A 144,179-nucleotide genomic window follows, 5' to 3' on the forward strand; every position below is an offset into this window, starting at 1 on the left:
TGTCCTATACTCCACTATATACTACCCTCTCCTGTCCTATACTCCACTCTCCTGTTCTATACTCCACTATATACTCTCTCCACTCTTCTGTACTACACTACACTTTCATGTTCTATACTGTTGTTATAGTGATACTTTAAGTCCAACTATGATACTACTATATATGAGATAAGGTATCTGCAGAGCAGATGGAAAAATAATTACAACAAATCAACGTAGTTCACTACATATTGTCAATCTAAATATATTCTATCTCTACTGATTGATGGAACATGAAATTCATTCATTAGGGTCCAAAATGTAGAGGAACCACATCAGCATGAGGTGACAAACTGTTTTGTCAGTTCAGCCTTGATCTTATACTATTGTTTCATGAATGGCAGAGGAACAAAGAGAGAAAGAAGAGAGAGACAGAGAAAAAGAGAAAGAGAGAGTGAAAGAGAGAGAGAGAAGGATGTTGTGGCAGATGGTTTCAACAGGATGCACATGGACTTAGGGGGCCAAACAGGAGGTGGATCTTGGCAGTGTTAGGCATGCCTTGACAGTGAGCAGGGTTCTGGGATACTACAGTGTTTGTCTGACCAGCGTTAATGATGTCACATTCACGGAAGGCACAGGGCCAAAGGAGGGAAGGCTCCTATTCATTGACACCTCTGTCCTGTTTTGGACCTTCTGGCACCAGGGTTCCCCCGTATCCAAATATGGTTAAGTTACAAAACCTCACTCTCCCACTTTCTTTCTTTTTTTTATTCTTTTTTTCCTTCAACTACTTTTCCTTCAGTTATTTCAGGAACCTAAAAGGACTCTTTATTATCCACAGCCGACTGTCAACCTGTTCACATGTCAGTGTGAACTCCAGGGTTCTCTAGCTCCAGGATGGCTGTTCCAGGTGCCAGTCTGCTGCCAGAAGAGCTGGTGCTGCGGTTCCATTGGACCTCCAACCACAGCTCCAAACACACTGGCCTCATTACGTTGGAACATATCCTCTTTTGCTGCTCAGGAGAAGAAAAAAAAGGAGTTTCGGAAAACTAATTGGGGCTGCATACCAATGCCTGAGATTTCTAATGGTTTAGTTTAGCCTGTTTTGCTGCAAAAGCTGACTGACGTGGAGGAAGGGAACAGGAAGAATGGGATGGAGGGGCTGAGACAAGTGTTCTGCATTGAATTACGCTGAACTTCAATGCTGGTCTGTCCTTCCATTCTGGACGTAGGGTTTTCACATTCCTCATGAAGGTACCTCACCAGTTGGAGCTGGCAATGACTCCCACTCTCCACAGGTGACTCAAATCATCCTAATGTTAGATTTAGCCATGGCACACATTCAAACTCAACAGTATGTCAATTATATTCAGGCTTGAATGTGAGGGCCCAAATATGTGCTGCTTTTCAGGTACTGCAGACAGCTTGTAAACTCTTTGTTGACCACGTAGAGTGCACCCCACTAGAGGTTGGCACGCCTGGGGGAAGGCAACGTACCTGGCTGAGGCTCCTGCTCATCTCCCTGTTCAGTCAGCGGCCTCTGGGACTATCCTGCTAGAGCTCCAGCTGCACGTGTTTACCATCCTCCACCCCGGGCTCTTGGTACTCTGGGAGTCTTCGTACCCTGAGAGGGAGTGCTGGTTGGCTAGTTGGCTGGCTCACTGTCTGGAATGCAGCTTCCCTAATCCCACCTGGATGTGGCATTCATACCAAACAACCCAGAGGCATGACTGCCACCCTCCCCCACCTTCCGTTTTGCAGCCTTTCTCCCGCCACATCCTGCCCACCCACCCCCACCCACCCCCCCCCCCCCCTACCCACAGTACATGTTGTTACATGCCTGGCACACAGCCTCTAATTTGTCCTCTTGATTAGTGCAATGTAGATCGACGTAGTTGTTTTGTTTTTTTTCTGGTCGTTATCGCTGGTGGAAGAGTTGTTTCAGCAGAAGCCTCACATTCATACTGTGCTCCCCAATCTCTCTACTCCATCTCAATCTCTGAAGTACACACGAGGAGATCCAGTCATTCGGGGAATTAAATGCCTCGTCGGTGCCATATCTCATCATGCGTTTTACTGCCAAGCCGGCGATGTTTCCATGGCGCTGTGTTTACTGTGACGTGCCGTGGCAGGGCCTCTGTGCGCTACAGAGGGACTTAGGAGCACAGCAGTGAAGGGTATTTCAGTCCCTGTATGGAGTTTTGGGGGCTTATTTCTCGATCTCTCTCTCTCCCTCTCTCCTCCCACCTGCTCTCCTTACTGTTCCTTGGCGGGTGGCAGTCGGGGCGGCCAGGCTCTTCGGCGGCTGCTGCTGCTGGGTCTTCTCAGACAGACGAGGGCTAATTGAAAGGGAAGGCGGCTCTTGGCTGATCTCCTCTGACAGCAGCTTCTTGCCAGAGGTGGGTGTGCCACCCCATGCTGGGAGTTTGCACTGCGAAATAACGGCACTGTCCTGAAAAACACAGAGCCATCTACGATTACCTGGGCGGCGAGCCAACAGAGCCAGCCAGATGAGTCCTGGGGAAAGAGTCAAGGGAAGAAGACTGGAGAGTCGGCCTTATTAAAAGGGCTAGTACCGTGCCTGTGTGAGTGATCCATGCCTCCGTCGCTTGTGCAGCTCAGCCAATCGTCAGCCGGCTCTATTAAAATGGTCTTTAATTCAAACTGTGGCTGGTTGCAAGTTTTTCTAGTCAAACAGGCGATTTGCGTTCTCTTGTGCTTTTTCATATACATGTAAGCTGGGAATAATCATGTGGGTGGCTAGCAAGCTAACACATGCGTTTACCTTTCTTGATGGCATCCTCACGACAGTATACCTATCCTGGACTCTTTGGTTCCCATGTTGCCCTTATTTCATGGTGATGGGAGTAATCAAATGTTCAGTGACAAAGAAAGTAGTTAGTTTCTATGAATCGTGCTGCTGCTTTTTCACAAAACACTAGTGCATTGCCCATGGGCACAATGCTTGGTTGTGAATGTTATTGCATTGCCTCTTGGTGGCAACCACATTCATAGATGTATTTGTTGCAAATCACACGTCCAAACAACTTCAGTCAACACTGCAGTTGACACTACTCCTTGGGGCCTGAATAGTACATCTTGATTCAATAGATAACTGAAGCACAGACAAACAGATAGACACACACATACTAACAAACACACACACACAGGGACCTGAACACTTGACGTCACTAACCTCAGCTTCCCTTCTGCGTGCAACAAAAGCTAACCTTCTACAACTCCAGAGTGTTCTATACCAACAGGGTCTGCGGTGCTGATGTAACGAGTTTAATGGTGCTGTACTGAACAGATACATACAGGTTAATCACTTTCATTAGCTCTAGGTCCTCTGAGAGGCTGCATTTCTGGAGCAGTGCGCTGCTGGCTCGGCCCAGAGGCAGGTCCGGCCCGCTGCCTGGATCTGCGGTGCCAGGAAAATGTGAGTGGATGCAGTCGGACAAGCTGGGTGCCCTCAGCACAGCCCCGGTGGACAGCTGTGATTACCGCTGACAATAATTTATGGTCCTCTCTGATTGAGAACATGAGAGCAGGAGATAGCGTGGCGGGGTGGCGAGGCACCACCTTAAGATATAAAGCTTGGGCCACAGCTGCTGTTGGAAGCAGAACTCCTGCCAAGCGCCGCATGCCTTCTTTCCCTCTGGCCAGGCTCGAGCTCTCCCCCTCTCTCGCCTTCTCCTTTTCTCTCCCTCCTTTCCGACTCCTTCCATTTTGTCCCCGGGACTTGGTTTCTTTGATCTTCTCGGTCTTCTTTCGTCTTCAGCACAAACTCGTCCTGTTACAGTATGTTGTTGTGATGTGCTGGCTGTCCAATTGTGCCATGATGGATCAGTGCCATTTGTTAGAAAGTAGATGTCTCAGGCTTTCCCTGATTGCAAGGGGAGGATGAAGTGTTCCTGCCTGGCTGATTAGGTATGTAGAGGCCTAGGCTGATCACTGTGAGTCTGTCATTGTCCTCAGCTCCTCCTGCTAATCCTAACGGGGGAACACAGCACAGCTGGTTAGAACACGAATCTGCTCCATTGTTTACATTGTTTAGACCATATCCACGAGATCCGACACGTTCATAGGGAAAATCAGTTAGTGGATTTTCACATGGGGCAGAATGACTCTCCCGTTTCCTACCCAGAAATTAAAGCAGTGCTCAGTTGTTAGACTTACAGACAAGAGGACTCAACTTTAGAGGATCGTGTTACTACTGTACGAGAGCAGGGCATAATTCAGAACTGTAATAGTGAACCACATCAGGGAGAGGATCTGCACTTTTCCCAGAGTGTGAAATGCTGTCCTTCTGGGCCAGGTAACTGAGCTACACGGACTTCCCAGTGTGTCTGGAGGAGGTCTCTTCCTTAATCTCCCATGATTACCCTTTGCCACTGGATCGGGATCATTAATCCTGTCCCCTTCACTGACTGACAATGATTCCTGCACTTTGAGCAAGAGGCACCATAGCCATTTGTCACTCTGTCACCCGGGGACTCACCTGGGATGCAGCACAGTGTATTCGTCGTTGGGGGGAGAAAACCACAGGAAACTGAAACCACAGCCTTTATAACTATGCTGTTTGACACAAAGGCTTGGAATAGAACAGATACATGCCACAGAGACAAACTTGATGCTCTGTATTGTGTGTTAATTCACAACAACTGGGGCTTTTAACATTAGAGTCGGCATACAAGTAAAACACGGTGCCATTCTGAGACCTTGACTGAGAGATGGATTCAGTTGTAAATGGACTGCATGTGTATTTCAAGCTGCCTCTCGTATGTCTCCTGACTGTTGAGGCAATATGACTTGTTTAGTCCTGAGATGTAGGATGTAAAGTTGAGACACTACTCCTCCATCATGTCTTTCTATCATGTCTTTATTTCTCTCCCTCCTTTTCCTTCCTTCCTTCCTCTCTCTCTCTCTCTCTCTCTCTCTCTCTCTCTCTCTCTCTCTCTCTCTTTATCTCATCCATAACTGCCACGTGCATTCCTAATCACGGCTGCTTTTTGTTGAATACATTTGTGTATTTTAAAACCTAGCCCTTATTCAGAGGAAATTCTCCAGAGAAAACACCCCTCCTCTCTTGTACACTCCTCTCCTGTACCTCCTGCAGCCCAACTGAGTCATTATTCTGCTTTCTGTGTTGAACTCTTTAATCATCTGTATGTTAGATAAAAAGGAGACAATTCCTTGGTGTAACACAACAGCTTCCTTGCCGTGTTAAGTCAGGCCCAGGTTTGAAGTGCATGAGCCATTGTAGTGTGTCTCCTCTCCATCCTACCGCTGCTGGGTTCAGCTTACTCTCAGCTCACCTACATGTGGGAAAGCTGCACTGTGGTCCCTGCGAGATACAGATGTGACTGAGAGGGCAGTGTTTGTTCCCATAAGTGGTTTGAAGGCATGTGTGGGCATGTGCCTTCCCACAGAACACCCCGGGCACATATCTGTGGCCTCATCTCTCCTGGACACAGTTTGATTACATCTCACATCCAGTCTTGTGATTGTGAGCTGCAGCACACAGTCCATCATAGGATTAGCAGATATTTGAGCTGTCATAGGCATAATTCACCCGTCTGACCTCGCCACTTTGAAAAACCCAGCCTTCCCGCCAAGTCATTTGCGAAATCAGACAGCTTACTTGATGTGTGTTGCTTGTTCATTCAACAGCCTGTACAAACTCATGCTTTATGCATTGCCAGTCCAATGGAGATGGAGCCGGCCTTCTGTTGCCTGGTATCAGGTTGCAGGTCTGTCAGACACAATGGTGAGGTGTGCCCCATGGCGGGGCCCAAGCGGGCAGGACAATAGAGCCGCAGAGCAGGAGGGGCAGCAGAGGGCACCGAGGGCCAATCTGTCAGCCTGGCAGAGCCACCGGGCTTCTCTGGCCTCAGACCCTCTGCACAACACAATGAGAGGTGGGAGGGGTCAAGAGCATGGGAAAACTGAGGGAATTCCCAGCATGCTAAAAAACAAAAAAAGTGCTCTATTTTTTGTAATTGAAGCAATGGGACAATGGGACATACATGGCACCCGAAATAGCTCACCAGCCAGAACGTTTACAGTGCATTGGTTAGGAGAAAAAATGTCTGGCTCTCAATTTATGGGCCACAGGTTCTTTATGGGAAATTCATTGTTTCAAATGAAACTCATCGTTCTTAATTTTTTTCTGTCTTGAACTTGTCCTGTTTAGCTAACAGTCATGTGAACTGCTGGACAGAAGGATGCTCTGGGATCCCTTTATGCTGGTCAAATAGAGCTTGTCAGTAATTGCACGGCGACTGAGGTAAAATAAAATAAAAGATTGTCTGCTAGTTGGCTCTCTTAGAATTTAAAGTACCATTTGTACGACATGTGAACAAAGTCGGCTCAATATAAAGGCTTTTATAATGTAAAATTGAAGCCTTACATTCACTGTTGCAAATGGGTTGTTGTATTTGTGGTTGCTGGGAACCTCAGCCCTGCCTCTGCCTGGGCAGTCTGTGTCAATCGTGTTTTCGTTTGGCGTGTCTGATCTCTCTTTCTCTCTTTTCTTTACCCTGAGCTATGGGGAGAGGGGATGGTGAGCCGACCTCAGAGAGAGTGAGTGAGAGAGAGTTTATCCCACTTCCGTCTTGAGCACCACCATGACATCTCCATTCTTCCTCGGAACTGTAAGTCCATCCTTTGTATCTCTCGTAACAAATTTACACTCCAATCTGTTTAGACGCATTGGGCATTAAGTCAATGTGGTATGAATATGAACATCCTGCCTCTAGACTCTGTATGGGTGACAAAGGGGGGCTGGTGAAAGACAGATTTTGTTCAAGCTCTTAATACAGCACAGTGTGAGCTATTTGAGACCAGAAGCAGCTAAACTCTGTGTGCAACCAGTCCAAGTGTTCCTGTGATAAGACCTTGTCTGTGTGCAATAGCAGACAGACGTTATAGCGTTGTTATTTTACATGTGACCCCATTTGGCCTGTGTGATATCTTTAATTCGATTTTTGAATTTGATATAGTGCCGCAAATATTTGCTAAGGCACACATTAAGACTGTTTGCCCTGGATGTTATGATAAACAAACAGAAAAGGTGTACCAAATGCAATGAATTTTAAACAGTGCAGGCAATTATACGTATACTTACACATCTGCCTGTCCATGCTGAAAGGACTCCTTTGTGTACTTAAGTTCCGTTTTCACAGATCGTTATATATTTTTTCCTGACCAACTACGATTACATTCAAAGATGAACTGTTTATTAGATGTCCACAGTGCATGGCAAATAGTTGCCAATATTTTGACATGAAAAAATAAATGTTCTAAGGTGCAAATGTTCTCAGTTTGATGAAACTCCATGGTCACTGATATTTTGACTTGGTTGGATTCCAAGAGAGAACTTAAAGGTTGGATCAGTTTTATATTGGTGTAAAATGCTGTAGTTTGCTTTCCATCCCCGGTCATGTACATTTCCAGCACCCCCCAAAAATGAAGGGCAAACACTGAATGCAAACAAAAACTTATGACCAATTGAACTTAGCAGCCTTTAAGTTTGGACTATCTGTTACCTGCTTGCTCTACGCTTCCTTTCATTGTCTAAACACTTCCTTCCTGCAAACATTTGCCTTGCTCTTCATCAGTCCTGCTCTCCACAGTCCTTCAGCTCGGAGCCTTACCACACTAACTACCCCCCCACACACACTCACCCCCCACCCCACTTCTCAGAAACAATGCAGCTCTCAATGTTATTACAATACCTGTTCCCTCAGGCTGTAATAAACAAAGACTCCTGAGAAGGACCTTGGGTGACCACTGAAATCTCAAGGCAAATTTTTACTATAAATAAATAAATCCTTCTTTTCAATGGTATAGTTCCACACTGCCACTACCATTGTCTTAAAACGTCATCTTTAAAACTCTTACTACCAATGGAGGTGACCCAGTTTAACCCTGTGAGAGTTGACAGGATAAAGCTCCGCATGTACCCAACAGCTGCCTGGTGGAACTGGAGGTTCTGTGATCTACTAAAACGGGAGCATCAGAGGTCAATTGTATTTGGTTTATAATTCAACGTCTTTAGCTGGACAACCTGCTGACTCAGCCTCCTCTCAGAGAGAATAGTGAATTACCTTAATCCTGTGTATGCAGGACACCTTTCTGAAGGAGGATGAACAGGAGAGAAGGAACCCAATAGCTAATGAAGAACATGATGTGTAATGGTCACAAATAGTCCCAATGAGACAACATGCTTCAGTGACTGAATTGTGTATGATTCAAAATTGTCCGTCATTTATTGTTTTCCAGTGGGTATTATGAAAAACATGTTGGCCAAGAATTCTTTTCCTTCCCTGGCATGACAATTCTAAAAAGATAAAGGAGATCAAGACAGTCTTGTGAATGTAAAACATGTTTGTCTTTGGCCGTGAGAAAGCTCAGTCAATCTTTTTCAGGTTTCTTGACTGTGGCTTTGTGGGTCTGTGTGAGACTCCCCCCAGCCTGGCGACAGCAAGCTGTATTGGTCTGAGAAGAGGTGAAGACAAAGCACACAGCAGTCTGAGGCTAGGTGTGATTAATGGCCAAGGTGTGTGTTGCAGTGGGCATCCTCAGGGCAGGGACAGATCAGTCTTCCTGTAAGACAAATCTGACACCCCTTCCTCCTCCCCCCGCCAACCCCCACCTTACCTGCTACCTCACCATCTTCCAAACCTGGTCCACTCACAGCCAAGTGCACCCAGCACAGCATCACATCCATAAATCATCCTAAACAAAGCACGTTTAATCTGTGACGCGCAGGCTCGACACACACATTTATTACCTGTTGTAGGCAAACTGAATATGTCCCCCTGTGTCTGTCTTCTGTTTACCTTTGAGAAACAAGTAAAAGTATTTACATAAATAAATAAGTAAATAACAAGAAAGCTGATGATAGCAATGTCTTTCTGTTGAATTCTAAAGACAAAGGCTGGCATTGCTTGATAGTGTTTTCACGGTGGATGATGTGCTTCAGACTCCCTCGATTGCACTTGCCAAAAAGATTTGAGGATTTTACTCATTTGTAAGACATGAATACTAACTGATCATTCATGGATTAGGGTTAGATGATGTATGCCTGGAAATGAGTCACATAGCTGGGGGGAAAACTGTGAATGTTCGATTGCATGACCGAGGGGTTATTGGAATCAAATAGTATCCATATTCTAATCCAACAGCATGAGGACATGTGAACTTTACATTCAACTCAATATTCAATGACAAAATGTCAAGCATAAAAAATGATGTTTACTGTCAAACATGAAATAAAAAACTGTTTACATTAACTAAACCATAGCAACGGTTTACATATGTCAGAAAAATGTATCAGTGTGAAGACTTTGAACAGATACACCGACTAATGTTCAGTATTGGTAGCCCAAAATCTAGAGAATTGACAATTTTGCCCTCTTCAAAAATTGCCTTCAGTCAAAAACTATAGCTGCTGTTCACAGAAGCCCTGAGATAGTGTATCTTTTCTTTCTCAGCCATACAATCTGCCACAATGAATTACAGTAGAAATCACTTGATGGCATGTCATAGCTTAAAATACCAGAGGAAGAAATAGGATGGTTGAAAGGAAGATATGAAAATGGTCTCTCCCACACATTCACATTCATGTTGGCAGGCTGACTTGATGCTGCTCCTCCTCAACATGTCTAAGCAGTGAGACTGGTGGTGATGGGAAGTGATGGCACCTGCTGACTCGCTATGATGGCAGAGACGGGCACACTGATAATTAAAGGAAATGGGCTAATGCCAGCAAATAATTGTTGTTCTTAAAGTGCAATGGGATGAATTGTCATAAAATCTGTGTTTTGTAAAAAATAAATAAAAATAACCTTCAGGTGCATTTAACACTGTCAGACATAATCCTGATTTGTCGTTTCCAATTAATAATTTTACTAAACACAGATTGTGAGTTCTCAATTATCTGCAGTATCCCCGAGGCTTTAAAAAAATACCTTACACAACTATTAACAATGGATCGGTAAGTCATATTTCAATAAGACACAGTTGCAATAATTATGTTTGTTTTGGTTTATAATGTGTAGGTACAAAAAAACACATCTCATTCATTAAATGGTGTTTATTGCAGATATTTTGCTCAAATGACCTGACAACAAAATGTTAGTGTGAATTATGCGGTAGTCATTTCAAATGATTGATGAAATCATACTTGAAATTAAGGACAAAATGAAAAATGGGAAGTGGAGTTTCATTTCTGACCTTGTTAAATTTTTAATGAGCTTAGTACGATGGCTTCTGCATTTTATAAATGAAACTTTAGTGCCTTTGAATGTTGGAGGTAATTACATTTATAACTTGGAACTCTTCTCTAGTTTTTTTTCTGTACGACAAAGGGCCAATCAAAAACAAACAGGCAGTTGTATGTGTGGGCTCTTTCACCTTGCAGAGACATACGAGTAGAGCCACAGCATGATGTACAGAGCACAATGATGGGTTCAAAAAAAGAAGCCCAGAGGATTTGAAATCTCAAGAGGGATAAAATCCTCATTAAGAAGAACTTACTTTACATATCTCTGCAGTTCCTCTTAAGAAGTATTCAGAATATTTATATTTGCAGTAATGCAAGGTATCACCCACACCTACACTACATGTACTCAATACATTTTAAGTCAACAATGAAAACAATGAATTATTCTGTGTGCAACTTGCAGAATTGTAAAACTGCAAGACATCAAAAGTCAGTGTTTGCATTTTATTTTAAGAGGCTCAGTGTGTTGTATCATTAAAGTAATATATAACAACCTACCAGATCACTGGGAGAGTCTTAGAGTTTTCCTATAAGTGATGGTGATGGTGATATATGTACAATATAGTATGTAAACATTTGTGAGTTACACACATCTTCTCGCCACAGTGCATGTTTGCAGATTGGTACTGTACATTACCTTCAGACAAATCCACAGATTGTATTCTAGACCCCTGGCTATGTACAATAGTGTGTGTGATTCCTTTCCTTTTCCTCCAGGAGCTGATATAACGTTTTGTTATTAGAGGTTCTCAATGCAGATGTCATACCTCCACGTTAACAGCTGTGTGCGGCCCTATGCCGCTTCAAGCTGATGGAGCTTGGTTAGTGTTAATTACAGTCGGTAATGAGAGAACTGATCCAGACTGTGAAACATTGGATATTTTTAGATCCTGCACTCAGTTGTCTAAAGTGGAGCTACAGCATTTACATAGAGAACTTAATGTTGTTCAGATGGCCCCTTTAGACATCTTCAACATTAGTATGGACAATATTTTTGCGCGGTGAGTGCGCAGGTGTTGGCTTGAGGATTTTTATAGTTAATGATTTTCTGTTATTATCTGTCTCATTTTATGGTTCTAATCTAACTATGTATTATCAATTATATTATTATCTATTTTTTTCTATGTTTACGGAATGCAATTGATTGAATTATGCATTAAAATAGCGTCTTCACGCATAGAAATGCCTGAGGGCAACAATTCTTCTTATGGTCCTCAAGACGAAGATTGTATGTTAGCACTGTCTCCTAACACTGTTTGACACTGTTAGTCCCATAAATGCAAACTCTTACCTATGTTTTGTGGATTCTTATATGATCAGATTCAATTATTTTCCAGGTAGAGTTTGGTTAGTTTTCTCTAAATGTATATACAGTTGTATAATGTTGAATTAGCTTGAGAAGGTTCATGTTTTGTAGACTGAATATGCCTCATGAGTGGGTTTGGAGACAAGACCCAGCCAGGGGCAGGGATGGCAGAGGGGCATCAAGGGTTTTTTAGAGGGTTGCTTTTAATGAGCTTCAGATAATTAATTGTTATTTTAGAGTTGTCTGGCCAGACATAGGGCAGAAATTATGTGACACAGGGAATTGTTTCTGCAGTCCCCATTTACAAAATAAACATCTATTTTTTCTTCAATATCATTATCAGATCAGACTGACTTCTGGATTCTAATAAAGCCCATTGCATGAGGGATATTTTTCTCAATCCACTTTTTAATTGGAGGGATAGTGTCTTTGGAGCTATTCCTGGTCTGGTGCCATCCTGGAAATGCCAGCTGTCTCTCATCTAAGCCCTGGTTGTACCAGTTGTTATCATTTGTGTTCATACAACTTGTAGAAATAAAATTGTCAAACATCAAATATTGTCAAGTAGTTAATACCTTTTCATACATATGGAAATAAATGAACTGAACTAATATATAATGCAATAATGGTTCTAAAAAAAGTGACTACAATGTCTGTCTTTATCACATAATCTTTGATATATCTGGCCTCTGTAGAGTATAACTTGTATATAATAAATTATGATACAATCCTTACACAATAACTTGTGAAAACGGACCAAATGTATCTTTCATCTTCACAGTTGAATTAATCATGATAACAAGAGAAAGAATCTTCCAACACCTTCTGTAGCCATGATTGGCAGCTGCGGCTGGTCTAGAGAGCCCCAGAGCCAAGTCCTGTCACACAACGCATGCCCGGCATGTCTCTGTCCATCTGGGGTCCTAGCCTCCAAACTGCTGTCACCCCACTCCCTCCCGGCAGAAAGATCGAAGGACGAGTGGAGGCAGAGGGTGTGAAGTCAGGCCTCTCAGGGGCTAGAAGGAAGCATCCAAAGCCAGCTGGTCTGGCTTTGAGGTAAAGAAGGGGACAGAGAGTTACAAAGACAGAAAGAAAGGATGAGAGACAGATAGATTAGAGATAGGAAGAGGACAGAAGATGTGAAAGAAAGTGAATCCTTGTAGAAAAAAACCCTCTGAAGACCTTATCAGCAGGCTCTGTGAAGGCATTTGTGCAACAACACAAACCAGGTGAGACCCACAGTGACACAGGGCATTGTGTCAGACATAGGGCAAGAGTGTTCAGGAAGGTATTGACTGATGGCTGGCATTAGGCATTGTACAGGATGCAGGCATGTACTGTGCATGGAGTTATCATTTTAGAAATAGCATTTTTGTGTTTTACTTAATTGCCTAACTAATATTGATTAAGAACTCTGGAGCTTAGCCCTAACTCCTCGTTTTAAGCCAAAAAATAATCAAAGATGTGAGTGTTTCATGTCGTATCTGAATTGTTGCATTGACCTGCAGTACAGTAATACTTTTCTGTAATTGATGACAAACATTTTTGAGTTATGAAAAGCTGGAAGTAGGCTACTAAATGTGCCCACGATGAAGTAGATATGCCGTTCTAGGTGCACCTGTTTCTTTAAATCCCGGTGAAAACAGCCCAAGCTCCGCGCCACACCTCTTCCTTAGATCCAGCAATTACACGTGCATTTGCCACATGCGAGTTATACTGAACCCACCTCCTTTCTGTAATTGGTTACTTGCCAGGCGCTAAATATTTCCATTGGATAAGGAGGTTGTCTTTCGTCCGTTTGCGCCTGTCTAAAAGATCTGACGTCAATTGGGTTTGAGTTCAGAAATTGTGATTATTCAAAACTTTGAATTGCTCGAATTCCCCTAAATATTGGGCATTCACTCACTAAATAGCCTACATAAAAAGCATATTATTTGAGTCGATATTAGAGCACTCTCGTCTACTGCTTGCCATTCTCTACAAAATACAGCCCACATCGTTTAACAAACTTTCAGCGGTAGCTGCTTTGTGTATTAGTATCCTGTTTAACCCATTTCGATTACCGACTGCATTCTGAGTCAAAAAGTTAGAGCTAACTTTTTAGAAAATAACATAAGCAAAGGTCATCTGCTATGACTCAATAATAAAACTAATTCTTGCACTCAGGTTTCATCTCCCTTGCAACATTAAGCCTACACCTTCTACTCTAATATCAGGTTTGTGTAAACTCTGCAAGTTCAGTTTTTTTTGTCCACAATTTTAATAATAATGAGAAAGTGGGAGGAGGTTGATTTCTACAGTACCTCGTCTGGTCTTCGTCAGATAAGGGGAGGAGTCTCACACTGACAAGCGACTGGCTCTTCAGAGTTGGTCAGCTCCCTAAAATAGCAGTCTGTTTGTAAATGTGACTGAAATTACGTTTATGTCACACTGTATCCATTGGATCCCCTGATATAGAGTATCTATATACAGCGAGGGACTCGGGAGGAAAGGTGAGTAACAAAAATAGCAACAATATTGCACAGAGGGACACTGGTAAGTGTGCGAGGACGAAAGCACAAGAGGGAGACGTTGAGTGAATTTAGGAACGGTTTGCAACCTCTTACTGTACATGTATGTGAGAATATTGTATCGCATAATATGTGTCAATATGGAACGTACACTTTTAGAAACGAATGTTAATACAACCATTAGACTACCCTTATTGTAATTCAAAGGAGGGAATGCTGTATTTATGTTCATTGTTTAAACTGTAATGGAAATGTACTTTTTTCTCAAAACTTTTATGAGAATTATAACAGCAGGCATTTCAGAAAGTTGTCTTATCTGACTTTCCAAGAGAGTCAATACTTTAACCAACGTTCCTTGTATCGTGAAGCTTTGACTAAGAAGCGCAAAAAAGCTATGACAGTGTCATGACTCTTTCAAGATAACAGATTCCCTCTATAACTGTTGTGATGTGCTTTGGCAATTGTTTTATTATTATAATCCCATTTCCATTCAAATAATATCCATATCTTATAAAGTTTCTTAGCCTATGCCATAAACATCGTCAGCAGATTTGGTTAATTCGAATGTGCAGTAGCCTATATTGTTGAGTAAATTGGTAAATGTGAAAAACAGTATTTAATGTAGGCGGTTATTTGTGTCGATAACACATGGGCAAGGTTAATAACCTCTGTGTACCTGTAGCTATTGTGAGGCAACCGACATAAACCAGCATTACACTCTCAGGTGTTGGGGATAAGCCTTGACTTCGGAAAGGAGAGCTTAAAACAGGCTAATGACAGATGATTGATAGCCTTATCGTATAGTAGTAAGTTTTGCCACGTATTTTGTCGTACAATTTAGGTGAATGCGTTGAATTGCTATGATTACAAGTTTATATGTTGCTGGTTAACTGACCCTTGTTCTGGTCATTCACTGTTTTGGACACTCACTGTTCTATCAGAACTCAACTCAAATGATTTATACTTTGTACAGTTGGTTCTGTTCAGACTGGTACCTATATGCTTTGAACAAATATAAACATGTTTTATATAGCCCACTGTGAATATTGAAACAACCCACATTGCACATTGTTTTGATAAATGATTGTGAATGGGTGTTGAATTAATCTGGACCCATGGTTTCTTGTAGATTATGGATACAAAATATTCACAGCCACAATGTATTGCTTTTTATTAATTATTAAGTATGTAAGTATATAAATACATAATCATTTAATTTAAAGTGGTAATCAAATAGCTAAATATAGTACAATATTATAATATCATTTACAAAGTACAACACTTTCTACCGCAAAATAATAGAAGTTTGTGCTTGAAAAATATTAATAAGAATGAAACTTTTGGGGTCTCTAAACAGAAGATGACAGCAGACAAGAATTGACTGCCAGACCATAGCATGATGTATTGTTACTGTGAACTTGACGATGACAGCCATACTTTATGGAATCTTCAATTGACTTGACCCCAATGCAAACATAGATAATCCATACAGTCGGGGGGGGATACTGAAGATGCTGACTGATAAATGGTGTTGACTGTGTAGCGCTGAATGATTTGTAACTTCTACATAGGGACTATTTTTTATTGAGAGACAGTTTTGGTACCCTCTGAAGTTGTTTTTTTGTCTTCTGTAGATTACATGAACATTACTGTCCTAGTAAGGGGGTAGTGAATACTAATGGACTGAAGCAAAGCACCTAGCACTACCCAGTCATTAGATCTGTGACACCCTAGGCAATGGGCCCAGTTGCTCAAAATGTACGTGCACAGTATAGTGTGGTCCTGTCTTTTATGTGGAGGAGTGGCATGGAGATAGTTGCCATCTCAGATGAGAAAGTTAAATGTTCTGTTATTTAATACCACTGAATGTGACTTCATAGCTATCCTTTTAACACTTTACTGTGAAAACCCCCCAGAATAACACATTTGGCATATGTTCTCCCAAGGTGTCTGGTGCAAAGTGCATAAGTTTATTTATTGAATATGATTGATCAAATATTATAGGTTGACAGCGTGTGTGTGTGTGTTTGTGTGTGTTTCCTCAGCAACAATTTGTAAATACATCCTTGGCGCGTGCTGAGAGTTTTACTGGGGTAAAAAGGGAGATGTTGAGATGTTGAGAGGTGGTGATTGGTGTGAGGAGCGAGAGGCTGCAGTGTCTCCCACTGTGCTCGTCTGAGTTCTCCACAATATCACAGCCTGGTCTCAGCTCCTCTCCCTCTGATGAAGAGGAGAAATGTGAAGTGTGTGGGCGAGTCTGATCTGCAATTAACACTGGTTGTCAGAAGGAGAATGCTGGCGTTTACAACGCGCCTCTGAATCACTGTGCGAAACACTTTCTTCTCTCCTCTCCCCCTCCTAGGAGGAGAAAGCAGCAAGAAGATTACACCAAGGAAGAACTGAAAGAGAGGAAAAGAGGGAGACAGGAGCTGGATATTCTTGGTCCAAGGAAGAACATATTTGATAGCTGGGTGAGCTGAATGCACTTTTCTCTTTACACTATAATTAGTGTTTTAGAACATATATAAAAACACATTTGTGAAATCACATGTGTTTCACAAGAGCCGTCCCCATGTTGTGTCTGCATTGATGTGTGTATAGATAATGAGATATACCCTCTAATGTGTTATGTGTGCTTTTCAATAGTTTTTAAATTTTTATTTTGTATTTATCTTAAAATCTAAACTGAACAATTGGTTAAGTGTCTGGCTGTGCTGTGTGATAGTGTCAGCCAAACAGGGACCTTGGAAATCTCACCATGTTAAACCAGTATACTACTATGTTACAAATGCATGCAGGCTGAACTGGTCTCAAATGTAGCTGGCTCATGAGGCAGAGCTTGAAAGAAAGATTTTCTAGAGGTAGTAAAAAGTACCACATCATTGGTGGGATCCAGTCATGCTCAAACATAAACGGAAGGAAATCGAGTTTGTATTAGCATAATTGCCATGATATATATATTATTTTTTTATCCAAGAAAAAAAAGAAGAAGGTAATTCAGTCCTCTTAACACCACAACATTAGCTTCTTGAAAATGAAACAAGGAGCTGAAGAAACGTATTAAAGTTCCTCCTTCATTATGGTGTGATCGTACGTGACAAATTCTCTCTCATTTTGAGAGTTAGGTGTGAGGGCACTTTGGCGTTGTTGTTTAAGATGTCTCTGAGTAACAGAGAACCCACGCTGCTTCTCCACAACGTCCATCGAGGAACACTTCCCTGTCTCTTTTGTTACAAAAGTTTTTCCCGCATGTTCAGTTGGCAACATGATTCATTGTTTATCGGGGCTCCATCATCAAACTGGAGATTCCTGCGTTCTCCTGTGAGACCTGGAGGCAGGATGCAGAATCTTGAGCCCAGTAGATAATGTTTTAGCCCATGCTAGGCTGGTGTTTCCTGTAGACCATTCTAATAGAAAGCAGCCTGCCTCCATGTTTCGTGCAGAGATAAAGTATTAAGGAAGTTCCTTTATCACAGACAGAGCAAACCCTTGAACGTTATTTTTCATTAAAGTCCATCTAGTTCGGAGTTTCTCTCACACATGGCTGTTGGAAGAGTTTCCTATCCCAAAAAGTGTGGTAGTCATAAAATCACACCCAGATGAGACCTGAGATTCAAGCCCCAAACCTGACTGCTTCCTGTCTGACCACCTGACCACACCACCTCACATTTAATGCCCAAACAGGTTACTCAGGGATGTGAGTGATGTTTGACAAACAAACAAAATCTTAATTTCAAATTTGTCTAAAAATATTTGCTACTTGTTCTTTTTTTAACTCCAATCGCACAAGACAGTGTCTGTGCTAGCAAGGAAATACGTGTCTGAGGAGTCTGCCAAATTAAACCGTGTATCGAGTTGTAAGGCTCCACAGTTATAACTTTATTAGGCAGTTTCTTAATGTCCTGTGATGATAACTTTCAAGCCATAGGTCTGGGGATTAACTCCAGGCCCTGGCACAGACACCAGACCACATGTACACTTTATAAATACTGTCTACAGCGCTGCGGTTTCAAAGTGAATATTTAGCGAATCACATTTAAACATTTAGTTACAGTGTTCTTTTTGTTGGCATGCTCAAATATATGATTACTAAGCATGAACATGTCAGTCGGAATTAGAACTTGGAAAGTCAGTGTCAGTGTGTGAAAGGACAGAGTTCATTTACACTCAGCCAGTCAGAAGGGAACACCTCGGTTTTTCATTGCAGGACATGTCGCCCACTTTATTCGCAATACCCTTCACTTCACTTTCAAGTTGAGTCGTCCAGTTGACAGTAGCATTGACCAACATGTAGATATTGATATCACACAATATGTTTTCGATTCTATTCACCAAAGGTGTGTGTACAGTACGACTCACGCACTGTCTACGTGAGACAGCCGAGTGCTGACCTTTCAACTGTCCCGCCCTTGGCTGTGACCTCTGGTGTTAAGCCAACACATACGGCCCACTCAGCACATGTGTTGCTGAGCAGGCCAGGCCAGAGCGGCTTAAGGACCCACAGCCTCCCTCCCCCTGTCTGCTCTTCTCTGCCCTTTCCAGGCCAGCCCTCCCTGTGTGGAGCTATCCCGCCCCCCCCCCCAACCCCTCCCCACTCCCTCAGTCCACCCCCACCCCGGCCATACTGGAGAATCAGCAGTAAGATCCTTGAGCAAGGCACCAGCCTGAATCTCTAATCCTCTTTTCACCACTATGACCCTCCACTCCTTGTTCCTCTCCACTGTCCCCAAATGGCCTGGACAGGGTTAACACGGAGCAGTTCCCTGTGAAGCAGTGAGTCATTACTCAGTGTTAAGATAAATAACTCAAGCTAAAGCTTGAAAACAAAGAAGACAGGTGTGGTAGTGTGGCTTCTGAGGTGAATGTGTCTGTGAGTGTGGCAGTGCAGAGATGATCGGTGAGAGGAGACATACATTACAATTTGACACCTTTAAACTCCCTTATACTAAATTTTGTTTGCTAATTAATGTGGTTATCAATGTGATCGCATTTCCGTCTTGCTCTAGAAGTAGATGATCCAAAGAATCACTTGTTTGTGGTTGTGTTCTTGTTGTTTAGAAAGTGAAGGGGTTTTCACAAAGGTGACATGAACATGAGTGTTTATCGAGAAAATAAGTGTTGGATTGCATGTAGTGGAATGTAGTTTGTAGTACTGCGCACACCACATTAATGCACACCTTTTCACACAAATGATTACTTGAATATGCCTTGAAGTTAAGGAAGACATCACTTTGCTGAGTTGCACTTCGACCGAATTTCAATGAGGCTGTGAAAAAAGACACAAATCAAAGGAATATATTAAAATGGAATTTAGCAGATCAAAAGATTTTGTGATTGTTAATGTGCACCACAGTATTCCTTTTAAAAGACATCCAATACATATTAAAAGAGCATGAGAGGGCCAGGGGAGAACTCAGTTTTACGTTGCAAAAATTAAGGTTTAAATACAGTGTATAAAATAGAAAGATTTTCAAAAAACGAGTTGAATAGAAACCTTGTACGCATTGTATTGTCGGTTCAGGTTGTGCTTGTTTTGTCTCTGATCCTAGTAATTGCTCACTGTATGTGTTCATGCACAACAGACAACCTGGATCAGTGTGTGAAGTCATGACCGTGAGGTGACATTTGGTTTGGAAAATAGTCAATTGTCAATAATCTAATATGACAATGTATGCTGGAGACCTCTATGCAATCCTCTCCCACAGTGTAGCTCTCAGGAGTCTTCAGGCTCTGCTCACTGCGAACGGCCTCAGAGCTGTGGTAAGGATAGTTGCGTTGACGTCCAGTAGTCCCAACAGTGGGAAGCCTTCAGCGTGGGCTGTAGGAAGGTGGCTCTGCCTGCCGGGTTTCCTGCCCACCCCTCGCCTCTCTGAAGCCAGACAGCTGGGGGGATGTAGGGATGGGACACCCATTATCCTCAAGAACACAGCCCGTGTTTACTACCAGGAAAGGGAAGTGACCTAACGCCTTGCAGGAGTCTGGAGGGTCCACCGTAGGGTTCAGACAAAGGTCCAGGGTTCCAAAACCTCCACTGACGAGAGTCTGCTTCTGGGTTTTCTTCTTCCTCCTGAGCAGCAGGGTGTGTTCATCTCACTGTGTGGTTTGTCACACTGTGTTTATTACGCAGAGAAGGATGTGTGTTACTTATCCATTAGGAATTGTGTAGAGATGTGTTTTTGTGTGTGTGTGTGTGTGTGTGTTGGATGACCCAGAGCTCACTCCCAGTTTTAGTAAGATGTGTCCATCCTATCTTGTGATTGTCAGTGATACACGCTACATTAAAGGAAGATAAACAGAGACAGAGAGAGAGAGAGAGAGAGAGAGAGGGAGAGAGAGAGAGAGCAGTAAGAGAGACTTGACCCCTACCTTATGAGGAGAGGTAGAAGCTGAGGCAAGCAGGGAGATATCACTTTTACAGGCCATGACATCACCCCCGGCCCTGAGCAATCCTGGCAGTGTCCTGCCAGGGAAAACATTACACCACTCCCGTAGTAAAACTCAACACAGTCTCAAAATCACACTCCACTTCTGCTAGCAATTAGCACAGGTTATCGCCTGGTTTTATTAAAGTGACACAACAATTAGAGCGTCTCCGAATGGGCCAAAACGAGCATTTCTGTTTCTGTAAGTCACCCAAACACTCATGTTTTTGAATTGCTCTCCTAAACATCATGTTCCCAGTAATATCTGGAGGCTGTGTTAGTGGAACTCCAGAGCCCTACTCTTATGGCGTACAAAACGACTGTGTGAGACTGTGCTGAGTCTGCCAGCTGTCCATGGTGTTCTCTGCCTCTCTGCCTCTCTGCCTCACTCTTGCATTCTTACACTCTGTCTCTGTCTCTCTCTCTGTCTCTGTCTCTCTCTCTCTCTCTCTCTCTCTCTCTCTCTCTCTCTCTCTCTCTCTCTCTCTCTCTCTCTCTCTCTCTCTCTATCTCTCACACACTCACTCACCCTCACTCTTATTCTGCCCCTATGTCTTTCTCTTTCCCTCACTCTTACTCTGCCTCTTTCTCACTCTCTTTCTCTCTCTCTCACTCTGTCTCTCTTTTCGTCTTTCTCCCTTCCTCTTTCTGTCCACTCACCCTGTAAGCAAGGTGAGATGTGCTGCTGATCCAGATGAAATGCTTGACCAGATCTTTTAGTGTAAGTCAGCTGTGGACTGTGCTGGTACTGGGCCAGTGTCACACTCCCTGGTGCCTCTGCTACGCCCCCCCCCCCCGGCCCCCTGTCACTGGGCCAGCTGCCAGTTCTGTTCAGAGCATGCATGGGGGGAGAGGCACTTCCCACCAGCAACTGGGCCTTAGTCAGGGCCACAGGCTACCAGCGAACAGTTGGGCTCAAAAGATTCCTGGAGAGGCAGGCAGGCAGGCAAACAGGGCCAGTGAATATTTCTCTCCACTCTATCTCATTCATCTCTCTTCATCTCTCTCTCTCTCTCTCTCTCTCTCTCTCTCTCTCTCTCTCTCTCTCTCTCTCTCCCCCTTCTCTCTCTCTCTCTCTCTCTCTGTCTCTATCTCGCTCTGCCCTCTCTTTTTATCGCTTCATCCATCTCTTGGTCCCCTCTCTGCATGTGCATGGTTGTATTGCCTCTCTAGTAGGAAGGTGTGGTACAGTCCGTGGTAAAACCAACACAGGATACTGTAGCTGCAGTCTCCAGGGATGGATTCATCTCGCTACAGAAAATCTATTTTGGTCTTTTTGAGACCAGTAATCAATACAGCATACCGTTTTTGTAACACAAAAATGAAAGAAATCAAAATAGAGAATCAAATCACTGCATAGCCTATCTCAGTTATGAGTCACAAACGTTTGCACTGCTTAGATTGCATAAAGTTTTTATGTAATAGGACACGGTGGCATACAGGGTAAGTTAAGAGTTCAAGAGTGAAAGAAAAAGCAAACATTTATTCTTAGCCATTTCTTCCCATTTTTCTTTCCCTATTAAAAGATGGCCTGTTGGTCTTGAAGACTCCCACAATGCTGTTTAACAAGAAGACCACACTGGCCCGGCATCTCCTACTGGCACCCTCTCCCTTTGTTTATTTAGTCAGATGTTCCTGCAGCTGATCAAAGGACACATTAGAGAGAGAGAATCACATATCCAAGAGGAATTCAAATGTGTTATCTTTATACTCAGGGCATTCCAAAAGGCAATTGGAACGTACAAATGTTGTGCTGCCGAAACCCATTAATGCATGACGTCCCTAATATCCTTACACTGTGGATTCCCCCGGGACTAGCATCTCGATTCATCTCCACTGTTTACCATTTCAGAGATGCTGTCTGTGTAACATCAAAAGGCTGCCACACTACTTAACACAGCTCTGGGGGAGCCTGGGGGTTGGGGCGCAAGGGGGGTGTTGGTGGGGGGGGGGGGGGGAGGGGGGCGTGGGCTTGCTCCCTTCTGAGTTGGCATGATTACCCCCCGCGATGAGTACCCTCTCTGATGATGGACAACCATTGCTAATAGACGTATCACACCACATCACACCAAAAGGGCACACAGCCCTCAAAGTATCACCTGAGCCACAGGGTGTGACTGAGTATGACTGTGTATACAGTATACAGTATTCTAGGTTGTGAAGTTCAAAGAAGGGTTGCTTTCTTTGATAGGCGTTGAACACGGTCCTTCTTTTTATTGTCTTTTTTTATGATAGAAATATAGCTCAGAAGTAGTATAATGTAACTTTATCGGTTGTGTGTATTCTTTTACTACTAGAAGGAAGGGAACTTTGGTAAATAGTGACATTCGAAGAGCTCTTCCAGAGTGACTGTCAAAACCTAACTGACGCTTGATAGAAACTGGACTTCTGAAACTGACACACTGTCATAAAGAATGTTGGTGATTGCATGTTTAGTAGACCAGTTTTTTGCCCAAAGACAGAATATATCTGACCACTTGTTGTTAATTTGAAGTGAGTTGTTAGCCACTAGACTGTCAATTCCATTTAGTAGTAGACGCCATATTTCAACTGATTAGAAGTAGTTTGGACAATTGGTGAAAAGGGAATGATGAATTATATCTGAATAAACGTTTTGTGAAATCAGAGAATCAAAAAGGCAATGCCCGTTCTCTTCAAAAATAGGAACATGCAGCATATTTATTGATTTTACCATCTGCATGTATTTTTTATGAGACTTAATTCATCACCCGGTTGCATCAACAAATTAATCATAATTTTTCTTGATAAACAATGTTTTCGTTTTTTTTCTACGACAGCCAACTAGGCATTTACCTTGAACATGAGGGTAGCTCTTTCCCATGAAATAGATCTAACTGTTAGGATAGGGTCATCTCTTTATCCTTGAGAAACTGAGAATCCATTCATCGGCTGGGCTAAAAAACCTGACTGACGCAAATGGATCATTGGGAATTGAAGTGTCCCAGCAGTAATTATGTTACAACACTGGTACGACACACGACCACAGAGAGGGGGAGATACTCTTCCTCCACCTAAAGGTTTTTATATCTGTTTCCTCTCTAGATTTCCCTATAGTTAACACACTCTCTCTCTCTTTTTCACCTCCTCTTTCTCTCCTTCTCTCCCTCACTCTTTGTCTCTGCCTTCCTTCCACTCTGTTTTTGTTCTCTGTCTGTCTCTCGCACCAACTTGCATGTTCCTACACAAACAACAGCAGAAGCAAAATCTGTTTTGACAATGTGCATCCAAGCTTTGTCAAACAACATTTTGTGCTCAACAATATGCCTGTAGTAAACACAGTTTAAGTACCACACAACAGGGTTGAGTGGGACTGCCTGTCATGGGGGAAGGGCTTCAGTATGTAGTTCTGCTACATTTCGCATACTACCCAACGGATTTCCTCCTCTCACTGTGCCTTTATACCATAGGGAATTGTCTGTCTTGTTATTTTTTTTTGTTTTCTGGAATTCAATATGGTTATAAGTCAGTCAAAAAGAGAAGCAATATTAAATTCACGTCAATGACTTTTTCTCTTGGCCCCCAAGGCGTTCAGTCAAAGTCACCTTGCATAGTCCTCTCATCCCCTGACAGTCGTGTGAGGGAGAGTGAGGGTGTCTGTCTGTCTACTGGTGTTTAGTTTCACTCTCGCTGTCTACCGTTCTAAGGTTATTTGTTTCTGTACACCATACTGTACCTTCGAACCACAGTAAATGTAAACGTATATCGTATATTATGTTAGGTCTGAACGTTAGCTGTCTGTCTTGCGAATAAATCGTTTTTTGCATTAATCCGAATCTACTAGTTTATTGGTTGAATGTCGTTACATGACCTTCAGCCATTGGCTCAGAGAGTTGCCGGAGAAGAACTGCATCCTGGGGTGGGAGTGTGTGTGCGTGTGTGTGTGTGTGTGTGGGGGGGGGTTATCCCCTATGATGTCATTGCAGAGGTGATAAGTAGCTCTCCGTCTCGGCGCCCCTCTCTGAAGTCCCGGCCCCCAGCACGCCCTAGCTAGCTGACAGGATGGATGATTGTTTGAACTTGCATTGATCTAACATGGGATTGCAGCTGGGTCAGGGGAGAGTTGGAGCGAGGTAGCAGTCATCATCAGGAAAGATGAAGCTCTCACTGCCTGGCTGTCTGGTCTGCATCCTCAACCCTCACAGGGACGTCTGGGACATATCCCCACAGGCCTCTGTCATCTACCACAGTAACGACCATCAGCACATACGTGATGTTAGGGATGGGATCGGTGCGAAGGCTTACAGTCTTTCGTCCTCTGTATTCGGGATGATTGAGATAAATGATAAAGATAAGTCAACGCGGAGAAATGTGCGTGCGGAAGCCATTACAAGCTAAAGCGTGTAACACTTGAGGCTATGGCAGTGTCCCAGTAGATTAAAGCTCCTGGTATGTTAGAAATGGTAGGGGTTGATGTTTTTGTTTGATATTTTGTGGTGAGTCACTGTCCTAGGCTTGTTGTACTCTGAGTTGTCTATGACAGGACTGGAGTCAATTCCCAATAAATCTAAAGCAGACTGTAATGCTGGCCCATATTTAAGTGTACTGTAAATGTTAAACTCTCATTTTCTCACCTGGTTTGATAAGAATGATTCAAATTGGTTTAAGCACCTTCATTATTGTATTTTAACTACTGATGTTTTTTGGTTTTTACATAAAAATGCTTGCTGATCTCAGTATATCTGTATATACAGTAGATATTTGTACCTGCGTCTAAATGCATCCATTTAAGACTTGAATAACTGCATACATCAATACATAATAATTGTACACACCACATATTACTGTACATCCCTTAAATGTTTGTCTTACACTGTACAGTATGTGATTATTCCTGCTTTGTAAGTCAGTGTCTCTGATAATGCCAGCCTAAGCGATGAAAGTGAACGTACTGTGGAAGTCAAGGTGTCGCGCTACTGACGCTCTGCTCCAGCTCAAAGCTTCTTTTTCACTAATTTCTGTTCACACACCCTTTCGGTAGATCTTATTAATTATATCTCATTAGTTGCCTTGGAAACAGAGGTGAAGAAATGTAGAGAGGGATGGAAAGAGAGAGAGAGAGAGAGAGAGAGAGAGAGAGAGAGAGAGAGAGAGAGAGAGAGAGAGAGAGAGAGAGAGAGAGAGAGAGAGAGAGAGAGAAGGGGGGAAAGAGAGATAGAGAGAGAGCGGGAGAGAGAGAGAGAGATGGGCAAAGAGAGCTGGTACGGAGAGACTGTTGTTAAAGGATCAGCAATGTGTCAGATTAGCATCAGGAGACATTAACACTAGTGATGCTGCCTGCCTGCCTGCCCGCCCGGCAGACTGGCTGGCTGACTGACTAGCTGGCAGGATCCTACCTCTCCCTGCTGGAGTGAGAGATAAGCATGCTCCCACAAAGAAAAGTGTTAGAGCGCGAGAAGCTGGCATGCCTCCACTTCCCAACCCAAGCCTGCAGGCCCTTTCACAGGTGACGAAGGAAAAGAGGGGAAGAACAAAGTGATTTGTGTGTTCATTTCATAATGCACTTCTTTCAGCTTCCCATTGAAATGCAGCGGCAACATAAGGGCTTTACTTTGCTTGATTTCCCCCTTCTTCTTCAACTCTGACTAGCTGGAAGTGGAACTGAGCCATAAACTAGCACTGTGAATAATGCAGTGACAAATAAACTTGATTTGTATAGCTAATCTTGCTTTTTTTTTGCTCAAATTACTTAAAGTATATATGTTTTTGTGCAAAGAAAGCATAGCACGTCCAATCAGTAGATTAGTGCTCATTTACTTGGTTGTTTATTTTATCGTAATGGAGTAGTGATTCATCATTATGTAACTCAGGAAATGTTTCAAGTCATTATGAGCCATGGTCATAACAAGCTAGGCCCTACATTCTAATAGCATACAAAGTGTGTGAGTGCGTTACTGTGGTACTGTAGCCTAAACACGCCCAGCCTGCATGATGAGCTTTATTGTAAAGCACCCAGTTAGAATCAGGCGGATGGAGGCCTGTTGTTGTTTAGTCTCAGTGTTGACATAAAGGAGGTAACATGGAGAGGGATCAGAGAGGAAGGAGGTCCCAGAGGCGCCCGTGCCCCCCTCACCCCCTTACCTCCCTCTCCTCCCGCCCTCCCTCTGACTCCCCTGCCCGGGTCATTTACAAGGGGCTGGAATAACAGGAAGCGGAGGCACAGGAAGTTGAGTCTTGTCTGCCCACGGCCCTGTGGTAGGACGCAGGAAGCTATACTGTCTTGGCTACGCTGAGGACTTTGGCTGCTGTCCACCACCAGCAAAGACTTGTGGGAGTGGAGAAAACTTCCCCACTGTACTTCATGGTGAGCCCTCAAAGCAATGTACGTCAGTAACATGCTATACCGTTCTACGGGAAGCTCCGGCCTCAAAGAAGTTGCATCAAGCCAATCTGACGGGTATTATGTGGTGTGGGACAACAGATGGGAATGTAAGGATCAGTCATGCTACACGGCGGTGTGCGTACGTGCACAGCTTACCCAGGCTTACAAGCCGAGGGGAGGAGGATGTGCGGTGTTCAGTAATTACAGTGGGAGTTGAGCATGTTTTATTGAGTGTGAAAGGGCCGACCCCGACACCAAGCCGCCCAGAGCTGTCTCCCAGAGGGCAGAAGAAGGAGGCGGAGGAGGAGGAAGAAGAGGAGGAGGAAGCACAGAGAGGGAAAGAGAGAGAGAGCCTGCACCTCTGGAGTCCCCTCTCTGGACATGACTCACATGTAGATTCAGTCAAAAATCACTCTCTTTTGTAAGATTTTTTTTAAAGTGGATTCTAAACAGTGAATCACTTAGACTGTGACCAAGGCTTCTGTCAGAGGCATGGTTGCATCTGCTCTTTCTATGGGACATGTAGTATTGATTTTCCTGTCATGCTGATGTGGTCTCTCTTATAGAGACATATTCCCCATGTATTGATCCTTGCGGTACAAATGTTTTGTAAGCACCTTTCAGAAGTGCTGGACTGGTTTTAATCAAAGACAAAGTGGACCAGGTGTACTGTATCAAGGTCCTCTGAAAAGGACACTGCTGGATCGTGGAGGGTATTCTCTTAATGCTTGGCTACATTAAAGAGACGTCATTCGGTATATTCAGATGGTCCTCAGGTCATAGAAAAGAAAGAAATACAAATCCCCTCACATACACAGAGGTGGGTGTTCACAGCGCATCAGTAGTGAGATCACCATATCCGTTTGTTCCAAGCCCACAGAGCAAACAAAAAAGCCTAATGTAATTAGCATGACTAAACAATAGGTCAATGCTTGCTGAAACCTCCGTCACAAGAACTCAAACCAACAAACGAGAGAGAGATGAGTGTTGATATAACTTGGTTCACCAAGAACCTACTCTCGTTTGGGTTACCGTGCTCCCCTGCTGTTGGCCTTGTTGTTGGCCTTGCTTTTTGCCCTGCTGGCCTGGTTCCCAGGGCCCATGTGCTGCAGCAATCCAGAGGGGGTTTTAGACTCCCATCTACCCAACTCTGTCACCCAAGAAGATTAGGAGGAAACATGGAGCTCTGGAGATGTAGATGTCCTTTACCTCTCCATCACTGAACCCTGAATGCTGCGTTCAAGAGCAGTGACACATCCCTGTCAACACAGTCCGACTTCTAATCCAGTCTAGACAATGTCCTTTTTCATAATCCTTGTCAGACAGTTGTGTTGGCAGTTTGCATCTTGCATACAATCTCCATGTGACTTTATAGATGAATAATACAATATCAATAGTTCTAATGTAGCTATTGTTGATCCAGAGAACTTGAGAGTATTGTCTAAATTCAACAAAAGACCAGACTGGATTGAGGTCAGCAAAGGTAGCAGATAAAGGAAACCGATTTTGCGCAACTTCCTTTCAAGTCTGTTACTAATTCTAACAGGCACACCTGGAGTCTGAGGGACCTCAGCTTGTCATTTCATATTTCTGTAACAGAAATGCCACGACATGGGGAATTACGCTTCTGGAGAAGACCGTGTCTTAGACCGTTTTGACAGCTCCTTCCTCTATTTACACAGAGCACTGCGATATGTGTGATTTATTGACTTGTGCAGCCCAGTGCTAAAACCAGACAACTGTTTTCCAGACTGACAAACATACTCATACTCGCAAGTAAAGAAAAAAGTGTCAGTATGAGTATTTGGAAATGGTGAATGAGAGACAACGTTCTAATTTTCATCAGGGTGTTATGATGTGGTTTAAGGGAAATTCTCCGTGGGGGTTAGTGTGGTTACTTTCCTACCGTGCGTGGGTTGGCTTAGCCGAATGCAGTCAAGTTTGCCTACAGTGTATGTTACATTCAGAGAGCCAGACACTGTAATACCAGTGTCTCTAACCCACAAATGACTGCTTGCCAATGGAACTGTCCATTTTCTCATTTCTCTTCTGTGCGTAGGCACCTTTATCTCATACTGTAGGCCTATTATAAACCGTTGTCAAGGATGCTGACTGTATGTATAGGCCTGCAGTGAACACCGAGAGGTTAACCTTAACCGGAGTTCGTGCTCTGAGGAGAAAAGTAGTGAATAGACATTTTCTATTTACTTGTATATTTGTGTCCGTGTGTCAGTGATGGATGTTCCTTCAGGGAGAGGGCAATAGCTCTTCCGAGCAGATGAGCAGTGACAGGGCAGGGGCAGAGGCCTTCAGGGGAGTCTGCGGGGGTATGACTGTGATGCCAGGTTGCAGTGTTCCTCACGTGGACGTAACCTTTCCTTCCACCTCTGAGGACTTTACCTTATGTCGACCTGAGATCGTGCTCTTCTAATCATCTTAGCAGCAAAGCTGGCAGTGGCATCGGGTCAGACCAGGTGGAAGAAAGCTTGCTCTGCCTCCACAGGCTTGTAAAACAATTCGCCGCTTCCTTGTAACTCGGCCACCTTTTGGTTTGAACAACGCTTCTTATCCCTTGCGGAGAACAACCATGAATTACTAAGCCTGCATCAAAGACCCTTCGTTTGTGGTTAGCTACGGATGTCAGGGCTTGTGTCAGTGTCTCTAATGCAGTAGATGCGCAGGTGGAGAGTCACCACATAAGGAGTCACCACATCGCCCTTGTGTTCTTGCTAGCCGTGTCAGGAAATGGAACATAGAGTGCGACCAGCCCCCCCCCCCCCCCCCTCCCCACACACCCACACATGTGCTGGCTGTGCTTGAGGACGCATCTCTGAGTGTTGTGTTTTTAACTGTGCTGCGTCTCTCTTTTCCCTTCTCTCTCTCTCTCGCTCTGTCTCTTCCTTTGCAGACTGCGGTGTGGTCACGACGTTGACGTTGCGGACGTTGAGAGAAGAGAGAAGAGAGAGAGAGAGAGCACTGTACAATGTACTAGGAGAGCGAAGGGAGACCAGCTTTGTCGTTTTTCTGATATTCCCGAGGTGTCAGAGAGAGCAGAAAGGACGCAGCCATGGGACGGAAGAAGATCCAGATAACCAGGATCATGGACGAGAGGAACAGACAGGTCAGTGTCATGGGATCACCTCAGCACAAACATTCTCCACACGCTCCTTTGGGGACACACAAGCACTCCCATCAGTCTAAGTGAGGCTACGCTCTCTCTCAGCCCGGCCCAGCTGTGACAAGCCAACTCAAGCACCCTCTCACTAGAAGCCCAGTTCTTATGTTGCCATAGCCATTCAGTTTGAGGTAACACTGTTGTGCCAGAGTGAATGGCTGCCATGAGGACTATCAGTTCAGTAAAAAAAAAAAAACTAATTATTTCTAATGGATAAACATCACCCAGCCCTCTCAGAAAGTACTTCCTGATGAAAGCTTGGATGAACAGGCTTAGTTAAAACGTTATTTACACCAAGATTGATTCTTTGTATGGAGTAAAAATACAAACAAATGATAGCAAAAACATGTATTCATAAATAATATTATTGTGTACTGTGTACTGGTCATTTTGTACTAGTCGATGTGGAGTACAGGTTATAATCCTTCATCTTAGAGTGGATACATGCGCTTTTCTGTAGAATGGAATGGAATTGTGTAAAAAAAAATAGTGTTTTTGTGATTAGATATCCCCTCTGGATGGAGTCATGACTGAGATAAAAATGGAGGCAGCCTTGTTCATACACGGACCGTAAGGATCGAGATAAACAATCCTCGTCTGAAGTCCTCACCAGAGGAACAGTGTGCGTGACACATTTTCATCAGTGCAGCCATACTGTCCTGTCAGGCATTATTTACCCTGCAATTTCAGCCTGAGAAGTTGATGAGGAGGCAGGAGCAAGCTAGGCTGAAGTGCGGAGCGGAGCGTCGAGGGCCTCCTGGCGTGGGAGGGAGCGTGGGGGCGAGCGGGCATCAGCGGGGCTGCTTGCGGAGCAAGGGGCCCCGCTAGGCCTGTAGACAGACCCAGCGGGGCCCCTTGCTCCAGCCCCCAGCCCAGCCCCAGGCCAGCTCCGTGCGGTTGCAGCTGCTCGGTAGTAATTAAGAGCAGGCAGCGCAGCCCCACACCACAGCACCATCTCATTAGCAGGGTGGGTCAGGAGCACACAGCTCTCCCTTCTCTCTCCCCTCAGTCTGCCCTGCCGCTGCCCAGGCTGGCCGCAGAGAGAGAGAGCGGCCTGCAGCTCACCCTGTCTGCTCTCTCTAAATATAAACTCCTAAACACCGGTGCAGTACACTACGCTACTCCACAGGAGCCTTTCCTGTACAGCCTCCTGAGATGCAATGGGAGAATGCGATGTACTGTACTGGACGGTATATATTTCGAACACTTGGTTAAAAAACATGAGCTTTTTCATATAAATGCAGTGTCTTTGTGACAGAGCCCTTTACCATCACCTCCATATATTTTAGAAGACACAACTTTTAAGATGACATCTTTAACCATTAATGATGCGCGACGCAATGTTCACTGGCTACCGTTTACCTCGCGAGATCTCGATTTTCCCCCCTACATTCCATCACTGAAAAATCAGTTTCAAAGAAATACCTGAGCTTTTCGGGGGAACCTAAAGGATTTATCATATTCACACCCTCTCAAAAAATATCATTTGCACCTTTCGTGCAGTAGAAACAACTTTTTCTGCCGTGCACACAGAAAGCTAATTTAGGTTGTGCTCGCCCTCCGGAGGGTGATAACATGAGACCTCCTGCCCCTCGCCCTCAGCTACCCCCCCTGTCTCTGACAGTTACTCTGTGGCTAGCAGTTCAGCCAAGTGAGAAACAAAAATCCACACGACGGGCCAATTATCAGCATAACACCTGGCAGTGGGTGGGATACAAATAGGAGGGCAGAGGGACAAGAAGGGAGGAGGGCTGCTGTAGGAGAGTAACGAGAGAGAGAGATAGTTACTATCTGCATCGTGTTCACTGACCTGTGACATCTTCGAGAGGCAGACAGGAAGTAACATCAAGTCAGGTTGTCTTGGAGGGCTTGATTGGCAAACTGCTAACCTTTGAAATCTATGCCCGAGTGTAGCCTAAGGGTGTAGAGAAGCAGGATTGTTTTATCGAGAAATGGAGCCATGGAGACAAAGACCCTGTTTAAAAAGAAAGCGTCTCTCGTGTTCTCCGTCCATCAGATTGGAAATGTCACACTCTCTCATCACAGGGAATGGTTATCAGTGGAACCCAGGCGTCGCCATTATGAGGCTTTAGCTGGCTCAGCACACTACCGCCAAATGAGAATAGGCCACTGTTCGTACACTGCTGTGAGGGCTTCTAAAATAAAGCTTCGGCGTGGAGAATGTGTGTGTGTGCGCCCGCGCGCATGTGCGTATGTGTGTGTAGCCTCCTTCCGTGAACCACAAAGCACGGTCTCATCTCTCTGGGGTGTGCCTCTAACCTAGGGGGAATGGCCATTAGCATGCGGGCGCCATTGTAGGAAGACAATTAGAATCTTTATCAGCCTGGCTTTGCCGTGAGCAATCCGTATTCATAGCGTTGAATTGAAAGAGGGCCTTAAGTGGGCTAATTAAATAGCGTGGTAGTACAGGAGGTAGCGTGGGGACAGTGGGGGCTTATAGCATCATCACTGGGAGTGCTCTGGATGGGCTGTTGACCTTTCAGGATTTATGGCACAGAGTATGGCATGGGCCGGAGGTCTATAATTGCACTATCTATCACAACAAATGGATTAGCTTCAAGATTCTGGGCAGGAGCCCAGACACCATTGCAGTGTTTAAAGTGTGCAAATTGTTTCATATTTCTTTCGGTTTCCCTTTTATCATAGTGCACATCTCTTTCCTCTCAACACCTCTGCCAATGCGCTGTGGTCATTCAAAGACAGGACAACATTGTCTGGTTTGACACATATGTCATTTATATATTTCACCCAAAGCAACACTTGAGCCTGCTATGAGCCTTGTATGAAACATGAAGGATCCAGCCCCAGCCTCAACTCCAGCCCCAGCCTCAACTCCAGCCTCAACTCCAGCCTCAGCCCCAACCTCAACTCCAGCCCCAGCCCCACCAGCGACCACATCCATCCCCTCACCTAATGAAAGAATTGACTCATGCCTACAATAACCCCCCCAACACACACCTGCCTCATGAAAATAATTTGGCACAGTGTGACAGGCATCAGATCACAGGCTGTTTCTCATGGTAGAGTTGGTCTTGGCCACGTCCCTGCCCCCAAATGGCTGAGGCTCTCAGACAGAAAGCGGCTCTGTGGTGCGTTCTGACGGTGCCGTGACGGTTTGCGCCCCGTGAATGGTACGCACATCTTCCTGGAAGAGGGTCGTCCGGGATCCCGCGCGGTGGGTACAGTGTAAGGTACAGAGTGGCCTGATTAGGCAGTGTGGGTATGGGGGGGCTAGCTAGTCAGGGCCTAGCGAGCGTGGGGCGTAGCTCCTCGTGCCTAACGACGTCCTCTGGATGCCATTAGGCAGGCACACCGGGGGTAATTGCCCAAGTCATTAAAAGTTTGATGATTCTGCGGCTGGGTGGAGGGTTGCGTGCCCTTGCTGTGGTTCACTTTGGATGGAGCCAGGGTACGTAACACGCTCGTGGGCACAGAGCTCTCTCTCTCTCTCTCTCTCTCTCTCTCTCTCTCTCTCTCTCTCTCTCTCTCTCTCTCTCTCTCTCTCTCTCTCTCTCTTCATCTATGTCTCTATCTGTCTCCCACCAGGGAGCAAGACTGTACATCCCTCTATTTCTCATCCCACTCTCCCCTTGCTGAAATTGTCATGATTCTTTAACAGGTAAAGACCTTGTTGATAGATAGGGGAGGGGGGGGGGGAGAGAAACCGGTGGTAAACACACAGTTTTCCTGTCGTGTGACATTAGCGAGAGGTCACAGTGATTATCTGTAACTGTGGAGGCCTATTTATAGTTTGTCATCGAAAAGCAGATTATTACGTGAATTGGCTATGTGATTCATCTTTTTCTGTTCATTTGTGTCTCCAAATTATTTTGGATATATTTAATGTTGTATCTTATCTAAGTTTTTAGTTTTTAAGTATTTCTAGGAAAGCTTGACATACACGAACAAATGAGCTCAAAGCGTATAGGACTTATCAGTAGGGACCCAGTGCAGTTCAAGTCAATCCCAGCTGCTGGGCCAAGCCTGTGGGTCCTACAGTGGTCCACATGGGGGTCCAGGGGCACTCCATCCTTCCAGGGAGAGCTGATCCAGGCAGACAGCAGTAGAGGCCGTGGCCTGTCTCCCAGCCCCCCCCCCCCCCCCCCACGCTCCAGCCCAGCCCGGACTCCAGCCAGGGGGCCTGGGTCACTCTGCCAGCTGGTGCCTGGGCTCTCGTCCTCTCTACCCCACACAGCCCTATCTGCTGTGGAGATCATGACATGGAGCTTTCATAAAGCAGTCAGCTCCTCAGCCCTGGTGTAGGTGTCAGTGACTCGGGCATCACCTCCAAGTAACGTCTTCGCTACATGCAGCTTTACTATCAGATGTCTGTGTTTGTCATGTTGACTTCTTTGTTCCCCCGAGGAAGGACACTGATATACCGTATGAGTGACAGGTCTGTCCTGGTCATTGTTAGAGGGCACACACACACGCACTCACACACATGGGCTTGTGCACACACAGTTGTACACAAGTCCATTCCTATTCCCTACTGATGAATTGAGAAAGCTAAGACAAGTAACAGTTAGACAAGTACGTAGAAGTTGGTGTCAGAACATAATTAGTAACTTCTTACAGCAAGAGACTGTGAAAAGGTCAGGGTTTTCAGATGACACAATCAGGTGAGAGTAATGCAGTTACTGTACTGTTCTGTGTGTCTTTGTATAGGTTATCATGGTGACCTTATCAAAGGGCGAAAAAGTATAATTTACTGTAACTTTATTCAAGTACACTTAATTCATTTTTACATAGAATATTCTGTAGAACTGTTTAAATGAGCATAGCAGATGCGCATAGCAGGACAAAAGAATCCTCTTGAATTTCACTTTACATGGCTGCAATGAGATAGTAATAGTAGGTAATAATCAGTTACCCTGTAAGCACCAACCAATTGTTTTGGGAACTGTGGATGTCACATGTGGATGTGCAGTGACATTGTCAGACGGAAGAGGCTGGTTTCTTCTGCAATCTCAAGTCATTTTGCTTATGTTTCACTTCACTGCTCATTGAATTCACTTACTCTTTTTACTTCCTGTATTGTGCAGGAAGTAAATCAGATGCATATTAGTTCTACTTGGTTGTTGATAGGAGCTGTTTACTACTTAGGGCACTGCATATGAATGGGCTAGCTGGGAGATGTTTCTTTAGCGGTGGCAGGGTCGGGGCAGGGTGGAGGGAGTCTCTGTGCTCCTGCAGGGGAAATTAAGCGGGCCCTTGGTCAGCAAAGCTGCACTCAGCCAGCCTGCTGGGTCGAACTAGCTCCCCTTCACCACCTCCTTCACCACCACCTCCACTTCCTCCTCCCTGTGTTCATCCTGCTGAAGTGGGACATCTCAATGGCTTAGCAGACACTCATCTGTTAAAGAGAATACCATGTATGCATTCATTTCTCCCGTGACAGTGAGCGTTTTCCAGGTGGATAAACAAACAAACAAGCTAAATCATTCCTCTTGGATTTAGGAGAGGTGGGGAAGTTTCAGCTGGGCGGAAGCTGTTGGTCCCACACCGGAAAGTTTTACCCAAACCAAGGAATGTAGTAACAGAAAGAGTAGTATAAAAAAACAAAATTAAAATCCCAGTGGCCACCTCAAATTTTCAGCCTCAACATATTTGAAACTGTGTTGCATCAAAAGTCAAAAGATTTGGTATTGCAAATCCTGCAAGACGCATGGACAAATTTACCATCAGACGAGTCTTCCATCGCAAAATGCTGCCATTTTTTTTAAATACTGACGGGATCAATAAAATTACTAAATTAGTATGCGAAGTGCAAACAAATGAAGGATCTCACTTGTGTGCATCTACAGTATCAAAGGGTGGTTAACTCTGTATAAAAACACTGCTATGACTTAGTTACTCATGAATTACGATATATGCAATAAATAGTCAGTTTTGGTATTTGGTCTGTCATAGCAGACACCTGAATGCTTGACGTGGGAAGCTCTGTGTGTCTAGAGGAGAATTAATAGACCTGTGTAATTAGCTGTAGTGTGGGACTTTGGAAATTCATTTTTCACAGTTGGAGTGACCTCACTGGCTGACTGGATACAGAGACTCAATACAGTTCACAGGATTAGGCTGCATTATGCAATTTTAAATGAAGCTAACTGCAAGCTGTGACCAATTAAAGTTGAACAAAGCCAGCTCATCTGCTCAGCTCCCCCATAGCAGGTCACTGAAATTGGCGGAAGATAGTACACATTCATGCGGTTCACATCAAACACACGGTACATTCTAGTAGCAAGGCTCCATCGAAAACAGTATTCTCAAACCCCACTTTGTGTAACACACGTGCCTTCCTAGATTCCTAAATGAATGAGTTTGTAGGGCAATAGAGGACAAGATGGTACTGCGGTAAAGTGGTGTAACATAATGACAAGTGCATGAGGCACAGAGACAGCACTGCAGGACACGCTCTACAGAGAGGGTCGGGTTACCTCCGGCGTGATGTACGACCTGCAGTCCCAGCCGTGGACTCATGTTACGGGTAGAGCCACACAGGGGCCGCCCTTTCTCCGTCACCCTGTCTGCATGTATGTGCTGTACGTAGGGAACATGGAGCCAGAGGCTAATATATATGGATCACTCTTGTTTGCAGATGCTCTGACTCAGCTCCCTGACCTGTCTCTACGTCGACACAGTCTGACCTCTGGTCGGCTAAACCGCACTACTGAGTCACATGCTCTGTGGAGTTTTTCTAAAGGACGAACAGAACAAGCAAGTGTCAGTGTATGATTGATAGATACTGGAGATGGGCAAACAGGGCTTTTTTGTCATCAAACTTTACAACATTAACAAACCAATCTGTGGCAATCCCACCAACTGGATCACCACACTCAATTCAACATTCTTCCCAATCTAGTTTAGTCACTGCCTGGTACACATGTTTGTGTAATACTAGTTCAAAGACTGCTACAGTAAGTAAAGCATGTCTGTATTCATGATGTTCTCTCTCTCTCTCTCTCTCTCTCTCTCTCTCTCTCTCTCTCTCTCTCTCTCTCTGTGTGTGTTTGTGTTTCAGGTAACTTTCACAAAGAGGAAGTTTGGTCTGATGAAGAAGGCCTATGAGCTGAGCGTTCTCTGTGACTGTGAGATAGCCCTCATCATCTTCAACAGCTCCAACAAACTGTTCCAGTACGCCAGCACGGACATGGATAAAGTCCTGCTCAAGTACACAGAGTACAACGAGCCCCACGAGAGCAGAACCAACTCCGACATTGTGGAGGTGAGTCGCCTCTCCTTTCCTACTGTGTAGTCTTCAGGATACAGTCCTGCACACAGGCTGAACACTTTGAACGAAACACTGATATGTTTAGATGTGATTTCCACAAGTAACATATGATGTGACTCTTCATACACTGACAGCAAGGGGGCTTGCTTTTCAGGGTACAGGCCCACTTACAAGATTTTGTAAGAACCTTGTGAAAAGTTTCAAAAAATGTTTTTTAAGCTATACAATTAGGTGTAATATCAACAGTTAACACATGATGTGACTCAACATGCACTGACGAGGAATGAGGAACTTGTGAACTGTTACTGTACACTTTTGCAGTATACTGGTTATGCCCACGAGGCACAGGGGAGGCATAGTTATTAGACATTACAACCGGAGGAATGACAGTACTGAAGTAACAGCTTCCTTTTAGGCTGTAGAGAGATAGGGCTCAGGGGGTCTGCAGTCCCTGATAAGTTCAGCTGCTGTTTGGTCCAGCAACCGACAAGGAAAATGTGTTGTTGCTCAGCCTTGCACCGCTGGGTTTGTCTGAAGTCCATGGCTCCCTCTGTTTCCTCCAGATACTATACCTGCACGAACTAGCCCTGGTGTTAGTGTACCATGGCTGAAAGGCAGGCACCCTGCAAAACAATCACATTGCTAGAGCAGGACATTTTGTATGCTCTAGGTGTTGTGAAACTCCGGAAGCACTCAGTCCCAGCTAGACTATGTTCTAATACATGCCCAAACACTCACACAGGAGAATAAGGCATTTATTATGCCAGTTGAACAGACCTGTCGGCCAAGACCATCAATGAAAAGAAAACGGGACTGAATGTGGATCCTTCGCGGTCCAAGTCATCTCCCTCTGACGTACTTGTGGTTTCTCGACCTATTCAGAGCATGCTGTCTGAAGCCAGTGTCTTCACTCTTGACTAAATGAAAAGCAAACACATTTATGCCAAGTCGAGAAATCAGGATAATAACAATAAAAGTCACTTATTTGCTTTTAAAGCCAATATTTAAAGTGGACACAGACTTGCTCTTGTGTTTCAAGTTAGACGGAGGTGTTTTTATTAGACGGGGGGCAGACCTTTCCCAGGTTTCTGCATTGCTGCGTCATAATACGCTCGTGTTTTCGTTGGCGCCCTTCCACGCCAACATACCTTTTTTATTATTTCTGCCCGCGACCGAGAGACATTTGGTCCGAGGGGTCTGAGAGGGTGGCAGACAAATTCCAAGAATCCAGGTTCTTTAAACTCTTTCACTTGAGCAAAAGGAGGAATCAAAGGGATGCATAAGAGAGTCAGCTGTGTCACTGTGTTATCTTTTATTCATGTTGCCGCTGTTTGTGAATTACCTGCTCGGTAGAGCTGCAAACAGAACTCTGGCATCCAACAGCCCCCGTGGCAGCCTCCATAAGGCCCCCCCGCCCCACTCACCCCCCCCACCCCCCACCCGAGCAGAGTTGGGTCTTACCTACATAAAAAATACATAGACGCACTTCTCACTTATGTAACGGTGACCCCATGTTTGGTTTTGCCCGAGTTCTAACCCTTCCGGTCTTAACCAGGAGCTAACTAGAAAAAAAACTGCAGCTTTCCATAGACAAAAGAGAACTCATCGAGGGACGTTTTCCTTAAAAAAAATTCTCTCTCTCTTTACGGTTCTACCTCGCAGCCTGCGTGGGTCGGCCTTTGTGTTTTTCCCCCCCTCCAGATTATGCGCTGTACGTGTTCCGTATGTGAGTGTCAGCAGTGTGCTGGAACGGACGTGCAGGGTACGCAGGGTTTATCTCTGGGCCGTGGTTCCGGTGCTCCGTCGCCGGCTGAAACCCCCTGCATGCAGGGTGGCGATCTGTTTTGTTTCCCATGTAGCCACTCACAAGCCAAGGAGGCTGTCTTGCTGCACGGAAGGGGGAACAATGTAGCGTTGTCCCTGCTCACTCGGCCAGCATCTGCGTAGATATGCGCGCAACTCCCAACCCCACCCACCCCCTCACCCCCAGCCCTGGCAGCTATGTGTCCGGGGTTCAGAAGTGAAGAACCAGAGCAGAAGTAAGCAGCCAGGCTCCAGGCTCCCTCTCCTGACATGGCCACACATGCCACCATTCACAGGCCCAGAAAGAGCAGCGGAAGAACTCGGTTCAGAGCCATCCGAAATAGCTCATTGTCTGTGGTGTACTGTATGCCATCATGGTTTGTGTCCATCATGGTTTTTTGTCCATCCTTCTCTTATCGTGTATTTGTGGGATGACCGCATTGTTAAAATATCCTCCAAGGTGTCTCTCTCCTTCTTTATTTCTTTTTTCTTTCTTTCTTTCTTTCTTTCTTTCTCTCTCTCTCTCTCTCTCTCTCTCTCTCTCTCTCTCTCTCTCTCTCTCTCTCTCTCTCTCTCTCTCTCTCTCTCTCTCTTTCTCTCTCTCTCTCTCTCGCTCTCGCTCTCGCTCTCGCTATCTATCTATCTCTCTCCCTCTCTCACTCTTTCTATCTTTCACTGTGTCTAGCACTTTGTCTTTACATTTCTCTTTATCTCCCCATCTCTCTCCCTCTCTCACTCTTTCTATCTTTCACTGTGTCTAGCACTTTGTCTTTACATTTCTCTTTATCTCCCCATCTCTGTCCCTCTCTCTCTCTCTGGGACTCCGGGTTGAATTGGCCTCATATGGAGACACTTAGCCTGGACACATTATCTAAATCTATAAATTACATTCATCAGATAACTTCCACACAAACAGTCGTGTGCTCATCTGCCACGCTAGAGAGACCAAATGAAGCTGTTCCCAGTTTTCATTGGGCAGCATACGTTCCCATTCCATGCGAGGAGCCAAATCAAAGGTCACATTCCTGCTCGGTAGTACCATCTGTAGATAAAGGCTGGGCCTTGCAGTGTGGGAGAGCCACAGCCATGTTTCGCACAGATGGATGCATGCCTGGGGCACAGTCTGATAAACTAGCAGAGGGCTACGGACTTTGGCTGAATCTTGGCTAACAGTCCAGACTCAAAACCACCAAAACAGTAGGCTTAGATTGCTTTCCCTGTGTGTGTGCCTGTGCATTGGTGTGTAATGTACAGGATATGTGTGTGTGTGTGTGTGTGTGTATGTTTGAGTAAAGAAGTATGTGTCTGTGTATTCGTTTGGACTGTATGTGTGTGTGTGTTTGAGTGTTGACCTGTGTATGTGTGGTCTCAACATCGGCAACACTCCGGGCGACAGGTGAAATGTTGCGTGAAATCTCCCTTTGTGGATCGAGCCCACTTTCCATCTGATTTTAAGTGTCCTTGTCCCTATATGTGTCTTTCCTTTCTGAGTCCCGCTTTGAAAGGAAAGCTTTTAGTCACCAAGCAGCAGAAGTGGACTACTGCATGCTTTCCTAGGGGGTCAAGGCAGGCGTACCCAAAAGGTGACATGACAAACAACGACTATACCTTACTGGAGACATGGCACTGGGATTTGAGGAGAGCTGTATACAGTAGTGGGGAACTCTCAAGTGTTGCCATTCCAGAGCCATGCATTGAGAGCTGAGTGTAGGAGGAACGGCTGAAACTCCCATGTGTGTTTCCTCCGTCCTTCTTTGTGTCTGGTGATGTGCAACTTCTGTACACTAATTGCAACCGTTGTTATTGAATAGTACTGTTATCTTATTGAGTTTCACTTGTGCCACAAATGAAGACGTAGCCGTGGGTCATTAGAGTGATCTAATAAGGGACGGCCGTCATCCTCCCTCTCCTAGGGTGGGGGTAATGAAATCTTCCTTCACCCCGGCCGCAACCTTGCGGCGTCCTACTGAGCACAGGCTCCTCGCTTTCTGCTCAGGATATCTTAGACTTCACAGGAATTAATTACAGTCTTGTGTCTCCGTTTCTTTTTGAGCGTTTTCCAACGCAATTACGGTATGCTCAGAATAATCAAGTTTACGTTTAAATGAATTTGACTTGGAGATGCACATTAAAAGTAATGTCATATAATAGGGGATGTGGATGTAATTGAATAAGATAGATTATACAGCTGTAATAGTTTCAATCTGGGAGGGAGACTACACTTTTGTCTCTAATCTAATTTGAAAATGCCGTTTTCAAATACCAGTCTAGGTTTACAGATAGCTACAAAATAGCACATGGGCAGAGTTAACCTTTTGTACGGCTGTTATTTTGTCTATCACTTTGAGTAAACAAATCCTAAACAGTCATAGTCAAATTCAGTTGAATCTACCTGGTGCGCTACAGAGGCAGTCATTGTACCCTGTGGTGTGAGGAAAACAATGGATTTTCCTTTGAAACTGCATGCATAGAGTTGAATGATAAACAGTCCATTCAGTGAGAGCCGTACTCAGTCCCTATTGAGGAATCATTATCATTCCATCATCATTATCAACTATTAACATAAATGCCACTTACTTTTTGTGACAGTAACCTAATAAGATATTCAAATATCGACTCTTTCCTAATGTCAGGCCTACTGGGTTTGTGTTTCCTTGTTCCCTCTAGAACGTTCCATTTGAAAAACACTTTTCTATCAAAGGAAGGCACACACATATTAATCAGAGGGTTGGAGCAGGCACAATGCCAATGCATTGAATAACATTCATAGATAGTAATTTGCTTGTATGGTCATCGTATTACAGACCATGTTATTATCACTTATGTAAAGGTTGGATGACTGACTGGACAGGACATAGACTAGACTTACTTGTACACATGATACATCTTTATAGCCTGGACAACAACATTGCAAGTAAAAAAGTCCACATAGATCGTTATATGTTGTGTCGGATCATCAGAGTGTATTGTGACTGTGCATTTGAAATGTAAATATCTCTGAGACAGGCAGTGACTCCAGGTTCAGAGTCAGGGGGCGTTAAGTTGTCAATCAAAACCTGTACAGTGATTAAGAGCCATCTCAGTCTTAATGAATGCAAATTGGCACATCTGCTGTGGTGGGCTAGCCGTCCAGACTCTTCAATTAGCATGATTGATCAATTATCCTCCACCCAGCAGTGCTACCAAAGATGGGTAGGAATATGCATGTTCTGAGGGAGTGAGAGAGGGAGGGAGAAGGAGAGAGGGGAAAACAGAGGAAGAGGGGGAGAGGGATGCGGGTAAGAGAATGAGAAAGAGAGAGAAGGGTTCAGAGAAAAGAGTGGGAGGAGAAAAATGAGAGAAAGTGAGAGAGAGAATCAAGACCCCAACCTTTTCTTGGAGCCCACAGTAATACATTTGTATCATATAGTTGTTTTCACTAAAACGATAGGGCCTTCAAATATAATTTGACAAGTTCAATTCAAATTATGGCAATTTCCTGCGTACATTTCTAGGTAATTATATGATATTTGTGAAAGGGAAATCTAAAGACCCCTGTGTTCTCTGGCTGTAAGAGGTAGGTCAGAGATCAGAGGGCCACTGTGAATAGCAGGAATAGCCAATAATTGTTGAATTATTGTGCACAAATGGACTGAGTAGGGCAATGGTTTTCATTGTGAATGAAGGTGAAAGGCATTGGCTGTATAATCACTCGAACGATTTGAGTGTAAATAGTTTCAAAAACACTTGCAAATTAGGATGTACCGTAAAGTACATTCAACTTTACTCTACATTCAACTCCCTCCTTGATTCATTAGTTATTTGTCTTAGCTTCAAGTTCATTTTGTATAGGCAGCTCCTTGTTGGCTCACACCAATATTGCAGAGCTACCTTGATGGCTGAGGCTTATCAAGTCAGCCCTGGGCCCTGGACATCAGAGCGTGTTTAGAAAGGAGTTCTGTGGAGCATCAGAGACAGATTGAGAACTGAGTGTTGTCTATCTCTAACTGTGACATACCAAGATACCGGGGACGGTCACATGACGCTCGGGCTGGTAAAGAGCAGACCTGTCACCACCCTTAGGCCTTCCTGCAGCTCCTGTGCCGTCTTGTCATGGTGGCTGAAGATGTTTGGATGAGTCTGTCCTCAAGGTGTATCAAATACTAAGGATATTTGGTGCTGGCTTCTTGGTTGCAACTTCCAAAGCATCTTTAAGGTCAGGGTAGGTAATGTTGTTGAAAAGCACTTTTTGACACAATTTGCTGAAACAAACTTCACATTCTGATAGCTACCAATACATCTAAAGGTTTGACAGTGAAATGAAATCAATCCAATAGCTGCGGGTGTCACAGGATTGTAATAAACACGACCAATCAGTAAGTTTGGACCGGCACCAGCAATTGGAAGGGCTACTTGTCTGTCTGCCTCCTGGCAGTATTCAGTCATTTGCTAAGTTTGCAATACTTGCCTATCCTGCCTTTAATAAGCAGTAATAAACAGGGATTGTACTGTTAGATGGTGACTGTGTCCCATGTGAGTGCTGGATCAGTATTAGAACTGGCATCACTCATGACCCATGCCACTTACAGCACCACACACTCTTAGTCACTGACTCCCCCATTTCTGGATAATTAACCAAGTTTGAAAGATCTGTCTAAAAGGGGTCAGGGGCCTAATTTATGTTTGATATGTACAGATGACAACCCAGAAGAAAATATTACATTTTAATTGGCGAGTGCTTAACTTAGCAACTTGACTTTGGGTTGGCCAACAGCCAGAATCCTTCTGCGATCCACTGGAGCCTTGTTTGACATTTGAGATGGCTAAAGGGTGGACACGGTCAGCTACATTGGCTCGTCTGTTTCAGGGGGCTGCGAGGGATATTCTAAAAGCCCACTTCTAGTGATTAAAATGTGTGTTTTACAATGCTGACTTTATATTCCGCCTCAGACAAATCCCATTGCAACAAGAGGACATTTTAAAGGCTTTTCTACATAAGAATAGTATGTCACTTTGCGCAAATTACTTTGACTTCGAAAAGCATCTGATTCCTGGACTGTATATACTGTGGTCTTCTTTCTCACACACCCATGTAGTGAAATCCTCTGTATTAATATTCCAACCAAACAATGATTACATTTGATTTTTTCTCCCATACTGTATGCTACACATAACCCTATGCCTTGACCAGCTCTTCTCAGGATGATCTCTGCTGGATATTTCCAACATCCTCCCACGGACAGTACTCCTGATACTCCAGCTAGACCCTCCTCACATTCTCGCTGGTGTGTAGCTATAGCAGCCATGATATTAGACATTTCTCTTAAGTTAATCAAATGTCAGTGCTGTTGACATAATATTATTGAAAGGTTGTTTTTTGAGGGCCTTTTAATATATGAGAAGTACTTTTTCAATCAGAATTCTCATATTCCAGCAGCAAAACAAATATGTACTTCTGGGCTCTTAAGCTTAACTAGAGTGACATTCATTTTTCCATTCATTTTCATAACATATGATGCCTCATTCCAATGTTAATTTCCTTAGAGAGGTTTCAGATGAGGACTGGTACAACAGTCATATTCATATATCTCTAATATTGATACCGTATTTCTTCGAATAAACGCTGCAGCGTTTATGAAATAACGTTCATTTTTGGTGCAGCGTTTATTCGAGGGCAGCGTCTATTCGAGGGCGGCGTTTAATTAGTTAGAGAGATTTCGTGAATTGTAGCTGCAGTGCAGCCATAGACAACTTTGTTGCTGGCATTGTGACAAATGAATCATGCAGCTAAAAACGCAGGTTTCATTTAGGCTACTACCGCTGACCTCCTTGTCTATTCTTTGTTTGTCTATGAGTGCGGCAACTCCCTTTCTCATTGGCTATCAATTAGGTATTCGTTGGTAATACAACTGTCTCAAATACAAGTGTTCTACATTGTGTAGAAACCTGAAGCAGCATGCCTAAACGTTCATACACGTTAGCTTTCAAACAGAAAGCTGTGCAGAAAGTTAAATACTGGGGTTGAATTTAACCAATTAAATAACCGTTTTCAGAGGGCGGCGTTTATTACACAACGTTCATTTTTGGTGCGGGCGGCGTTTATTCGAGGGCGGCATTTATTCGAAGAAATACGATACTTTATCTGGGATTCTACCTCTAGTGTTCTATGGATTTGTTGCCAAGTGAATCTGCTTGGCATCGGTTGGTAATTTTGCCAATGTATGTAACTGGTAGGTTTTGCAATTTGATTAACATCCATTGGCTACAGGGCATCCACTTTAGAACTTCAGTATTGTCCACAGCTCAAAACACCCCCGAGCTACTGCTTGAGTGAATACAGGGGTCCAGTCCTAAACAGGTCTGAAACAGTGACACAGATGTTTGGCTCAGCCACAAGGATTGTTCCTTATTAATTCACTATAAACACTACTTCAACCAGTTACGCTACTGAAAATCTATGTCTTCGATAGCACAGGTAGGCAGTGTTTATACTGAGGAGTGAGTTTATCTAGTTCAACTCAACACACATTACACACATTATGCTCGACACATAGTTTCACTTCCATGCAAGACAACCTGTTATGGTACTGACAAAACAGATACTGACATAACTTCATATAATATCTAGTTGACTTTTTCAATGTACATTTACTGTTGTGTGTATTGTATGTTTTTTTTGTCCTTTTTCTGAGGAAGCCACTTTTGTTCAGTTTAACAGTGCCATTACCTGTTCCATATGCCAAGGTGCGGTACTGTAAATACAGTGTATAGACACCTTTATTTGTCACAGTGAGTGCAGCTGTATTAATGGTGTTGGTCTCCTGCTGGTTTTTTAAGTGCCCCTCTTTATAGGACAAGGACTCATTTTCCTCTGGGCTTTCACTGCAAAAAGGGTCACACTTCCCTTTGGAGTTTTTGATTTCATTGAAAGCAAGTAATTTGGATCTTTGAGAGAGCATTATATTCCTGTCCTGTATGGTTTTATTCAAGATGAGAATTTACCAGAACAGTTTATTCCTATTCCTGCTGGCTGCGTTGCTATGGAAACACATGTTAGTCTTTAGTGCATAACAGAGAACAGTGAGATATTCCATTGGTGATCAGAAACAGAGTAGCCAATGCATTTAATTACTTTTGATAGTAGGCTGTGCTACAAGATGCTATGTGTGTACAAGTGAACATCCGAAACCTGATGATGTAGCCTCCTTGACCTATTTGTGTGTTCATTGCATCCATCCGCTGTCCTCTGACAAAGGCTCTACACTCTTGAGTGTAATGCTTGTTACCAGGTTACAGAGATTTGGAGAAATTCTGTTTTTCTGACTGTCATGCTTCATTGACGTCAGGGCTTTTTGTTCCATTCTTCCCTCACCAAATACATATTTTTTTCCTTTTAATACTGTCTTTGGAGAGGATGAGAAAAAACAACAACATAAACAACCAAAGATGTGAGGTTGGGGTAGTCTCTTGTAAACACTAGTCTCCAGTGACACTAATGAGACATGCTCTAGTCTCAAGTGCTTGAGCACTGCACTCAGCTTCGTATAGTTCAGATAACACATTCACAAAGAAGATGACACATAATACACTTTTATTTTTTTACTTAATAGAAAATGACGTTATCAGTTTTGGACCATCGCGTTCGACAGAATTATCTTGCCATCGTCTGTCACTCATGCATATATAAACAGCAGGTTTGCCTGTAAATTAAATGCACATCCATTAACACTGAATGTACTGTATGAGTTTTTAGAACTTGAAATGACATCCATTGAAACAAGTTTGTATTTGTCACAGTAAGTTCACTTTAAAAAGTCACTACAATTCCACCAACCTTCCCCACTTCTCAATTTGCCATTGAAGTTGATCTCCAGTCAGCAAAACTAATCTAATTAGGTAATTCAATGGTACTGTGGATTGGAAAAAAATCTCAACACTCAAATACATGATTAAATGAATTAATTGTGAGACCTACACTAGAAAAAGCTTCTGCTGAAGTGGAAATCCACTTTACTCCGTAATTAATTGTTCTGGACCGTGGTCTTGTATCTCAACTGTGAACATCTCAGCACCTTACCAGACACATGGCATAAAGACTGCATAAATGCAGAAAATAGGTCAGACATGAACTGGCCTAATTTGGTTAAAACTGGTCACACTACAGCAGCGCGCTTGCCCAACCTGTGCCTGTTATGAAGGAGCGTTGTCCATGTACGAGCGACCACAACAACCTTCTGGGCTGGGTAGAACAATGACCGTGGTTATGTTCAGGGCCCAACCGTAAGCCCAGCCCCATGTTCTCTGCTGACCTTGTGGTCCCCCACCGCTGAAATAAGGCGCCGCAATCATGCACAGCGGTCTCTCTGTGTTAGCTCGCCCTGTGCAACAATGAGCTTGCCCTTGTGTCCCCCCCCCCACCCCCCTCCCTCCACCCTGGGGCGAGGACAGAGCAGGGAGAGTTGGAGGGAGGAGGAGGTGGGAGGGGGGGTTAAGGGGTTAGTTGGCAGCATGCCACCCTCCCCTGCCCAGCGAGAGAGGGCTGGCATGCCTCAGATTGATGAGGGCAGGTCTGAGGTCTGGGTATAGAGTGTTGCAGAACAGACGTCCTGCTGGCACATCCTGCCCTCTCTGCCGCCCAGCCCCGGCCCTCCGCGCTCGCCTTATCGGAACTCCTAATTGTCCTTATGAATATTTTAGAGGCAGGCAGGAATGGGAGTTGGGGGCGGGGGGTATGGTTTCAAGGGCCCTGACAGCTAATGATCCACTCAGTGGGCCTAGAGAGAGAGCAAAGGAGAGGGAGGGGGGAAAGGAGAGAGAGAGAGAGAGATGGGACGTGATTTCATAGTTCCACTGTGTCATTTTCTGTATGTACATATTTAACTTCATTAAGGAGCCATATCTACAGTGTATTGTTATGTATGCATGGCACATTGCACCGGTGCTGTTTCGGAAGAGCCATTAAGAGAAGGGGCGCACATGCATCACTGTGTTCCCATTCTCTGAAAACATCTGCAGATGATGATGACTTTGAGATGCCTTCATCCTCAATTTGTACTTCAATTCCCACTTGGCAAAACTGTCTGGAAATATCCAGTCCACTGATTGAGTGTTCTCTTTGACTGCGGCAACTAATAGCTTTGTCACATTACATCCCTCATTCAGCCCAGTCTCTAAGCAGAGCAGCTGTCTCTCCGAGGAAAGGCAATGCACTGGCATCTTACTTGATAATGTGAACAGGCTATATTTATCAAAGTGACAATCTAGTCGGTCAACCACAGGTAATTCTCTGAAGTACTGTATAATGAGCTGGGGGTAAGATAGACGCTTGGACTGTCATGGCTGTGTCCTTTAAACCAATGCAGACCAGATCACGTTCAGAACCATGGTTCTGTTTCCTTTGTAGTCATGTTGGTCTGGTCATTATCCCAGGCCTGTACTGGGGGATTCACACTGTCTATTGTTTTGGCACCAGCTGCACCAAGAAGCTAACGACACAACAGACTGTAGACAGACGGTTGGCTGGAGACTTTGCTCCCGCTGTTCCACTTCCTGTCTGCCGAGGAAGCTAGACCATGGGCCGAGCCAACGGAAGGACACGCGCATTAGGTCATATCCTCTGATCAGCTTCAATGCTGATGTGAAACGGTCATGAGATCACACCAGATCCATCTGGAACCCACAGCAAAGTCCTGTATCTCTCCCTATAGCCCTAAAGTCAGGAATGTGGGATTTTGTAGTGAAAACGAGTGGAAGCCAGTGGAGGGTTTGTGACATGGAAACAGATGCCTGGTGATAATGAACAACCAGCAGACACTTTCATTCCCCTCAAGTTGAAACTGCAGCACCACAGGGAAAAGGGAACATGGGTTCCGTGAAAGACTCTTAAGATGTTATATAAGAGCCGAACTCACTCCTGAGAAGATAAAAAGCCTTGCTATCAGCCTCCTCACCATGCAGATTTCAAGTGCCTTTGCACAAAAAAAAGGTACTTTGATAAGCACATTAGATGGAACAGTACAAACATAATGGTTATGTCACAAGGATTAGAGCGCTACCTTTCTTAGTGTGGCATCATTCACGAGGGCTAACTGGCTGCCCTGTGGAGTTGGGAGGTATGGACAGGACCGGCCTCGAGCACCAATCGATGCCGTACAGTATGCATGCCTTAGGTGTGCCTGCTTGGGTGTATGTCTAATGTACTGTACTTGTGTCAACCAATAATTGGTGTAAATATGGTTGTTGAAATAAACTGAAGGAGAATGTGTGTTTCTTACATTTTATATTTATGAATTTAGCAGACGCTTTTATCCAAAGCGACCTCCAAGAGAGAGATTTACAAAAGTGCATAGCTCATTACACATAACAACGAGATAGCCCCAAACATTGTGGTAACCAAACATAAAGCATACATTGTGAAAACCAAGTCCCAAAGGGAAAAACCATAAGAGCATGTAGTTAGACAAGTTACAATTAAACAGCATGAACCTCAAAAATGCAAGAGTGTACCTGTGGAAAAAGCCAGCAACAATAATATATTACACAGCGAGTACAATCATTTAAAGTCAGTTACAGATAACCAACAAGAGCAACAAGTCTCTCAATAAGTGTCATTGTGATCCTGGAGGAAACTAACATCAGGTCCAGCCAACTATTCCTAAGTACCGTTGTACTCCCGGAACAAGTGCGTCTTGAGCCTTTTCTTGAAGGTGGGGAGACAGTCAGTGCCTCTGATGGAGATGGGGAGTTGATTCCACCATTGGGGGGTCAGACAAGAGAAGAGCTTGTGTTGAGAGCGGGCGCTCTTGAGCGGTGGGACCACCAGACGGTTGTCAGAAGAAGACCGTAGGTGGCGGGGGGGGGGGTGGGGGGGGGGGGTGGGGGGGGCGTAAGGCTGGAGGAGAGACTTGATGTAGTCGGGTGCAGTCCCGTTCACCGCTCGGAAGGTCAGTACCAGGGTCTTGGATCTGATACGGGCCGTGATGGGAAGCCAGTGGAGGGAGATGAGGAGCACTTCTTCTTGCACTCCTGCTCTCAGATGCTGTTTAAAGAACAGTAGCTTTCTTCCCATTGTGACATCACACGCAGCAGAATAAATGATGGTCTAGCTTGCCTTCCTTTTCAAGCCATATCTACAATCACTTCACATGTTGCTGTTTTTGCAGTGCATCACATAGTAGGCCTACTGTATAAGTTAAAAACAGAAAGCCCTTGACACAAGAGTGGGGTGCGCATGGGAGTGAAAGGCTGTTCTGAGGTACACAGGGCAGTATATTACCCATTTCACTCAAAGTGCTTCACAAGGAACAGGTACAGTAGTGTACGTAGGTGGTTTACGCAAGAACAGCGGCTCCATGTTATTTTTAACCAGTGTGGTTGGGTTCATGTTCATTTAGAATGAAAATGTGTCAAACTAAAAACTATTCCAAATTACATTTTGGGTCAAACTATTAAACTCTGTGTGCCTTTCATGTTTATGGTCTTAGATGAGAATATTGTTGTTGTTTTTTTCCCAACTGGTATTGAAATCTAGCTGGCATTGATAGCTCTACAAACACACACACACACACACACTTTGATGCCTTGGTTTGATGTCAGACACTCACACTCCTCATTTTGCCTGTTATGCCAAACTTCTATCAATACAGGTCTGGATGGCTGTGAGAAAATAGTATCTGGCCTTGCTTCCACTAATCTCAGTGAGCCTTTCAGGGCCTTGTGAATAGATTACACAAGTTCCCTCGTCACTCCTCTCCACAGCCCTTATAACACACAGTACTCCCCTGGAAATGTTGTTGAAAGCACTACTGTATTCACTGTTGTCTGCCTGCGCCATCTTCCAGAAACAAACAGCTACACTTCACTTTTGAATGCTACTTTGAAATCCGTCCAAAGCATTTCTTCAATCTGAAAAATAACACATTTTGTTTAGGTGGCAATGAATGAATTCTAGTTGGCTACGTTTTCTAGGTCACAGAGTCTCTGGGGGGCCAGGGGTCGTAGCCTTCAGGCCTCCCCCTGGCCCCTTCTAAGGCCATGTCAACATGACGCTCCCTCTGATTGGTCAGGCTGGGATGCCGAGGCCTGGCAGGTGTCTGGGAGAGGGACACCTGTTTGGCCATGTGCTGATTTAGTGATCCATTTACCGGGAGCAGTGGACAGACTCTGTGGGACATTCGAAGCATGCCAAGTCATTTAAGAAGGAATTATGGACGTGCTGTGCTGTCCCAGACCTCCACTCTGGAACCAACACGTCGGACACAGAACCAGCCAGGCAGTGTTCACTTCTCACAGAACCAGCCAGGCAGTGATCACTTCTCACAGAACCAGCCAGGCAGTGTTGGGAAGCCACACATTTTTTAGCCCATGTTCCGCTTTTCATAGAATGAACTGGTTGTTGAGCAAAGTGTTATCCAGTCTGGGTGAAAGGGTGCCCCATGGTTTGTGGAAAGGGCGGTGGTGTGCCTCTCTGGAAGTTTCCAGCCAGACCCTCCCTGACTGTCCAGAGAGGGTGTGTGTGGCTGGGAGCAGACTGGCCAAGCTGGTAGTCAGAGTTCCTGGGCCCTGCCCTCCTCACACCACCATGCTCAGCCAGCCCAACCAAACTATTCCCCTAATGAGCAGGTTGGAACTTTAATTTGCAGCTCCCAATCAGATGTGTGGCAGTCTGGCGGAGAACCTGCATAGTTTCCTTGGTAAATACAGGCCTTTCAGAACTGTAACTAGAGAGGGCTAGAGTTGTTCAGTAAACAGGAAGCAAACCAGGAAGGCGTTTTCTTCGAATAAGAAGAATGTCTGAACTTCACACACCACACCAAGCAGGAGTCAATCTGAATGTCTGCGCATTTGTGTACCATCATTGTCCTTGAGAGTTTATGGAAATATCCAACAAACTGAGTGCCTTTCAGAGAACTAAGGCTATGTTTACATAACGTTAAACCCTTACCATACATGCAGAAGTATTTAGTGACATGTATGGTATAGTAAACAATGGTTAAATTGAGGTTTACTACATTTACTAGGGCAGTAAACTGAGCCATTGTGGATATACTGTACCTTTCAGTCAGAAAACAATCAGCTTGTTCATACTGGTAGCCTGTTACTGTTAGTCTCCCAAATCTGAGCTAATTAGAGTTTTAGGGGCTGTGTGTGATACTGAGCTGTAGGCTGTGTGAGCCTCATTGTCAGATAGAGATCAGAATGAACCCCAGTGTACTGTCAGACAACTGTCAGTGAGCACCAGCTGCTGAACACACACACACACATGCATGGGCACACGCGTGCACGCGCGCACACACACCCAGACACACATGTTGTCTCCACCTCCAGGGTGATGGAGACAGGGGCTGAGACTAAGGGCTCATTAGTGTGTGTAGGCCCCTCTTCTATCCGCTAGCCTATGGCCCCTGCATCCATAGATGTCAGTGACCTTTCTGTAGACGGGGGCCAGAGGAACAGACCACAGACAGGGAAGGGCACAAGTTTAGACCTGCAGCATCCTGATAGGGGAACCTAGAGAGCCCACATATAAATCATATTTGATGTGCGCCGGACTGATATCACATGCTGTCAGTCAGGCTTGTTAACACTGTCATTCAGACCTTTAATGATGTTCCACACAACAGCATTTTTTATTTGGCTCGCTTCTCAGGTGGAGGCTTTTGGAAGAGCTAAAAAAATAAATAAAGGACTTCTTCTCTATCGCCACACACCACAGTGTGTGCTCTTTGCTCTTACAATAATCGTTCTATTTCATGCTCTAATAAGCGCTTTTTACCGCGTGTGATAATCCATTTTATTTCCTACATTACTTAACTTTGATAAGATCCCCTGAGTGGCAACCATGCTGAATGGAAGCCTGGAACATTTTAAACTGCTGCTCTGTGCTATCCTCTTATGGTGGGGTGTCTTCCAGCTTGGTGGATTATGATAACTGAAAGATAATTCAGTATGCATCGGAACACACACATGCATTGAGAGAGCAGGAGGAGAATAGAGAAAGGGGGTGGGGGTGGTGAGATAGAGGACAATATTTAGTTTCTCCTGTGCTGAAGCATTCTGAAGGATAAAAGGATAAGGAAAGACGGCTTCATTTCTTCCACAAACATACTGTTCTGTGTCTTTGCCCACCGTGCACCTTTCACTTGAAATGTTATGATTGTAATGTCAATTGCCAATTATTATTATCATCATGCAAATGACTCCTAATTATGATAAATTATGATTACATACAGTAATGACCTGGTATATTTCCCTTGGTCCTTTGTGTCATGTTACTAACATTTTTACATGTGTATCATGTTTTAAAGTATGGTTTCTTTGCACTTATTTTAAGCTAAGACAAAAACAATTATATTAAGCTAAGACAAAAATGTATGCTGTATCTGTGAATTGTGCAATTTTATTTCAGAAATTAAGAACCAAAGGCCATAATGACTGTGCCAGTCCTGATCCTGATGACTGTTTTGGGCACAGCCCCCTCATGGACGACCGTTTCGGCAAACTAAGCGAAGAGAGTGATTTAATGTACAAGCGCTGTGGTGTAAGTACTTTATCTCCTCCCTGCCTTTTTGTGTTGATTTCTGTCTTTATGTTGATGTCCACTACAGGCGCTAAACAAGAAAGAACACAGAGGCTGTGATAGCCCGGACCCCGATGCCTCATATGTCCTCACTCCTCACACAGAAGAAAAGTATAAAAAAATTAATGAGGAGTTTGATAATATGATGAGAAATCATAAAATCGTAAGTAAATGCAATGTTTCTGCTTGGCTTTGTGGCACGAAGGATTTTCACCCTTGATTTGACTTTTTTACCCTTGTTTTTTGTTATCCCACCCTGCAATTTCTTTTCTCTACTTTAAAACAAACATGTACTACTCAAAGCATAACCCTTTTCTGCGCATTTGAAGTGTTTCGTTTTTGTTTATTCACTCCAACCTTTATTGACACACGCTGATAAGATCACAAAATGATTAAAGGTGGAACCTTTTCAGGACTTGAGGAAATAGAAATATTTTCTGAGGAATCTGAAACAAACCGAAGGATACATTTAAAGAAAAGAGAGGCACAGATAGATGCAGAAAAGCTGAGGGAAAAAAGTAATAATGTAGCTTTAGTGATTTGTGTTTTTTCTTCGTTTTTTTCTCTCCAAAAACCCAATTCTGCCTCAAGCAGATTGCAAAATTGTATATATATATTTTATTTCATTACGTTATTTTCAAAAAGCTTGGAGTATGTGATGGGGGAAGGGATCTATTCCAGTATATGGTGTATCTCCTCCCCTCCCCCGTCTCTCTCTCGGTTCTCTCCTAGTTGTCCCCTCCCTGATGGGCTCACTTGTGGTCTTCCCCTCATCTCCGGGCCAAGATCAGTGAAATCTTATTCTGTATTCCCCCCCCCTCTCCATCTTAATGGCATATGACCTGGAGGTGGTTAGAAGCATCTAGAGCTACATTAGACAATTGTGATCTTATTGCGAGTGAAAACCACAGACTTCTGCAAGAGTGTTGTGTTTTTTAAACTGTTTTTTTTTTCAGTATCTGATTCTGACATGGAGAGCTCCACTGTTTGCCATTAACAAACTAATGACATCACTAACTGTCTCACTGGACACTGTGAATGGAGGAAGTTCTTCTCACCTGTAACTGCCACTCAGTCACTGGACAGTCAGCACTGCACAGGCACAGACCCAGAGCAAAGTCTGATACCCTGTAGAACTGAACTCAAAGATGCATTCAGTGAATGATTCATGAAGAAAATTAAATTACATTCAGCTGTGATGACTATTGCAGTGCTGACTGGTTTTCTGGCACAATTTCATTTTACAATGGGCATGCTGTTTGAATACTATCTACTATTTGTTTTGAGTGAAAATATTTTCATTTGAATTCATTTACTGTAATATATTGGTTTAAAAACGATGTGTAATGTGTGCTATGAGTTCTCCAGATGCATCTTCACTCCCTGTATAATATGACATAAAGGTTTCCATGAATTGTAATGCCTTGAAATCGTACTTCTTCCATTGTCTAGTATCCTCGTCCGTTCCCCCATGCCACAAGGAACCTGCTGCCTAAGAGACAGCCTTGATCCTGATCCTGTGAGCAGGGATCTGCTGAGCAGCAGACCACCATGGAGACATCTCTGTTAACCATGCCGCCATGCCTGTTCCACCGTTCCAGTTTCAGCTGTGCCACCCCACCCCTCCCCCCCCCAACCCCCCGTGATCCTCCAGCCTGCGTCAGGCCTTTGATTCTCTGCGTGTGTGTGTGTCTGCCCCCCTCTGCAGCCCGCAGCGTTGCCCCAGCAGAACTTCTCCATGCACGTGGCAGTGCCAGTCTCCAACCACAACGCCATGGCCTACCAACACGGGGGCCCGCTGAGCACCCAGGCCCTGGCAGCAGGCACCGCCTCACTGAGCGACAGTGGGATGCTGTCCCCTCCCCAGGCCTCCCTGCACAGGAACGTGGGGTCCAGCGGGGGGCCGCAGAGACCCCCCAGCGCAGGCAATGCAGGTCAGTGGAAGCCACCCTCATCTTATCTCTTCACTTTTCAGATTGTTTTGTGGTCATTTTAGCACCACGATAAGGTTGTTTCCTTCAGGTATACAGTACCAACTAACCCAGAGTAGTGCCACTGTGTTGCCATTTACAAAATAGGCTTGAGCAACAAAGATGTGGTCATCATAATTCAGACATCATTAAAGACAGCTGCATCAGTGTTTCCCCTTGACTATCCACCATCCATCCAGTCACACCCCTACTAACACTATCCCACTGCCACTGAAACACGTTAGCTTCAGATAAGCTCTATGTATTTATCTACGCTGCTGTAACTATTCATTTGTAGTACTAATCATGTGAACTGGACCAACCAAATAACCAAAAATATCTTAAAATGGGACACTGGCATTGTGTGCTCTGGGCCATTCCTTGAAAACAATGTATTGGGTGGCTAAACAAAGCGAAGAGAACATAAATGTCAACTCTGCCAACAAAATAAACAGAATGATTTCCCACTCAGCATTGCTTCCCATGGCTGTCCAGACAGAGTGGACACTAGATGGACTAGATGGATTAGAAATAATCTTGTTCCCAGTTTGACGCCCTGTCCTTTTTATTTGCGTTTGTTCCTAGAAACAGCCTTTGTGTCCTTCTTGCCACCTCCCTCATTTGACGGAGCTCTCACATATCTATCCTGGCCGAAGGATGCAGATGGTTAGTTCTATCACTGTGTGTGCACATCTCATTAGGTCTTATGTTGGCTACCCCAGACCTCTCAGTATCAAACGGCGTGGGCCCCTGCCCAGAGGGTAAGTTCCCCAGTCTGGGGAAACCTTGGCTGTTTTCAGGCCTCGTCACCCTCAGTAGCCCTGCCACCCTTGGCACAGTTTGCTGGGCTGGATGCCTGTGTTTCATGAGACATGGTCAGACACTAGCGGTTGTCACTTAAGCTGATAATTACTAGTCAAAGTCACACTTCATTGCATGCGAAGGCGGGATTGACGTGCAGGCACTTGTCTAAACAGCTGGGAGATTTGGTTGGACGGCAACGCCCGTGGTCATCAACGCATATTGAAGTGGGGGTGAACCTTTAGGCGTTTTTCCTATGTCCAAAGTAAGCTGGCTCTGGATTTCCACAATATTAAGGAATCGGGTCAGCCATTGGAGCCTGTGTAAATGCCATCACTCTGCTCTCTCAGCGTCAACATGGCAGGTACTGAAAGGGTTAACAGCTGGCCAGTGTTGACGCAGCGGATTGGCTCTGGCAGGTAAACAAACACAGGGTTTCTGGCACCTCCATCTCTCCCTTACTGCCTCCTCCAGTTTCTTTCCCTCTATTGACAGGTGCATCTGTGTAACCCGGGCCCACAGAAGCCCATATAAGGCTGGAGAGGGCAGGCGACATGCCCAGGGCAGCAGAGCCCTGGAGGTATTCCGTCCATGACATCCCTCCAAGTCCTGTGTGCACAATGACCAGACAGCCTGTCATGGCTGCAGTGTCAGAGTCAGAGGCAGGTGGAGCCTTTTTCCTTGCCAGGGCCTCATCGATATCGTGAAGCAGGGCAATTAGCATTGCTTCTGTATTTTCAATCACAAATAAAACCATTGCACCTAATGGAGCGTACTTAAGTTGTTTCCCACCCCCAAATTAAGTGACACGAGTTCCGCTACGTTGGTTGTGCTGACCTGGTAAGCGGCAGGTATGATGTGCAGAGGGTGTGGGTGGTGCAGATTTGAGTGCCATGCCAGGGGGTGTCAGGACTTGGCACATGGCCGGGAGGCTGCAGCTGTTGTTTGTACCACCAGGGTGGAACACCAGAGGCTTCTGGGAGAGAGAAGCACTCTGCTGTCATATGACCATTCTTGACATAGCATGGATTAGAGCAGGCAGGAGGAACTCTCCCTCACGGAACTCACTCTCTTTTTCCCCCTGGTAGCATGCATAGATATCACAGCTGAGAGGCTTGCAAGCAGGGAGAATGTCCTGGGAATGTTGGCACTGATGCAATCTCTATATCCCCCTGAGAGACCGGTCCGATAAGACAGTGGCACTTTCTGGCAAAGTGTAAAATGTATCATGTTACCCTTGGTCTATGTTGTTTCTTATATGGTCAGAATAAGGCAAGAGCTTACTGCACCACAATCACTGCTAATCAGACATGATGGGTAAGGACGAGAAGATTAATGCCAAGTTAAAGCCATAATGTACTGCTGTAGTCATTGTAGCACATTGTCCCTGACACCCCACTGGGCTCAATAATTGTCTGGTCTGCAAGCAAATAAATGTAGTAGCAATGAGAGATTTCTTCAGCACTTAAATCTCAAACATGTTATCTGCAATTAGCCATCTGTTTTGGCTGGGATTCAAATACCTAGGGCATGACTCACATAATGACTGAAAGCTATCCTGATTTCCAGAATTATAGATGATATACTGTATGTAATTACAACTAATCTTGGATTTACAGTGTATTATTTACACCCAATTAGCAATCTGATGTGGAGGTCTTTTATAGTCTCACAATGCAGTGCATTGAGAATTCAAAACACAGAGTTCTTTGTACTGTATATCCATCCTTCACTGGGTTCCGAATTAATAATGAAAGTTTGTCAGAATATGAGGGATACAATAAGAGAGTTCTCTTTGTTATGTAACATGCCTGCACGCTAGGCAGCTTCCTTTATTAAGACTGGAGAGTTTCTCAAAGAGAAATTACAAAGCCTACTGGGATACCGACAGAATGCGTCCATCCTGATGTCTGAGGGTTCTTGTTGGACCTTGCAAATCGATTTTACGTATGTACTCTACCTTTTTCTTGAACACAACTCTTTACACTTGGAAGCCACTCGTCATTGAATATGTTTGGTGGTCTAGGAATAATAGAACGACCCTTGTCCCAGCCTCTCTCCCATGCCCATCTCAGGCTCCATTCTCTGTTCCCTGTGCCAAAACAATACCAAAGCAGTGTCTGAGCAGTTACTGTTCGGGCTCATTTTCTAGACCCTATAAATAGAATTTGCTCTCCTTTCCACTTAATCTATTAGAGGCCCCACGCTCTACAGCCATTAATCTTTTCTCATTCATGCATGCATATGTTCTGCACTGCTCTGGTGTTGGCCTAATGACACCCCGGCCAGCGTCAGCACTGTAGTTCTATGGAGAACCTGAGCGCTAGGCACAGTTTTGTCAACGGGGTTATTTGTCTCTTTTTGTCTCTACTTCAAATGAAAGCTAAACGATTGAGTAGTGAAGACAATACCTTATGTAATGTGGCTCCCAAGGCCATCGAAATTATTTAGGAACAATGAGTCTTTTTATATGCACAAACATGGAATCCAAACATCCTTTTACAAGCTCTGTGTTTACTCTGAGAATACTTTAATGTTAATGTTTGGTTGGATAGTTTCTGAATATGGAATGAAAAGTCTAGCATATGTATTGGAGAAAATTGTCTTCATGCTTTTCGACGTTATCTCCACTCAAACTTAACTGCGGACATATTTGTCCTGTTATGTAATGTCATCCATGTTTCTAAACAAATACTGAAATCTGCTACTGTACACATAGACCTTTTTCCCAACCATAATTTCGAGGCACAGTGTACTGTACTGCACTGCACATAATGTACAGTATTTCACATCAGCCTGTTGCTGTGGAGCACCACTGCCTGACGGCCATGTAAAATTAAGGTCACAGAGCTCTTCTTTTTCGCTAGGCCTAGTCTATGCCTCTATGCCCACACATTCTCGTTATTGCAACACCAGATTTTCAACTGATTACATGTAACTATATCATGGGGTTGAGATCATAATCAGAACGTTTTTTCGTTGCACCTTTTGCACGTGGAGTACAGTAGTCTAGGACTCTAAAGCCCACCAACCACACACACATGCACAAAGACACACTTCAAGATGTTCCTCATGGCAACCCATCCCCATCATGTGTTTCCTTTGTGCATTGTTTGACTTGTGTCAGCTCATATGAAGAAATCGCTGATTGAAATAATGGAATTCGTATAATGGGTTATTTACACAGACAAGAATAGCTTTCTCACCCAATGTTCTAAAGTAAAGCAACTATTCCAGGAAGACAGTTGCATTATCAACCGAATCATTAAACCAATAAGCTGCTGCCTTTTTCGTCCAGTGTGCTGTTTTGAGGGTCAAATGGTATTATTGCTAAATCTATACTCTTTGGATTTGCAGCAGTGAGTCCAGTGTAGCATAGGATCAAGAGAGAGCTGAGCGCAATGGAAGCTTGCGAGTGGTGTTGATTCAGCTGCGAGACACATTGTGGACCTCACAATTGTTTATTTGATCGTGTATTGTTGGGGTCCTTATCGGTAGTTAGATGGGGATTGTTCCTTTATTCAGCGATAGAGAGCCGTCTCGTTGTGCAGTGAGCTTGTGTTTCAATAGAACACAATAGGGCACTCGGTTACTTGTTGAAGTGTGACACTGATCTGTTGATGAAATACTAGATAGCATCGATTTTTCTTTCTTTTAGAGTGTTTTTGTTCATTATTTTTACCCACGTTCTATGCATTTTCAATTTTCTGATTTATGAGGGGCCTTAGCTGAATAACACTCTGAACAGTGAACTGCTGTACACTGTTGAATTTGTGTTTTGCTTTGCCACTGATTCCTAAGACTCAGACATATGAACATTGACACAGTGGTGATCTGACATCGAGGCCTGCAGCATGCCTGCACGACTTGGCATGCACTGACTGCTACTCACTGTATTTCTGCAAACTCTGAAACGGTTTCATCACCATGTCCTCTCTTCTCTCTCTTCCTGCTGCCTGCCACAGGAAATGACCCTGGGTGGGGGGTAACCTAGCATTATGACTCAGAGCTTTGTTAGCCTACCATGACTTACAGACAAGAAGAAAATGACATCTTACACATTCATGTAAAGCTGTGTGTACAATAGTTAGTTTGACAGGTTCTGCCGAAAATGTGTTTGCAAAAGTGCAATTGCTATCTGAGCACATACGTCAGTGTCAGCCGTTCAGATCTTAGAAACAGTCACACTACATTTGTTCAGTGAATTCCCAAACATCCCAACTGACTTTGATGTAATAATTTGCGCGGCGAATGAAAGGCTCATCAATTTTCAAATGGAGGTTTTATTTTTGTAAATGTGCAGGATAATTATCCCAGTCTATTAAAAGTGCCCAGAGGGTTAATAACACTTGACGTTGCTTGCCGTAGCGATCCAGGCAGTTTTCAAATGGGGCGTTGGAAGTTTGGCTGATGACTGCATGCTCTCCTGACAGCCTTGAGTGTCCCTGTGTGTCTGCAGGGAACGGCTTCATCAACCCCAGGGGATCCCCGGGACTCCTGGCCACGCCCAGCGGAAACGGTGTGGGCAAAGTCATGCCCACCAAGTCTCCACCGCCCCCTGGAGGGAACATGGGGATGGGCGGCCGCAAGCCAGACCTGAGGGTGGTTATTCCTCCATCCAGCAAGGGCATGATGCCTCCTCTGGTGAGTGCAGCCCCCGTCCCTCTGTTTCACAGGGGCAGAGCAGCTGAAGTGGGAAGCGTCAGAGAAAAATCTACTCCTGGGCGTCTCACAGGTTTGCTCAGCCCCGGCTCACGCACCCCCATGTTGTGTGCGTCGGTGGGAGTTCCACAGCATCCCCTGATGGTATCTCTGTGGTGTAGCGCGCATCGTTATTAGTGTTTTCACCGGGTGGAACACCTCAGTGTGTGTGTGTGTGTATGTGTGTGTGTGTTGTCTAAGGACCAGTATTTGTTCTCCTAGTGGAACTCATTTACAGTGTACACTACAGGTCTGATTTACTGCCATCAGCAGCAATCACAGAGAGGCGTGCTCATGCTACATTCGTGATCGCACACAGCAGTCTGTGGTGGGTGCCAAGAAGCCCCACAACACAGCTGACTAGCTCGACCAAATCTTAGAGGCCCAGGTGCCTCCACAGCTACTCAATTATTCATATTGAAATTAAAGGCCCTTTCTAATTATAATAATTAAGGTGCAAAGATCTCTGACCACGCTGAGCACCTGAGGCTACACTACATTGTCACGGTCGTAAATCACTGTGTGCAAAAAAAAGAAAGAAGAAGAAAGAAAGAAACAAAAATAGAAGGGAAGAATAGTTTCTAAGAACTTTGCCAACAATCTACCCTTTCCAAGTTGCAGTATTGCTCAGAGTGATGGTGTTCCCAGCAACTGGAGTTTCTCCAGGAAACGGAGGGCTTGTTTGGTAAATATACGGAGGATTACCTGGTGGTTACCTTCGATGTTCCCGTCACTATCCACACCTAGATTTGAAGTGTAAAGAACGCACGTTGCCATGCCAGCATTTTCAAAGTGCAGCTGCTGAATGCAAAGCAACAACTGAACTTTGCGTGAGGACAGAGCCATTTAGCGAGCTCTTAATGAAGAGCTAACTCGTGGGATTGTCTCTGCCGGGAGAGATCCAGCAATCCCTGGCATGTCAGGGTGCTGTGGCAGGGGGGAGGGCCTGCTCTGTCACTGTAGACTAACCCTTCCAGATGGGGAGAGTCAGCAGAGGGAGGGGGCAGCCTGTGGCAGGTCTGCAGACAGCCTGTCATTAGGCCATAATGGTATTAAATTAATCACATCTCTGTGTGACAGAGTGAGGATGAAGGCTTAATCAGGGGCCCAGAGTGTGAGCTAGATAATATCTTGTCGCCCTTGTCTTGTCTTTTTGCCGCTGTTGATTGAGTGTGGGTATTAAGACAGTCCTGGCCTCGGCCCGGTCTGTCCCACAGCACGGAGAAGATGGAAGACTGGATTCTAGTTGGACTCAAGCACACTGTTCTTCCGTGTAGGGCAAAACACCAGCAAGGAAAATGCTGAGAAAGGCATCGGTTTGTTCAGCCATTAGTGATAATGCCTCTCGCTGTTGTTTTTGAAAAGCTGACCTACATCTTAAGGCCTAATAGAGAGATTCACGGGCAGTACACAGCCACACATTAGGATCACAAGTGGGCTTTTGTTAGGTTAGTAACTGGACTAGCATATTGAACAAATTTAGCTTTAAAGTCAGTGAGCCATCTTCCAGAGGAATCCGCCTAGCCTTAGGACTAGTTATGTAATTGGATTGACTGAGTGCTGTATTGACGTGGCCTCAGTATGAGAGTTTAAGCACAGTTTTAATGGAAGGTGAAGTCCATGTCATACGGTGTCTTTGTGCCGCTTTAACGTCTTTATTAACTTAAGTGTGCTCCCTAATGGACTTCACAATTGACCTCTGTGACCCCCTTCTCCTTACTGTTCACAAGTTAAAGAGGCAATCGGTAAAAAACGATTGGTCGTCTTTTTAAAATAGCCCAAAGCCACCATCTGCAACAATGGCAGCAGTATTCACGTGGTGCTCAGAATTCAGATAAACACTACGTTCCACAAAAAGCCCTCCTGATTACACAACCACTTGAATCGATAGGGCACGAGTGTGACAAAGAGGGTTCACAGGACCTTAAGCAGCGGGAGCAGAGAGAGAATTTGTTCATGTGCGGTATTAGATGACGGCGGCTATAGAAGTCCTCCAGACCTTCCCTTGTAACCCTGCCTCTCTTCTTCTCTTCTGTTGAGAGCAGTCGGAGGAGGAGGAAATGGATTTGGTGAGTGCCGACGCTTCCCGAGGACAAATGACCGACTGAACATGCTTTCACTTTCATCCCAGCAAAACACATGCAAGGAAATAAATCAGTAATTCTGTAAAGGGGGTAAAGATTGTTCTAGAGCGGAATATGTCAAAAGATAGTCTTCTCCTGTGAGTCAGGAGGTGGAGGATATGGATAATGTTGGCTTGAAGGGAGGCTCCAGAAGAGTTGTGTTTGTCACTGCATGTTATGGGCTTGGCTTGTTGAAGATGCCTTAACCTGTTTGATTCACACCTATACACCTACGGGAACATTTGCAATGTCACTGGGGGCTTTACGTGTGTGTGCGTGTTGGTTTGTGACCATAAACATTACAGTACCAGACACCTTCAGTCCTCCAGATGGAGAAATATAAGTCTGCATTTGAAAGTAGTGTGACTGAGTTTAATACAGCTGGAAATTGGAAGTAACACTGACTCAAACACCCAGTTTTGAACTCTTTGGAATGAAGGAGATGACCACATTCGGAATGATGTGATTCTTGGTCTGATGTCATCTTTGAGGAAGGTGTGTTGTAGGAAGCGTCATAGAAGCCCATGGTGAGACTTCTGATCATGAGGTGTTGCCGAAAATGTGTCTGTCATCTCAGCTGGTGATAATGAGGCCAGACCTCTTTAGGAATTCAGTTATTTCCAAGTCATCTTACAGAAATCTATCATATTCTGCCAATATGATCTCTCTTTCCTTAAACAAAAATTGTCCTGCAATTATGGGTTAGAATTGTATGTGTAAATATAATGAAATCATCTTCAAATAAGCATGCACAGATATATTATAACCAACCAGACCAGTGAGTGTTTGGGTTTAATGTGATTGTGTACTAATCATTGTAGCTACTGTACACATTGTCTTTAGAGTCCAACCACGGCTAATCCTGTTGCATGAAGGCACTGTGTGCTTGGACAGCATGCCATTCACTGCACTGGACTTGTGTATGAAAATGAGCTCAACTCATCACTTATTTAGATTCACTACTTGCTTACATAACTCTATACTGTGCTAATCACTTTATCTACTATTTTCTTTTGCTATTTACGATGTGTTCAGGAGTAGTTGAATTGTGCTTGGCTTGGATGACATATTTGACAACCTGTATGACAAAACTTTTTTGGAACACCCTCATCTGTGGTCTGTATAAGACCATCAGTAATTGTGACACCTACAGTATAGTCCACCATTTGTATAATTGTATAATTTGTTTTAAAAAATCCACCTAATTAAATTACTTTTAGACTAAGATGATGTGCTATCTTTAATTGTCGAGCCATTTTTCTATTAGATTTTCTCTTATCTGTAGTCAGAGATGTGGCTAAATGAGTCATGAAGTTATAGCGCCACCTTATGGTAAAAACCTTTCATTCCAGTAGTTCCAACATTTCAATTGTCACTGAGATAATGTGCGATATTTACCTGAATCTACATTTTGATAAGATAATTGATTCATCCTGAACATGGAAAAAAAATCTATATCAGTAGTACTGTGTCAGGTTAAATTGTTCTATTGTCTTACAGGTTGCTGTGTCTACCGTTGGCTAAATCCTGCTGTTGTCTTCTTCTTCTTCTTGTAGAATACCCAGAGGATAAGCGGTTCCCAGACCACCCAGCCACTGGCTACCCCAGTGGTGTCTGTCACCACCCCCAGCCTGCCTCCTCAGGGCCTGGTCTACTCAGGCATGCCCACCTCCTACAACCCTGGTGAGTTTGTCCTCGCCTACTAGTAGCTAATCCCCTGGCAGGTCTGACACCCCTGCCTTCTCCTAGATTGCCAACACTCGCTGCTAGCTCCGGCCCTGTTCTCCTGTGCAGAGAGGTGTTGCTGTATGGGGGCCTCACCGGGCTCTATGTTGTTTTCACAGACTACTCCCTGAGCAGTGCAGACATCTCCTCCCTGCAGGGCTTTGGCTCTCCTGGGCTCTCCCTGGGCTCCATGTCGGCATGGCAACAACATCAACTGGGACAGGCAGCTCTCAGCTCTTTGGTGTGAGTAACACACTTGGACACACTCTGCAGTACTGTTCACAAAGACACCCACGTAGCTTACTGGACATATTCACATAGATCCGTGTACATAACCTGTCATGTACCACGCACAGGGTTTGTTTCCCTGTTTTTTTTAACCGTCACTCCGATGGCTTGATTCCTGTATAGACACCGAACACTGACACTGCCTCCGTTGTTTTCCACAGGGGTGGTGGTCACCTACCACAGGGCTCCAACCTCTCTATCAACACCAGCCACAACATCAACATTAAGTCAGAGCCTATCTCTCCTCCACGAGAGCGTGTCCCCCCCTCCGGTTTCCCCCAGCAGCAGCAGCAGCAGCAGCAGGTGCCCAGCCGCCAGGACCTGGGCCGCTCGCCTGTCGACAGCCTCAGCTCCTCATGCTCCTCCTACGACGGAAGTGATCGCGAGGACCACCGGGCAGACTTCCACTCTCCTCTGGGGCTGGGCAGACCCCCGGCCAGCACAGAGGACAGGGAGAGTCCCTCAGTCAAGCGCATGCGCATGGACGCCTGGGTGACATAGAGAGCCCCGGTCCAGCCCCCTGTCACCAGCCAGCCAGACACAGGGGGAGGGGGGGCAGGAGGGGGAAGGGGTAGGGAGGCTCCCTCAAGCTATTAATATCAGATTATTATTATTTAACTGCATATCATTTTTTAAGAAGGAAGATGGCAACTGAAATAAATAAAAAGATTTGTTCAGGACATATATCTAAAATAAACACGTCACGTATGAAGAAAAGAAAAACTCATAGGCAGTTTTGCTGAATTATATACACCATCAGAGGATATTAGGTACTTGGTGCAAATCAGATTAGGTTTACAGGAGTCATTTATTAAGCAGTGAAGATTATTGTAGACACTGGTTGAGTCCACCACTTACTAGTAGTTGCTGTTTTTTGCTATTGTGGTTGCGAGTCACAAAAAGTCTGAGACAGTTATTTGCAGCTGAGGGCCCCTACTTGTTTATTGTTCAAGCTCACATTTCAAAAACTGCAACAGTAAACATAACTTGTTTAATGTCTCTTTTTTAACTTATTGAATACATTTATCTGACTTTTTTTTTAAGATATCAAGCTCAGTGATCTTAACTTCTCTTTTATGTAGAAGAGTGTTTCTCTGGTGGGCAACAAGAGCAGCTATCAGATGTGGAAACTAAATCATTGTGTTAGCAGTACAAAAACAGATGGCAAAAGAATATACTGCAATAACAATATTCATTTTAATTTGATTCAATAAATGTGCAATTAAGGTAACAGTAAATTGTCCTGGTGACATAACAGCAAGAAATACTTACACTGCTCCAAGCCATTAGTAATGGAAGCCAAATCTCTATTTCCTTCCGTTGTGATGAAGATATTGTTTAGTATACATTTTCTCCAAATGTTTTTGTTTTTATTGTAGTTGCTTTTTAATTGTGCAGATTTTTTGGCAAACATACTTAAAGACATGCAAGCCAGACCTTGAATCGATATCTAAAAAGCCATGAGCACTTGCTGTAAAAATTAAGAATTTGAGCCAAACGTTTTTGTTATGTAAATAGCAACTTTAATATATATATATATATCACCTTGGTGTGAGTAAGTATGCATTGTACTATCGCCAGAATCAAGGAAAAAGTCTATTTTTGTGGTTTACTGCCAAATTTACAAGGCAAGGTCCTTAATGAGTTGAGTATTCAATGGTTTAACATGAACTATTTTGATTATTCAGTATGTTCTTCAAAATGTTTGCCGTTATCAAGTGGTTTTTATTTCCAGAAGGTTGTTTTGGGTCGTTTTCCCTTTAATAGTAGTGACTGTCTGTCCTTACTAAATTGTAACATCAGTGCTGTACGGTTAAAATTACAATGTTTAAAAAATATATATATTTTGTGACGCATAATCGCAAGGCTTAAGAAAATAAGGTTTCTTCCTACACATTATTTACCTACAGCTGCTGAATACACTGCCAATATCTAGACCCAAGGTCTCAGCACCTCAGAATTTCAGCATCCCAGAATTAGCCTTTGTGAATGTGCATAGTTCAAATTAAAGAAAACATATTTCACAACCCATTTCATCATACCGTTAACATCCACATTAAATTAATTTGATAGAAGTGAACTATCACTTTTCTGAGAAACCTGATCACCCTTGTTCATAAATTTAGTCATTGTAAATATCATAGCCTAATGTAAAACTTAAGTCATAATTATGTAAAAAAAAAAACAGTTTTGTTCATTGGCTCAGTAAAATATAACCATAATATGTTTGTGGCAAAGGACTAGTTGGGGTTGGAAATGCTAAACCTTCGGCAGTTATCGGCTGTGTGCCTCACTGGAAAAGAACCACAGCACGTCCTGTTGCACTGTTACAGTAGACAGTTTTCTTTGTGATGAGACTTCTACATGCACAGTCATTTGTTGTCTGTTACAGGGGCCCCTAGCTTGCATTCTGTTCTATCCTACAGTGGCAAGAACATAAGTAAATCAAGTAATTCTGCAGTTAAATCATACAGTACCTGAAACAATGCAAATGATTTGACTTCATCTCACTGCTGGATTGCATAAAATATTTTTGCTGTACAGGAGGAGTATCACTCTACATTTGTTATAGAATATCTTGTGTACTGTAGCCCTTAGACATGCTCTCCACACCTCTCCATTGAATTCATAGCAGTTGGCGATAAGCCGGTAATGATCTATGCAGCACCCAACTCATACTTTGCCTAGATGCGGTCATTACATAATGTCACACCCAGACTTCATCCTTGATGTAACTAAACTCCTGTTGGATAAGAATGGATATTTTCAGATACATGTGCTCAGGGTGTGAACCAATGAGGTCTTGACTGTTACCTCTTGTCCAATAGTGACACTGCCTGAATGGAGCTTGAAACCGAGGTTTACCTCAAATTTGGTCACAATCTACAACAGATCATTTCTCCTAAGTTTGACCTTTAATTAAACAGAACCTTTATCCAAATGTTCTGTATAAAAAGAAAAATATAACTAATACACTATAACCCATTAGAATCCCATGATTTTACAGCAATAATACCATTATAACAGAATAGCATCTATTTTGATAGCATCAGCACAAAGTACAGAACCTGCACACTTTAGCACTCGATAGGATATCAGGGACTTTTCTAGTTTCTCTCTATATGCACAGTTAGCCTTATCCCAAAGAACTGCTGACATGATAGATCATTTAAAAAAGTTTCTTAGGCATTACCTAACACTTCCTCTTCTTGAGGCAGTCATTGCATGCTATCAATAATGAGCAGTCTTACATACCCAAATTTGAGTCATACAAGAAATGCATAATTTATTTAGAGAGATACTCCTTCTCCATGTACTGTCCAAAAATGTGCAACTGTTGAATGTGAAAGAACAAGGATTCAAGTATACCACAGAACTTTGTCGAAAACTTTCTTCACTTTGCTGTGCAAGAGTACACTGCTTTGCTTTATGGCTTTTATAAACAGAACTATGTATTTGGTAATTGTTTGTAGTTAATAGTTCACTCATAGAAGCTGTTTTCGGTTTGAATGCTCAAACCGTTTGGCGGCACAAGCTGGACTTTGTTGCCATGAATGAAACAAACTGTTTCAAAATTGAGAGAATTTTAAATTAATCTGGATTTTATTGCCCTTGAATGTGTTGTTTTATCTTCATTATACAATAAATATTCTAGTGAACTTTTTATTGAATGACTAAGATAATATGCTAGATATTGTTGTACACATTTGTATTCTACATTCACTAAAGTAAAATTTGGCTTTCACTGTGTAATTTAGGTTATTTCGCTTATTCTGTATAAATTGAAAAACTCTCATAGATAATGTCCACATGTGAAGTCCCAAACAAAAGACTGACAGCTTCATTAAACACCTCAATGTATGCTCAATAATTTACTCTATGTGCCTTACTATCAGAGTAATTTCTACTTTTAAATCTTTGTTTTGTCCACATTCAGAGTAAAAACACTCACATCACCATAAAGTTTGTCATTGGCATGAAACAGGCTTATTTACAATATAGTAAAGATTCACCCCTTTTGTTTCTGAATTTTCTTCAGTGACTTACCAGTAGGTGGCATAAGAAACAGCTAAGTGACACTTAACTAGCTTGGTTGAAGAATGAGATACATTTGTCCCCGGTTTAGTTCTCTACAGGTGCTCTCAAGCGCGTTCATCAGGGTCATCATGTGTGGGGCTCCTCTTCTGTACATCATTCTCTCCAGGATCCATACACCAACAATGACCAACAATTAACTGGCTATCACAGAGTTACTTTGACAGCTTCATGCCATATGTAACAACATCTTCAGCTAGCTGTAACTGCATCTCCTCCAGTTTCCTATTGAGAACACATAACAAGTTCCTTGGCAACCGTTCTCTAAGAGAGCAGTTGTGCGACCTTTGAGAAATTAATCATTTTTGTAAACGGAAGAAAATGTGTGTACAAAAAGGTTTTTATTACCGATGACCATGCAAGATCGACCACAATCACTCTGCCAAAGCCACTGAATCAGTAATTTTTTTCATAGTCCTCCTTCTGTACTCTAGCGTCACCTACAGTACAATGGATGAATACCAGGCCTTCATAAGGTAAGGTTGCGCAATCATAAGGCATGCTTTAAGAATGTGTTACTTTCTCTCATGACTGATTAGTACGTGCTTTGGCAACTTCCATACTACACTTTATCAGCAAGTGCTCCACCAAAACCTGTTACTTGGTCTCTGCGTTCTGCACCAGCTGTGCATGGTGCTGGACGAGCTCCAGGAATCATGTAGAAGAACCAGGCGGGCTTTTGCACTGTTTGAGGATGAGGGTACAGGCCACCTGCCACAGGGGCTTGCCCTTTTCGGGTTCTCACTTCTCCCTTTTAACTGGTTGCCAAGTTGGGCTTCTTTCATGTGGGTCTGAGCTCCTTAAGACGGGTGCAAATATTGAACAAAGCTCGGTCCAAACTCAAACGCATCTGTTGTCACATAGTCACCACTGTTCTGCACAGGCCAGCAGTATGTGGGAACGTCTTTGGGCCTGTTGCTTTGTTTATTCCGAGCAAACATGAATGCTCACTTTTGATGAGCTTAGGCTAAACCATGTTGCACTGTAAATAAATAGAGATGAATGAATGGAGTAGAGCCGGGTAAGGCTCCATACTGACAATTGACGCAGTGACTGAATGCCAAGTCTGAAGATATGAGATCGGATAACTGAACCACGCAGCCTGCATTCTTCAAGTTTATGTCTCAGAATCTACAATGTGAATTGTGGGATTGCTACCAAAGCCTGTGATTATGATGCAAATAATAATTGGAATGCTAATGAAAGCACATTATACTTGGCAACAATATAAGTAAATGTTGGTCTTGAGGCAAATACGTATCTAATAAACAAAGTATGCATCTTCACATTGTTTATGTCACGTTGTGATAATAATGTATTATACGAATCATTTCCTTATTTGTCAAGCTAGATTTCTTCCTGAGATTGTATCCACTACATTATATCTGCCAACAAATGGCCATCTAAACCACTATTTATTCTATACTATTGAACAATACAATTTTAATTGGTTTCATGCATTGTACTTTTACAACGCCTTTCTATGGGCCCAGTGTGGATACTGAGTAAGGTCTATGTTATGTTAAAGACTCCACCACTTGGCAGTGTTATGTTGTTAGCTATGACTCACAATGTTGCTGTATCTCACCTGGTGTGACTGGTGTGGCCTGTTTGTCTCAGTTGAGGCTCCACCAGTAGACAAACCCATCTCGAGACACTTCCTTAGTTTTTACCATACCAGTGTGTGACTGTTTTCGCCTTACCAGATGAGTTCTTGCAATCACTAAGGAGTCGCACTTTGGGGAATACTTCATCTAATGAAGGTGCTCAGCTGTGTTACACCTTAGACAGGTAAGAGTTGTTATCTTTCACACTCTTATGTGCAAATGATTTCGGAAAATTAGAGAGTGAAGAGGGAAGACAGAGGTAATTCATATTTATTTTTGTATCGATATGAGAACATTGTTTGAACATGCATGCGTGCCATTCAGAGGCACATTATATGCTGGTACTCCTGTAGCTTCTTAAATATATCTTATAACCTATTCAATATATAGTATAAAACACAGTTTGATAATTAAAAAAACACCTATAGGACATTATCTAACAAGTCTGACATTCCTGTCGAGGGAATTATTTAATGTGTGGTTCTACTCTAACAGCCTGGTATATTGCTGTAACAGAGACACATCTTTACTGATACACTTGGCTAAATAAGGCACTGAACTGTATTTTCCTCCTGATCTCATCATTCCAGTTTTTACAGCATTAAATTATAAAACCGGAAACTTTCAGAAATCTTAATATGGATTCCAAGAAAAAAATGAAATGGGAGAACTTCCGTGCCAAGGCTAAGGCCCCCTTTGCCAACATCAAGATCAAAAAGGGGGCTGGTAAGAAAGTCCAAGGTAAACCGTTGGCCCACAGACGTAGTATATCAGTGCCTGACCTCAGGTTGACACCCAGCGAGTCCTCTTCCTTAGCTACTGACCTCCTGAGCACCACCTCTAATGCCATCTTCTTTGACTCAAGTCAAAGTGATACCAGCTCTATCTCCAGTGGCCCATTGTTCACAGACAGACTAACGGTACCTGATTCAGCCACTCCAGTCAGACAAACTATTTCAGATTCTGCTTTTGTGGATGGTGGAACGGGAAATTATAGAGGAAGTGGCCCTGTGGAAGAGGTGACGTTCTTTGAGGACGAAGAGGAAGAATTGAGCATGCCTGAGGAAAGTGTGGACCAACCTGTGGATGGGATCTCCAGAGAACCTCTGACTAGACTGGCTTCCAGAGACTTACCAGTGCCCGCACCCAGGATCATAACAGCAGCTAGAGGAGAGACGTCTTCTCCTGAAACGCAACAAAGTCCCTTAGTTGAGACCAGGAGGTCTCGATCCATAGAAAGGTTTCCCTCCTCTGTGGACAGATCTGACCTTCCTGTGGACCATGGTGCTGCATCAAGAGAAAAAGCAAACCCTTCTGGGGAACAAGTTAGCTTCCTTCTGGATAAGCAGGTGTATTCAGGGGTACGTGGGAGACTGTTTTCAGAAGGCTACACTCCTCCAACAAGCAGAGCAAAACTGAAAATCGCTCCAGATAGATGGTCCCTGCAAGTAGCCACACAGGGCACCCCTGTGGAGAGTGCAGATGGGGAGTCTGCTTGTGGCAGCCCGATAGATGAGCACTCCAACGCGCCCTGGGCTACTGACCCCGAGGACCTGGACATGAGAGAGTCTCTCTCCTCTGACATGACAATGTTCTCCATGGAGCCCCAGGACGACATGGAGGAGGTGAGACGCTCACTCACACACTCCTCTACTTCACACACCACTCCTACTGCACACAGGGTCATTTTTCAACATGACATAAGCAAGGTTTTAAGGCCAAATGTTTTACTGAACTCAATAAATGACAAAGCTACAATATGCAGTCTTCCTCATGTTAGAATTGAACCATTTGAGCCTGAGTATTTTAACACCTTCTTTAATGTATTCCGCTATTTGAATGGTACTGTAGGACTTGTTTCCAAAATACAGTAGGACAAATACTGTACTTGCACAATGGTCACATTTGCATTTGCAGGACTTCTTTTCATACTCAAATATTGTGGTCTGATAAAAAAAAGAACAAAGTCTTACTGTGATACTAGCTGTGCCCGGTTCTCTAAGATTAGTCACAGCACATTATCTAAGAGTGATAATTGTATTGTTGTTGATATTTTTCACCCTAACATGTAGGCCCCCCCAAAAACAATCTATGGTCCCCCTCAACTCCGTGGTTGGTTGTAGCAGGCTCATTATTAGGTTTCTGGGTAGAACTGAAACCCAAACATCTACATCCTCCTTCCTTCCGACCTCAGCTAGATCTCTGACATGTTACCGAGTCCAGTTTAAACCTGCATTACCGGTTGCCAACACAACACGTTAAGGTTGACCGAAACAGACTGAATAAAACTGATCTAATCAAATCTTTTTCACGTCACAGTTAGCAGAATGTGAACACTCGACATGACAACAGGATATTTTTTGACAGTCTTTCTGCTAATGTCTTATGTAAGGATATGTGAGAGTCAGGGTCTCTCATCCAGTTTGTTTCCAACTTTCCTTTGTGATAAAGTGCAATGAGCAGAGCGACCAGTATGAGCAGCCCATGCAGGACCAAGCAGCCGACAGTGTGAGTTCTGGACTTGTATCACACTTTGTCACCTGATCGAGGACAACATGATGGCATAGAGATAATCTGCTTGTTCTGTTTGTTCTCAGGATACAGCAGGGGGGTCTGTGCCCGCTGCTTTTCAGAGGTATCTCCTCACCATCAACCTGAAGGAAGGTAGAAACCTGTTTATCCGGGATCGCTCTGGTAAGTGCACTGACAGTGCTTTACCTGCTGTTAGTCAATGTTCAACTCAGTGACAATGTTGTGCTTCCACAATGTAACTGGAAGTGTTACCCAACCATTGAAAACCAAAACCCCCAAAATGTTCACTATGGAAATTCTGAAGTGAAAATCCCACTGCAATCAATACCAAATCACACCCCACCTACTCACAATGAATGCCCTGTTTGTGTTAAAAAGATCCTGCTAGGTGAAACTCAAGCATTTCTGTGAGTGTTAGCATGCATCACTATTTTGGAAGTCGACCAATTTAGCAAACAGTTACAATTTGCATTAAGCAACTACAAAAAAAAGTAATACATAGCTTAGTTTTTTTCCCTATGTAATCATAGGTTATGCTAATACTCATTGACACGTTGGGATGTGTTTAATAATGGCTTCAGTTCAAACGTGAAACTGAGGTTCTGAATAGAGTACAGACAGACACAGTGGCAAGGCATGTGGTCAGACCAGACTGTCATTACTCCTCCCTTGTGGAAGACACAGAAAACGCCACCAAATACCTACAGCTGTGACTCAGCTGTAGGTAACTACAACTAAGTTGTAGTTTCACAACACATTTTCATGTACTACTACATCAAAATGTAATATTTACATCTAGACAATGTGAAAGAAAGACAGTATGGCATGCCAAAATACAAAGACAGAAGTGTAAGTAGAGAACTTTAAAAAATAGATCATTTTCTCATTGTAAAGTCACCCTGGGAAAGACACCTTGGTGAAACTTTGATGTTATCTTATACCCACATGAGATATAAGGTATATAAATACCTGGCAAATATGTCGACAGTCACTTAAAGCAGTCTGACTGTCCTCTCGGTTGGGCTGTCATGCTCAGTGGTCTTCATCTCTGGTCCCCAGGGCAGGGGAGGTTCTAGACCATTTCAACAGGGGGGCCAAGCTGGGGCCAGTAGTACTGTTAGAGGGGCCAGTTACATTAAACATTATTGTTGTTATATAGTTTTCTTCACTGCATTTCAGTCATCAACAGGCAAAAGACAATGTTTTTGATTATTCAGACTCTACATTTTGGGGGGCCACCAGGGGGTCGAGCCTTTTGGCACAGGGACACTACCCCTTGGGCAAACAAGGCAGGGGAGCAAAGAGTCAATGATAGGTTTCCTGTTGTATGAGGAGGCCATCCAGACCTAAAAGTGTGTATTTAGTTAAGTGCTACCTATAAACAACTCATAGAGTTAGCCATCAGTAGCTACCGAGCTAGTCTGGCTTTCAGCAGCTAACATTAGCTAGCTGCAGTAGCACTAGCTACCAACATGACTAATGGGTACAGTACAGCCAGCTGATTGATAGCGGCTAACTGACAAGGTTATTCAGCTAAATGTTATTTGATTAGAAACAGTAAAATATACAATAACAGAAAGCACATTAGGCTATGTCTGTTTACTGGACTAGAAGAACTTGCAACAAGTCTGAAAGGGCACTGCACATTTAGCTACTGTAGCACTAGGCTAACTGTTATTGGATTAGAAACATACAAAAAGGGTAAATGTACAAAAGAAAGCACATTTTGTCTAACTAGAAACACTAGCAACAAGTCACAATCTGAATTCAGAAATATACCACAGGCACTATGCTAATAAGCCAATTTTGGGGAAAACAGTGACCTCAATTGGCATCAGGAGGAATCACCACATGACAGCTGCATCATGTATGGATTAAATCACTGACTAGTTCATAGTAACATAGGATGATGGTTGGTTTCGAAATTCTTATTAATGTACAAGATACTGAGCAATTTTATTATCATGACAGTTTTTAGAACTCACTTAAAATAATATTTGTTAGGTGCAATTGTTCACTCTTGGAATAAGGATGGCTCCAGTTGTTACGCCTCAGTCTCTCACACCTCAGTCCTGCACCGGCTGCCTTCTGTTTCCTGTTAGTTGAGACCTTACTTTCCCTGACAAGATGGCACCTCGATGATGCAATCCCTATACGCCCCCTGTCTCTCCACTGTTTGCCCAACAATCCTCACCATGCCAAAGACCCACCACCACCATACACTGTCATGACATATTCTGAGAGGCCCCATGCCGCCATCCCCCCACTCCTCTCTTTTTGTTCCCCCCTCTCTTTTTTGTTATTGTTCATTTCCATCGTCACCATTCTCAGTCATGCCAGAGCTTTTCTCCTTGCTGGCTTGCCACATTCTCCTCCTGTCAAGTTGCCTGGAGGTTTCCCTGGCTGTCACAGCCTGGCAGGGCAGGGCGGAGCTGCTGTGGGTCCTGCCTGCCCGAGCGAGATGTTCATTTGGAGTGGGGAGCTGACAGGCCTGACAGCCCATCCCCACAGGGCCTTTGTCATGTGATTCAAGACTCCCTGCAGACTCTCTCAAGCACCCCTTTATTCCCCCCATACAAACCAAGGCATGGGACTGGCGTTTCATTTTTCGGCCAATCTGCATGCCATAGCGCAGACAAAGGCATCCCGTCCCCCCTCATACTGCTCGCAGGCAGACTTTCCTAACAGGCTTGGGAGATTAACACCGGTTGCTCCTGGTTTCTGGACTTTATTTGCTGGTTGCCTCCTGCTGGCGAGAGGTTTTTTACTCTTTCACAATTAAACAGCTACATCCCTCTGATTTCTCAAATAAATGTGGGGCACACCTCCTCCCTGCGTATGTCCGTCTCTCACAATGCAGCTCTTTGATATCCCCTTGGGGGGAGGGGAACTGTGTGTGTGTGTTCTGGACAGGGGCATTCACATTTGATAATTATTTTGATGTATTTATTGAATTTAATATATAGGACAGAATAGGCCTAATCCATGATTTCCTTTTTATAATTCAATGTTGTTACAATGGTATTTAGAAATGGCATACAGTTGATCACATGGATATCCTTCCTTTTTGTTCTTTCCTGTAGGTGCAAGTGATCCTTACGTCAAATTTAAAATTGGAGGGAAGATGTTCTACAAAAGCAAAGTGGTGCGCAAAAACCGGGATCCCAGATGGAACGAGTCGTTCTCTTATGCTCTGCGTGACCGGGATCACAGTGTGGATGTCCGAGTGGGTATCAGCTTGTTTTCACACACAGTGTTACCTCATTACCATGTGTATGAATGATAATCATGAGTCAATAGCTAAATATTCAATAGCAGGGCCAGCACACACCTTACATAGTCCATAGTCAATGACAGCAGTGCTGAATAAACCGTTAAATTTAAAATAAAGATCTAACAATGTTTCTGGATTTGATACAGGTATATGACCGAAACCTGACCTCTGATGTCTTCATGGGGTCTAGCACTCTTGTCTTAACTAACCTAGAATTAGACAAGTAAGTTTACAAGTATCACAAATCACTAAAGAATATAATCATATCCACACTCCTCAAAGACTCCTCACCATTCTTGTTCTGCATGCTCTGTGTGTGTGTTTGTGTGTGTGTATGCAGGACTTGTGAGATGGAATTGTGTCTAGACAACCCCAAATGTAAGGTGGATACGGGGGTCATTGTACTAGAGACCTGTCTGACCCTGAGAGACGCCACTATTAAACGGAATCCGGTAAGGCCACTTTTCACTCAAGTCTTTTACTTATTTATTTGTATAATAAAAAAATAAAAAAACTGTCCAATGTTACCAACGTTTCATTGATTGTTTACTCTTCTTTATCTCACAGAGATGGCTGCCAAAACGAAGGAGAAGCTTCAGGGTAGGAGTTTAATATCTTAGTGCTTCATGAGATACAGTATGATTGTCACTAAACCTATGTTAGAATGTATTATCACAAAAACGCCCTTTTACGTTTAGAAAATATGGATGGGAGTTTTGTCGATATCTAGCACCAGGGGGCAGTAGATCACTATGTTTTGGAGGAATATCGGAACAAAGACTGGTGTCATCCCAGCATTTGGGCTCGTAAGCATCTGTGATTTGGTTGAACATTTATTTTCAAAGTATCTTAATGGATTATCTAAGTCTAGTGCCGATAGCAAATTATATTGACTTAAAGTATAACCAGCCGAGTCAGTGATCTAAGCAAATTCAAACAATCAAATATCTAGTATAGCAAAGAACAGTAAGAGAGAAAAAAAGCAACGATCCACTGTGCCTTTTTATCGGTAATTAGATGTAGTCTGGGTTCACAGTCTGTGTTGTTGTGTTTAGGAATCACACTGTAATCATGGCTGTAGCTGTACTGTGGGAGGATATTCACACCTATTCAGCTGGTACATCTGCCTCTGCTTATATTCCTGACAAAGCTGTAGTCAATCTCAATATCACATGAAAAAATAAAATAAAGCCACTTTCATATGTGCTGCTCGGAGGATGGTGAAATGGACACTCACACAACAAACATTTTGCCAGTGTTCTTCTTAAATTACTGTGCTAATTTTGCATGTAACAAAGTCAATTTCACGTTTGAATTTCTATTATATATATATTTTAAAAAAACACCAACATCTGAAATCATTTCCCAGCCTTAAAGGCCTTGTTATATACAATAGTTCTCTACTGCTGTTTGTACAACACCACCCACACACTGAACATCTTTTACGCTTTCACCAGTGCCCGTCGAGGAGAGAGAATGGCGTGTGCCCCAGTAAAACCGCTGTGTGATAGTGTTTGCGTCAGAAGGGGGCCATGTGAAAGAGTTCGTGGTGTGTGTGTGTGTGTGGGGGGGGGGGGGGGGGGGGGGGGGGGCTCTGCTGTTGGAGGCACATTGCCAGTGTTGGATGCCTAAGATCGGTGAGGCTGATAATTCCCAGGCATAGTGGGCAATAACCCAGATGTTAGCATGTAATTTCACAGCTGTGGACGGACTGGGCTGAGGTACCAGCCAAATGGACCTGGTTCTGGGCTCATCCTGCTCCTCCCCATGCTGTCCTACCATATGGAAGCAATCGCACAACCCTTTTAGGACCAGGAATAGACTCTCTTTAGGGGCCACTTACATTTAAGTGGAATTGTTTTATTGGCCGCTGAGATAGAAATGTGTCCAAGATAAACACTTGGGATGACTTGGCTGGTCCCTGTGTTCTATCGCTCTGTCCTCCTCTCCCCCTGTCTCTCCTCCTCCGAGAGGGGAGCAGAGGAGAGGGGGTTATTTATAGGGCTGGGCTCTGGTATTCCATGTTAATTCAGGTCCCTGAGACAGGCTTTGATCCCCTCTGGATTGGGTGGCGGTGCAGGCTGTGACCCCATAGCCAAGGGGAGGGGCCGGGCTGTCAGGGGAGTCGTCGTCGGGGCTGTTTGAAGCAGCGCCGGGGCAGCGGAGGGAGCCATCCAATCAAAGGAGGCCGGAGCAGATTAAGGCCCTGCTCTTTAATTACAGTCAGGCCTACCCAACCTTGTTTGTTTTTACAGCCCTCGCCGATCAGAGACTAGGCTCGGGGGAACGCTAACACATGGACATGTATCAAGGCTGCTCTCTCTCTCGCTCTCTCTCTCTCTCCCTCTCTCTTCTCTCTCTCTCTCTCTCTCTCTCTCTCTCTCTCTCTCTCTCTCTCTCTCTCTCTCTCTCTCTCTCTCTATCGCTATCTCTCTCTCCCCATCTCTCCCTGTTTCTCTTCCTCTCCTTCTGTGACACACGGCAGGGGTAGTGGGCCCTTTGTTTGGGCTGTCCTTGATGCCTCAGTGTTCACATTTCCTGGACTTGTTGTTCTACCTCCATGTGTCTTATTTTCCAGCATTTTCCAGAAGGCTGAATTCATCCTTGTGCTCTAGCTGTGGTGTGGAGCAGTTAAACCCGACATGTTCACTGCTGTTTGTGTTTGGCTGTCTATACTGTGCAAAACATACATACAGTATGTACATACAACTACACATTTAGTCGTGATTTGCTGATGAGAAGGCTGTGTGGTTTGCATCATTACTCACTGCGGCCTGCTGTCTGTGCTGCAGTATGCCAAGTGTCCTGCCTCCCCTGTCTCTGTCTCCCAGCCGGTGATGAGTGGGACTGTCACAGCCAGGGACATCTGGCTGCCTGCTGACATCCCCCCCTTCTCTCTCTCTCTCTCTCTCTCTCTCTCTCTCTCTCTCTCTCTCTCTCTCTCTCTCTCTCTCTCTCTCTCTCTCTCTCTCTCTCTCTCTCTCTCTCTCTCTCTTTCTCTCTCTCTCTTTAGGAGCCTCAGCAGTGTGGCTCGCCCGTCAGCAGAGATGGGCTAATGTGCTCAAACAGAGACGCTCTGTAGCAACCAAGCCCCAGTCCTGCTTTCATGTATGGCTGGTGTGATGGTGCCAGGGTTGAGGCGGGGAGGTTGAACAGAGCAGGGCTCTAAGGATTCCCTCATGCAAACGTGAGCGTGTGTGTGTTCCAGGGAGGCCAGCAGAACCTGAACCAGATCCGGGAGCAGCGCACAACGGAGGCCCAAGCCAAGAGTCAGCTGTGGAGTGGGTTGTTTGGCATCAGCCTGGTGGAGGGCCAGGAAATGCCACAGAATGGCTATGGAGATATCTATGTCCGCTTCAGACTGGGGGAGCAGAAGTACAAGAGCAAGGTCAGGGTTATAAGAGCAAGTAGCACCATTAGTTTTTGTTGTCACGCTTCAATACTCTACATCTCTCTCTCTCTCTCTCCAATTTCTCTTCAGTTAGGCTGAATCCCAATACTCCCCCTTACCCCTTCCCCTTACCCCTAGCCCTTACTTTTGCACGTTCACGTGAGAGCTAGTGGTGTCTCAATACTCTTTTTGAGCTAGGGGTAGGGCTAAGACGAAGGGGTATACACCCCTTAAAACCAAGTAAGATCGGGAGCTTACTTGAAACCTAAGGCTATGTGAATACTGCGCTACCTGCAACAATGGCGGCCAGATCATCCAGAGAGTCCGATAAATGTAATATTTTCGGCTTAATTAATTGATAAAAAAAATTATGACTGTCTTGTTTTGTGCTATACACAGTCCTGTACATATATATTTGGAACCATTTTCCTAATTGAAACGTTTCTAGAAATTGCTAGTTTGCTACGCTAATGTTACAGTGCTGATTTGCACAACAGTCCCGCATTTCTCTGACTAGCATGTTTATAGTTTTAAGTAAACTCCATTAGCAGCGAATTTCGTTTGATATCAGTGCATAACACTACATGCTTTGGAGATATAGATACGTGCTAGATGACGTACCCGTAAACAAGTGGCGTCCCATTTCTTAGGGATATGTAGCCCTTACCCCTCAGTTTCGAGGGCCAAGGGCTAGGGGTAAACTAAGGGCTAGGGGTAAGGGATAGGGGTATGGGGTAGTATTAGGATTCGGCCTTACTCTCTATAGACTGTATGTTCTCCCCTTGTTTTTCCACTACCCCCTTCTTTCTCTCTTCTCATTACCCCTCCCTGTCTCTTTTCCCAGTCTTCCTGTGCCTCTCTCCCTTTCTTCCTCTCTTTACTCTCAGCAGGTGTTTGTCAGTGGCTCACCTCCACCTCGGCTCATTGGGCCGTTGCAGAAGCAGCTCATTATACTGGGCATAATGTACTGCAACTCCACTCCCCTCGTTTCCCCTCCCTTCTCCTACCCTCCCCTCCCCTGCCATCCCCTCTCATCTCCTCTCCACTCTCCCTGGACTTCCGGTGCGGGGCTTCACTTTATTTGCATACCCAGCATGCCCTGCTCATCTACCTCTACAACTTGCCTCCCCCTGATGATTTCAGTGTGCTTCTTGTGTTTTCGTGTCCTTTCTTTGTAAACCTGTCCGCTTTCGTTTTGGCGTGTTTGTTTGTTGAACAAAGCTGGTTCTAATTGGAAGCTGTCAGTGTTTACAATCCCAGAGTGGCAGCTAGAGGTGCGCACACAAAGACTCTCACACACACACACACACACACACACACACACACACACACACACACACACACACACACACGTGCACACACACACGCATCACACACACAAAAAAACGTCCTCCCTTTTGCCCCCATCCCCATCCTGGTCGGACTAAAGGAAGACTTAATCCACCTGTCATGTAGTCTCTGCTTACTCTGACACTGCATTAAACCTGACATCACATCACCGTCTAGAGTGTGTGTGTGCATAGGAGAGAGCGAGAGTGTGTGTGTGTATGTAAGAAAGAGAGAGTGTGTGTGTGTGTGTTTGTGTGTGTGTGTGTGTGTGTGTGTATGTGTGTATGTATGTGTGTGTTTGTGAGTGTGTAAGGCAGAGAGCGTGTCAGAGTTGTGTATGTGTAGGCTGGGTGTCACCCTGCCCCCCACCTCTAGTATGCTAAAATCTGGACAGATGTGTGACTTACTGTTGCATTACTAGTCACATGATAAGGGTCAATATGTGGTCTGATTGGTTGTTCTACATATGATAGTTGGGTGTAAAGGGATTTGTGAAGCATGTTCTGTAGATTCTTGATCTCCTGAGGTTCTCCTCTGGCTTCTCTTACTCCTTTTCCTTTCTCAACTCTTAATCTTTCTCTCTCCGATTTACAATAATCATGGTAGAGTAGGCAATATTTAAAACCTAACCTAACTTGTTTGCCTTGTAAAAAAGACAATTAATTTAAGATTGAATTAATTTGCAATGTTAACAAATATAAATTTCATTTAATTTGCTCTGATTGAACCCATAGACTCAAATAACTGCAATTCCAGCATTTTTGTTAAATATTAATACAGTGTCCAGTTTACCCCTCTTCCTTTAATACTAGGTATAGTTTAGGTTGTTTCATAAAACCACCCACATGTGTGTGTGTGTGTGTGTGTACAAGTGTGTTTGTGTGTGAATGTGCAACTACATTGACATATCACCCACAACTGGATCCCTCCCTACCCCAGAACCTGTGCATCCAGGCCAACCCCCAGTGGAGGGAGCAGTTTGACTTCAACAATTACGATGACGTCCTGGAGCCCCTGCAGGTGGAGGTGTATGCCAAGAGAGGAAGGAAGTGTGAGGAATGCTGGGGGATGTAAGTTTGGAGATGAACCAGGTATTGGATCATGTCTGACCATGTCTCATCCCTGCAGGCCTTTATGACCGTGATGTGTGTGTGTGTGCAGGTTTGATATAGACTTGACCAGACTGTCTGTGGATGAGAAGCAGCTCTACACACACATGCTGGACCCAGGGAGGGGCAGCCTGGTGCTGCTGGTGACCTTGAGCCCCAGCTGGGGGGTGTCTGTGTCCAACATCAACGCCTGCCCCCTGGACCAACCAGACAACAGGGACATCGTCCTGGACAAATATGTTAGTGCCCCCCCCCCCCCCCCCCCAACCACACACACACTACTCTCTGGTTCTGACAACATTCAGCTAGATCTGGGTAGAAAACCGAAGCGTCGCCTTGATTCATTCCAGAAGAGTTGATGTCCGTTATTTTCACGTTCCCCTGCAGAGCTTGAAGAACACGCACAAGAGCATGAGGGAGGTGGGCTTCCTTCAGGTCCAAGTTCTGAAGGCTACAGATGTCCTGTCTGCAGACCTCAATGGTACAAGACATGTCTTTTATTTCAATCATTTCCTGACTCCCACATATTGTTCTGTACTGCAATGTACAGTAACCAATCGTTTTCCTCTGCAGGTAAAAGCGATCCATTCTGTGTTGTTGAACTTGGGAACAGCAGACTACAAACTCAAACCATTTACAAGACGCTCAACCCAGAGTGGAACCAAGTCCTTGCATTGTAGAGAAGTCATCTTTCATGTTGATATAGTCACCATACTGTACAGTACATACATGCATTTACTTTAATCTTGTTTTAGCCCTATAAAGGACATCCATGAGGTGCTGGAGCTGACCGTCTTTGATGAAAACACCGACAAATCTACAAACTTCTTGGGCAAAGTGGCCATTCCTTTGCTTTTTGTAAGTTGAGATCCTACCGTTAGCAGGTAGCTATTGTTAGTTAGCCACTTTACTGAGACCATACGATACTGTCAGTGAGGCTTTGTTCATGTGCTCTCCATCATCTCAGGTTCCAAATGGACAGCAGGTCTCCTACCAGTTGAAGAAGGAGGACCTGGGAAGACCCTCAAAAGGAACCATCACACTGGTGATGGAGGTTATCTACAACCCAGTAAGATTCCAGATTCTCTGAGCGATGCCAACCCTAAGCAAATCTCATATTTAGCCACCTTCTTGTTTGTCTCTTTACAATCTGATATCATCCCCATCTGCAGATCAGAGCAGGCGTAAAAACCTTCAAACCAAAGGAGACCAAATTCCTGGAAGATAGCCCTAAATTTTCCAAAAAGGTTAGTCTATCCTAAGCATAACTTAGAGAATATGTGCACATTCCCTGTGCTCTGCACATAACATATATCATATGTAATGCTTTCATCACAGTCCGTTCATTAATATGTGTTAACATATTGTGTTCAGAGGCAGAAAAAGCAATACATTTGTGCTCACATCATGCTAATAAAGCTAGCACAGGAAGGCAGTCTATAGCCGTGGCTCTGATCGGTCAAAGTCTAATTCGCTTAATTGGCTCAAGACATGAAACCACACTGAGGCAAATGAGGTCTTGTAAACCTGAATAAACCTGATTACAAAGTCATAAACGTTATGTTGTGTATCAACTAATGCTAACTGGCATTTTGCTCTTTACCATTTCCCTTTAGGTCCTTGCCCAGAATATATATCGGGTTCGCAAAATCAGCACAGCGGTCCTGTACACGTTACAGTACATTAAAAGCTGTTTTCAGTGGGAGAGCACGCAACGGAGTATAATAGCCTTTCTGGTAAGTCATTGCCTCATGTTAATGAACTAGCTGATATCAGCCTTGGGCAGTGCCACTGATGTCCTATTTTACTGCAGAGCAATTCGAGCCAACTTTTCCTAGTGGTTTTAATCTGAATTAGTGGCAGATCCGTTGTGTAGATCAAGTGTGCATCTCTCCTTTTCCTCTTTGGCTCATGTACCTTGTTCTCTTGTCTATTGTGAAATGGAGGGGCAGGTCAGGCCAGGTCGTGTTGGATGTGCACTATCCTTGAATCCAAACCCAGCTTGGCTTTCTTCTGGGTTTTTTCTTCTTTCTGTCTGGGGAGCGTGTTTGAAGGGCTTGGGTCTGGGTGTGTGGACATCAGACCAGCCAGACAAGCCTCCCCACCATGGGGATAGTTTGACGAAGATCACAGTCTCAGGTTCTCTGTGTGGAAGAGAGCCTCCCCGATTTTGAACCTTGTTTAAACGTCTCTAGTCTGTTTAGCTATTTTAATGAGGCTATGCGATCTGAGGCCCTAAGCTTCAATAATCTTTCCATCAACCCCGATGAAGCCCCTCTCCTTAGAGCGCATGTAATGTCATGATTAAGAGCGTACGGTTGGCACGAAGCCCTTTGCAGCGTGGTGTTCGGGTGAGGGAACGGTCACAGACACTCTTCTTACACTTCCGTTTTTCTTTTTTCTTTTGTCTCGGGGCGACGTGCATTTCATACCTGGTGTACTCTGAGATCCCCTCTCACTGATCCGGAGGTGCTCATCCCCTCAGGCTACGGCTGCCCTCCGTGTATGAACCTGTGGTTCAGGTGTGCACTCACAGATGCACACACAAAGAGACGGACACACAGACAGAGAGCATGAGAGAGTGAGAAAGAGACGAGAGACACACGGACGGACATCGGACGGACAGAAAGACCTGGAGTGAGAGAAGAAAGGAGTGAAAGGGAGAGAGGGGGTGTAGTGTTTGCCAGGCGACTTACACAGTTTTAGTTTCTACAGGAAGGCAGGCAGACAGAGAGACAAACAAAGAGGCAGACAGAGAGAGAGCGGATAGTCTACACACAGAGAGATGGACAAAATGGTACTGTTGAGACAGACAGGGAGGGAGGGAGAGCGAAGTGCATACCAGAAGTTAGGCAGGTAGGTACACAGGTAGACAGGCAGACAGGCAGGTAAACGGGCGGACAGGTAGACAGGCAGACAGAAAGGTAGGTAAGCAGGTAGACAGACTGACAGACAGGTAGGTAGGTAGACAGGAAGGCAGGTAGACAGACAGGCAGGCAGGTAAGGATGTGGAGAGGAGAGCAGGAGGGCTGTCTGCTGACAGGTGACAGGTCAGCAGGATGGGGCCATCTCCTGGCCCCCACCTATAATTAGATCCTCCGCAGGCGATGGGAGTGTGTGGTGGCACACTCTAATCTTTCATTTCCACTGCCACTCCACCTGCTGCTCCAGAGCAGCTCACAAATAGAGTTCCTGGAGGAAGGAATGGAACTTACTCTCTGACAGTTTTTTTTGGTACATTATTTCGTACATAGCTAAACTAGGATTTGTTCATGCTTGATAATATCAGTAATGTGTTGTATGAGCAAACTGCAGTGCAATGTCTTTTATGCCCAAACTCCAGTGAATCACCCCACTCAACACATCAACAGAGAGAGAGTGAGAGAGAGAAAACAAGAAAAATAGATAGCATTAAACCTGGAATAGTTAGACCAGAGACAATCCCAGCTGAATATTACCTAGGAATGACCTGTAATGGCCTGTAGAGCTAGAAGTCTCAACCAAGGCCAGAGCCATGACAGTCAGGAGCCCCAGGAGTTGTTAGGAGAGGGCAGCGGAGGGGCCTTGACAGTCATTACCAGCCCAGCGCCATGCCTCCAAACACGCACACACACACGCACGCACACACACACACTCTCTTTCCCCATCTCAGGGGTCAGCCCCAGCAGAGCCACACACAGCCACTTCTTCCAACAACTAATCATCCGCAATTAACTTAGTGTTTGGAGCCGCCTGCACCCACATGCCAGTGTGTGCCTTAATGAAAGAACCTCCCTCTCCTATATTTATATCTTTAGGCTCTGGTAATAAGGTAACTTATTCAGACACTGACAGATGGCCTCTGCTTGCCTCTCAGATGTGTATAATTAGACTAGTAGTATCTGCTCTTTTCTACAGAGAGCTACAGCACATTGCATCTCAGTCCACACTGGTAGGGAGGAACTGCTGCAGGGGTGCTGGGTCCAGTTTTAATATACATACAAAAAGACATTATTTATTTAGGAGAGAAAATGTTCCTACCATTTTACACCATACAAAGTACATAGACTCTAATGCATTACCACTGATGTGGTCTCAGCTTGGACTGTGGGATTTGACTGTAGTGCCTTACCAGGAATCCCCCGCCATTAAACTGGCCCACAGGAAAATGCTATGCTTTGACCCCCATCCCTATACCACCCCCTCCCTCACAGCATACATTTGCTTTTTCTCATTGTATGTACAATACTGTAGATGTTAGGATCCTCGCGTCGGCAGGATAAAGTTAATGGCTAGAGTGTGAGTGAAGTTTATTCATACTTTGTATGAGAGATCATTGGTCTGGCCAGCGTTAACAGGGGAGATATCTGGCAGCGCAGCACAGTTGAGCAGAAACTTCTCAGCGGCCTCTCGAACACAGACGTTTTCCCTCGTGAGTGACAATCAGAGAACTATGTATCCTGAGACACTTAAATTGGGCATGCTGTGTTTAGAAAGCCAGATTGATGGCTCATCAGGTATTCTGCCGCTACCAGGGAGTTTGACTGTGTAAAGAGGAAGCCTGAGAAGACAGCAAACTTCTCCAGCTCTGTCATTGTTCCCAGGTGTTGGAGGTTACCGGTTGCTGATTGCGTAATCGCCTTTGCAAGAACAGTCTAAAGTTTTAGCAGTTGCTGTCAATTCCTCACCCATGGGCGTCAGTTTTAAAATAGCAGTATTCTAATTAGGTAATGTTACAAGAATCTTTCTCACGCATTTAAGCAAACTTCTGGCAAAGCCGCATGAACGTCTCCATCATTGTGCGGAAATACAAACAAGGAAATGTGATTTTTTTCTCTCTGGTTTGTTTATGCTACAGTAATGAGCCTAGGATCTGCGTTTTTCTAAAGTTAGCCAATGGCCTGTTCCTTTTTCGGAGAGAGAGAATGTGACAGCTAACATCTTCATAAAATAACAGCCTTTTAGATGTGCTTTTCACTAAGACTGAGCTAGATGAATGTGCTATACATCAGTAAAGACTGCAGAGGGGTCACCCAGAGTTCCTTCCTTGCATACAAGCCCAGGGCCTGTAGATGGAGCTAAAGCACTGCTGAACATTAGAAAGAGGCCAAGATCATTAACTGTACTTCTCACAACAGGAATCCTTCTTGGGGGAAAAACTCAGTAAAATCCTTCATTCTACTTACTGGACCAAAATAACACAATTTTCTACCAAATGTTAAATTACCAAATATTGGCCAGCCAAATTAATCAGTTTTAGAAGTTTAAAGTTGAGAACAATTTAAATTTCGATGGAATTGATGAAAGTAAAAATTTTTAAAGAAATGAAAGAAAAAAGAAGGATAATTTACACTTGAAAGCTGATTTGGAGCTTTGCTGTCATTAGAGTGCTTTAAGTATTTAAGTAGAATTAATATTTTAACATATGAGGTAGCTCATCTATCAAACTAAAAAGAAACCTGTGCACCTTCTGGGAGTATTTGAACCATTTTCTTTTTGACACTGCCAGGTAGCAACCGGTTTAGACATCATTTGACAGCCTGTGAAATGCTGATTGCCTCACATCACAGACTGTAAAGATGGCATTTGATGAATGTTTGATGCGGTGCAGCTGTAAACACAGTTGGCAGCTGCAAAGGGTGCTTTTTTGGGCTGATAGAATCCTGGTCTCCCCAGATGAGAGCAGGACAGGGTCAGAACCAGCTCCAGAGGTCCCTCGAGAGCACCTGTGAGGTGCCGCCACGGACGGGGCTATTAACCAGAATACCAGCACGGCCAGGATCAAAGCCATAATCAGCACCGTCATAATTATTCTTGTTAACACCGTCCCTGAAAATGACATGTTTGGACCTGTGTAGGTTTACTGCAATGCAGCCTCGCCCTTGCAAGTGTCAGGAAGAGTGAGAAGTCTGTACGTGCATCTGAAAAGTTCTGTTCTAGTTTCTTCTCTGCATCTGTTTTCTCTCTTGTCAGAAAAAGAAAAAAGTTGGAGGATTGTATGTGGCTTGTGTGGCCTTGGAGGAGTGGGTTACAGAAGTCCCTTGGGGAATACACTCTTCAACTCCATGGCTGTGGGAGTTCTCACGGAGTCTGCAGTGGGAATGTACTTTAGCAGGGAGAGAGATAGCGAAGTAGAAAAAGACAGAGCCCTTGATGGTATGTGTGAGTGTTTTGAAAATATTCTGGGATCAATTAATTATTAAACAATAGGACATCAGTATCTGCAAACAATTCCACAATGTCTTCAGATATGCCACAGTCGGTACTGCTACAGTACTGTGTAGGCAGAGAATGACAGCGTGTCAGTTGACAGCATTGGGGGCTATCCGGATGCACTGTAACCTTGAGACACATCCTGCTTTCATAAGAATTAATAAGACTTTCTCTGGCTACATCTAATCATCTAGAGAATCAGCTGCGAAAACATACATTGTAGCTAAACAATTTCATATTGAGAAAATATATTTATTTTCCATTTCTTTTCATTATTTTTTTTTTTATTTGATTCCTTTGTTCTTTTTACTAGATCAAGTAGAATAATAATGATTGTGTCCGTGGCCAGCAGGGAAGGTTGAGATGAGTAACAACTGCCCAGCACCAGAGAGTGTACTGCAGCGCTGCTTTGTCTGTGTCTGCGTATCGCCTTCATCCTGTGCTTATTTCCAGCCCAGATGAAGTGTGCTCCGTGTTTAACCCTGTTGTGTGTGCGGTATCATAATGACTGCCTCTAACACACGCGCCACCTTCCCAGTCACAGAGGACAGGTCTCCCCAGGCAGCGGAGCGTGCGACCCGGCCGCCCCTGTGTGTGGCTGTACCAGGGCAGGCCTCGGCCCCGGCCCTGCCGCGCTAACGTGTCTGTGAGCCGTGCTGACAGGGAGAGCGAGTCCACACCATGCCACTCCCTCCCCACCTCCTCAGGGGAAAAGGCTCGCATAGCGGATCTGTCACCCAGGAGGTCGCTCAGTGTTAACGCTCCCGACACGGATTAAACACTCATGGCCAGTGCTAGAGCGCAGGGTCGGAGTAGCCACCACTGACAGGCTCCACAGGGCCCCCCCCCCCCTGACCGCTCGGCCCCGGCCCCCTGCTCCAGCCCCCTGCTCCAGCCCCCTGCTCCAGCCCCCTGCTCCAGCCCTGGCATGTGTCAGACAGGCAGGGAAACATAGGCCAGAGCTGGCCTGTGAGCAAATGCTAATGCTGTGACTCGCACAACCACCTTTCCACAACCCTGATAAAGAACCACTATCAGTGTTGTACCGTGTTGAATATGCGACCATTACTAACCTCAGCATTTCCTTCCATATATCTTCAGTAGGAAACATTCTATTTAGACATTTTATTTATTTATACATATTTTATTTGTATAAATAAATATTTCAGTTAATAACTTTTATATTGTGTAAATTAATTTGCCAAAATATCATAGATTATTTTGAGTTATTTTATTACATTACAAATGCATATAAATAAAACCTAAATATTTGCCACCATATATTTTTGAGTCATAAATAGATATAGAACTTATATATATGAGGCTCTAACCAATCAATGCAGAGTGTGAAAAGTAATGGTTTATTGTTTGTAGAACCAGAGCTGCTACAGCAGATACAGGCATGCTCGAGAGGGAGATGAGATTTCCCCTTTATCGCTCTCAGTAGAACGCTCTCTCTCTCTCTCTCTCTCTCTCTCTCTCTCTCTCTCTCTCTCTCTCTCTCTCTCTCTCTCTCTCGCTCCCTAGTTGATAAGACTTGAGCTGAGCGTATGTGAAATATTTATTCAGAGTTCGCTCCGAGCACCATGGCTGCCCACACACTTTACCTGCCCTGCAGAGAAATCTTATCTGGGCTTCCTCTGCTTCCGACACCCCCTGAAAGCCTGTCCTCACACTGGCCCGAGCTCACCACAAATTACATGTCTCATTGCTCTGCGTTTACAACTGCTTTCAAGGCTGCCTCTCTGGTCCCCAACATTAGCCCTCAGCCAGACTCTCTGTTCCAGTCTGGCTGAAAAAAAGGCCTGTGTGAGCTGAACAGCCACTGGGGCCTTTGATTCATTATTAATCTCCTTTTTTGTATTTTAATTGAGGAAGCAATGCCGATTACTCCTACTGGCCTTGATTTCACCCAGAAAAAAGTAATTATTCAAGGTTTTCTACCTCTTTTAAAATGTAGCGATTTGTTCTTTACTTCATGCATGCGTGATTTGTGAGTGAATGTGTGCATGTACAAATACACTCACTCGTTCACTCACTGACTCACACACAGGCACACACACCCTGCAGCAGCCTGTAGTCAGTCTTGTTAAACTCTCTCAGCTACGCTCATGCTATCTGGCATCCATCCACAGCCCCCATGACTGACCCTCATAATGCTAGCTGGCTCTCTCTTTGCTTTGTTTAGTTTTCCAAGCGCAACTGAACAGAAACACCAGATAGACACAGACAGGATACCAATCGCAATTGTTTATATACCGTAATTGCTGTATTTTCAATATGGCATTCTATGGTATTTAAAACAAGCACGTTCTGGCACCATGTTCAGTAAAATAACATGCATCTTTTCCTGATATGTTTTGTCTGCAAGAAGTGAAAATGACTGTGCATTATGCATTAATCAGCGTGGCTGGTTTGGCTCGTGTACAGTAAATGTTTACATTGTGCATTGTGGTGCACTCGTGAAGCAGTTGGCTGCCTTGTCGTCGAGTGTCGAGGCTGTCACTCAGTCGTCTGGGTTGGTAGACAGGCCCCTCCCCCCTCCTCCATTAATCAATTTGCAGCCTGGTAGAAACTCTTGGTGAGGGTGTCTTTGTCCTTTTGTTCCCACTGCATTCCCCCCACCCCCTCCAGGGAGCGAGTGGGTGGTGGTATAGCTGCCATGCTTGCTAAGCTTTAAGAGTTATTTTATTCACACTTTTAATCGCTGAGTGCTTTATTATTAGGTGCTAGTTTCTGCCGGCCAGGGGATCTGCATGAGAAGGCGCAGAATGCATTTAGTGGAATCATATTAATGGCACTATAAAACAAATCTGTCAGCCTGTTCTTAACCCTGCTGGCAGAGTGGCTCTGCCCGAGGTCGGCCCTTCTCCAGGCGTTTACAGGTGGCTAAGGAGAGTGCATCTCCATCACCTACTCCACCACACACTAATAGTTTTATTAATTCATTCTTTTTTTCCCCTCCCTCCTCCTCCTCGACACCCCGTGCATAATCACGCAGGCATTTTTCAGCTAAATGGTGTTTGTCAAGGGAGGTTTCCTACATTAGAGGCACTCCTCCCAGACTTACAGTACATACCAACACTTGTTCAATTACGAGTCGTTCATTACCCAATTCTGCTGTGTGTAAACCTAGACGCTCAGGTAGATCATTAATTATTAGGTCCCCTGCTTTTCTGTGTGTTGCTTTACGTTCTTCTGGTGAAATAAATGACTGTTTTACCGCTCATGTAACGTATTAGCGTTGTAGTGTTTTGGAGCTTTGAGGTTCCTGTTGTCATACGGTGTGTAATTTGTTGAGGGATGAATAAAATAAATAAAAGCAACTTGGCTCTCAAGACTGAAATAGGGCCCAACTTTGAGGGCAATTAAAAGGTGGATTATTTTCAATATAAATTTACACTTAAGCCTGACAGGTTGCACTTTGTCCGTGGCAGACTTTAATCACTCAGCTCCCTGCTAATAAAACATAAACCACTTAGCGCGGAATTAGTTCCGTCTACATTTCACAGAAGCCACGGAGAATGTGAGCAGACAAGGGAAAGGTATAGCTCTGCCTCAGCTCATTAATGAGGGATATCTGACGGGCAAGTCACAGTCTGTGCTCCTGAGTGAAGGAACCGGAGAAGCTTTCCCAGATGTTCACAGGAAGGTTTTTATTAGTGTTGAGAAAGAAAAAAAGGCCATGTAAAAATCCTACACACACAGGCTGAGACGCTGTGAGGGAGGAATTGAGGAGATATTTCTGACAGTTTTGGTTTAGACCCTCATTTAGGCGCTCAGTTTAGACACAAGGCATTGTATTTCTGTAGGCTTTTATCTTGTCCACCAAGCCAGTGTGCGGCAAGCAAAAATTTGCATTAGTGGGCGATTATGAATACCTGTGACAGATTCTCAGTGCCGACTCCCTGGGAGGAAATGAATTGGCTCCCTCTGTTGACTTGCACAGGAAGACAGAGACCAGGCAATTAGACTTTAGTGGTTAATGTAGCAGCTTTTGCAGGGAGGGCAAGAGGTTGAACATTCCTGCTGGGCTCATGTCAGTTTCCAGGCACATTTCTTTCCTCCTCCTCTCTTTTCCTCTTTTTTTTCCAAAGAATGCTCTGGATATGACAGGCTACCTGTCCGCCAGCCTGCTGAATTCCTCAGGGGTGAAAAGAGCGTTGCTGTAGAATAGTCTCCTGGGAATGGAGGTGACAACATATGACGTAGGTTATTCATAACCGAGAGGCGAAACGGTGCAGCTACCTCTCGCATCATGCATATTCATTGTTTACCTTTGATTTCCCCCACCAGCTTTAGTAAGTGGCTGCATTATTCAAATGAGTCGTTATGTAGAAATAACGGTAACATATTGTTAATATTATCACTTCACATCTCGGTCGTTCCACTGTGCTCCTTTACAACTCTCTGTTTCCCCCGATGTTATTGAGCCTGGGTAACCTAGGATGGGTTGAAGCCCTGGGTTGCGAGAGCACTGGGGTGTTGTGTACATTACTCATGGTTCACGTTTCCCTCGTGGCTGTTTGAACCCAAGCGTGGCGTGGCAGGCACTAGGTAGACCGAGCCCTAAGCAACAGGGCTGGATGCTGGCTGGTTTGACAGGGCCAGTCTGCTGTTTACAGGGCAACAAAGGAGGCCCGAAGGCCCCACCACTTCACATCTTGTCTCAGGCCCATGTCTAACATATTGTTTTTACTATAAGTAGCCTCCAGCAGGTTTGACTGAGGGCTGAGACCGCACGGTATGCTGTTGTAGCTGCAACTGGGCAAGCGGTGTCTTTCCACAGGGTACAGGTTAGGTGAAGAAAGGTATTTTGTGTTTGAATTATTTTTTTTCAAGTGCTTTTGAAATTGAACACGAGAGAGGTGTTTTGAGTCGTTTGAAGGATTTTAGGGAGAAAAATTAATTACACACATATTTAATTAGAGGAACAACACTAAATATGCATGATGAGAATTTGTGTTTTAAATGTGTGTGAAATGAGTACAGTGTGTAAGTGCCATTCACATAATTATATCATAATAGATTTAAAAGATTCAACTTTGTGGGACTCCTTTTTTTTTTTCGGGCCTGTCAGCCTGCTTGTGTGATCCTCCTCGCACATCTCTGACAATTTCGGTTTGAGACAGACTCATTAGGCTGTCACTAAATGGGTTTAAATGCTGCCGTCCAATTAGTGCTCTGCTGTGAAGTGCAGTGGGTGTTGTGCTGCGTGCTTAGCGCCGCTCCTTTACAGAATTATGAGGGATTACTCATCCAGTGTGATCCATCTTATTTCTACCAGGGGTCTTGGCTTTTCTCAGTATCGGCGCCGTGGAGGGGGTAAACGTTGCAAAGGCTCTTCCAGTCGCCATATGTGCCTAGTCACAGTCAGACAGCCTGGATGCCTCCAAGTCTAAGAGGATTTGATGTGCTCGTAAGGAGACAGGACGCCGTGACTATCCCTGTCGTACGTCCTGTTCTGCTCAAAGGCATATTGCCAGCGCTGAGTTATCGGTGTAAATAAATAGGATTTGGGGGATATTAAAAGTTGTCCCTGAATGTCTGTCACTTCCCCACCACTAAATCCGTGTGGCCACGGCATGCAGAGTGGCGTGTCTTTGCAGTTTGCTGCGCAGTGCCATAGGGGCTTGGATGCCAGCAAAACACATTATGGCTTGTTTTGGTCGAGAGGCATGCTGGGATTTCCGTAGTAGGGTGGTTTTTCCCGTTCCGTCTGGGCACGGTTCGGGTCCGTGGTCGAAGAGGTCGGTGGAACATGTCTGGTTGTTCGGGGCTGTGCCACCCTGTGCCAGTATGGGGCCTTGCCACGCGTCTGCTCATGTTCTGTGCTGTCTTTCAGATGTTTGTGCTGACCGTGTGGCACTGGGAGCTCTTCATGCTGCCCCTCTTCCTTCTCCTGCTCGTTGGCTGGAACTATGTCCAGATCACACTGGGCAGGATCAGCTCCAACCAGGACCTGGTAAGTGTTATCATCCACACGACACCTTTCTCCCCATACACACGTCCCCATACCTTACATATACTGTACGTGTCACAGACACAATGCTAACTCCACATGCCTGCCTGGCATGTGCATTTCTGTAATACAATACACTACACATACAAGACTACGGCATACTGCATGACCCTCACAACAATATCGAATCAATATGTGTTCTTTTTTTATCCTAGTCTTATTAATTTTTTGAAGCATCTAACAATGCAGTGTCAATGCAGCACACAGCGTACCATTCACAGCCGCTGTTGTAAACAGAGGGTGTGGAGTCCATTCTCAGGATGGTACGGCTCTCTCACCTCTCTCCGTGGTTATGGAAATCAAGTCTTCCCCCCTTCCCGTGTCTGTAAAGGTTAATGCTGTTCACACTTCTCACTGCCCTCCAATCTCACTGCGTTGTAAAGCCATCTTGACGGCCAGGCGTCGGCCTGCTCGCATCCCCTCCCCGGAGCCACAGCCCCGGCCCCCTCATTGTGTTTGTGGCTCCTGGCGGCGATGGCGTCCCTGGGCAATGTTAAAGCCAGGGTTCACCCTCATATCCAGCGTAGAGCCTCTGTCAACCTCTGTGTGACTCTCTGGCCAAGCACTAACACAGCCTCTGTTCCCAGGCAATGTCACAGTGAGCAGCTCTACGGGGTCAGGGATGAGTTGATGTAAAGTGATCTAGGCAACAGCATCCAAATTAAATGTGGGGCTCTTTTTTTCCCCTTCTTCTTCTTTCCTCTTTCTGTTGGTCTGTGTGTTTATGTTGTGCAGAAATGAGATTGCTTTGCTGTGACAGTGCTCTTGTGAGGAGGGCCTTCGGTCACCTCTTCTTTTGTGTGAGGTCACCCCTGTGATGCAGTCTCTATGGAAACAGGCCTCTCCCAATAGGGGTGTATGTACTAGTGGAGAATTTCATTACAAGGTGTTTGTTAAAAATGCTCCAGTGCCCATGTGCCCATGTCCCTTTTGCTACACCCTCTCTCCTTTCTCTCCTCTAGGTGAACATGACCATGGCCGACGAAGAGGAGGAAGATGAGAAGGTAGCTTATTTTCTTTTCTTCTAAACGGTCTAAAATAACAATGTGTTTTGCTATGGCAGATTTACAATATCCGGTTGAGACTCTTCTAAAGTTAGATGGAAAATAAATTCTCAGAAGCCTTTTTTCCCTTTCTTTTCTTTTTTTTTTAACCTAAGAATAGAACAGCATTTCATGCATTCCAAATTAGGACACTATCTAGTGTGTGAAACAGTAACACCATGTGAACAAACACATCTCCCGCATGCTCTTTATTCTGTTCCCCTGGGGATTCAGTATCTCTCTCTGCTAATGTGCTCTGCTGCAGTGTCCCAGCCCTTTGAAACTCTATAAATCAACGTTAAACTGTATCATTAATTGAAGTTTGCCAGCCATTGGGAATATTAGCAGCCAGTGAAGATTTTTCACCAGACTTTTCTAAACGGGATGGTAACTACAAGAATGACCTTTGGCTACAATAACAAATCAAGCTAAGTGCAATAGTACAGCCGTAGAGAGGAGAATATTAGGATCCCACTCTGAAAACGATCACTCACTTATGCGCTCCCTTCTCAGGAAATAATAATGACTTTATGTAAGTCATCTTTCATCTTTGGGTTAGCATTGATATCTTGGGAGGGAAAACAAACTGGATGGAGGCTATGTTGTATGAATATTTGTAAATGGCGAGTTATTTTTATGCAGGAAGTTTACATAATGTCACTACTTCACAGGTCTTAATTCCTATGTTTACACAATGGTTTCTATGCTACAAGCTCTCAAGCTTCATAATGTTGGCTTTTAGTTCCTTGCTTTTTATGATAGTTAGACGAAAGCTGTACCATTTTCAAACGGCGGTAAAAAAGAAAAGAAAAAAGAATGTTAAATGCATGTCTTTGGGTTGCAGAACTCCTTTTCTGGACCTTCAAGTCGCTAGTGAAAGGTTTACCGTGAGCCTCGTAAGCCCATTCACACTATGTGGAAATGAAATATCTCCTTTCATTTACTAATTAAGCAGTCACCCATGTTTGTTTTAAGCTGTCAGCTTTAATTTAAAGTGGCTTTTCTGAAAGTCTTGTTATGGTTTCGCCGTCACTTAAATGTGATATCATGCCGCAGATCAAGCCGTGTAGCTTTACACTTCATATCAAAGCTTCTTTGGAAATATTTGGGGTTAAAAAGTGATCAGTGTTAAAATATTATGACTTCAAAAGCACAGTTTTTTCCCCATAATCCTTTGGTTAGCATGTGAATAAAGGCTAGTCCCTCTGAGAAGGTTATGATTACCACTCAAATATGTTTTTTTTTTCCCCATTCCTGTTTTCCCCTGGAGGAAGGGAAAATGTAAACCTCCGCTGGAGAACTTGGAATGTGAGGCATGACGTTAAAGAGAGACGAAAGGCAAGGCTCTGTTACAGCAGGGATAATACAGAACAGATCCTCTCTCGCTGAACAAATCTGTCCTCAGGGAAAGAGACAGCTTACAAATGATCTGTGGGCAAAGTGACTTCCCTTTGGCCTTAGGTATCAATTGTGCAGATATACAATATTTAATCATAAAATAGAGAAACGGAGAAGCAAAACAACCACATAGATCTCCATCACAAATGAGCAGGGGAGATGAAACAACCCTGCCACATCCCCCGGCTAGCTGGCTGGCTGGCTAGTCTGGGGTAGCAGCACTCCTCAGGTCCTGCCCAGGGGACTGGAGGGGCTGGAAGGGGAGGGGGGTCTGAAGGGGAACTAGCGAGGGGAGGGGTGGAAGGGGGTGTCAGATTGTGCTGGAGGGTCACTTTCTCTCACCCCTCAGACCATACTCACCTCTGGGTCACCTTCAACACAGCAGTCAGACAGACTGCCCATGTCTCCGTGTTGTTTACCGTGGGAGGCGCTGCATAATGCACCCTCTAACACAGACGGAGACTGTGGTGGAGGCAGCACTTTTGTTTTGTGCATCCATTTGTCTGCTGCCCCATTTTAGTTGCGAGAATCGATGCCAGAACAGGTGTCTTTCATTAAGATGCGCATTTCTCCCCTTTGTGAAATAAGTCACTAGGAAATATTCAGTCATGTTTGAATGCATATTCAAATCTGGTTCCTTTTATTCAAATGAAAGCAATGTTAAATGAGCTTTTTTCCAGCTTCTGATAATGCCCGCCATGCCTGTGAGAGTACATTTCCTATTTACCTTTGTGTAGGAGATCAAATCTCTTCTCCATTACACTGCCTTAAATGGTAGCTTTTACAATTTTATCTGAAATGAGAATATGATTTGACACAGGTTTTCTAATCAGTAGACATTTAGAATTAATGTAGCCCATCCCTTGGCTACCCATCCTTTTTCACTTCAGAGGGAGCTGTTTTATTTATTTTTGTTTTCTAGGAGCTCTGAGCCGTTTTGTACAGGACTGAAAAGGGAAATGAACAAAGATAAATAGAATATCATCAAATGAGTAATGCAGGGAGGACTTCCAATTCTCGTCACTAAGGAGATGGAGGACTTCAAGGGTCTTAAGGGAGATGAATGACGATAATCATGAGAGCTTGTTGATGCATACTTTAGAGAAGGCCTATATCTTTTGGTCATTCTCCCCCTTCAAATAAAAGCGGTGCAGTGTTTTCGTTTCTCCCCTTTTTTCCCCTGGCTGGGCTAGCTAAATTTACCTCGCGCATGTATCTGTTGCAGTTAAATAACAGTTCCTATCTCTTATTAGATTTAAATTCTAATTTGTGTAAGAGGGGGCCTAAACAAGTTTAGATAGGGATATGAAAGGGAATCTGAGCCTAACTGATGAGGCTCCATATCCAGCCAGCTATCATTTCCCCACGCACAGCTCTTTCAGTCCATCAGGAGCGCACAGACATGGATCTTAATGGCTTTTAGCAGGCGCACACAGTTTCCCCTGCTCTCAATGAGAGCTCAGGAGAAAGAGCTCAATTAACACCTAATGTGAAGTAAAGGATCTGCATGCACATTAGACAGAGGTTGAAGGTCCCCTTTGCCCCTAATGCAGTGATGTGTAGGAAAGTGATGTCTGCTAAAATGATGCAAAAGGGTAGCGCCCTTTTTTCCATGACAGGGGGGGGATGAGATGAGATAATCCCTTTGTGGATCTCTCTAAGAGGGCATTTTCAAGATGTTTTCTCCTTTTTTGGACAAGAACGAACATCCTGTCTGTGCCTCCAGAGCAGAGCTGGGTGGAGAGGCTCTCGTGGTGTGGGAATGGCTCTCTTCCTGCACCTCCCTGTCGTGGAGGAGGCTGGGGACTGACAGTAGGGAGTCTCTATGCAGGCGGACAACTGTTTTTTCCCAGGGGCTGCCTCACCAGGCTCTGATGAAGGCATTCTGTCTGGACGCTGTCAGTGAGCCGGGGACTGCGACTGGCTTTTAACACAAACACAGACATCCGCATAGTGTTAGAGTCCATCAGACGGCTCCTTCCCCCCCCCCCTCCCCCCCCTCACACTCTCTCTCCCCTTTTCCCTCGTCCTCTGTCATCATTCCTGTCATTATTTCCTTCTTTTGATGTGAGGCTTCTCAGCCCTCCTTAGCTTGCATTACACGCGTTACCTCCAGCCCTCTCTCCCTCCCTGTGGAAGGCTTCAAGGCTTCAAGGCTTGCTCTGTGCCGTTACCTGCGCTGATGTGATCTTTTTCAACTGTAGACAAGCTTGAGAATAGCTCCCTTTTCTCCCCCTGAAATTGACTTCTTGCTAAGCCAGGTCTATCTGCAGTACCACGAGAGGTGTACGGTATCACGTCCAGTAAAACCATTATGCGTTTGCATCATTTTCAAAATGAAGGCTACGGTATTGTATTGTGCGGTGTGTTGGCTAGAGCAGGGAAGCTCATTCACATGTGACAAGAGCCACATGTAAGTGAGAATGTACTGTAGCCATTGATTCCAGCCAGTGTTCAGGGGTGGCAGAGCTCACATAGAGACACGCCCCAGAGGTGTGAGGACAGGGTGGGAGGTGGGGGAGATAGGATTGCATGAACAAGCCCAAACCCGCCCTGTGAAAACCAGCAAATTTGAAGTCTTATAAGTTGTGAACCTCCTGCACTCACTGTCTGGGTCGTCTCAGCTGCCTGATTGCTGATGGCCATTTTTGTCTATTTTTCATAGTGGATCTTTGATTGTGCTGTGCGTGTGTAACACTGCCATTGTGTATAGCGGACAAAGGCAGAAATCTTGCAGCCATCTACATAACAGCTTTTCAACAGTGAATCTATCTCATTTTCAAAAGCATCGTCTGAAGAGAAATAGAGTTTGCTCATTATAGGCTATTCAATAGATGAATTACTCATGATAGCACAGACAAGATAAACTGGTTTACTGTCTGCTTTCTACCCAATGTGTACAGTTCTTCATCAGGGCTCTCTGTGTATTTTTAGGAATCCGGGAAAAAAGGTTTGATGGAAAAAATCCATATGGTGCAGGAGATAGTCATCACTGTCCAAAACATTTTAGACGAAATTGCGAGCGTGGGAGAAAGAATCAAGAAGTAAGTTAAGCATTTCAGGCTTTGCCCATCCCTCTGGCAGCTGCATCTTGCCTCAGTGCTGAATGTTCATGATAATTTATTTTGCTGCAATATTTCTTTCACAGCACTTTCAACTGGTCTGTACCCTTCCTGTCCTGTCTTGCCTGTCTGGTTCTCTTTGTGGCAACGACAGCTTTATACTACATCCCACTGCGCTACATCGTGTTGATATGGGGTAAGCAACATCCAGAATCCCTTGACGTTCTTATTTGAAAGTTCTACTCCGTTGTTACCGGAACAACGAAAGCATATGGTTCATAGTTTGTATATTTAACCCTGTGTGAATGCAGCTCCGCCTGTTCTCAAGTCATGGAAGCAGTCAGCCATCCCCACACCTCTGCAGATGCCCAGAGATCAGACAACTGCAGAGGCACAGTCTGCTTTGCTCAGTGTGGGCTGCAAGCGAGTCCGTTAGCAGCCAGGCTCCGGGTGTGTGTGTGTGTTTGGAAACAAAGCAGAGGGAGAACATCATGTGGTATATAATACATGATGTCCTTGGGCAGTCTCCACCAGGAGCCTCTCATTATCTGCTGTAGTCATTTGGAGGTAGACGGTTGTCTCAGCGGTCAGAGGAAGACGCTGGCCCTGAACAGCCTGTCCTCCTCCAGCTGTTAGCCCACAACCACGGCAGCTCCACGCTGCCTCCAACACTAATCGATAATAAAAGATGATATCAAACAAAAGCACACTCTCCGAAACCCTCTCCAGCCTTCCCAGTTAACCCCCATCTCGATGGTTGCAAGGCAAACGTTTCAAGTTGTTGTACATATTTACGTCCTGAGGTTCTTTGTCTGCACGTTGAGGTAAATTGCTGTTGCAAGCTGTGAATAGAACGGTCCCATTACAGACCAAGCTCAGCCGAATGTGTATTTCTCTCTGGTACAGAAGCACATGAGGAGGAAACATATGTGTACCAGAATCATCAGTAATGGCGAAGATTAGAATGAATAAAATAGACAATTTCTGCTGGAAGAGTGACTCCTTTCATCCTGGGATAGGGGGTGTTGGGAGTAGCTTGGAGTGTTGGTGTTATAAGTACAACACTGCAAAGGACCTGGCTTGCCTTTGGCTGTAGACACAAACCTGTGTGCGTCAGTAAACCCACACAACTGTGTGTGTGTGTGTGTGTGTGCACGCACTTGCTTTCTGAATTACAGCTTTCTATTAAGCGACTTATCTATTTAGGTTCGAACCTATCCATTTCATTGTCCGTATCTCATTGACATGCCTCAGATATAATGTTGTTGTTGGGGATCAATAGAAATAGCATCACAAGGTACAATTTCACACACACACCGGTGAACGCACCGCGATAACGGCTAGCGGGACTCTTTTTTCCTCCATGGAAAAACATTGCAGTCAGGATGACACCTTTATTTATTAATGCATTCTTGTTTTCACAGGCGTTAACAAATTTACCAAGAAGCTGCGCAGCCCCTATGCCATTGACAATAATGAAATACTGGATTTCCTCAAGAGGGTGCCTTCAGATGTTCAAATGGTAAGGGTCCAATTTTACATACAGATAGAGGGAGGGAATTCCCAATAGATATCTGCATTATTTGCTCCAACAGAATTCCCAAGTGTTGCGAAAACATATCCTCTTCCTTTGTTTGATTATTAATGGACTCACGCCTTTAAGGCACCTCTAGTCCAATTATTTCTCTGTGTGGATTGATGCGGTGGCCCCGATGCCTGGATGGGGTCGACTCTGATCTGTCCTCCGCCATATCGCTCCAGCCATGTCCGTGATTAGCAGTTTTGTCTGCCTCTGATACAGCGCTGTGACACAGAGGCTCGTGATTGGCCAGGGGCCGGTGGCGGGCCCCTGCAACCCCGGCTGGTGTGCTAAGCTCTGTGTCAGCTGAGAGGCTCTGACGTGGCCCCCCTCACATCAGGGCGGGGGAGTCAATTAATGTAGTCGTGAGCCCCCGCCGTCCCGCTGGGTGCCATATGTGATCATATATTAGCCATGGCTGATATGTCATTTGCGGTTACATCACAGGGCGGAGAGGAGCTGCCAGAGTGTTGTAAGTGACGCTGGGTGTTCATCCGCTCTCTGTTCTCTCACCACGACCCGTGCGTGGGCAGGAAGCGGAGCCCCACACAGAGCCTTCCTCTCCCAGGTACTCGACAGACAGCGTTCAGCCAGGATACGTGACTGTCTGGATCTGGAAAGAAACTCTAACCCCCCAGCCCCTTCTCTCTGCTCAGCCCTTGATGTCCTGTCTCTGAGAGCAATTGCCAAATTCTCTGTGATGTTGTTAGAGGAAGGCCTGTGTGGATGTCTGCGATTTGGCTGAGTGACTTGGCAAAACAAGATGGTGAATACATTTTGATTCACCGGCCTTTACATGTCTGCTCCCCAGAGGGGGAGCGTTGCTACGGCTTTGAAAATGACTCACTTAAATCTGCAGAGACAGGACTTTCTCCCATAGTTTTAGGGAGAAAGATCCTTAGTAATAAGTACAAACATCAACAAAACAAAGCAAAACATGCATGTTGATTCATCACTACAATGACTTGACACTCAGTAAAAAAATAACAACAAAAAACATTGAAGAGCATCATCCCCCCCTCCCCCAAAATGAGCAGCAGACAAAAGCTACATTTTGTTACCTTTGAACTCCAGTCCCGAGATAGGTGTGTGGACACAAATGAACCATAGAGGCAAAGAGGCAAGGAAGAACTCCTGTGTGCTGCCGAAATTACTTGGCAATTAGTGCCTGTACAAATCTACAAAGAGCCCCTCAAACCAGGACTTCTGACAGCAGCGTGTCTGTCCTTAAATAAGAAGCATCTGTCAGTTCTGAGGACAGTTTCATGTTCTGATGTAGACGGCAGACACTTTGTTCCTTCATTCCATCTCCTATTCTAATCACCAGGGCCCAGTGATTAGCATAACGCCCGTACCTTTATTCTACACAGGCAGTTATTGTTGAAGCAAAACAAAAATGCTTCCCAAGCAACTTATGTTGCATTCATTTAAGTTCTTCAAATCTTTTTTTTTCTTTTTCTCTGTCACAATCAATCTGTTTCCCAATATGGTTGTAATCAAGTCATATTTGTATTTGACTTATAATTGATTTCAAATGATGAACCATTAAAAGGCCATCCATGTTATAATGGGTACAGCATAGCACACACTGTACTGGAACCTATGTAAGTTACTTTATGTTCTATATTTGCTATTGCACATTCTTACTATTCAAAATAGATTTATCAAACAAATATGTTTTGACAGGAAGGAATCTGTGAGGAGGGAGACAGTGAGACTTGAAACCGATCTTTGATCTTGAGTCTTGAAACTCTGCAAACATCACAGAAAGGAAACCGGGTTGCAAGTTCAAATGTCACAGTTTTACGTCTCTCTGATTAAATCAAAGTGAACTTGGAGGTCCCATGTTGAAGTGAACATGCTGGTTGCTTTTCCAGCTCATCAGGAGCATCAGCCGAGACTATTCTTAGTGTCGTGAAAACACACTTCCTTACCAAGGACACATCTTCCGTTGAGCGATTATGCAGTTCTCAACTCCATCACTGGCAGGTCGTCTCACCAGTTGATGTCTGCTTCTAATATTGTGATTGTGGTGGAGGATGGGGGGGGGGGGGGGGGTAGAGGGGGGCGTCGCTGGTACGGAACCCTTGACTTCTCAAATCCTTCCTCTCGGTGATTAATCCCCTCTGCTCCTGTGTTTAAAAAATGATTCATTACAGGCTGGGCCGCCCGGCTTTCCCCTGCACCAGCTCTTCTCAGGGGAGCCATTACCGTGCGCTCCACTGAGCTCAGATTACCTGCCTCCGACCAAACCCCTGTTTGTTTTTACAGGTGCAGTACAGCGAGCTGCGATCTGCTGGCGTCCAGGGCCCGCCAAAGAAGAGAAAGTAAGCCCAGCTGACATGCCAGATGAAAGGCCGTCCTCTTTTGAAAACGGCCCGGCCTGGTACGGCCCCGACAACGACGCCCCGGTGACAGCAGAACCCGCGACCCACTTCTCCCCCCTGGTACCACCCGCCCCCCAACCCCCTCCCCCCGGCACCCTCCGTACCCCTGCCCCCTGCTGCTGGGGTGCAGCCAGACGCTCTTTCGCTTGTGTGTCCACCACCCCCCCACCACCACCATCCCCTGACAGGGGCATTGCACCGTTCAGGCTAGGAGGGCAGCACCTGGAGCTGTCATTCACAGATGCAGGGCTGGAGAAATCAGGGCACTATCAGACTCATCCTGCTTCCACCAGCACAATGCTGAGGAGAACGACAGGAGCTGTACTTAATTAGGAAATATACAGTGCTCTCGTTTACGTTTCAATAATGCTTTAACACATAACAATGAAAAACTTGAAAAATCGATTTTAAACTGAGAACAAACCAGGTTGCAGTTCTTGCTTTTCTAACTTGAATCATGCATGACAAATCCAATATTTACTCTGTTCTAACATTTTACCAAACACACAATAATGAATAGCAATTGATGCTGCACTACCAGGAATATATATTGTGCTTTGATAATCTTTATTTTATTAATGCAAATTTCGTTGATCCCAGAAGTTTATGTCCTCACATTCACATTACTGTATAACATACTTATTTTTTTAGTGGCCGTGCCATCGGCAGATTATGAATATGTTATGTAATTTAAATGTATTGCTTTTTTTCATCCCGCAAAAAATATTGTCAAATTACTATACAGTCCATTTATTTATCTTACAGTCCCTGTTGTGAATTTGTGAATGAAATCTCAAATAAATAAAAAGCATTTACCATCTCTAAGAGTTGGGTTGTTGTTTAGGAGTGTTTTGTTCATCATCAGTCTGTAGTGGGGATGGCTTACGCTACTTCTCTCCTTGAATACACAGTAAACACATCTGATTACACAACAGCCATTGGAACTGGGCTCAGACACTGGCCACCGCTGTGCCTTGGTTACAGAGCCCACATCAAAGCTGTGTGGCTGCAGCATGGTGGCTAATGCAGCGCTTTGTTGCTTTCTCACAATGACAGCGTCCAGATGAGAGGAACAGAGAGAGCGAGAGAGAGAGAGAGATCATCTCTCCTAGAGAGCACTCACTCCATCCTCAGCACTTAGTGCTTCAGATTTCCATTAAAAACACCTCCCCAGCCTAATGGTTAGTACACACACATGCGCATGCACATCCGACCACACAACACACACAGAAATGCACACCACGTCTTACTCTAACATAGAGAGAATATTTTCAACTCCCATCAGTTCTTAGACCAGCATAATCTTTATGGGAAATGTTCCTCAATCAGGAAGTATTTTAACATTTGTTCGAGAGGTGTTATACATTGTACATTAAAAGATTATATATAAAAAATATATTAAATGGCTTTTACATTGGTTATGCCATACATTTCTTCAAGACTCCAAGCTCATGTTTGCCTTAAGCTAATACAACACGGATGGACTGGAACGTGTGGGCACTTTACAAAAACAGTTTGAACTTGAATCATGTAACATGTCCTCGACATGGCGGAAACAGTATTTGATTATTTCTTTATTTTCCTCTGGCTCTCTGCTTTCAGACTGTAAGTCTGAAAAGCCACATAAACTTAGTGAATCCTCTCACTTCAGCTTGACGATGGAGAGACTCGATAAACAAGTTACACCATAAAAATAGACTTGGTCAGAGGTAAGTTTGGGCTGAGGCGAGCCCTGGACCCTGGAGATGGGAGTTTGTTCTAACTGATTGGAGTGTTGAGTGTCCCAGTCGAGCGGGTGCGAGTGCCCCCCTCCTCTGCAGTAGCACGCTGGTGAAAGAGCATCCGTCTGTGCTTTGTGAGGAGTTTGATTGGCTCAGGGGGACCTGGTGGAGCCCGGGGCTATCTCTTTTGACAGGCTGATAGAGACATCACTGGGCTCTCCCAGGAGCTGCCACCAGGGGTCCATTTCAAAGTAAGGGGGAGTGGAGGTGACCCTGAGCTTCAGACGAGCTAAATCCCACACACTAGCTGAAACCTTCCTGCATTCTAGGCTCCATTGGGGGTGGGGGGGGCTGGAGGGAGGCGAAGGGGGGGGGGGGGGCACTAAGGAGGGGGGTGCCCACAGATCACCAAGGAGACCCAATAAGATGTCCCCGAGAGGTGAAACCAATTAAGCATCGCTCCCAGGGTACTTTTAATCATCATATATTAGCAAACAGCCAAACTCTCACACCAGGACATCTGCATCTCACAAATATAGCCAGTGAGCTTATATTGAATTCAAATGACTTTTTTGTTAAATCTAAAATGTATCTTCTAGTTTTACAGTTTAGAAATTGTCACTGTGAGGACCAAGTACAGTTACATATTAAGAGGCTGAAACGATTTAAAATGAACCCTGTCTACATGGATACTGCAACAAAACAGTGTTTGAAAGGGCTGTACTGTTTTACAGTAAACTACAATATGGCTAAGAATTGTTTTACGTTTCTGAGCTGTCATAAAAAGAGACACTGTTGACCTGACTGACATCACTGACAGTGAGAAGTCATGGTGAGTAGTAATGCCTGCCATGCAGTCATCCAAAGCCAACAAATTAAACAGAAGAACTTGACAGGGTTTAAAAGACCACCGAACCCTCAGTGCACGCACCCGCTCTGCCGTCTTCACAGAGCTATAATCATACTTAAGGAATTGTTTATCAATCCACTTTCTCCAGGGAAGCCTTCAAATCTCTACAGAGTACGTAAGCGTGCAATCTGGTCCCTGAATGCATTAGAGAATCCCTGGATGTTTTACAAGCTCACTAATGAACATTTGAGCCACACAGCAGTTAACATTGCCTGATCACATTTTTCCCCCGGTAAGTTGTTGTTGTTGTGCACCGTGTGGCAGTGATGTCTTCATCAGCCTGTCAAAAAAGCAAGTGCCTGCAGCTGTGGCAGATACCCCCCCCCAGAGCCTGTCACACTCCTTGTTTCCATGGTTCTCCTTCAGGCAGCACCACGGGCAGGCTGTGCGCAAGGACCCCTACAACCTGTTTTTTCAGCAGTCGCTTGTCTGATGTACAGCCCCCAAAGCAGGCGTCAAACTACCGAGCGCCGAGTCTCGAGCTATCGCAGGTGCGCCCTAGCCTTTCAAGGGAAGCCTCATTTTAATAAACCCCTCTCTCTCTCTCTCTCTCTCTCTCTCTCTCTCTCTCTCTCTCTCTCTCTCTCTCTCTCTCTCTCTCTCTCTCTCTCTCTCTCTCTCTCTCTCTCTCTCTCTCTCTCTCTCTCTCTCTCTCTCTCTCTCTCTCTCTCTCTCTCTCTCTCTCTCTCTCTCTCTCTCTCTCTCTCTCTGCACCTCTTTAGTAATTGTTACATGAGCAATTTTGCTCAGGCTCTTTGACCTGCCATGCAAGAGACTTTGTCCCCACTGAGTACAACAAAAGTATCACAGGCACAAGCTTCTCACGGTTCACTTGCATGTATCAAATCACTTGGGTTTGGGCTGTTTGTTCTGCAGTTGTTGGACCAATCGAAAAACAGGCCAGTGAGATTACCAGTGGTGTTGTGGGCTGGCCTGAATTAAAGGACCTGCAGAGGTCAGGCCTGGCCCTAGGAGAGGTCCCTGACACCAATAAAGTAGAAGGCTTTCCTGGCTACAACTCAGTAATGAGATCCAAATGACAGTCCAGATTGTGTTTGCTACACTCCTTGATTGCTTCGCATGTTTAAGCACGTCTACCTGAGAAGACTGCATGGTGAGCTTTTAAAAAGACTTCACAGGTTTCTTTGCCTCTCGGTGTTGCTTCAGAGCAGGCTTGCTTGCTGCATGGAAAGTTTGTCATGTAGTAAAAGTCAACTTCAATGCTGCGGCACAACTATTTACAATGACAGCGTTATTTTGTTTTATGTATGATCCCAGAGTTAAGGGATAGTAATGGTCATCTGTAGTGATGGGGAAACAGAGAACGTGCTGAAGGATTGATGTTGTCTCTCGAAGGAGAGGTGGGGGAGGGAGGATGACTTAGATAACAACAAAGAGAAATATGACTGCTAATGGTGGCCATTTCCACAAGTCATGGTTTGCTAATAAGTCAAACAGAGGCCCACTGTACTGAGTGGTGTAAAGACATGGCACAAGCCATAATTCTTTGTAGCATCAAGAATGTAGGATAGCCTTTAAGAGCTTAAATTAAATCATTGGCCTTTAAAAGCATCTCTCCGAGGGGCATACTGCATTAATAAATTCAACTGATTCTGCTTTAATATTATTCAGAGTGCATTAAAATGAAGAGAACAGCTGGGATCCTGGACAGTCTCTGGAGTATTGCCGGGGCTGTGAGTGCTGGTAAAATGCAAAGCATGTCGGAGTGTGCTCTTGCTGCCCTGCCCTGCTTGTTGGATGCAGGGCCACAAGGTCCCGGTGTTACAGGTGCAGGCCTGACAGTGGCTGCTCCCAGATCAGGGCATCCTGACTGCTGACATGGGCCTCAGGACAACCAGCGAACAAAGTCACGCGTGAACAAAAACCCTGTGATCGCTCAGCCAATCAGGGCTGCCGCTGTGGCAATCACGGCAGCGCTGCTTCTGAGCAGAAAGAGGTGATCACAACCTTCAACTGTATTCAATGGTAATATTTCTTTCTGAACACAAGATGTTCTGTCAACGAAGACTTATACTCAGTTAATCAAACAACCCTGTAGCCTTGACAAAGAACCTTGAGTTCTTTTTTTTTCAGTGACTTGCAGGGCTGAGAGAATAAATAAACCACAAAACCTTTGTTACCTTCTGGTGTTACCTCCACTCTCTGTCTTTAGCATAAGCCTACTCATCAGGCAACAATACACAAATAATCTAACTGCATATTTCATTTTAATTAGCAGTGATATAATGCAATGTGAGTCCAATTCTCCTGAGGAAAGAACACAATATTTGGTTTGATGAATCTGCTAAAGCCACAGATAGTCTCACCACTAACCCCCGGGGAATCAGGTATCATTAGAGATAAGAAGAGTTCTTCTTTTTGTTTTGCTAAAACAAGCTGTGGGGGAGAACGTACCAAAAAAAAAAAAACATTTCTACAGAGCTGGCACTTGGGTGACTGCAAAAGTGTTCCATATTAATAGCCTTTCATAAAGGACACAATTAGGAAACCTCTATTTGACACATTCTATAGCATCAGAATTAATATGTCCCTGGGAAAGAGCCATTGCAGAATTACAAAGTGAAACGCTGGGCAAACCCAGCAGAATGAGGAAACATGACAATCAGGAGCTGCTGCGTTTTGATCTGCGGTGAATATAAAAGAAGGCACAGACTAAAAGTATCTTATGAGCCCTATTCATAATTCACACCCCAGGGCAAGTTGTATATTTATACAAATTAGCATACATTTATACAGCTACACGTTCCAAATATCAACAATCCCACAAACAGACAGCTGCACAAACATAAAAGTGGGCAACCTACTTTCATCTTACACTAGGATATTTCAGAATCTGCTTTACAGTATCTACTATTATTCCACTGTCCCTTGGAAAATGAGGTTTAGAGTACGTCTCACTCCTTTACCGAGACAATGCAATTTCCTGTTAGTGATAACTTGCTTTTCAACTTAGAACTTGAATCAAGGGTTGATCTTTTAATGCTACGGTTTCTATCTTAGTTTCTGATCCCCTCAGGTCACCTGACTCTGCAGTCTGCCTCCTGCAGACTATGTAGAGTGCTGTAAATGGGCATACAAAGTTTTGTGTAGCAGGGCTTATTCCAGTAAACTGTGGACTAAGACGTGGACTAAACTGTGGTCTAAGGGGGTTGTGGAGCCTGAAGAGTCCAATGAAGTCAGTCGCCACATGGGTTTGACCCTGAGAGTGCAGGCCCACCCTCCTCCACAGATGTGTCAGAGGGTGACAGCACTGAGCTCCACAGCACACGAACACAGGCCTATTAACCAGAGCAGCTAATTACTGCAAGATCCTCCAGCTCCCAAGCTACGGCAGTTTCCATTTCATTTTTGATTAAAAAACATAAATGCATATGGAAAAAAAAAGGATCAATTACGGCAAGGCACCCGAAAGCCACCTCGACCAGAGTAATTAGACACAGACTTTCATTGGAAGCGCCTACGCTGTGATGAAGGTTTAAAGAGTCCAGTGGCAGAGACAGTAAAACTGTTTGTTTTATTTACGACGCTCCGGTGTCACCCACTGGGGCCCAATTAGCTCATGACTGAAGCCTCTGAAAGCTTCTCCCCGCTCCTCTTTGACAGGAAATGAAAGCTCCACTTGCTCATGTCCTTCTACTGACCCGCAGGCTCTGCCTTCAACCTGTTCGTCTGGCCGCCAGCAATGACTTGAACACGCTAACAGGACGGACTTCCTCCGGACCTCCCCGGCCAATTGCCAGTGTTTCACATCCCTAATCTGTGTCAACAGAGAGGAGTGCAGCGATAATGTGCGAGTCTTGCAGTGGAATTCTTCAGGCCAAGTGCATGGAAACCAACAGGCCGCTATAGATTTACTCTCATGCCTCATCCTGCACGCTTGATTTGATAGAGATATAGTGTGGTGTGCAGCAGCATACTGAACACTACTTCTCACCCACATGAGGGAGCTGTCTGGCTGTACCACAAGGAAAGCTTCTGATTGCCAGGTTGGCTGGCATTCCTATAGCAGCTTCAGACGGTTTGTCAAAGTAATTTCCTTAATTAACTGAGATGTGCTCTGATTAAAATGATATTTACCAATTTACATCCTTTCAGGCGGTGTTGAGCTTCAAATTGCCTTTCATAGACTCGAGGCATGTGTTTCACACCAAGGAGATACAAATAAAGCAAGAAATCATCTACTTGTGCTTCTCTATCCCATTATAATATTCATGGGTTATTTTGAAAAGACACATTCGATGCACCGTAGAAAATAGTTCTTCCTATTCCTTTATATTTCTTGAGCCTAATTAATAACTTAAATACCATTATTTCACACCTGCCACATGAAACTATGGAACCCATGAAACAATATGCCACTTTTATATAATCCCGAAATTACTGGACACACAAGGACATGTAGTTTATTAGTTTCAACAGACAAAAACCCAGAAAAAACCCCTGGACGTCCACGGATCTTTAAGCAAGCAGCAAGAGACCAATTAGCAAGTATATCTTTTCTATTCCTCCCTATCTGCGGTAAGTGAGTGTGAGAGGGAGAGGTGTGGGGGGGGAAGGGGAGGAGGAGTTTGAGCGGCACAGACAGGCAGGGAGAAAACAAAGCCATCATCTCCCAGTGCTTGCCCTCCTCTCCCCTCTCCTCTGCAGCTCCAATTACTGGCTCCTCTCCCTGCCATCAGTATGCAGCAGGGCCTCTCCTCTCCAGCACTCGCCCCAGGCCATTGAATACGTTACCTCCGCTATGGGGCTCGGGGCTTGGGGCCACCGTGGCCCCTAACCCCCCGGATAATTTGGGATTCCTGGTCCTGCCTTGGAGAGCCGGAAAACAAATAAAACAGCCGGATAAATAAAGAAATAAGGTTGCGACGGAAATATCCAGAGATCTACTGATTTATTGATTTGTTCACTCTTTCGTTTATTGTTATTTGTAAATCATTACAGAGCTGCTTCCACCCACACCTCAGAGCTGAACCAGAGAGGAGGGCTAACTGAAGTGCACACTTTGGCAAAGTTCTGCTTCTCCATGAGAGCTCTCTAGCTAGGGCTGGGCTTATTTAGCAAGATTGAGTTGAGATATTTAAACCCGGGGGAGAGCCTGTACAATTAATTCATTTGTTTCTTTTGTCATAATTCTTACTACAAAACAGAGATAGAGACACATTTTGATTGAACAAATTAAGTGAACTGTTTCAAATGTTTAGATATACAGTGTTGTGCTTCCAAACATGATGGACCATTACTAGATGGGTGAAACTGACTTTGTCCTGTTAAATCCAGTAGGGTGCACAATGTACCTGAGGCAAGCACAAGAACCTGTTCAAACTAGAACGCCTTTGGCTCAGATTGCTTCTTCATCTCCCAGTCTTTGGGCAAGGTTTAAGATAGCTCAGTGAGCCATGGAGGCCATACAATTCTTATTAAAGCACTTAAGGAGACTTATAGGCTAACAATGGCATATTTGTATTTCAGTCCTGTTCAGAAAGTCTCTCAAGCTGACATTATAGAGTCTCCAACCATGCCTAGCTGCAAGCACCTACAGTATTTAAGAAGAACCTAAGGACAGCAATGTACATTTAACAAGGAAATTGTCTTCTTGCAATGACCCTTTTCACACTTGGGAAACTTGAATAACAAAAGAATGATTCTCTAACAGCGTGTCTAAAAGTGTGATATAGCACTGTCTGCCTTTCATCTCTGACTAACTCCTACACTGCTGTCCTCGGCCAGTCTTCTTTGTCTCCAGCTGCACTACCCACTCGCTTGAGAACAGATGTATGGCTCGCTTTCCTGCTATAGCCTGCACCACTGAATAGTTTGGAAGATGTGATAACAATAGTGGGGAAATGCGGTGAAATGGAATGGAAATGGTGTTGTGAAAAAAAGAGAGAGAAAAAAAAAGATCTTCCACTTCATTGTGCGACTTGGGCAAAGCAGCAACCGTGAACAGAGACCTAACAGGGGCTCGGAGCGTTACGAGTCAGATAAAGCTCACATTGCACCCAGACCATTTTATTCCTCTGCTTGTGACATTCATGCCTGTTTAATATGCTTCTGTTTTTCCCCCCAAAACTGTTGGAGTAATTGATTATTACATTACTTAATGTAGCGATGAATCAATTCTCAAATGTGTCAGTCCCTGCTATGGCTGCAGTAAGGAGAGAGGACAAAATGAGACATTAAATGTGATAGAGCCATAGGGGGAATTATGAGCCTATTAAGGAGACATTGTTGTTACTCTTGGCTTAGTGGAAGATTTTGTCAGTATATGTATCTCCCTGTTAATAGCAGTGGGTGGTCATTGGATGTTAAATCAGCTGGTCAGGGGGATATTTTATATTGTGATATCTTCAAATAATGTGTTCACAAATTAAGGGGTGATGTAGCGTGAGGTGAGGTAATCCACTTACAATGATTAAATGAGCTTAAGGACTGGTGGTGTTTTTTTTTCCTTTGCGAGGTACACTTGAATCAACGTTTCCACATAGGGGGTCGCCGTGATACGGCACCTGGTGAAATGGGTCAGACAATAACCGAGGACTACAGTAGACTCAGTGTCCAAACCCCTTGTGAACGGAAAGCCCAGAGTATAGGAAGTTGAAGCGTCCTGTGACAATATGAGATTAATGGCGGTCCATCCAGGGCAGAGCAGCAGTGGTGAAGCAGGCACCTGCTCCTCAAAGGCCAGCTTTAATCACTCTCATTTGGGCCCCCCGCCGACACACTAACCTGCTGTTACCGAGGAAAGGAGATCTGGCTCCAAGATCCTCAAACAGTATTCCAGGCTCTGCCGTATTGCCTTCCTAATTCAGCCCAGATGCGTCCCCTTCACGCCACCCTGTTTTCCCTTTCTCCTCCATCTTGTTCCCACCTGCTAGCTGACCTGGGGACCTCGGGCCCAGACTCGTTTAGTTTGCCTTTCCTGAAGTAAAGGCCTGGTCTTTGAATCACTGCAGTCCTCCTTTCTTTCCCTCCCCCGGAGCGGAGGGTCTGCTCTACAGTGGAATCCTTGGAGAGAGCACTGGCTTCTCCCTGCTGTCCCAGCCCCCACGGCTTTTGTTGCTTCATCAACGTCTCAATCAAGATCCCCATGCAGGCCCATGACCCTTCGGTTTCCAACCCCCCATGTAGATGGCTGAGGACCAAGGACACATTTTTGGAGGCATGCAAGCACACGCACACACACACACACATACCAGATTCCTCCATTATCCGCATTGCATCCTGTCAAAACAGTCACACAAAGACATCTCCTCAGAAAACTGTACTCTACCTCTAACCTTCACTAAAAGAGTAAATGGATGCAATGTTAAGCAATCATGCAATGTTGAAGGTTTTCTTTATTAATGCCTCTGCAAGCTTTGTAACTCACCATGTAGCCTTGCACTGAAGACACCCCCCCTTTTTGTCTTGAGAACACATTGGATGTAAATGAAAAACCAAAAGAATGTCATTGTTGGAGGATGAACACCGTTGGTTACCAATCACCGGCCGAAAGATCTCCGCGTTAATTGGATTGGTTGGCCATCCTATGTTGATGGACAGAGCTGTCTCCCAGGATTGCAGAGCGTCTGTCTCCTCTGGATGAGCCCCAGTAAATACCCCCCCCCCCCCCCCCCGAAAATAAAGCGCTTACTGTTAATTGTGTTTTTTTTCTTCCCAGGGATAATTAAGACAGAGCCTTTGCGCCTTACTCTGGACCAGGGATTCCACCAGGGCTGAGGCAGGTGCCTCTGACAGGGAGACGTGCGCTGACAAGGGCTGTCAATCACACCTAAAGAGCTCTCCATTTCCTTCTGCTCTCCGAACCCCCATTCCCTTCAGTCAGTTTAGTCCAAACACAATTTTAAAGAGCCAGACATTAAGCAGGTAGCAAACAGGCCCAGGCTGTCTGAGGGAATCAGTGCTCCCCAGCCTGCAGTCCATTCTCTCCCCTTCTCTCACCCCATCCAGAAGTCTCCGGGATAGTCGACGGCTTTCAACAACCACTGATTACTGCTTATACTTTGGGGACTTGCAAAGGACTTATCAACTGTTCATATGATCACTAGGCACAGAGGAGGCCCCTGTACCTTCACAAAGACATTCCAACACTTCAATTTGATGCAAGAGATACATTTCCCAGTACAATTACTGTTTGATTCTCTTTGTGTATTCCTAATAACCACCCTTGTTTTTTGTTCCAGAAGGAATGGTGGTCAAATGGATGCAATGGATGGAACCTGTTTTTCAAAGGAGGCCCAACAGAATGCCTCCGTGTTCTCTCCAACTCCCTTATTCATGCAGAACGTTAGCACGGGGTGAATTAAGCATGCTAATAGAACAAACGCCCTGCGTCTTTGAGGAACACAGAAAGAGACGCTTATTGTTATTCTTCAACCTGACCTGGAGGGCATTGTCAAGCAGCGCAGAAACAGGGGGACATTAAAGAAGCGTATAAGTCTCATAACACAACTGAGCGATAGCTGTGGTGGTGCTGGAGCACATTGTGTGTCTCCTTAGACCGGGCCCTGATCTAGGAGACAGGCCGGAGAGAGCCGCCGCTAGCTATTCACGCAGGAGTCGCTGCTGCTGAGCGGGAAAGCAGGTCAGGGAGTCACGGCCACTAAGAGCTGCCGTGCTATAGATTGCCACTGACAGGCAAGCACAAGGCCAGAGCCGCAGTTAGCTGCGCTGCCGAAATTTGGGGCATGGGTTGGTGCCTGCTCTTGAAACTAAGAGGATGTAAATGCAACGGGCCCGATGAAGAGAAAAAGTCTCCCCGGAGCTAAAATCATTCATAAGGTTGCTGGTGGAGTAGTTGGATAATATGGTGGTGATGATCGCACTATGCTCCATCGCACCCATTGCACCAGTTCTGCAGACACTGACTGTCGGAATTCTGGTGCTAGGAAATCTTGATATCTGAAGTAATGTGCTGTCACATTCTGTGGTGCACTGAATGAGCTGAGAAACACCTCGGAGTGAGAGCGAATCCGTGCTCCCCCGGCAACGCACTGTTGCAGGCCGTCACACACAGACAGGAAACGGACAGGCACTTTGGGGGAATTCAATTCACTTGTCGTCCTCTGTGAAAAAGATTGAATCACTTGGACATTTGAGGTGATTTAATGATGTTAACATTTGTAAAGTAGTGGACAATGACTTAAGATAAACTGGCTTTGAGGATTATTGAGTTCAGTGTGAAATCAGTCACTTCTCTTAAGACTTTCAGTCCATTTCACTGAAAAATAGATGGACATTAGCTGCACTTTTGAAGGTGATATCTTGTTAAAAGAAAATGGATTTGGTTACGAATGTAAAATAAGAACAGCCATAGCTAATAGCACCACGTTGAATACATGGCCTCTGTGAATGTTCCCAGTGTCTTGTATCTCAATTACAGCTCAAAGGTGAAAAGTATTACACGTTAGAAGATACAATCAATACATTGATTTAGATTGCCTATGTTTGTAAGACTACTTGGTGTACACTAACTGATTGTAGACAGAAGAGGGAATATATCGGGGGAGGTATAGTTCAGCAGCTGGGATGACCACAGTGGTCTTAGGGCAGCTCCCCAGAAGGGATGTGTCGTTGGTCAGTCCAGAATGTCCCGAACCCTGGGAGGACAGGAAACAAGCTTTGCCTTCTTTTTTCCTTTTTTGTCTTTTTCCCTCTAACTACTACATCCTCCTCCCTTGGCTCGTTCACTTTCCCTCCCTCCCTCCGGCTCTCTGTCTGTCTCCCTCTCTTTCTCCGACTCCCTGCCATGCATTATAACCCTGACGAGCTGACCACATCCTTGGAACACTTCACAAGATAAATAATTGAACTCTCAATAGCCCTTGATGGACAAAAATTGCTCCTCCAGCTGGCCCCTTCTTCTCCAGCTTTGTTCTCAGGAGCAACAAACAACAAATGGGGCCTTCTCAGATGGCCAGACTAAGAAAACTCATTTCACCATGATGATGTATAAGGAGGTGATTAGTGCCATTAGAGCTATACATCGTACAAATAGTCATGAGCCATCACAAGAGATGTGTGATCTTTTAAAGGACATTTCATCTCACCAGCTGACTGATGACACAGCCGTCACTTATCTTCCACCACCTAACTTGCCTCCACAATAACCAGACCGGAGACAAAGGTTTGGGATGAACAATACGATCATTGTCATCTGACCTATAGGTGGCAGTGTGATACCACTAAATGGGACGGAGCCAGCATTGTAAACGGAGCACTTGGCAGGAACGGCTTATAGACTGCTCTGGCAATTTAATTAGACAGAAACAGATACTTACATGTTCATTTCTGAGCGGCCTCGCATCAATTTCTTTGCAGTCTGTTGGAGGAAAACGCTTTATGGTCCTATTGTAACTTACTACAACTGCCAAAGGAGTGATCCCCACTTTTAGTGTGAAAAGCCAAGTGTTAAAACCTAGTTTCACACCTCCGAATGAGTAGGCATTGCAGCAGGTAAATCTGTCACAATCATCGAGGCACTGTTACGGGTACTGTAAAAAGGCTGGAAGAAAGGGAATTCGTCATAACAATAGACAAAGAAGGGAAAAGAATGTCAGGCCAATGTTTAAATCAATGTTCTCACTAAATTGACTCCCAACTGGTGAATCTGAAATTAAAACAGCTTTTACACTTTTGAAAAGAAAGGTCAAACAAGGAAATTAAAAATATGAATTTTGAAATGGACAATCAGACCCCACCAAGAATGTAGTAAATTCACGCGATGGATGGTACAATGTAATAAAATAAAAATGAATGGGTTTCTCTGTCATGTGAAGCAAACAAACGCAGTGCGCAAGAGAGAAAGCGAGCCCTGAGACAGAGCGAGAGAGAAATAGAGTCTAGAGAGAAGGATCTGACAGAGAGAGAAAAAGGAGAGTGGGAAAAAGAGAGAAAGAGAAATAGAACGCAAAAAAAGTGTGTGTGTGTGTGTGTGGGGGGGGGGTGGTTGATGATAGCAGTTGCTATTCCAATCTCAAGACCGTTGTTGGGTCTTAAGCTTGGCACACCACTAACCCACGCATCCTTATTAAAGGCACAAGGCATGCAAATTAAAACAAGCCAGCAAAAGCAGTGTTAATGAAGCCAGACGCTGGAGTGCATACAGCAGGCTTGCCTTTCCATAGGGGGCTCCATAAATAGTCCATTTGGCTGAGTGCCAGAGTGAGTGGCCAAGGCAGAGTTACTAGCAGAGGGATAGCAGGGGCCTTTATTATGTTATGACGGACAGAGGAGACGATCAGACAGGATAGAGATATGGGCTTTCCTTTCCAGATTAATTAAAGAAAGGATCAATTAACAGTGATGAAAACCACGGCGGCATACTGACTAGCTGATAGTCCAATCAAGCCTTGAAATGCAGAGCAGTTGGCATGTTTTATCTCTCCAAACTTAATTGCAATTTTCCAGAGAGAATGACGTGATCAAAATGACGGGGGTGAAATTAGCATCATATGAATAAGTATTTACACTGTTTGTACAGAACAGTTGCATTTGTTTTCCTGTGATTTATGGACAAGTGTGTCCAACTCTCCTCCAAATGCATGCAAAAGAAAATATTATGCCATGCAAACAGGGCCTCTTCATGTCACAATTTATTCTTCCCTTCCTTTCTCGTTATGCTCACCTTTATCATGGAAATCGTGAGCAGGGCTCCGCTATTAAGAACATTAGCTTTTGCTGAGTCGCAAAACGTCTTGGCCGAGGACCATTTTGTCCCTCACTTCCCAATCATGCCAGATGCATGTGGCTAGACAATATGGAGGCTATTTGCATAGTGGGACTTCATATTCATAATCCTCCCTTGTAATACCCTACACTATACTATGGATTCATTATGACCCTGCAATGGCCAGAACAATAACACAGGTTAGAATGGCCTTGGCCTGTGGAGAACAGGTGAATATAGCATAAGTAGACAGAGGGAGCGAGAGGAGAGGTGTGTGTGTTTGTCTGTTTATTGTGTGTGTGTGTGTAGGGGGGGGGATTTAAAATGCGCTCTGACAATTATCGTTCGTTCCTCCCCCAAAAAATACAGAAAGCAACAATGACTTTTCACACAAGCAATCTGAGGTTGTGTTAGGAGTTCCTTGGAGACCATGCCCCCGTCCGCTGGTTGGTTAGTGGTATATCCAGGGTAACATCTCATCAGCGTGCAGCAGGCACTGAGTGGCCATGCATTGCAAATCAGAACCATTCCACTACACGACACCTCGTGGTGCTGTTCATAATCGTAGTGAAATGTGGCATTTGGAGAACGCACACTCTTGGTCTTTAGAATGTTGCTATTTGCTTGTTTTTAATAATTCAGCCCGTTATTATAACAATATTAGCTAAGATTAAACACACACACATTGCTTATTACCTTGGGAACACAGCCCACCAAAAGCTCATTTCCTGTTGAGGAAAACTGACTTGCCCGGTTGACCCCCAGATATTCCCATTACCAGGGCCCAGTGTTGGAGGCTTATTGAGCTACCTCGGCTGGAGCACACACCACTGATTTATGAGCTGAGCACACCTCCTCTTTTAATTATTATGGATGTATTATTTTTTTCCTCACAATTCACATATGCAACACGGTTATGATGATAATGATACACATAATAAACACAATCTTGGTAAATTGGTTTATTTGAACTTTGTATTTTGAAGTTCAACGATACAGTATGCTATATATAATCTGTTTTCTTGGTAAACTTTTCTGAATCCCTGGATGCTTGAATACCGTCAATATTCTTTCAAATTAGGCCCAGCTAATTTATCGAATCCTGTCCCTTCTTTGACATCATCCCTGGAGAATCCTACCCACCTGTCAGGATAACAAGATGTCTTCAAGACCACACATGCATTTCATACTGTCTCCAGCCACTCCTGTGCGTGGCCCACACAACAGGGACAGAAATACATCCATGTCTATGATGCTGCTGGACTAAGGAGAAGCTTAAGTGAGTGTGTCATGGTAATTATGGGGACTAGCTGTAGGCTAGTTGAAGGCTACCTCCCAGGCAGTCTGATCTCTCCTCTGGAGAAAGACTCTCCTGTGAGCACGACGGAAATTGAAATGATGCACTTTACAGTGCCTATCCAAAAGCAACAGCTGAGGAAAGAACACATGAAAATAATGTGTGTGTAATTTGTCATTGTGCACTGTGGTTATTTGCACTTGCAAGAACTGATAATCGTGTATGTCTGAACCCGGATGAACGAGGCTGTAACCAGCTCACTGGTTAAAGCAAATATATCTGAAAACAAGCCAGTCAGTTGTTGACAGGAATAGTAGCTGAACGGAATAGACAGTATCCATCAGTGGGCTTATGAAGCAGGTAGGCATCTTACCTTCTCCTTTTTCCTTGTAACTGTTGACAGATGTCGCTGCAGAATAGTGCCAGCTAAAAATAAAACAAATGATTTTCAGGGAAGTAGGAATAGCAATAGCCCTTTTGACTCAGAGTGCATTTTGTCTTTGGGGGACAATCATACTTTAAGTCTTTCGCATTCTGGGTTAAACAAGCATAAACAAGTCGATCTCTATGCCAACATGACTGCTTTATAGTAAAGGAATCGGCATGTAAAGAGACAGGAGTCTAACGTTGTTCATTATCTAGAGTGTGTTACCTAACACAAACTGTTGGACTCTATAAAAGAGTGAGGCCGTACTTGTAATTAGTTTTTATCATTTAGGTTTGTGATGCAGCAGAGCCTTTTCACTGTCATTTGTTTCAAAATGATAACATAATGCAATAATGTTTGGGAGGCAGTTGTTTTGATTGTGAAGGGATACCCACTAGAACTACAGTTAAAAAGTGAGAACATAATATTAGGGTCCATCATTTGAGGTAGCTAACAGGGTCTCGGTTTCAGCTTTTCGAAAATCAAATTAGTCTGCCAGACATCCAATTTGCGTTTTTTGTTTAGTCAAATGTAGCTGCTGCTTCAAATTCTGTAGGGCACAAAAACAAGACACTGATTCAATTGGCTTTTCTTGCCTACACAAGGAATCCATACTGCAGTATGGGCCTACTCGTAATGGGAACTTCATTTTACAGTAATGACCCATTTTCACAAAGTGATTTGTGGAAGCCACAAAGGCAGTAATCAGACAGTCACAAAAAAAATCCTGTAAGGGGTTATGAGTGCCTCTAATGTGAATAATATATTCCTATGGTAGTCAAAGTCCTTATTGTAATGATCTTTGGTCAATAAACTAGTGATGGTAAGGGCTGAGCTGGTTACCATGGGATTCCCAAGCCACTATGGTGAGTGCCTAGTTTCTCAACAGTTAAATCATATCAGATGGGCTATTGACAATGTGCTGTCAATGACTGAGCCCTTGGAGGTTTAGCTATTTGCACACTGACTGATTGACTGTTTCTTAATAGACACATAATTGGTGACAAAGACCTTCCAATGAAGTGTCATTTGCCAGAACATTTGTGATAATTCACAGCCTGTCTAATTTTCTGTTGGACACAATCCCAAAGTAAGGACTGTGATGAGAAATATAAACTGCTAGCAAGTGTTACATTGAGTACATGAAAAATAAAGCAGTGAAGCATCCGAATGTTCATTTCATGACTATTTAAAATACAAATTTAAAAGGAACTAGTTGTTCAAGTTATAAGCAATGAACTACATCATTGCAATCGGCTGTGTGGTATTTATGAAGGAGTGTTTTTTTTACATGGGAAGACAAAAATAGGGGTGCAATATGCTGCATTTTGAACTTTAACCCCCTGTAACATTATTCATGAGCAGTAATATTACAAGTTTTTTTTCTTCATTCCAGCCCAATGTTGATAGATGGCAATTTTCACATGGCACTTATGTTTGCCTTATTTATCTGCTCTCTTGTCTGACATATAGCTTTTCCACCACCTACCTCCTAGTCATGTGTTTGTGTGTATATGTGTGAGTGAGAGAGAGAGAGAGAGAGAGAGAGAGAGAGAGAGAGAGAGAGAGAGAGAGAGAGAGAGAGAGAGAGAGTGAGAGCGAGATAGAGAGAGGAAGAGAGAGAGAGAGCACTTGTAAGAGGCTGGAGTGATAATAGCAGAGACATTTAAAGAAGAAAATACGCCCCCATGATCCACCAGCATTTGGTAAAGGCCTTACTTTTCAAACCAGCTGCTCAGAGGATTTTTTAACATCTATTAATGGAGAATTACTCCAATTACAAGCTTTCTTTGCACCAAGGCCCCCTTCCGCTGCCCGTGTGAGATGGTGCACACCTCTGGGAGCCAATCACAGCCTTCCCAGCCACCGGCAGCAGATGTAAGCAATTTACTTCTGATTTCTTCATATTCAGTGTGAGACGAGCTCCTGATGACCCTCAACCCTGGAGCCTGCAGGATTCTAACCCTATCAAATTAAAGCTCTCTGCTCACTTATTCCCTAGCGCTCCTCTGGTGCTAAGCAGCCATCTTGCTGCATAGCAACGCCGCTCGGGCGTGCTTGCTCATACGCCCTGCCTCATCAGCTGCTATTAGGGAAAATATACAGTGCTCTAATTGGATGAGATTCAGCTAAGGAAGTGCAGTTAAAGGTCATTTTCCACCGTGTGTCTCCTGCTCTTCAGAATAATTTCTGTGTCCTCTGTCTTTGGGAGCTGTTAAACAATAGGGCCAAAGTTACAATCCTTTTCTCTCCTCCTGACAGAGAATGGCGCTGGCCGTGATGAAAGGAGAGTCCTAGGAATCATGTAAACAACATGGCGAGGCCCTGACTGTTGTGCTCTCTGCCGACTCATCTCCTCCTCTGTACTCCTCCAAGTGTCTTGGTTCCTTGGCCAAAACATTGTCGTTAGCCAATCTCATATATTTGTGACTGGTTCAGGGGCCTTGCCCGCTATTCTAATCATCTGGTCTTTTGTTGTAATCGTTCTTCACAGTGTCAGTTCTAAAGGCTGTCCTTCAGTGTATTTTTAAACATGAATTCCAGGGCTTGAGTCAGACTAACAACAGTATGAAAAGCTAATGGTTATTTGGTGTCAGAGAGCCAGTCGCCACAAAGATCTGAAATAATACTTTTATCATAGTAAGTTACAATATCTCTTTTAATGCCAAGCAGGATTATTACAACAAGATAATGTTATGTATTTTTTGCGTCAGGTTTACTCCTAAAAGCATTTTTTTCCTCTTTCATTCTACTTTGAATCTATAGGGATATTATCATCGATTTTTCCATTTTTTTTATTTTGAAACTAGCCTGAACACTGTGAGCACAAATGTAAATTTAGCTAATTCTGTTGGAAAATAAAATCAATATGCTTTGTGTACATCTAACAACTAATTGCTGAGTCTTTAGATACAGTTCATCTAATTACTGAGATCAAGTTTTCTTTCATTTCCTGCAGTAATCATGAGATGCAGGTATGGAAGCATATCCAGAACTCGTGAATGCTGTTCTTAAACAATGATTTCAGATGGTCCACTTTGCCTCGCTCCTTACCATGCAAATGAGCATTCGTATAACATCATCACGCACATGTAAACATGAAAAACTCATCTTCAGCTGTGTACCTGTGTGATGTCTCTCTCATAAAAAGGACAGGGTAAATACAGCAGTTTTGGGTGGACCTGGCCATGAGTGGAGGACTTTAGAGGCACCCTGTCAGCCAATTTTACAGCTGGAAGGGCAAAGGCCTTTTGAGCTCCGCTGGAGAACTGAGAAGCATTCAGCATATAAGAGGGCCGGGCCCAGAGTCCCACGGCTTCTCCCACCTTTTGTCCCGGCTGAAAGGCCTCATCGCCTGAAACGCTTCACTTGACGCCCAGTGTTTGCTGTGGGGAAACCTGATTAAAGGAGGCGATACACAGCCTAAGCCTATCAATGACTCCCAGTACCCCCCAAGATACTGTATTTGCCCTTGCAGCTTGGGCGCTCCGAGAGAATGCAGCCCTCCATTGATCTCTGCCTGATAAAGCCCTTGGCATGGTGTGCATGGTGCCTTATGGGCTTCATTCTGCTCAGGCGAGTCCATTTCAGAGGGCTGTGGTTGAGCTAATGTGGGACACGCTGCGCCAGTCACGGCCTTTGGGATTTGGCCTAAGTGCTGTGGGTTCTGACGCTTTGCTCTGAAATTCTTGGGCAGCGCGGGCAGAAGTGCAGCACTTTCACACTTCCTTTGGCAATTGCTTGGAGTTCTTTCAAAAGTCGGCTTGAGAAATTGATGGGGGAAACACTGGAAATGAATAAGAAGAGTCTGTTCTGGAACTGTATAAACAATGACATTGTACTAAAAGGCGGGGGAAATCAACGCGCACTAAAAGAAAGGGTAAGGCACATTTCACCCTGAGACAATGCTGAGGTAACTCTTGTCCACCTTTAAAACCTCCATGCCTCTTTAAAAGAATGGTTTGGGATTGCTGAGTACACACTCCTGTCTCAGACATCTGACAGATGCTCTTTGAGGTCTATTGGCTTAGATCCCGATGCCTGTCACCTTTCACATCTCAATAGGCCCAGAGGTGACCCCTCGGTTGCCACTGAGCTCCATACGTTATCGGCCCTAACGCAATCGAATGCACGTTCAGCACTCGGGGGTCGAAGAAGAGGCAGGCACCCAGGTGCCCTCATGCACAAAGACGGCCAACCCCTGTGACCTCCAGCACCTGAACCTTGACCCTCATTTACAAGCAGGTCAGCTCTGCAACAACTGCATTTACACAGGGTCAGCCAGGAATCTCTGTCCTCCAATCGTCTCTAAAAAGCTGAGGGGTCTTAATCATATAGTGTTCCCTAAGAGCTGGAACGTGGCTGTACACCAGCTGCATAGGAGAGCAGGGTCGCGACCCTGTCCTGGGAGGAAACACAGTGCAGTATGTGAAGGAAACAAATACAAACACGCAGGCATGCACCCACACACACTCACTGACAACATGTAGAAGCTTAAACAGATCTATCATCTGTAGTAATAGAGTGAGCATTGTTGTAGGCCTCAGAAGTATTAGTTCTGCTGTAGCACCATAAATAGGACAAATAAGCTGTTTCTCACGGTCTTGGAACTCAACAAAATAGACCACAGAAAGAAAAACACCAAGTCAATCTTCTTCAATAAAGTTAAACAAAGCTCAACTCCTCTCCCCCAGAATTGGTACATTTGAGTTAGTAAATGGAATTTGATTAGCTTAAATTATCCCAAATCATGTAAGACAAAAATAAACATAAAACCTAATTTAGAGTTTAAACCAATATATTAAGGTATTATGATCTAGCAAAGTGAGCCAGAATTCCACTTATGAGAATCAAGCCAAATCCAACTTACAGTGGTTTGGAAACAGTCAAATGTCTGAGACGGGATGGCATAGTGAAGTTCATTGTTTTCACTTGGCCCTTCTTGGCATACAGCTGTGCTGAAACAGTACCCTTATTGCTGAGACATCGCAATAAAAGTGAAAAAGAGCCTTTTTGCTCTGACCTTCTAGCAATACTAAATGGCCCTAATAGGGGTGACATAATGCACCATTTGATGATTAATCAAATTCCCACGGAGCTCAGGAAAAGCAAAGCAACCTCACATATGAAACTAGGCAGATGCTGTTCTCTGCACTATTTTAAATGGATATTGAAACGTCCCGCAAAACGGTATATATTCTAATTGCTAAATGTTGTTTTATCAATCTCCCTATTGTAAAGAAAATACAATTTTATTTTATTAAATCCGATAAAAACTGTTTAGTCTTGCTGTTTTTTTCAAATATATTTTTTTATAAATATGCCTATTTAGTCTTCTTCTCTGCTTTTCTACTTTATGTCCTGTCTTTAAATGTTGAATGTACGCATGCGATTTTACAGCAAAACGCTACACATGAATACCCCCCTGTCAAAGAAAACACCTAACTCCTAATCTCACAACACATTTATATGGAGACAGAGTATAGAGGAAGAGTGAGGGAGAGAGACAGAGAGAGAGACAGAGGGAGGGAAGGAGCGAGGCAGAGAGGTCACCGCGACCGTGTGATGGTCGGTGACACAGGAGTTCAGCCGGCGGTCAGGGGAAGCGGTTGAAGATGAAGCAGACCCACAGGCCAGGCTCTGTGTGCAGGTGCCCCCTCACTGCCCTGCTCGCTTTCATCCCCCATCCACTCCCACACTGCCCCACCAGCCCCGCCTGCCATCCACCAATCAGGGCACAGGGGGGCGGCGGCACAGCAGGGACACATCAAAGCGTTCTCTCGGTGAGAGGCTCAGGGCTGATGCTGGCACAACACAGAGGAGCACAGAAGAAAGCAGGGACGGCCAGTTTGGAAAAAAAAGGAGTCCAAATGGACCTTTTCTTGCAGAAGGGCAACATCAGAACAAAACATTTCATTCTCTTCACAAACCAGCATTATGCCAGCCTTGCATCCAGAGGCCCAGACACATTTTTTCTCACTGCCTTCAGCCAATGGCCCCCTTGAGTGTGTGAACAAGAGGGATAATTTAATAAAGAAAATCCAATCTTCCAGTTTGGGAGAACAAAGTTAGATTTGAATGAGCGCAATATGTTCCCTTCTTTCTTTTTTTCCCAAATTATAATTTCATAGCTGAAATCAAAGCATTGCTGAGGTGCCCTCATCTCTGGAGAGTCTGCCTTTCAGAAGGACCGAGATGATGACAGAAACTACTCTGAATTTCATGTGTCCTCAAGCCTATTCAAATACATAGATTTCCATAAAATGGTGCAAACAGTCATGCACTGTTTTCAATGAATTTACAAAGCTGCCACACAACATATTCCTCATCATGAAAATTATTCAGACTAATTATAAAGGTGATTTGATTCATTATTTATGAAAATGCACCATTAAAAAACATATTTAGTACATGTTTAAGAATGGTTTCAAGCCATACAAGTGGGACTTTACCGTAGGTTAGATTTTATATAAATATAAAGCACATCTAAAGCCACATCAAGGACATAATGTTCAGTCTGACATGCTGTCTTCTCTCTAGAGTACGACCCTTCATGTTCTCTCCAAAACTTCCAATGATTTTCTGAGTGAACGCTCTCAGAGCGAGGAGGGCTTTCAAAATGAGAAGCACCCCAACAACAGCGACAACCAGACTGCACAAAAGCGCAAGCTCTAGAAAACAAGTGTGTCGAGTCCCTAAGTGAGTATGATGCTCAATCCAGCGAGCTGTTGCATATGTAAGGGATAATAATGGGCTCCTATGGGACAAGGAGCCAAGGCCTGCAAGTGAGCATGACTAGACAAGGGCTATGAAGGGGATATTGCCACACTGAGGAACACCGCACGCACCAACATAAACAAAACGACAGATATCCAATTATGAGCCACACATGGGAAATAAAGCACCATTTGTTATGTACAGTAACAACCGTTTATGGATTTATCTTCCCCACCCCTTGTGGTGTCGTCCATGGTTGGATAACAAGGATTCCAGAAAATGGAGCCAGAAAGAATGTAAAGATGCTCAACCACTGCCTTCAACAATATATTTGGATTCGCTAAACGTTCTGGTTTCCAGCCCTCTCCCCCTCCCATGAACACAGAGCACAAGCTCACAATCGATAGTGAGCAAAAACAACAGTAGAGCACCCTGGTGGCTGCGCCACAGCGAGCTGCAGGAGAGAGGCATCACAGGCTGGCCTCACGCCTCTGAATCCCTCATGTTGTGAGACATATCAATAGGCAACAACGTCTCTCCAAGTCAACATGTTCCGAGTCTACCGTCTCTTGAGTGTGCTATGGGGGCAACCGACATATGACATTCTGTCCGGTCACTGCGCACATTACAGCTACACCATATCTGGAGGCGGACAACAAAACACATAGCTATCATTGTGTTTTGCCTCAGGAAGAGACTGTTGCATCGACTGATAGACAAGCCTTGTTGATCGTTACTCATGTGGTGGGACATCTACCAATTTCGTCTGTCACGGCATCACATGGTGAGCTGAGCTTGCGAGGTTCAAGAAGAGAGGCCTTATTGACGGACATATCACCAGCAGAGACAGGTGCTACTAAGCCTCAAGTGTGGTCTGGCCCCCATGCTCTGCTGTTGGGCCGCGTGTAAGTGATAATATAGACACGGCCACTCACCATAATGAAGACTTATTGATGCCCCGGGTTGCTGTAATGATGATATTGACTAAATGGTGCCGAGCTATTACTTATATTATTCACACGCTTTGACATGTGTCCATGCTCACCTGGGAGGTGACGTTTTATCTGACTAGTGTCAGTCATCTCTGGGGGCATTATAGGCCTGTTACAACAGCTCAATAACTTCACACATGCAGTTGGTTAGATTGTGTGTCAGACAAATCTTAGGAATTAGCTCTGAACAACAACAAGTTCCTCGGCAGGAAGTAGCCATCTTTGAACACATGTTTGCCGTGTGTGGAATCCCATGTGAAGACACAGCTGACATGCTGGCACGGGCCTCCGTTCTGCTTTCGCTCGCTGTTCTCTGCTCCTGTGCCAGCTCTTCCAGTGTGTGGTCCTCACTGCGACTTGGCATCGAGTTTCCTCAACCCAGATTTCCACAACACCATCACAGCTCATGTTATAGTCCCTCCTGAGGAACCTTCCTCTAAACTACAGAGGAGGAGTAGGAGAAGCAGTACCTCACTACGGGGGGTGCACAGAGAGAGTCTCATCTGAAAAGAGCAGCTATTACAGCCCCAGTAGTTCTCTGAGAGCAGCAACCAACAGTACAGTATGATAATATTACGGTGGCTGCAGCTATTGTGCTGTCCAGCATGTGTGAAGGGTGACCTTCCCATTGTTCCTGAGTGGAGGCAGGGCCAGTCCCTGGTCTGGGCTGTGCCTGTGCCCAGAGCCAACCTCATCAGTCGCTCAGCCGATACCTATCCGTCTTCCCTCATTGTGCATAGAGGTGACAGCTGGCATTCAGCTGTTTGTAAAAGGCCTTTAAAAAACACGCAGGGCCTCCGTCCTCTGCAACATTAAAGTAATTAGCTACCAGGCTAGTAGAAAGCACCCCCCACCAAGTGCCAGCAAGACTGCGGATTGAAGCCGGCATCCTGTTTGACACATCTGGGCAAAGGAGAGTAATGAAAACAGCTGCTTCTGCCCATATGGCATCCAAAGGCTGGCAGCGCTGCTGTGTGCCGTGCCAACCTTAGGCAAATTATCCATCATTAATCCCAGGATCTGACCGGCATACGAGTCGCCGCTAATCAAAACATCTGGGGGTGGAGGCAGAAGAAGGGGGGAGGTCTCACTTGAAAGGACCATATTTTGTGAGTGGAGGGGATGCGCAACGACTGTTGAATAAAAGGGCCCGGGGTAGATAAAAGGTGTGCGATCTGACAAAACCAAAAAAGAGCCTAAAGACATAGATGTGATGTTGGCAAAAAAAATTGTGTGTGGCTTGAATTGTGCTAATATTAGCACATTGAAAGAGGAGGAAGACGGACATTAGTTGAACATGGAAAAAAGGTGAGTATGGAAATGTCACTACTCATGTCTCCCTGGCCCCATTCACTCTCTTTTTGTGTATCCTTCTCTATGAATAATAATGCACCACTTTACAGTGGCACACACACACCCACACATACACCCACACACACAGTTTCCAGGATTAACCAAGGAAGCACAGCATTTATCTTCTAAATTCTGTCAGCTTTTGAAATCCAAGCAAAATAAACTTTTACTTGGAAAATCAATGACTAGATACAATTTGATTAGGTGTAAATTGCCTTCACATTTATTTCTGCGATTGTCTATTGTGTGTCCTTTTCGCTCATAGGCTGGCCTGTTCAAACCCGGGCTTGAAATTCCCTCAGAAAGTCAGTGACATTAAAATGTCCTTTGATGTTCCTTCCCCAAGCAGGGAGCACTAACAGTAATAGTGATTCTGTCACTTAAAGCTTTTCCGGGGATCAATAGCTCTTAAATGCTACAGTGGGACAATTAAAAATAAATAGGAGGTTGCTCCAGTCTAAATCAGATTATACATAGCTGCCCCTAGCAGGTCCTCAAAAGCACAGTATGGTTTCACCGCCAGTCATCTGCACAGCATCCTGGTTTGTGACTGATGCATGCATATGTAAGTGAGGCTCAATTTGAAATACATAGCTTTCATTTTTTTCCCCACTCTCCCCTTCCTCTCCCACTTGACTCAATCAATAATCTCCCTGAAGGGAACTGACATAAGAATATGCAGCAGAAAAAAAACACGTGTACATTGATGAAAAAAAACGAAACAATAATGTAACACCAAACAGCAATTGCTGGGGTATACAGGGGGACATTTAAATGACATTTTCCATTGGCTTTTGGAAGCCTATCAGTCAAAGCCCTGGCTCAGGGGTCGTAGGCTGGTCTCAACCCCCCTGTGGCTCCTGCTGTAATGTCAACTTTGGTAATAGTACAGATGTAACCGGAGGCAGAGCATGATGGGAGCTTGCTCGTGACAGACATGACCAAACCCAACACAATTAGCCAGCGACAGCAGGTGCTGCCTGACTCCAGCGCGTTAACACATCTCAGGTTTCCTTGTAATGGCCACAAAGTGATCCTAACTTTCAATTAACACATCCCCTGCCTCCACAGCGCCGGCCAGCCACTCATTTCCGCATCTCAGCCATTAGCTGTGTGGGCAGGAGGAGTGCTTTGGCACACACCATCTCAATACACGCTGACTGACCGAGAGAGAGGCATTTCTTAATAACACGGCGACACATCAACTGTTTTCACACACACGCAGACTGTAGACACTCACGAAGAAATGTTAACACGTTAACACACATAAACACACACACGCACATACACACACACAAACAAAATACACACAACCGCATTCTTCAGAGTTTCGCACCATTGCCTGGTATAAAAGCCAACACCATTCCTCAAGATGCTCTGAATCAGTTTCTCTCCCAGGGCAAAGAGAAGTACCCATGTTAACCTTCCAGACTAAATCAGGATAAACGTCAGGAAAGAAACACAAAAGGCGGGAAGGTATGTAGAATCCAATCACACACACACACACTCGTGCACACTCTCACACACAGTCACATACAAACTTCAACACAGGAAGAGGTTCATCTTCATTTAAAAGCCCTTCATCCATCATGGCTTGTCCCTTCACACCAGAATAACACACCAAGGGTTCCACAGCCTTCTCCCAAGCCCCTCTCTCATACAGAACCAGGGGGACTCCAATTGCACACCAGTGCGTGGCTGTACTGTAACCGGCCCTCCTCTGTCTTCATCCAACCTGGACGCGGAACTCTTTCTGTCTGTCACTGCAGTCTATTGACCTTTAATGATTCACTGGAAGCACTCTGTCCCTGGGACAACAGACGGGGTGGAGGGATCGAGGCATACCCAGTTCAGCTGCACTCACAGTCAGGCTGTGGAAAGCCACGGCTCCATAAAGTGTCATTTACCCAGTCAGGGAGCAGCCGCTCCATCCATGGTCACACTTCCCTCTAGGTCATTCATGCCATGCATGCAGATGTAATGCCCATTCACCAGTCAGCTCTCATCCACAGTCTCCATGATGAGACTGGTTAAATGTTTGATTTTTTGTATCCGTGTTATGTTTTGCTGTGTGTGTGCATGAATAACATTAATAATGACAATGTATTAATTTAGCAGACACTTCCATCCATGGCGACGTACGGGGGAGGGGGGGGATTGAATGTGCAACCTCATGATCCGCAGTCAAGTGCTCTACGCCATATCTAGTCCCCTGAATGACACAACATTAACATATCGGACTCATTGAAAAAAAGTGGGACTTTGTGCTAGTTTGTAAACGGTATTCTTTAATCTTATCTTAATCTTAATTCTGTCTACACTTCTCTGGACTGAAGCTCAGGTTTCCTGTATTAAATTGCTTTGTGTGCCATACCAGCAAGCTATGGCTGGCTCGTTCATAAAGCTGCGAGTACAGGCGGCCCTTGGGGGAATCCAGCCCGGTTGCACATGTTATCCTGGCTCCATCACCACTTTGACCTTGTTTGGGGGGCAATGATAGTCATTGGGATCTCTCCTATCTTCCAGGGAACAGAACATAAGTGACAGGTCCCTGCAGATTCTGGATAAACATGTGCTTTAATGAAAGTTGTGTGTAATTTGCTCTTTGCCATGTTAACTGTAGTTATTACTATTTTAAATGGATACATCTGTCTGTGTGAAGTCTTTCATTACCTCCACTCATTACTAGCGCATCGTCGTGCTCCCATAGGACACGCCTTTTACGTGCTCATCCGCTGAAATGCACTTTAATGTTCCGGATTTGATGCTTGTCTCCAAACAAATTTGTCTGTAGCAATTAAAAAGTACCACCCTGCAAACAGGCCTTCGCAAAGTGTATGTTGCACATCGCCGGGCCTCGCTCTGTGTCAGTGAATGTGGTGCACTGGTGTTGAGCGCATTACCGATTTTTTTTATTCTTTTTTTTTCACCATTAATACCATGTTTGTGTCAATGGCTGCCTCGGTTTTTGACATTACATTGCACACAGTTGCAATGATTCGTAAGTTTGCTTGGGTTTGATAATAAATCCAGGTTGGAGTTGGAGGCGTTGACTGTTAACTTTTAGACTAAATGCTGTGCCATGCTATTGGTGGAGGGCAAGGTGACTGGGTTACTGAAATTCCTACAGATTGGTGAGCACCTGTAAGGTCTTCTGTGAGTGCTAAGGACAAACATCATTTCAATTGATCTCGGCCGAAGTTTTTCTAGCCTGAACATGCCGTGACAGAAGACCCCTAACCACACACATGTGTGCCTGCCTTTCTCAATAAATGCTGGGTGAACATTAAACTACTTCCAACAGCTAGGATAGCACAAGGGTCCTGACTTGTGCAAGTGGCCGAGCTAAACCTCTTGTGAATGAAACTAGTTTAGAAGTCATGGAAATATGCTCCCACTGTTGATGAAATCAGTTTTCTTTGGGGCCCCATTTCAGGGTCAGAGTAGAATAAAATGACGATGTTACCAGAAGACAATTCCGATTCTACATATGACTGCACTTACTGTAATTAGGTTGTAATGTTCCCCTTTTTGGTTCATGTTTGTATTTTAAAGAGCTGCTCCCAGCACAGGGTCTAAATGTGGCTGACCATGAGAAGTATGCTGGCAATGATCTAGGGTAGAGGGTGGGGGCTGAGTGGAAGGGAATGGGGGTAATACCTTGTATCTTCCTCCCCACCTTTCCCAAAAAATTTCAGTAAATTACCAGCTTCCTTTTAAAAACATTGTGCGTATTTATTTAATAGTGTTTGTACAGCTGTTGCCCTTCACTGCACAAATACCTGCTGGCAAGCCAGCTCTCCTTCTCTTCAAATCTAGTAACTCATGGAAACCATTGGACTTTGACATGGCTTTGATCTGAGCCCCAGGACTGATATGCACACCCTGAACAGGGGGTCAGCACCGGTCTTCTGCAATGCAGAAGACCGGATGCACACCCCAACACCAACTTGACGTTTGGAGTTGGATGTATCCATGTTGATAATGGCAATACAATATGAGCAAAGAATGTAAACAGAAATAAGAGATAAAAAGAAAGAGAACATGCATGCTGCATTAATAATGATCACAGCATAGTAGTTTGAACTGTTGCTGTGATACCTACACCAGCACTTCCATTATCACATGCTGCCCAGTTTCTCCCCAGCCCAAATAATGCCCTCTGTATCATTTTCTTTCTCTCTCTTTTCTCTCTTTGGAGTTTTTACATTTCCATTAGGCTGTTTAATGCAGATCTATGCAGAATGGATTAAAGTGTCTGGGGGGACTGCTGTGACGTATCCTGCAGCAATCTCATGCTGTCAGGTGATTCTACCTCATTGGAGAAAGTCTGATGAAATAAATGCTGGCTGCTGACTCCTCCAATTTCATGGCACTTCTCTGTGTCACCCACAGTGCCTTCCTCTGGATTGAGATATTTGCAAACTGTCATCTCCGATAAATAGTTGTCTGGACTGACAGAGCTTAGGGGCCCCTCAGGTCTGATTTTAAGGTGGTTTTGAGAACATTTCCTCATCTTCTCTGTTGTGACTGGAAGAAAGCAGAAATGCTACAAAGAACTATAGAGGATGAAAAGAGAGCGAGCACATCCCCCTTAAACAACATCAACTCTCCTGCCAACACACACACACACACACACTCCCCTAACACCCTTCACTGCCCTGTCACTCACTTTCCATGACTCCTCATGGTTATTAGTTATCTGACATGCTGCAATCATTGAACTCCATTAGTCGAGGCAAATCCCTCTCCCTGTCTGTGGGATGAAATGGGCTTTGGCGGAGTTCCGTGCGGAGATTAAAATGTGTCATGTCTTGTGTGGCCACAGAGGTGGGACATGTCCGCATGGTCTCAGGGAATTATATCTGGCAGCTCGTTATTCCATGTACATTTTCATTAGTTTCAGATATACAAGATAAGCAGCTAAATATTTTCCTTAGATATCATGGGCTACAAGCTTTAAAATAAGATCTGGCAAAATTGCACCTAGGTGGAATGATTACATCAATTAAATGGAGTTTGTAATACTTTTCACTTTTCATAATGCTAACTTGATCGTGGTGTTTAAGGACATAGGTATTTTGTCAGTGTGGAAGTATGTAAAAAATATATACACATTTCATATAAGATGAACAATGTAATTAAGAGGAATACATGTCGTAACTTTCCCATCTTCAGAATCAATTTGTCTTTCTTTTTAACAGACCACAATTATATAAACATACTGTACTACTTTATTGAGCCATGCATATCCTCTAGTAGACATACTGAGGTATATTACTTTACCTCACTGTTAACTGCACTATAGACATTATGGGGCATATGGTTGCAATGAGAAGAAACAGCAAGGTAACTGAATGTGCTAAATTTGCAATCCTAAACAAACAGTTTGAGGCTAATTGAACATTACAAAAGACTCATATAAGAGTGTGAACCCTAAAATATATATTTTGGTCCCACACTTTACTGCTGGCCTCATTAGCCATGCCACCACTGAAGTTAGGCAGTACTACTGTATCAAATGTGGCAGAGGAAGTTTAAAATGAGGTTAATGAGAGGTTTAACAGAGCACCATGGAGCCATGAAAAATAAAACATAAAATGTTGCTTCTGCGTCCATTTAAATGGCTGTTCTTTCCTGCTTCTGCAGCCGACATCTCTCAGTTACAACAGGAAATGCAGGAAGGCTGTTAGGGCAGCGTCACAGGACTTTATGAGCCTGGTTATTACCAGTGCTGCCCCACATTTAATAGCCATCTGATACACCCAGCACACAACTGGCTGGCCTGATAATATCATAACCAAGTATTTACCATGGAGCCGTTTAAGATTTCCCAGATAAACTTGAAACACAATAGCTGCAAATCTGTTAATATCATTAAATGATGTTACCAGGAACTGAAGCTGACAGAATATGATCCCTCAAGGCCCCCCATCTGTGGAAATAATTTATAATGTAACAGCTATAAAACATGTACAAGTTATCAGGTTCAAGACCTGTCCCAGTATCTAAATGATCAAGTTTCACATGGCTCTTTGATACAGGTGTTACACTGTAAAACAATTAAGCCAAATGGATTTTCCGCAGCCTGCTTGTCTCAAATCTGCCTCTCAGAGTCTGGTTTAGGGACATCAGTTTGGACCTGAATGTCTACATTGTCCAAGACAAACTGCATCAAATTCACACTTGTGGGAACATTCGCAACACGTCATGCATGTGCTTTGCAGAAACAATTGAATTCAGTCCAAAACATGGGCATGATGGAAAACATGCCTCAGCTCAATGCCTTTGTCACACCAAAAACAAACAAACACATATTGACTATTATACTGGCACCAAAGAAAACAAGAATCTTCTTCAATCACCACTACAAAAATAGCTAGGGCCATGACATTAATTAATTGGTTATCTGGCATCAAAATGTATGTGTGTGTGTGATACATTCAAGATGACAGTTTAGCAAAACTTATCAGCTGCCGTAAATAGGACATAATAGCTAGGTAGAAGGGAGAAGAGATGGCTTGTGTTTAAGCTGCCATGGTGTTTAGTATGTCCTTTATTATATTCACAGTGGTAATGTGATATGTCACACTGTTGCTAATACACTTCTGTACGCTGTCATCTGGCTGCAATGCTTATCAGGCTTTTGCTGATGATTTGCCCTCTTGTCAGGGGCAATTATCCCTGAATGCGGCAGGGATGTGGGATGGGGCGGGCGATTAGCGCTGGAGAGGGATGACGTGAGGCTGTCGCCAGCCTCTCCACCAAGCCCAGGGTTAGCAGGTATAAGATTGACACTTCTCTAGTCTGGGTTCCATGGAAGGCAAGTGAAGGGCCCATTTGTGTCGAACTAAGCTGTTAAAAGTGTTGGAAGTGTAAGTTTGACTGCTCTTCATGTAATTGACTGACCTGTTCTTTTGGCTTCACAAGTATTCAACATGTTGATGTCTGATGCATAAGTCCACCCAAGTGTCAAGTGGCATGGTGATCGGCAAGAAGCAGGAGAGAGGTGAGGTAAGGTGAGGAAAGATCATATGTACTAAGAGGCATTGATTTCATGTCCAAATGAATCACAAAGTACAGTGTTGAAATGTTTCCAAGGACATCATGCCTTGCTTTTGTGCGTCCAAGCTGAAAATGAATATATGCATGACATACGTAAGTTTATGAATAATCACACTGAAAACTAAATCATTCTTTACATTCCATCAAACTTTGAAATTGTGCCAAGTTAAACTTACTCCTGACCTTGAAAAGCTCAATCACAGCTCAGACATAATAATCTTTGACATTTGAGTGAACTATCCTGTGGTGCTTGATTGAAGTGACACCAGTATAAAACATTTGCCCACAGCTCTGATTACTCACTTGAGAACATCTGACATATGAATTTCAAGTAAGTATTACAGGTGCACCATAATTCTATGTCAAAATGAAATCTCCCTGTGTAATTCAGTTCTCCATTTGCCATTAAGGCGAGGGGTAGACCCATCGGAATTCTAATCCTCGAACATGTCTGATGTTTTTCTGATGGACCACTTCATCCACTCTATGGACAAAGGCTTTGTGCTGTTTTCCCCCAAGCTTTGTTTGGTTCAGAAACAAGACAGTTTCCCAAAATAAAACTCCTCTTGGTGACCTTCTCTTTCCACTGAGGAGCGCAAATCCCTGTTCTCTCTGCCAACCAGGACTCATTACTCCCTATTTTAAAGAGAGCTTTCTGCTCTTGGAGGCCTCATTACAGCTGAAAAAGACACCCATGGGACACACAAGGAAAACACAGAAGACCCCCCCTTGAGTAATAAGCCCACTAAACTTCCACACGAGACTCACTGAAGAACTTCCTAACTGTAAAGCCCACAGGCCCCCTGCTATCCCATGAGCAAGGTGTCTTTGAGGTTTTCAGACCGTATGGCTCGGTAGTCAATAATTGTTCTGTAAGTTCACAAAGTGATTAAAGCCCTTACGTGCCAAACACAACTAGTAGGAGGGGCCACTTTAAGGCTTCCCTTGCTACCGATGTCATTTGAAGTATGGTGAGCCTTGAACCAGAAGGCTATGTTCGGAACCAACTTCTTTCAATAAGATAAACAAACCTCAGAATATAACAAAAACAGTCCAACTCTTTTGAAAATACGAATGGAACACCCATTAAGTTTAGCTTCTAATTTGCTATTGGAGCACATTCGCTAGTACATCTCAAAGCAAAGAACAATATACCATCATTTGGGAAGCAGCTCTGTTTGGCAAATGTCTACTGGATGACCTTGAGGAGAACACAGAAAAAGCAGCTGCTCTTTTCTTCTGACTAAAATGTTATCTGAACTAACAAACTCTGGATGCCAGTTTACTTTAAAAGAAACATAAAGGGTCCCAAAAAACTCACAATTAAATGTTCCCACAAAGTCTTGCAGACGGTTTTGTTTAAGAATTGCTGCAAGCTGTGATTCCCACGTGAAAGGCATCAGCAAGCTGCCTCCTCCTGTCAGTCACATCTAAGGACAGAGAGCCTGGTATGTCAAAGTCCTGACCTCCCGCTCTAGGCAAGTGTTTCCACCCACAACTATCTCCACAGCTTCGGTTATACAAGATGGCTCGGATCAGGATGCTCAACTTCAACTATTTCCTGACCAAAAGAAATGTACATGATACAACATACTGGTCAATTGTACATGAATCTCAATGAGGCAGAGTTCAAGCATTCTTCCAAAAGGAGATCTATGTTTGGTCAAAAGCTACGCCCTCAATTTACCATGCAAGTCAAAGTGGAATATTTGTTTGTATGTTTACATACAAAAACTCAATTTGGCCCTAGACCTCACAGTTGCTGACCCGTTTATCCTATTCTATGTACTGTAAATACTATTATACTCAAATGCATACAAACACACACATATTTACCGTACACACATCCACACACAAACACTAAGCAGCAATAAGCTCAATTCCATGAGCATTATCTATTGATCTAGAGTAATGATGTCTGATAAGTAAATTGGAGTCTCACTACCGTGAAAATAAGTACAAAAGTCCTCTGGAACACCCCCAGGACGGGATGGGGCCTCTTAGGGTTTTATCAGGTTTGGATGACCTCAGTGCCGGTAGAGGTCAGCATTCCCAGCAGTTAACACTGAGGCAGATGGCAGCTCTGTAAGATTTAGTAACACATGTCAAGTGAAGCTCCCTCGAGGGAGACGCTCAGCCCATTTATAGCATCAACTTCAAACTCATCTCCCTCGCACAGCCAGCTGAATGCAACTCCCACTTCTGCTGTAAAGTCGACATACTGTATTTGTTTCTATGAAACCCTGTTCCTCTTCATGAATTATGAGTGGTAACAACTAAACAATCGATGGATACATCACTTTAACTCTGAGGGCCATTTTCCTGTACAGCAAAGACGCAAAGTAGCATGTCTAGCTTCGGCAACAGCAAAATAAAGCATCTCTCTTGGATTGTTTTACCTGACCTGTTTTCAGATGATGTGAAATCAATTGATTTACTCATTGTATGGCATGAATTAGATGACCCATTGATGACACAGTATAAAAGGTTAATAAGAAGCAAATGCACAAATACAATGTCCAGTTTAGGACAATTACAGTTCAGTTTGGATATTAGACATTGTGAATCAAATAATGTAGACATTGAAGAATGGAAGAAAGAAAGAAGTGAATCAAGATGTATTTTAGACAAGTTAGCATTTTGTAGTAATAACCAAACTGGCAGTGGATAGGCACATCTTGTAGAAGTACAGTACAGACACTGATAGTAAATCAACATTTAGCTCACAATGAATCAATCCTTGGCTGTGAATTTGCTTTGTTTATGACATTGAAGCCCATTGATTGGAAACAACTGAGTCCTCACGTGCAATAGAAAGCCAGACACTACAACGTAGGCAAGAACAGTTGAGCCACAAGGGACTACTTATTGATGGGCCTGTAAATGTTAAAGTCGTTTTAATTGATCAACCCTGATGCTGGCAGGCTGTGTGTTGGAGGGGGCGGGGAGCGGGGTGCAGGGGAATTTAACAGCCATTAGGCACAAGTGAGTGCCCAGTGGTTGATGTGAACAGATTATTTGTAGCTGGTCAAGCCTTAAAAGAACACTGATCGTTGTGATTATCTTTTCACCGGGAGCACTTGAGAGTGCACTGACACTGGCCAAACGTTTAAGAGTCCAGGATGAAATGGGAGCGGATAGTGTTCCTCTCACCACAGACGATCAATGGGCCACTGCCTCTTGGCCTGTGTAAACGACTTGTTGTTGCCGACAGCAGGTCATCACATCTTGATTCCCCAACACTTATTAACCCATGGGCTGTGACTCTCAGGCCACTGGATGTAAAAACAAGTGGACATAGCCCCGGTCTGTGCTTAACTGGGCTGAAAGAGAATCCAGTGCTGCTATTTTTGGCATTCAGACAAGCTTTTGGGAACTGGGGCCTACATGAAAACATCCCTTAGCACCTAGTTTCAAGGTTAAGTAGGGGGATTAACGTCATGTTGACCACCAATGGAAAGGCATGCTGCAAGGTGCACCTTGGTGGTTATCATCTATCTACTGTATTTTGTGGAACAATTTTTCCTTTCTCTCTATAATTCTTGTGAAGATGTATATAGAAAACAGTGTGAGTTATTTCTGGAATACCAAAAAAATTGAATTTTCCTTTTTCTCTACAGTGAAGTTTTGTTTATTGATACCCATGGCAAATCCCCCTTGAGTGACAGAACATTGCAAAATGCCAAAGTTGGCGACAGCTTTCAAGTTGATGGAAAATTGAGTATGCAAGACTGACACTGACTGATTTAGCAAATGTCAAGCAGTTATCTTGAGCAACAAGAGCCTCAATCATAATCTGAGTGACTCACTTTCAAGTAGTTGTTGAAAGAGGGGATATCTTGAAAAAAGGGAAGATGTTTCATCCTTCTTCGTGCTCAGCTCACGTCCATAATTTTGAAGCTTCCTGCACTTATGTTTTTATAATGATGAGATAACCTTGATATTCCATTTCCGAATCAAATGACGAGGAAAAGGATCTGCACAAACTTCCGATGCCAGAGAGAAAGAAGTGCACAACAACACTGTCAGTGTATCTGAGCTGTCACTGAGTTGTCAGAGTACAGTGATGTTGACAATTGATTCATGTGCAAATTTCTTCACTCCGCAGCTAGCAGTCAGAGTACATAAACCTCACTCTACCTCTGCGAGAGTGACAGGATGCAGTGAGTCAAGACAACAAAGCTGTCACAAACAGCTGTCTGCACTTACAACTATCAGATGTATTTCTTGACAATGAACTGGCAGATCCACAGCACAGACTAAATACTGGGAAATCCTGGCCAGTTAGACCAGATGTAATATCAAGATAATATAGCATTGTCCATGTGTTGCTGTCAGCAGTCATTCTTTATCGGTTTACAGATAATCTGTAAACCAACAAAAGAACACAGATGGTGTTAGGACATTGTCTTTAGACATTTCCATGTGAATGGAGCATAGGTGAAAATCAGGAAAATCTGAGCAAGGCTTCTAAAATTAGAACATGCAGTGTTCCCACTGGCAACACTGGGTATGTATGTGTCATTCCGAGTGAAAACACCCGCTAATGAAGAGCTTCCATGCAAAGCACATGAAGACCAGGAGGCCAACACAGGTATAAAGAGTAGCATCACCTCTGCACCATGCAGGCTCTCGGAGGACAGCAATGGGTCCCTCCTCAAGACCAGGGAGCATGGCCTTGAGAGTGGCTTATGTACTTATGGACACAAAAGTAGTGCCCTGTGGTTAATTTAATAATCTTGTCAGTCTAAACCCCATCTGAAAGACTAAGGTAATACCACTTGTGGCCCTCCTTGTGCGGTGGAGGCTTGGAGTTGCCTGCTACTTGGCTGTGGGGGACGTGATAATCCTAGTGGCTAGACGGCTCTCCCTTCCACCCCGAGCCGCCGGGCCATGGTTGCCTTGTCGTATCACTGCCATGCCCCACTGCTCTCCATTAGATAAGGACGCTGCTCTGTTTGTTCACTGCTATTAGCTCCCAGCCATTTGCTGGACCAAACCAAAGGAGTTCATTTGTATTAGCGGAGACACACAGCATGCCACACAATCCCGTCGTATGGGGTGGATGTACACCAAGGACCCCCAACAGATTGGGGTAACAGGTTTTCCAAAGAGCAAATATTCGGCTTGAACTGGCTTGCAGGGGGGTACCAGACTGAAAGTTGAAATGTAAGGATTATGGGTTAGAAATATTGTGTAGTTGAGTGAAACATTAAGTAGTATGTATTTAATTGATATTTATATAAATGATGTATTTCATCAGTGTACTGTGACTACAAAGTTCTTATCACAAATGTACATCTGGTGTTAATATTATACAGTGAACAGAAATACCATACAGTGCAGAGTAGATGAACGTTTATCTGTAAATTGGCACATTACAGGAAGGGTACACTACTGTATACTACTTTTATTTCTGTTTCCTGTTGCTTTTGCAATGTGAACCCCAACAACATACCATAATAATTCTGAACATGTGAAAAGATCATACCATATGTAATCTTTGTGTGGATAATGCAGGTGCATATATGCAAGGATGTTATTACTGACCTGCTGCCCTTCGATTCTCCTCACAATTGAATCTTATTTGCCATCTGTTCCTCTGCAATATCGCGCAAATCATTTTCTAAATTAGGGGTCACTTGTTCATATGCTGTCCCTTAGTCAGTGGTAGTCAAACACTGAGGGCCACGCGACGAAGCACACAGGATCTAATTTCACTATTCAAATCAGCGAGATCCATCAGTTGACTTAGTCAATGATGAGTCTCTTCTCTGCATGTAGAACAAAAAAAGATTACGTAACAATGCAAACATGACATTCTTCAAAACTACTGTTTTTCAAAAAAGCAGAGGATTCAGATTTTCTGTAGACCAGCTCTATTTCACAACTATTATACTTCAGCATTATTTGCAAGTAATATCCAGGAGCTTCTGGGCAAATGTCAGGAATTGTAAAGATGTGAACACTATTATTCCTGCTATACTGCGCTCAGGTAAGAATGAAATGAAGTCTCCTCTGTGTGTTTGGTGAAAATCTATTGTCTATTGTTTTTTCTGTTATTGTTTTCCCATGTTCTGCTCAATTGTTATGTTTGCCTGAGAAACAGAACAAGCATCCATCATTATTTTCACTTCAGTCTGAATTGTCTCCTGTCACAACTTGACATTATCACCTACTGTATTTCATGGCAAACCAGCAGCTGTTTCAGAACACTGAACATTTCTGACCCATGTACGATAGACTGTGGCTCTGATATCACTGCATAAATAGTCTGCCCACACAGATGACACATTCTGTATACATTCAGTTCACTTTGACTCGCACAAACTGTTTCCGAACGCAAACAACAAAACACAAGCATAAACTTGCCAAGCAGTCGGCTATATATATTGAAAATACTTTGCGGAGGAGAAGATCCCTTGGCAGCTTCCCGGGTTGTTTTACATCTTCACGTCGCACATTCATGTCAGGTAAACATTCACTTTGTCATTGAGTCTACCTTCCATATGCTGACACAAAGCCATAAAACCACATGCAAACTCTTTCATGAGTGTATAAAATTAGACTTAAAAGTTCAATTGCTCAACTTTCTCTTAAAATCACGTACAGAGGACCTCCACTGCAGTACAGTGGCTGAGCGGAAAACACTTCTGAAAGTTTGTTGTGGCTAAACGTAGGAACCAACCGCATTTAATACATTGCACTTCAGGGACTTTCTTATACGGCTGTATAGATTGGTAAACAAATCATTCTCAAATTATGCCGGGATGGCTCATTTTCTTATTGACTCTCAGGTGCCTCTATTTTAATCATTACCTAATTGTCTGGCTGCTCTATCGACAGAATGGGGGCCCTCCCTCACTGATTCTGCTGACACGGCCAGGGGCCTCCTAGATCTGGGTTAACCTTTCGATGTCCATTGGCGCTCTATGTGCTGATGATGATTGATCGAGGTGGCCCTTGCCGTTAGATAATACCTAATCAGCGTTCAGAGTAATTTGTGTAAATGAGACCTCATTATTGATGGTAGGCAACTTTAGGAGCTTTCATCCACACTGGATCAGCGTAGGGATTGGATCAGCAATAAAACTTTGCTGGGGTGCCATGTGTCTCAACTGCCAGAGATTGGGGGCAGATGGGATGAGGAGGTGAAGATAGACTAATAGGTGGAAAGTAGTAGATGAGTTGAAATTGAACAATGCAATCAACAAGAGAGAGAAAACTATGCCTTCAAAGAGATGAAAAGTCTATATTCATTCAAGAGATGTGGCCCACAACTTTCTTCTATGGGACTGATTTGCACCACTCAAGTACAAGGTTCTCTAGTCATCACTAATGAGTCATCAGTAATATCGTTCATCTCATAATAGTTCTTAATCACAAAAGGAATTTCTCTTTACCATCTTCACATTCCTCTTAATTTGACTTAGATTTTATATATTATGAAAGTCTCTTATCTTAATAGAACTGTCTACAATGAACGAGGAATAAATCGCTTCCTCTTTCTTAAGACTACTTACTTCAGGAAACCATTTTGTCAGCAACTCAGACTGAAGTACGGCAGGGTATTAAAATGATAATGGGCGATGCAAGAGCTCTACACTATATCTATTCTATAAAACTGGGATTATACAAATTGCTATTCCATTCGCCTTTTCTTTGGAAAATATTCAATTTAAACTGCAATAATAATGGCCTAAAAGGACCAGTCTAATCATATTTCACCCAGCAGAGAGTAAGGA

At 44.2% G+C, this 144,179-nt stretch overlaps 2 protein-coding genes across 8 annotated transcripts; both read left to right on the plus strand.

The window, feature by feature from the left end:
* The first annotated feature begins 2,266 nt into the window (after positions 1-2,266).
* On the plus strand, positions 2,267-68,907 carry mef2aa (myocyte enhancer factor 2aa). Of its 7 annotated transcripts, XM_067233886.1 has the most exons (12): positions 2,267-2,564; positions 6,527-6,635; positions 16,449-16,557; positions 29,757-29,969; positions 37,066-37,269; positions 53,664-53,798; positions 55,344-55,569; positions 60,866-61,050; positions 63,153-63,176; positions 64,787-64,913; positions 65,075-65,198; positions 65,405-68,907. In XM_067233886.1, exons 4-12 carry the CDS (start codon positions 29,916-29,918, stop codon positions 65,742-65,744), a joined length of 1,419 nt encoding a protein of 472 aa, XP_067089987.1. In that variant the 5' UTR covers positions 2,267-2,564; positions 6,527-6,635; positions 16,449-16,557; positions 29,757-29,915; the 3' UTR covers positions 65,745-68,907. The 7 variants fall into 7 exon arrangements, with proteins under 7 accessions (XP_067089987.1, XP_067089989.1, XP_067089985.1 ...); XM_067233888.1 differs by lacking the exons at positions 2,267-2,564; positions 6,527-6,635; positions 53,664-53,798 and adding exons at positions 12,564-12,805; positions 53,465-53,596; XM_067233884.1 differs by lacking the exons at positions 2,267-2,564; positions 6,527-6,635 and adding an exon at positions 12,564-12,805.
* A 2,117-nt stretch (positions 68,908-71,024) lies between these two features.
* Positions 71,025-105,012, plus strand: mctp2a (multiple C2 domains, transmembrane 2a). Its single transcript, XM_067234631.1, has 23 exons — positions 71,025-71,129; positions 71,536-72,570; positions 73,397-73,453; positions 73,543-73,639; positions 76,561-76,703; positions 76,898-76,974; positions 77,092-77,203; positions 77,319-77,351; positions 79,960-80,139; positions 82,411-82,541; positions 82,633-82,819; positions 82,968-83,061; positions 83,154-83,256; positions 83,336-83,438; positions 83,548-83,649; positions 83,753-83,827; positions 84,197-84,316; positions 94,618-94,737; positions 95,757-95,798; positions 100,170-100,279; positions 100,384-100,493; positions 101,722-101,819; positions 104,148-105,012. The coding sequence occupies exons 2-23, from the start codon at positions 71,584-71,586 to the stop codon at positions 104,205-104,207; spliced, it is 3,141 nt and encodes a 1,046-aa protein (XP_067090732.1). The 5' UTR covers positions 71,025-71,129; positions 71,536-71,583; the 3' UTR covers positions 104,208-105,012.
* The last annotated feature ends 39,167 nt before the right edge of the window (positions 105,013-144,179 follow it).

This window comes from Osmerus mordax, chromosome 4, assembly GCF_038355195.1.
Source record: "Osmerus mordax isolate fOsmMor3 chromosome 4, fOsmMor3.pri, whole genome shotgun sequence".
Lineage (NCBI taxonomy): Eukaryota > Metazoa > Chordata > Actinopteri > Osmeriformes > Osmeridae > Osmerus > Osmerus mordax.

What these genes read in the sequence shown, in the direction of transcription:
- mctp2a (XM_067234631.1), top strand. Translation starts at nt 71,584, where the DNA reads ATGGATTCCAAGAAAAAAATGAAATGGGAGAACTTCCGTGCCAAGGCT. An exon ending in CCTGTCTGCAGACCTCAATG is followed by an intron (nt 83,062 to 83,153) that starts GTACAAGACATG and finishes TTTCCTCTGCAG; the next exon opens with GTAAAAGCGATCCATTCTGT. An exon ending in TGGAGGTTATCTACAACCCA is followed by an intron (nt 83,650 to 83,752) that starts GTAAGATTCCAG and finishes CCCCATCTGCAG; the next exon opens with ATCAGAGCAGGCGTAAAAAC.
- mef2aa (XM_067233886.1), top strand. Translation starts at nt 29,916, where the DNA reads ATGGGACGGAAGAAGATCCAGATAACCAGGATCATGGACGAGAGGAAC. An exon ending in TGGACGAGAGGAACAGACAG is followed by an intron (nt 29,970 to 37,065) that starts GTCAGTGTCATG and finishes TTTGTGTTTCAG; the next exon opens with GTAACTTTCACAAAGAGGAA. An exon ending in GCCCACCTCCTACAACCCTG is followed by an intron (nt 64,914 to 65,074) that starts GTGAGTTTGTCC and finishes TTGTTTTCACAG; the next exon opens with ACTACTCCCTGAGCAGTGCA.